Below are 144,179 nucleotides of genomic sequence, written 5' to 3'. Positions count from 1 at the left end.
CACATGTAATACTGATGTTGTCTGAGCTGTTGAGCAACAAAGGGCCATGCCTCAAATTATTAAATCAACCAACGCAGCAATGCAATGTAATGCAGTGTACTGCACAAACGTGACAGGTCAGGATTGCCAAATATCTACATTTAAATTGTCAGTTCCTGTCCTCAAACACTTAAGCAGTGGAGCACAGCTCAAAGTCTTGCTGTATTCGTCAGCTGCAAAGTGTGTTTAATATGGCACTCACTGATTGATGGAATACAAATAAGCCAAATTGCTCTTTTTGAGGCTAAACAGTCATTGCAGGGTGTCTCACCCTTGTACGAGCATGCAGATTGTCATCATCTTGCAGGGTCAACTATTGTTGCATATACCATTGCAGACTATGTGTGACTTTGTCATGGTCAAAGGCCTAGTCACAGGAGTTGATGTTAAAATCTTATACGTAAAAAAGGCATACATTTATGTTTGGAGATCCACTAAACACTGCACGTGACACCTTTCTGGCGTAAGTGATGTCAATACCATATCTTGCCACAATTGACAAATTACACATGTGCTTTCATTTGCACAGCAATGCAAGCAGGCCCCAAGGACTCTAACGCACCATAATAACCTGATTAAGTAGCATTGTGTGTTATTAACCAGAGAAACAGGGCAAGGGAGATGTTTGCCTAGCATCACATCAGCTCATGAATACAGAGATGGTAAATGTGTGAAGCGTCCATGTCAAACGTCAAGCACATGTATGGTATGAAATTAACTCTATCCATTCGTCCTTTGGCTCATCCATCCCTTCATCTACTCTTTCACTCACCCATCCATGCCTTCACTCACTCACACACTCACTCACCCACCCTTTCATGTTATTTCTGAGCATTTGCTTGATGTTTTCCAGAAAGAAGAGGTCCATCAGGCACACCACCCCTGCTGTAGCTGCTAAAGTGGGGGGTTGACAATGGCCCTGGATGCTCCGAGGTTAGAACTGCAAAGTTGTGTGTCTCACCAACTCTGGTATATACCCAGAGGGGAATGGGAAATATGGATGTGTGCCGTTACCTAGTCCTGTTTCAAGGATTTTAGTCTGCTTGGCCCAGGATGATCACAAAGACACCTGCCCTCATATTAGATATACTGTACTGACATTGCCAGGATTAAGACTAAGGTAAAGTGGGGATGGCAGCATGTTGTGTAGTGAACAGAGTAGTAGTGCAAATTAGCATTCAACCCTGGGTCACTGCACTGAGGGCTACAGGAACCCACACATCCTCAAAAGGTCTGGTGCTGTGTGTTTCACTCCTGCACAGCAGCAGGTTGTACATGAAATGTGAGCATGACTAAAACATGTGCACAATTTATTCTTCTGCCATACTCATCCTCGACCTTCACCAACAAACCCACATCACATCCCATCTCAAGCAAATCCACTGGCTCCCCATACTAAAGAGATGCCAAATTAAGGTACTGATCCACGCATCCAAGATGATACACAACCAAGAACCCACCTACACTAACCATCACCTAAACTTCCACCAACTGTCTGAAACTTTGTTCCCCCACCATATCACTTGGCTAAACTCTCCTCATCTACTGTAGCAGAAGTGGATGACGCTCCTTCTCCCACACCGCAAATAAGACCTGAAACATTCTTCCCATGCAACTCTGGACCATCACCTCACTTCCGGATTTCCAAAGGGCCCCAATCAGTGGCAGCTGGTATTTACCCCAGGTGGGGGGCGGGTCACAGAGAGGGAGGGGAAGATGGGGGAAAGAATTCAAATAAAAAAACACTTACCTGTCTGCTGCCGCTACCACCACCTCCTCCTTCTCTCGGTCCTCTTCGCCTGAAGGGCAGGAAGGAGGAAGCACCTGGCTCCCAGCTTCCTAATAGCCAATCATAATGCTGCCATGCAGCTTTGTGATTGGTCTGAGTGCCATGGATTGGCATTCATCCAGAGAATGGGAGCGGTGTCATGTTCCTCATGCAGGCTGTAATGCAGCCTGCAGGGAGATCATACAAAGTGCGCATGACAGTTTGACAGAGCCAAGAGGGCCGGCCAAAGCATCATGTGCACTAAGAGTGATAAAACTAAACCTCCCCTGCCCTGCTCTGTGAGAAGAGCAGCCCACCCGCCCAGCTGAGCAAGGAGGTAAAAATAAAATGATAACCACAATGAGTTATTATTTTTCTTTTTAACCTTTTGACCTTCTCAGTGCGGGCGTGCCACCACTGGCTCCAATACCGGCCTGTTCAACAGAGACTCCGGGACCTGCAAGTGCCTGGATATCCTGTCAGGTGATGAGCTGCACTTTACAACTCCTGATTGATTGTTTGATTGTTAAGTTGAATAGAAATATGCCCCTAATGGAAAGAAAACAAGCTTGCTTCAGCACCTAGACACTGTCACCTGTCATGCTGACCTGCCAAGTGTGGCCACCTCAGTCCAGGAACCATGGAAGTAGGACTGAGGTGTATCAACAGCGACTGTAGATCTCATGCATTCTCTCTGTTGCACAGAGCAGAACTCGAGCATTTCCCCTGTTGGTCAACTCACAACTCGCATGTTTGGGTCTGATTATGCACGTCACCACCCTTGCGTATAAGTAACTATAATGCAATGCATCAGAAAAACCGACGCATTTGTCGGAAATGATTGGGATAGACCCAGGATATGGCGCAATAGGTGTGGCAGACAGCGTACCAGGAAGTGTGAAAGTTAGATTCATTTTCTCTTACTCTCTGTTAGTTTGTCTTGGGTGTTGGCGATTTTTTGGAGCGTCTGTGCTGTTGGTGGATTTTTGGTCTTGTCATTGTCTGATCTGTCCCTGTCTTTTGTGTTTTATATACCTGTTGTGTCTTTTAATATTGTTTTGTATAAGTGTTTGTCATGGTATTGTTGAGTGTTTGTCTTTTTAGGGGGTTTCTATATTAGGGGTAGAATTAGTTTTAAAAGGCTTACTTTTTTTGTGGCAGGGAGCAATAGGGGCATGTCGTGAAGGAGAAAACATTTATCTGAGCGAGAGTTGGGTGGTCTCCTATGGCTACTAGTGCATTCATTGCCCTGAATGCTCACCCCCGGGGGTAGGGTCAGCCGGGGGTACCCAGCCAAAGACAAGAAGGACAGGTGGGAGCATGTGCGCTGACAGCTGAACCAATACTTTGGGCAGTATTGGACCATAGCCCAAATAACAAATTGCTGGGCAGATGTGGGGGCTTGGGAGGCTGATCTTGTGAACCACCTTGGACTGCACATTGGCGGGCCAGCAAGTATGTATGAGTGAACCATCTGCATGAAGTAATGTAACTATTGCAGCAATGCAAACTGTAAACATGTCAAATACATTATTTGATTTGTTGAATTTTCACATTGCAATATGCAATTTCCAACATGTACATTGCCATTTATTTATGTAAAGGAATTAGGCGACCTAAGGAAAGTTTGTGTGTCTCAGAGTGTGTAAATTAAGCGAGCGTAAAGCAATGCAGTGGCAATAGCTGCACTTCCATACCCTGGTACAAGGGACTGATCAATGGGTCGTGGGTGGTGGTATTCAATGAAAATACATGGTATTTTGAGAGTTCCCTTACTTAACATACGCAAATGTGGCATTCAATACTGTAGATCACACCATTTTGAGAGATAGGCTCAGGGAAGAGGGAATTCAGGATAAAGCCTTGGATTGTCTCACCTCCTTCTTAGAAAACATATCCTATCAAACCATGGAAAATGCCTGCTCTCGGATAGTTTGCCATCCATTTACGGAGTGCCACAGGGATCGTCGCTCAACCCTGTTTAACGTTTACATTTGACAGCTAGCTTCAATGGTACAGAAGTTTGTTATCTCTGCTGTCTCCTATGCAGACGATGCCCAGTTGGTAATTTCTTTGACAAATGGGCCGAATCTTGAGAAACGACAACTGGTACCTTGCTTTGAAAGAGTAGCCAATTGGATGACGAACTGCTGTTTGAAACTGAATGGTGAAAAAACTAAATTAATGATATTAAGGAGCATGCTCATACCTAGACCACTGGATAGCTGGCCACATTGCATGGGCAACCCCCAGATCCAAAATCCTCTATAAAATCATTTGGGAATGTAGCTGAATAGTGCCCTTATAATGGATCATCAAGCAAAAAAAACTGGATGGCATCTACTTCGGTCTACTTAGAATGGTCAGGAAGATATTAGCACTGTGATTCAATCCCTCATAGTTTCACGTTTGGGCTACTGTAATTCTCTTTACGTAGCCTCGCCAAAGTATGTAACAAAAAGAATTCAGGTGGTGCAAAATGTGGCATCAAGGCTTCTGCTAAAGGTCCCAAGTTATTTTCCAGCAAGAGAATATTTGAAACAGCTCCACTGGCTGCCGATTGAGGCAAGGATTAAGTTCAAATCCCTATGCATCGCACCTCAGGCCATAAAGAATAAAGGTCCAGCTAAACTCAGAGGTCTGGTGTCTTCTAAGGTCAAACGGGCGAGATGGGGAGGAAGATCATTAGCACACCTGGTACCAAAGTTATGGAATGGTCTCCCACTCAGTATAAGGTCACTGGAAGTTGAACTCACTTTTAGGAAAAAACTCAAAACCTGGTTGTTATCCCACTAACCCGTTACCATGCACAGTTACCCAGTTCAGCACTCACGAGCACGGGGAAGCCATTGGGCAGCCATGCACTTTACAAAACACAAACATAAACATAATGGCCAGGGAATGTTCTCAAAATACCACAACACCACCATTGATGGCTAAGTAGGAAATACATATTCAGTATCAAGTCATATGAAATGTTCCATGTGTGCTGCATTTTGATGTACATATACACAGATTAAGATGCCTTAGACAAAGTAAATGTGCAAAAATTAGGCCCTTACAGGGCAGCACTAATCAAACCTCTTTACAAGGCATGCATCCTTGCACATAGTTGGAAGGGACGAAGATTTTCCACTAGTTAGCACTCTGTGCACCAGTGTCATTGAAACACTTATTTGGCTTTTACAAAGTCACATACAGTGTACACCTGTCATTTCCCCTCACAGCACTACTTAGTTCTGTCTAGGGCCAATTGTGTCCCCCATTTGTCATGGTACACTGGGGCCTGATATGATACTGACTAGCATTAGGAGTTGCACGACATTCCTAAAGCACGCAAGCATGCTGCTCCTGACTCAGATCTGCCCTGGAATGGCCCCCTGTCCCCAAGAACTCAACCTGGTCAGGTTCCAGTTCATCTAGGACAGTTCCTTTACAGGGACTGGGGTCATCTCCCTCAAGAGACTGACCCTCTTCCTGAGCCTGAGGAGGAAGACTCAGCCTTACCCCTCCTGCTCCTTCTCTTGGAAGGCACCTGGTCCATCTTTTCAGAATTCAGGGCCTCATCAAGCCAGCTCAGCTCAGCCAGCTGATTAGCTGCCTCCCATATTAGTACAATATATACATACATGTGTCAAGAGTGTTGGCTATGTCTGAAATACTGGGATGACATAGGTTATCACTTTGAATGTCGACCATGTGTAACTCCACTATTTATAATGCAACATCCAATTTTGTGTTCCATAGGTGGACATCTCCCATACGCCCAGGGTGAGATGGATAGCTTCAGGGACCCCAATGCTACCCAGCTAGTGTAATAAGTACACATATGTAGCTTTTTGATGTGTGCGTGTGTGTAATCTATGTGAACTGTAACATTGTGATGTTTTTTGGGAAGTTTGTATTACCTACCATCCAATTTACAGTCAGTGTGCCAACACAACAGAACTAGCACACATATTCATTTGAAAGGAACACGGGGGAATGCCATTGTGAATGGAGTGTTTAAGTAAGCAGGCCCACAGGATATAAGCATCTTTACATCTGTGATGATGTTGTCATATCCATAGTTTTGATGCTTTTGACACAGTAACCATTATCTGGTTCATAATCTGTAGGTGGCTAGCACAAATACATTAGGTGGTACCACAAAATGCACAACCAAATAAATCATGTATCTACATATGTAGATGCAAAGTCAATTGAATGTAGCTGAGCTAGACTGAGCAGGTTTCTGTTGCATATGTCCATTAATGTGTATGACATAGGTGCCAAGTAACCAAGTTAGAACAGGGAGGTATCATGAAAATAGAGTGATACAAAATGTGTTTCACTATACAACATATATTCCATCCACATGCCAGTAGACCTCAATGCATGGATTAAGTCTTATTCACATGGTGTGGTCAGCTGGCCAAATGCAAATGCCTGCACATTGATTTGCATTGAAATACCAGCCTCAATCCCCATATATCCCTTAGGTTCTATTTCTGAGGGGCATTCATACAACGCAAGGGATATAGTAGTGTTGCTACACTGTATAAAAGTTAACATGCAGGAAAGCACATACTGGTGGGCTAGCTTAGACTGCCTAGCACCAATGTAGTCAGCCTGCATCGTTGTGTTAGAATAACACAAATCACGCTTTCACATTGTTTTACGTAAGTTAGCATTCACAGCGCCATTTTGTGTGAAGGTGCCATTTTGTATCATGATTGAAACTAATACCTTGCCATTTCCGAGAAGCTGCCTTCTCTAGGTTATGTTTCTGTGGAGCTGAGTTTTGTTACATTAACAAATGCACTGTTCTTATTAGTCTATACCTTTCCTTTCAACGTAAGCCTTCTCCCACTTGTCTAGTGGTGGGTACAGGCAGAGTGACCTTGAATGGTAGATAAGATGTGCCTGGCCTAAGAATCGAAACTTACTCCTTTGTAATTTACTGTCCAGCTGCATCTCCCTGGAAAATTCCATGGTCGGCGTTCTTTCATTGATTTCGAAATGTAAATAATGTATCGTTATGCTTACTGATGCCAGTCCCGTCTGCAGCACTCCTAGTGACTGGCCAGTTAGGGCTCCGCTCTTAGTGTACCTTTGAATAAACTGTTAATGGTTTTTATTCTCTACTGTCTGACAGACTCTTCATTTGGTATGGAAGTCTAAGAGGTGGTAGTGAGTGACCCGGGTTACCGTAATCGGGCCACTTCCTTCAGTTGTGCAAGAGTTCCTGCATTACATGCCATGACGTTTTTGTACAGATGAGTACTCCAGCATGCATACACACAGTACTGAGATGCATTGTCTCATTTGAAATGTGCACAGATGAATGCAACCCTGGTAGAATGATTGTTCTGAAATATGTTTCAGTGAAGTTCAACATGGTTTTGCTGCAAGTGTATAGCAGAGCTATATGTCCGCATTTGGCTGAGGATAAATTGTTGGAGTGTACTCTAATAATGTAGGAGATAAATACCAAACCCATATTCATGTATTGGCTACCTGACACTGATTAAGTAAAGTCAATAATGTGTGCTGTCTTGTGTGACTCCATAAGAGTAAAGAAATACAGACACACATTACCTGGACAGTCTTACTTAATGAACTTTCACTTATGTTGATTAGCAAGTTTCAGCCAGGTTACATGATGCAATACAAACGCTCAAAGTTTCAACTACTGGACCATAAAGTCCACATTTGTAAAGCGCACAATCACCCGTAAGGGTCTCTAGGCGCTGGGGGGCCGTCGGGAAGATTAAGCGAGCTATTGCCCAGAGTCACATGGTGCTGGGCTGACCTGCCGCCGGAGCCGGGGATCGAACCGTGGTCCCCAGATTCGAGCGTCAGTCGCCCTGGCCGCGGCGCCACACCTCTTCCACTGCTTCCACCATGTATCCGATTTTAGATAATCACATCATCATGAGTGTGACCCATTGTTCTGAATGCTAAATTTGTCATCATATTGTGAACACACATATATGCAACTTTACCTCTCTAGATAACATAACAGTTGACGATGTCAAACTGTTTGAGATTCAAAAGAATCGCTACAACTGCATCAGATGTGTCTGTAAGGTGTATAGAATGATGGCCACGCCATATGATAGGACCAAGGCATTGAGATCCTGAAAGCACCAAATTCATTTGGATATAGCAGTATCTGATGTTGTCCCCAAAACCACAGGTGTCTAACACCAGCAGCAACCAAAACTTGTGTTGACCTTGCAGGAGGCCATGGTGCAAGCGTCAGCATTTGTCTAGACTCTCCCTCAGAACATTACCCTTCTCTTTTTCCAATCTGTTGTTTGTTTTTTATAGTTATTAGGCATAGTGCTAATTTGGCTTTAGTATGGGTATAATGTAGCTAGGTGTTCGTTTTTAGATATGTAATTAGGTACTTGTTTTTAAATCTGTTTTTACATTTTTTGGTTTTTAAGTGGGTGAAGGGTTGATGTTTAGTGTTAATAAAAGATAAAAAAAAATAAACAATTTTTTTTTTGAAAATATACCAAATAAATATATATTTGTTTGGTTTTACATGTATAGTTAGTATATGTTTAGGTGTAGTTGCTGTTTGTTTTGTACCAATCTATGTGTATTAAGAGGGTTGGGGGTTGATGTTTAACTTGTAATTTGTGTATAGTTGTTGCAATAGTTGTAGATAAGTTAGGATGGTGTAAGTTAGTATTAAGGTTAGTTACTGTAGGATAGGTATGTGTAGGTAGTTTAAGGTAAGGTAAAATAGTGCAAGGTAGTTAGTTAGTGTAGGTTAGGTAGTTGTAGGTTTTTCATAGCGATTTTAGATTATTAAAATGTTTTCTACTTTTACAACTTTGTAATCATTCCACATTTAAGAGTTGTTATCATTGAGTAGGTTGAGTTGAGTACATGATGTAGCTTTTGACCTGCAGTCTTTGAAGGTATGTGTTGCTCTGTCAGAGGCCTAAGGGTAGGTGTTAGTCTACCTCACATTGGAGTTAAGTAAGGACCTTTAACCATTCTTTAGGCACCTAGAGTGTCCTCTTTGGTTGATTTTACTCACATCACAATACCAATAGTCTCTTAAGGTGGCTCTGTGTGTGATAGAGATAGGCTGGTATAGTTGGCATAGGTTGGTCACTAGAGATTACAGATTCCTGGCTGCGCTGGGACACACACTGGTGGTGGCCACTACCGTACATACCCATGCACCATTGTGAACGTGGGTCGCAGTAGTTGGATGATTACAAATAATGAATGGGTTAATACCTGCCTGAAGAACCTCCATCATCACTGGCATTCACTACTTGATAAGCGTGGACTTCATGTATGTATCTTTGTTTTACTACTTTTCAAAGTTTCATGCACATAATTCCCCCATGCCCTCTTCACCTGGGGAGGTGTTGCTTTGTTCCTGGTTCTGTGCTGAGGCTCCTATGAAAATATAGTTGTGTTGTACAATGTACAAATTATATAATTTGTGGATACACTCACCCTCAAAACATAAGAGGCCTCTCAGAGGCACAGGAACACATTTCCCCAGCTTATCCCAGTGTAGCATTATTTACCATTTCTTGCATACTGACATGACATCCAAGGTATAGGATTGGCCTTGAGCATACATGTGTGGCACAGGTATAATGCTAATTTAAAAGGAGTATGGCCATTAATAATATTCTTATTACAACTATGCTAATTTATGTACTGTGGGATTTCTTCAATGTGTGTATTGAGGCTATCATATTAGGATGATCACTTTGTCATGTCCACTGAAGGAGATATATGGGGATAAGTGGAACAGTGTTATTGCCTCACATACATGCACCATTCATAGCAAGTAAACATTTGTGTAGATAGAAAGAACATTTTTTACTGTGTGTCAGTCAAGACTCTGCAGCTTATTGTCACACCCTTACAGTCCATTGGGAGACAACACATTCCTCATTATGCCATTGCAGTGGATGTACTTGTTGTTGGTGCATTTCTAATGTGCTAGTGAATTTATCTCTCTTTCTTCTTAGCTGCTAAGATATGGGGTATGATAATAGTACTCATCCACCAGGGTATATGTAGTCCTTTCCGCTACAAGCTCACAGCACTCTGGTTTGTAAGAGTGAATTCATTTACAAATGTGGGTCATCAGCATGAGCAATTTTTCAGTGTTTGGGGCAACAACATCAACATTGACTGTGACCAAAGGATGACCCCACAGAGTCCATTTGGTAAACATGTCATGCAACATTTAGAGGTGCGGAGAATTTCAGTGAGGGGTACAAATTGCCATTAGAGAAGGTAGGCTTCCTCAAAAATCCACAAGTGGCTAGGATAAACTGGTGCACAAATAAAAAGGTACAGTAATGGGTGACAAAGGAGGTGGCATGATGATAGACACAGGACCACTAGGGAACTGGCCAGGAGGCACAGACAAATGTTACCTGACAGTTCGCTGATGGAAACTGGGGAATTCCACAACTTCCTCCCCTTATGGGTGTTGTGCCTCCCCAACAGTTTGTTGTGTTTGTGTGAGAGGCATCTGAGGTACACACACCAGGGGCAGAAGATGCAGCTCCCCTGTCCCCTCCACTCCAGCATTTATCTGTGCCAATAAGGAAGGAAATACATTGCTGAGAAGGGTCTGATGGCTTCTCAACAAGGCAATAATATTGCAATTGAGGGCATCCCTTGCTGGTATGTAGGAGTCCAATGTGTGCTCCATTGATTCCAAGATGGTACTGATGCCCCCAGCTGGTTGGCAACCTCACTGGTGTCAGATGTGTAGGGCAGTTGTTCTTGCCTCTCCCTCATGACACCAGTGATGTCAGGTAGGGGCTCCTTCATACTATGGAGCCAAGAGTAGGTGTCTCTAATTGCCTGAGTCATATCCTTCTTGGGACTGAGACACCTAAGGACTCCTTCTAAGGTTCCCACTAGGGTCTCCATCCCCACCAGCACATAATCAAGCTGGACTCCTACCACTTGTGGGTGGAAGTCACCTTGGGGGTCCTCGGAGTCTGCAGCTGGCCTTTAACTGGCAGCTCGGACATGTTCTGTGGGTGGTGGTTTCTCTGGAGACCCTACAACGCTGTCATCTCTTGCCATGACTGGAGGAGAAGATTCAAAGGAGTCCAGGAGTTGGTAGAAGGTGTCATCATTGATGGGGTGGTAGGATGGCATCACCAACAGCTTGGTCATCAAGGACAGGCTGCTGTATAGGAAGTGTTGTTTGTACCTCTGCAATAAAAAAAAATATGTCATTGATCATCTATGATTGATGTTGACATAAGCAATTTAGGGGTCAATCAGACTTTTGTTTGAATCACTTAACATTACACATAGATGTCTAGAACATATCTTCCGACAAGTAAATGAGGCCATGTTACACTGTTTTTGCCTTGCACATGTCAATATTTTTATATGGTTCACACAACACTGTGCTACAAGGGGGCCTATTTATGTGATATCACACAATGCATCACAGCTAGGCATCTTGCTGGCCTGTCTTGCCTAAAAGAATGAGTGTAAGTAAAAGCCCTACTGAACATACTGAGTAGCTTTTACATGGGAAACATCCTTTACGAGGCAACTTTTACCACGCAGTGCCTTTACAACGCAGGTTTTTCAACGCAAGTCATTACAACGAATTGCGCTGGGGGGCGCTCTAGGATAGGTAATAGTTTAATTTACTATCCAACACCTTCCCTACTATCCACGGGGACTGGAGTTGGAATAGTAAATTAAACTAATCACTATCCAGCAACCCCCAACGCAAGTCGTTGTAACGACTTGCGTTGAAAAACCTGCGTTGTAAAAGCATGCATGGTAAAAGCATGCGTTGTAACAACGTACTTCCCTTTTACATTTTATGGCTACATTAATGTAAACCTAACTTATTGACACCAGGGCCGGACTGGCCATAGCGGGCACCAGGCAATTCCCCGGTGCGCCGCACGGGTGGGTGCCGGTTTTGGGCCCCTGGGGGCCGTATTTGTTACAGGGACATTTTTACAGCATAGCTGGAAAATCGGCCCTGTACCAAAACCGGCCGAAAACTGGCCCCGGCAAAGAGCTCGGCGGCACCTCCAACCCCCCGAGTGGGAGTGTGGAGGGCGACCGAGCACTTTCTGTTTTCAGTTTTATTAAATTAGCGCAGTTACTTAAAATCATTGCTATAAAATATCAGCATTAGCACAATTGTCATATTAGAAAGCGAAACTGGAAGAACAAATTATCCAGGTTTAGGATCCTATACAGATAAAAGCAATCTTGTAGTTACCAGTGTGATCGCATTACTGTGCTAGGCCTGAAATAAAATGTATTAAGACAGAAGGTACTAAACCACAGGGCAAAAAAAGTCTGTGATGAGTTTTTGTGGGGGAGGAGCTGGGAGCACAGGGTCCAAAGAGGGTAAAAAAAGATTGTCCAAGAGTCTCACAAATTTTCCAGACCTTGTGAGCACTTGAGTATCTGTGGACGTAAAACACAGGGCCGATGCCTCCCAGCATGACCTGATACCCCATTTTAAATATAATGGTTTTAAGAGGAATCTTCTAGGGGCATCCAGGGCAGGGCAGTAGCACAAAAGATGCAGCCATGATTCAGTATGGTAGTTGCACAGTCTGCAGGCCCCCCCCCTTGATTGTTTGAGCCCATCGGTTAAAGGCCGTGGAGCGCAGACCTAGAAGGCGCATAAACATTATGTTCTTCCGAGCCGCTGCATTTAGATTTTACAGGAGATAAGATTGCGGTTTCCCGGGAAGGTATGAGGTATTCAGGGGGAGCAAGACGGTAGATGTTTTTAAAGCCTGAAGGTCCATCCGATGGGAGATTAGTTTGACCTGCTTATTGATAACCTTTTTCCAGACTGGGTATGGGATAGTGTCTGAAAATAATAATGAGTTATTAATCTCTAGCATTTTTATGGCCTTTATAATCTCCAGGACTGGCAAAGTTTTTTTTTAGCCGGGATTTTAAGGTATTGTCTGCAGATTTTAATATCCTCATAAAGTATTTCAAGGTGTCTGCCTCGCAATAGATCGATTGTCTTTGTAAGCCCAGCTCCAGACGTAGTCTTGCCCGCTGAATGAAGTTCGGAGGATGAAGGATTTTTTTGTAGGTGGAAATTTGGGCGAGGTCAAGACTAACGGAGCATGCGCCAGGAAATGCCTGATGCCCATAGTTTAAGGCAGGGAGAAGAGTAGCTTTAATCACCTTCAAAATGGGTTCTGTGGAAGGACTGCTCAGGGACTGGTTCAGTCGGGTCAGAGAGTATGTTATTGCTCCTGCTCTTTTTTTCAAGGCGGCTAAATGAGCTGATGGTCTAGATGACTCGCTGAACCAGACTCCCAAATAATTATATTTTTCTTATTCTTACATCCGCCAAATACCAGAACCGTGGTCTTTTCCTGGTTGATTTTTAAGGCGTTGGTGGTGTTGTATGTATGGCGCATACTTAGCGCTCGTTGAAGGCCCGATTTTGCCTGGTCCATTATGACGATGTCATCGGCATATTGTAGTATGTGCAGATTCCTTTTAGCAGGGCCCAATTTTGGCGGGAGAAGATTACTGTTCTCCAGGATTGTTCAAAGATCGGCAGTGTAAAGATTGAACAAGAGGGGGGCAAGAACACAGCCTTGCTTTAAGCCGTCTTGGGTAGCAATTTTTGTAGAGACTGTCTTTGGCCCAGTTTTAATTTCCACCCAGGTGTTCTTGTGCAAGGAGATTAGTGCTCCTAGCAGGCTCTGTGGAATCCCCCACTTATCCAGCTTCCTCCATAAGATGTTACGAGACACTTTATCAAAAGCTGCACTATAGTCTATAAAGCAGCAGTAAAGGGGAAGATGGTTTTTTTGTGCTGCTTGTTGACTCAGAATGGCTAAGGTTGTGATATTATCTATTGTGGAGACTGAGGCTCGGAACCCTGTTTGGAAGTATTGTAGGATGTTGTTTTCTGCTACCCATTTTTCTAGCAGCCTAAGAAGACACAGGCCATATGCCTTGGCCTCAAGATCTAATAGGGCAATAAGTCGGTAGTTAGCAGGGAGCGTGGCATCTCCTTTCTTAAATATAGGGCATAAAATTGAGCCTAGCCATGAGTCTGGTAGCTGACAGGTCGTAAACACGTTGTTATATAAGGGGTCCAAAAGTTCCGCCCACTCTTCCAGAGCACATTTGAATACCCCGGCTGGAAGGCCGTTGGGCCCGGGAGCTCCGTTGTTTTTTATGGCTCTCAGATACTTGGAGACCTCTGCTGCAGGGGTCAGCTCATGGATTTCTGTCTGGAAGGAATCGACGCAGTCTCTTAGTTCGATCACCACAGGGTCCGGGGCGTCACTACGATATAGTTGAGTCACATGCAGGGCCCATTCTTCTTCACGAACCACGTTTCCTCTGTTGTTGTTCGAGGAACGGAGCTTATTCATGTGAATCCAGAACTGGGACAAATTATTCCCCCTTAGCAAGGCGGATATTTTTACCCACTCAGTCTGTTCTTTTAGTCTCTTGACCTCCCATGACGATTTTTTGAAGGCCTTTCGCAATAGGGCCATATTATTGGCAGAGTGCGCAGTGCCAATCAGTTTGTGCAGGCGCACAGCCCTCCTTAATGCTATTCTTTGGGTAGCTAAAGCTGGATCAAATATCGCTTCGGACGTGGCCCGTGGGATCTATATTGAGCCGCGGGATCTGTTAGGAGGTCTCGTAATTTGACAATAGCGTTATCCCACCGGTGATGTGAATCAGTGGGAGCATTGTGCCTGAGGATTGGAGTTTCTTCCATAAGCCAAGTGCCCACCTTGGCAGAACCCGATGAGTCCCATTTGATTCTTCTGACTAAGGTGTGGAGTTCGACCTGCTTTGAATGCCCCACTTCAGTAGTTTCGGCAGCGACTGGCGTTTGCAGGTGCATTGTAACCGTTAAGGGATTATGGTCGCTCTCCGAATGATAGGAAATTTCCATCCAGAATAGTTTATTTCCCAGAAGTGGCGATAGGAAGATATAGTCAATAGTCGAGATGTTCTTGAATGTTGGTAAAAATTGGGCGTCTGGGTTCTGTTCCAGTGTAATTTGCCCGAGCACTTTCCCAGGGCAGGTTGTGGTTCCCAGTCCGGCCCTGATTGACACCGCTGCTGAGAACATTACATTATGTCACCCGGGTGCCTCCCTTCAGTCCAGCCACAGCACTGACAAATCAATGTTATTTTCTCATCTTTTATTTTTAATCCTACACTCTGGGGCCTATTAGGATGGCGGACGGACCTAGGATGGCAGTCCAGCCACAGCACTGACAAATCAATGTTATTTTCTCATCTTTTATTTTTAATCCTACACTCTGGGGCCTATTAGGATGGCGGACGGACCTGCGTCCGTCCGCCACCCCCGAGGTGGAGGGAACGTCCGCAGGGGCTGCGGCGTTCCCTCCATGCAGATTAGGATGTGACCGCCACCCTGGCGGTCACATACCCTATGTTTAACATTGCGGCGGGTGCTGCTTGAAGCAGCGCCCGCCGCAAGGTTAAAAATGCATGCTTTGCATATGCATGCACAAAGCGGCAGGCACCGCGCGGTGCCTGCCGCTTTGTGCATGCATATGTAGGGGGGTACCATAGGTACCCTCCATGTGCACCCCCCACCCCACAACTGCCTGGGGGCTCACAACGAGCCCCCAAAAACGAAAGACCACATGCTTTTCCACGGCGGAAAAGCCACCTTTGCCCCATCCTAATATGGCTGGCGGTGTCTGATAGACACCGCCACCATATCAGAGCTTTTCCGCCGCGGTCGGAATGCGACCGCGGCGGAAAAGCAGCGGACGGTCTCCCTGACCCACCAGCCATCCTAATCTGGCGGTGGGTCTTTGGAGCCTCCGCAGCGGTGAATGCGCATCCTAATCGGCCCCCCTGTCTTTTACACAGTACACCAGACCAATCTACCTTGCTGTGCTGTCTAGCATGGAATTTCTGCAATCAAGTGACTGAGGGATCATATTTGACACACATCCACAAAGCACTACACAGCAAGCTATCTTGCTACACCGCAGAAATGGGTAATGGCATGTATTTACCATTCATTACTTATTTGTGTGGATTCTAGGAGTTTTCTTACACACACACACACACACATCTCCAGAGTGCAGACCAGTAGATACTGAGATCCATCTCTGATGAGGAAGGGCACCATCACACTTGCAAATATGCAACTGCTCATGCTCACTCCATCACTCACATGCTCTTTCTATTTCCTCATTACTGAAGCTGCTCATCTGCAGAGTAGCACACATGTCTTCACTCAGCCCCACTCACTTGTACTTTTACATGACTATTAAGGTAATCATCATTCAGACCAAGGGACTCTACTTCATCTCACACACTGATGACACCCAGATCATACATTTATTCTCAGGAGACACCAACACCACCCACATTTATGACATTATGTAATTGACCAACATACTTACCTGTATGTGAGAGCTATGATTAATGCTGACAACTACACCCGAACACCTCACCCTCCACCATCCCAAAAATGAGGCTTTCATCATGAGCTCCTTACTCACCCTGTCACTTCGCTATTCCCCGTTTCATCTCCACCTGCTTTCACATATGTTGCATAGTCAGACTTATCTTCCTATGGCTCCCTTCTGAGAACTGGGACACCATCACCCAGACCCACATCACATTTAGAATGTAGTACACCAATGCCCTCTTCTACAGCATCCCTGCACAGTTGCTGCACATGTGTGAAACTAATAAACACAACAGTGCCTGACTAACACTCAGTCTACCTTGCGGCACATACAACAATTTTTTCTTTGGCCACCACTGTTGCTCTTATCCCCTTTGGCCTACCAAATGGCATCCGTCTTCTCGAATGGCAATTTTGAGGTGACAAAGAGAAGGTGTTCATTCTTTGTCACCTTAGCTATTAATATCTGGTTCTCCTCCTCAATGAAATTGGTCTACCTCTTTCCCTGGCCTGCTTTCTGGTCATCTTGGCTGGGTTTTGTTTTGTAGGGCTCTATTTGGAAGTCTTTGTTGTCCTGAAGTGCAGAGGATTCCAATGCCTCATTTTTACCTGAAAATGCATTGCTTTTTAAAAACTTCCCGCCACGCAAAGCCCTCCTACGTGACGCACAGCTGATTTGTGACACGCAAATCACCCTAGCGTCACGTAGTTCACTGTTGCATTCTGACACCTTACTTTGTTTTACTCTCTGATGCATCGGAATTTCTGACACACCTTTGTGCACCATCTTATAAATATGGCACAGCTATGTCACACAAAAGTAATACATCGCAGCACAACTTTGAGAGACGCAATGCTGCTGAAACGCAGCGTTGCGTCACTTCTCATAATTATTCCCCTATATACTTGATATATTTAACGATGCCGTAATGTTTTATTTCTATGGTGTTTTTTCATTCGAAGCATGTCTACATATAGTTATATTATGCACTTTTACCATAGAATGTCCCTATAACCCCCTTTACTCTCCCATAATTAAATTGTTATATGTTCTTTTCTACCCGCAACATTCTAATGGTATTGAAATTTTCTCAATAATACTTTTGGAGTTACTTATATAATTATTATGCTTTATCCATTACATTTATTGTAGATCTTTTATTTTACTGTATCACTGTTGGTATTGTTAACAACTTCAATAAACTTAAACTTAAAAAAAATAATAAAAAAGCATGAGGGCCATGGTTAGAGAAAAAAACATGGATAATTTTAGGTGTATATTTTCAGGAATATTTGAAGGGACAGCAAACACCAGAATGTTTTAAATGGATTTGAGGAGGAGAAGGAAGTCTAACATTGTGCACTTACAGAAAAAATCCACTCCTGTGCAAACTAATAAACCTGGTGGATTGACGATCACAAAAGGTGGCTACCATGTCTGATTTGCTCATGGTTCTTGCCTAGTAAAAATCTAAAAGAAGATCATGCAACTGTCAAGCAGCAGGACGTTTGAAGACATGACAGATTTTCTCCTAAATGACCAAACAAATCATTAACCAGGGCAATGGCACTGTTGACAAGGAAACAATGTTGAAGCTGGATGTATATGTATGTAACAGAGCCATTGCATTGAACAAAACAAAAATACAAGCAGCAGCTACCACGAATCAGAAGTATCCAACACGGATATGGGTCCCAGGAAGTATCACAGTGAGATAAGAGCAGCAAGAGGGCCTGTGACCCTGGGCAATTGCACAATGGCTGAAAACGGAGAGTGTATGTTGAAATAGAAATGTTTAAATGCAACTTTCCTTCTCATAAATCCCCTGATATATCCCTTTCACATCTCAGTGAAAAGGTTTCTTTTTTGGATTTGTGTAAATACATTTTCATATTTGCCTTTGGTGCTAAAAAGGCAAATGTGTCTTATGACAGATCAAAGACATTTAAACTTCATTTAAAGTTCAGTTTTTAGGTCGGGACTACCAGCTAGCACAACTGTCTGGTTAAAAAAGACCTATTGTGGACTTATCAAGGACTTTCCTGGGCATAAACCGCCCGCCCATGGTTTACAATTGGTTGTCTTTATTGTCACTGTCATTTCTCGGAGTATAACTGGGATCAAGCAACGAAGTACAAAGAAGGACTCAGCCCCTGCATTCTGTATTTTGTGTTTTTGTGACATGTTTTAAGTCACATAGCATAGCCCTAATTTGCAAATACCACTGCGAGGGCACCCACACAGTTTTATTTACATTTATGTAAATGTCTGCACTGAGGTGTCATCACAAGTCATTGCAGCAGCACAGGCCCAGACTAGTCACTTCACCTGCATGAGGCGGGGACATCCCACCACGTCCAGGACTGAGACAAGATTCTAGTGTTGCCAAACCATTACCTTCCTTCGACACTTCCGCTGCAATTCACCACCAGTACCCAGAGACCGGATATTGTGTCATAAGGCTTCAGTTGATTCACAAACTCGACTATTTGCCCCCCCCTCCCCCAGACTCAGCCTTCTGACGTCTTTGTGATCCCGGCCACCTCTGTATATAATGCGGGCAAGACAGGGTCTTACAGTACCAACCTCGCTGTCTGGCGCCGCCTTCAGTGACGTAGGGGGCAGAGGAACACAGTTTCAGCAACTTACCGCCATGGGTCAAAGTTAATACACCCGGATAGGCTCAGCATCCCCCACCCTCTGTTATCATTTTGGGTACTGAACAGTATTACACTCATTGAGCAGAATCAAAAACAAGGCGGATATCCTTCAATCCAGTCATCTCCACCCTCTCAATCCCCAATTTCCTGCATGGTCTCTTTTAAGGACAGTGAAACTTGCACCACAACTGTTGCCCCTTCATTGTGCTAAATTGAGCTGCTTCCTCTGCAAATTACCTTTTACAATTCTGTTAGTTGATTGGTTGTTTGCATATGTTTGATGTTTCCTTGGAGCCTGCATAGGAGTAGATGTAGGTGGCTTTATGTTGGATGTCCACTTTATGGCGATGGAGACTGAAACAGAGCAGCAATGTAGCTCGCTGGCTCAGGTTTCTCTCAAACTGTAAGTTCACCGTAACTCCCTCACTACGAGTCAATTTAAGCAGAATTTCCTCATGAAATTTCGCTCTGTTTGATTTCAGGTGGATTGATTTTTCCACACCAGATTTTATCGGGTCTGTGATAACCAGTTCTGATTCACTATGTGGTAACTCTGTACTGTAAGATTGCATGAGGTTTTGGCTGAAGCAACAATCAAGCCTTCTGCCTCAATCTTTTTTCTGAAAGGGGAGCATACATTGTTGTCTCCTGAGATAAAGCACCTTCCTCTTTCTTACCCAAGGTCAGACTGGCCTACATAGTGCCTGCCGGGCTGGTCTGATGGGTCAGTGTGTGGGCCGGTTTTTTAGTTTGTGGGCCTGTTTTATGGACTGCTGGGCCGTTTTTTATTGTTAATTTCCCTGATATTAGCACAGGCAATGCTTGTAGCAAGCATAAATATTTCCCCACCCACTGACAAGAAGCGAGGTCCCCACATAGCTTTCCCACCTGCTGAGAGAGCAGGTGGTAAATGTATGCGTTAAACCCCACGCAATTACGGAACTGTGTGTGGAAAATTGGCCCCACAAGGAAATTCCCTATTCTCTAGGGTTTAACTTGTACTTGGAGAACAGTTAGGGTAAATTCATTTGCAATTTGACTGTGCCTCCTGTACCTTGTTACTGCTAATGAGGGGTTAAGCAAAAGTGACTCCCCTTCTCCTGTATACATTGAGCTGAATAGAATCTGCACCAGGCAACAGCTGTTCTGAACCGAAGTCTGTCCGTCCCAATTGTAGGAAGGTGGATACCTGACTATGGCTACCCCCAACTTTTTGCCTAGTGTTTAGCTGGTTTTCAACTTAGTTGGCCTGGGATCCTGCTATTCAGGACCCCAGGCTATCTGCTCTCTCTGTAAAATGGACTCCATGTACTGTAGGTACATACCAAATTGGATATTGGGTCACCCTTGTGAGTCCCTGTATAAGTGTACCATAGGTACCCAGGGCATAGGTGCACCCAAGGCCTACCAGGGGCTGCAGCATATATTATGCCACCCCTGGCTGGCCACCTAAATTGACACAACTGGCTGATCACTCAGCCGGGGCAAGGTCATGTAATCACCCCTTGCTTAGGTATAGTATCCCTATACCTACCTTATATAGAGATACATAGTAACCTATAAGTCACTACTATGGCAGGCCTTAACAATCCTGGAGGCAGAGTGCTTGGTTATGTGTGAGATGGTGCTCTAGCATGAGCTGAGCCTGTCTGCAGCTTTCGGAACCATGTCCTTATAGCTGTTCTATGATATTGCCATACCATATACTTTTAAGTGCATTATGATCCTCGCGGTTAATGCTAACTTTGGTTTGGCTTTATCCAAACATGTCGTGTAAGGTGTCATATGCTTTGGAATACTATCCCCTCACCAATTCTGGTGACGGGAGTAGCATTCCACTCTTCTAGAGGGAGAAGACCCGTTAAAACTACTGTACCCGGTTAAAGTTAACCAGAGCCCCAGTGTTAGACCTGTCTGGCTTTTTGGCAATGTCCCTCCTAATTTTTATTTATTTTGTCCCCTTTTTGCCCCTCATATCCTTGGTGATCTTTTTTTTGTCTACTAACTTTTTAGGTGCTGACCAGGGGGATAGGTGTTCTTTCCTCCCTTGTAATCTTTTACCTCAGGCCCAGAGGCCTGTGTTGTCAGGAAACCTCATGTTGTCACAAAATGGAGGGCCCTAACTGTCACCAACTGCCACCCCATAGTCAGCCCCATAGGCTAACATTAGGACTTCCGGAACCTTCTGGACCCTACTGGACTCTGTGAGGCTAGGCTATAAAAGGGCAGGGGGCAGGAGGCCATTTTGTGTAGTCCAGTGTGAAAGGAGAGAGGCTGCAGTGTGCGGAGGAGGACGCGCTAGGAGAGGCTAGTTGGTTTCATTAACTGACAGCATCTTTCAGAGGACGTTCCCCCTTGTGCTGCTGACCGAACCCTACCATTGGCCTGAAACCGATCTGGTCCAGTCAAGTAACCAGGGACTTTGGACCTTTCTCCAGACGGCTGTGTCCCACCTTCAACCCTTCGTTCCCTCTTGGGGTTATTGACTAGCTCCCCGCCTTCCTGCCGAAGTTCTAGCCTACCCGGATTAGAAGAGCAGTGCCCGGTGTGGTTTTACAGCTTGTGAGGCCGAGGCGTCTCTGTCTGGAGGGCGCGAGGGGGCGTGAAGGAGAGCAGTCCGCGGAAGAGTGGCGCAGCTTGCTGTTCAAGCCGCGCGGCGGAATTGATGAGGAGACACTGATCCCCTGCGCAGGAGCAGAAGCGTGTACCTCCCGGCGGAAGGGGGCGGTGTAGTCTGTGCCACTGGTTTCCCCGCATCTGCGCAGTAGAGCCCAGCATCCGAGAGACGCGAGGAATTCCCCTGGAGCAACGCGTCTCCGGTTGTCTTCAGCGGACCCGGTCTGGTCAGGGCTGGGGCGGAGGAGCGTCCTGCATTCCCAGAGGAGCGGAAATCTAGCGCCACAGCCGATCTGCTGTCAGCTTGACCAGCGTCCGCCTCAGACGGTGAGAGGAAGGGCGAAGGGCCGCTGTCAGTGCTCCTTCCCCACTCCGGCGCTGAGGTGAAGAGGTTGGCTGGTGTTTCTCTGCGGCGGAACTGGCTGTTAGCCCCGACCCCTGTGGACTGGGGCAGGACAAAGGACGTAAAGAAACAGTAAGGAGCCGTGGGGGTGAGGAGGAACAGAGCTGAGTCCTCTTTGATAATATATAAAATCCCAAATCCCAGCGTCTAGCGTGATGCCCCTATACTCTGACGTCTTTAGCTTAAGCTGTGTCAGAATAGGTGAAGGGGGAAGGTAGTTTCCTATTCCCAACCTCATTGGAACAGGTCTAAGAGTAGCCATTACGCTAGAAAACAGAGAGGAACATAAATTACTGTCAGAAGAGCACTGACATTACTTGCTAAAGGGGAAACTCCCTCCAGAACTTCATGGCAGTTGTTGTGTAAAGATAGTAAATTGGTAAAATTCCTGCATTCCACTCTGAAGGTGTATTCTAACGCTGTATTAAGGTGGAGATAAAGGGGAGAGAGTTCTTAATACTGTGATAGAGGTAAAGCCAGTGATTTGGCAGGTTAAAGCGATGTTATTGATTACTAATGCAAAGTGACACTGTTTAGTGTAACCCTAATGAGATAATTTCAATTCCAAACAGCGAGCACTTCTGAACTTATGACAGCTAAATGTTTTGAACTGTAATTTTTCCACAGCAAGAAGAGTGTATTTACTTCTCCACATCAAAGGTATAATTATTATTTCTGAGAAGAACTAAGATGTGTCACACTGTATAATTTGAAACCAAAGAGTATATTATTTTTATAAAACAGCACGTATTTTCACATAATTTTGGTGTAGAGTTTTCCTTTTGAGTGTTATTGCGTGGAGTTACTTTTGGGTGGTCTGCAACCTTTACACTGTGCCTCTGTTATGTTAGTCTTGCCCTAGGCCAGGCTACCTACTTCCAACATATTGGTGCCTAGCGGTGGGATTGCGGACTTGGTTGCAGCTACTTACTAGTAATTTGACGTAATACACCTAACCTACACCAGGAGTTTTCTCCTTGCGGCCCTCCCAATTAGTCCTTTTGTTTTTTCTAAATTTATTCCTGGTGGTGGGTGGAGTTGGTTTTAGGTTACCCTTACCCCTCTGAAATTTCTGGTGTGTATCCAGGTTTGCCAGACTCACAATGGAGTTTGCAGTGGAAAACCTGGAAGTCTATTCCGTGCCCCAATTGAGAATGTTCTGCCAACAAATGGGGGTCTTTTTCAAACAGGGTGCCAGGAAGGGGGAGCTCCAGACTAGCCTTAGGGCCTGGGTGGAGGCACACCAAGAGACAAAGGAGGAGGATGAAGAGGTTGACCAGGACATGCTGGGGGAGGTAGAAGAGTTATTCCGCGATGAGGGGGAAAACTTACTCACCAAACCAATGTCCTATTCCAGTAAGGGCAGTAGCATCTCTGGGAGAAGCCTAACAGAAGCCGAGCTCACCGATAGGAGAGAGAAAAGACAGCTAAAGTGGGAGTTGGCTAAGTTGGAGCAGGAGAAAGAGGAGAGGAGGATGGTCCACGAGTTTAGACTGAAGGAACTGGAGCTCCAAAGTCTGCGACGGGGGTCCTCTCCTGTTAGGAATGGTGGCAGCGAACCAAAAGAGTCAGCCAGGGAGACCAAACCCTATATTCCAAAGGACCTGATAGCGAGCTTCAGTCAGGGGGATGATGTAGCTAAGTGGCTGGCCGCTTATGAGGTTTCTTTGAAGGTTCATGGAGTGCAGGAGAAGCACTGGGGGGGTAGTTTGTACAAGTACATGCCTCCTGCTGGTCGGGACACCTTGCTGGCCCTGGATCCAGAGGAACAGACAAACTACCCCACCATGAAGTTGGCATTATTGAGGAAGTTCGGGCTCACCCCAGAGAGGTACCGACAGAAGTTTAGGGGGAGTCACAAGATGGGCACTCAGAACTGGGTGGACTTCCTTGATTATGCCAGAAAGGCCTTAGAGGGTTGGGTCAAGGGCAGTGAGGTAAAGGATTATGAGGGGCTGTACAATTTATTTTTGAAAGAACACCTCCTCGAGAAATGTTTTCCCGAGCTGCGCCAACACCTGGTAGACAGCAAGCTGACCAATCCCCGGAAGCTTGCAGAGGAGGCGGACATCTGGACAAGTACTCGGGTGTCCTCCAAGGGGACTGGAGGGGAATCTCAAAAAGCCGGACAGGGCGCCCCCCAGAAGAAGGAGGGGGGGGAGAAAAAGAAAGAGTTCTCTAAAGGTCCCCAAAATAACTTCCAAGGGAAGGGAGCAGGTTTCACCCCTAGGGCAAACCCGCCCCGGAACCCTTATCCTGGCCAAAGCCAGCAGCCCAGGGTTCCCCACTGTTTTGAATGCGGTGGCGTTGGACATTATAAGGGAGATGTCAGATGCCCAAAGAGACCACCCCCTCCCACCGGAGGAAAGTCACCGGGAGTAGCTAGTGTAGTGCTCGGGGAGGAGTTGCCCTTAGATAAGGGGGGTGAGTGGGCGGGTGTCACCTTAGTGTCCCTGGGAGAGCGGGAGATGGTGCCAAAGATCCAGGTGCCCCCAAATACTACAAAGTATGGGCAATGGGTTACCATCAATGGCCAGAGAGGGGAGGCTCTGAGGGATACAGGAGCCAGCATGACTATGGTGAGAAGTCAGCTGGTGTCCCCAGAGCAGGTTGTTCCTAATGTACTCCACCCCGCCGCGATGGCTGACGGCAGAATGGGCCACTATCCAGTGGCTGAGGTTCCCTTTGAGTGGGAGGGGGTTGCAGGTTCACTTCGAGTTGCCGTAAGCCCTGCCGTGCCAGTCGATTGTCTGTTGGGGAATGACATGGAACACAACACTTGGAGAGAGGTGGAATACCGGACGCATTCTGCGATGCTGGGTACACCTAACTGGGCCTGTGTCAGCACAAGGTCTGCGACTGCCCGGAGAGGGAGTTTGCCTGGGTTGGAGCCTGGAACAATGGCCCAACCCGCTGCTAAAAAGGGTCAGAAACGGAGACAGGGACAGCCTGCTCCGGCTTCCACGCCCCATGAGACAGATCGGCCACCTGCAGTGGTAGGCCAGGAGTCCGTGGAGGGGGAAGTAGACTCTCTGGAGGATTTGCCCATCCCTGCTGAATGGCATGTGGAGGGAGGTCCTACCAGAGAGGAATTCTGTAGGGGGCAGAGGGAGTGCCCTACCCTTGAGGGACTGAGGCGTCAGGCTGAAGCCCAGGCAGCAGGTGATGTTGCGGGACACTACCATCTTTACTGGGAGGATGGACTCCTCTACAGTGAACCCAAGGTACCTCTACCTGGCTCATCAAGGGCCTTGGTGGTCCCGCAGCAGTACCGAGCCTTTCTGCTGGAATTGGCTCATGCGATACCACTGGCAGGACACTTAGGCCAGGACAAGACCTTTGCACGGCTTGTCCTCCACTTTTACTGGCCTCGAATGAAAGTGGCGTCCGACACATACTGTAGGACATGTGTATCCTGCCAGGCAAGTGGGAAAACAGGGGTGAAGCTAAAGGCTCCCCTGGAACCACTTCCTGTCGTTAGCACCCCCTTTGAAAGGGTGGGCATCGACATTGTAGGGCCATTGGATCCACCAACAACAGCTGGTCACAGGTTCATCCTGGTTCTGGTGGATCATGCCACACGGTACCCAGAGGCCATCCCTCTGAGGACTGTTACTGCACCTGTGGTGGCTAGGGCCCTGATGGGAATCTTTACTAGGGTAGGATTCCCGAAGGAGGTTGTGTCTGACAGGGGGACTAACTTCCTGTCTGCTTACATGCGGACCATGTGGAAGGAGTGTGGGGTGACCTACCGGTTCACCACTCCCTATCACCCCCAGTCCAATGGACTGGTTGAGAGGTTCAATAAGACCCTGAAGGGCATGATAAGAAGTCTGCCAGAGAGTTTACGGAGGAAGTGGGACGTCCTCCTACCTTGCTTACTGTTCTCCTACAGAGAGGTGCCACAGAAAGGAGTGGGCTTCAGCCCGTTCGAATTGTTGTATGGGCACCCGGTGCGTGGGCCTCTCAGCCTGGTGAAGGAAGGATGGGAGAAGTCTCCCAGAAAACCTCCCCAGGATGTGGTGAGCTACATGTTGGCCTTCAGAAGCCAGATGGCCAAGTTGTGGAAGCAGGCTGCTGACAACTTGGAGGCCAGTCAGGCAGTCATGAAGGAATGGTATGATCAGAATGCTCACCCGGTGGAGTTGGAGCCTGGCCAGAAAGTCTGGGTGATGGAACCTGGAGAGCTAAGTGCCCTTCAGGATCGTTGGACAGGCCCATTTGAGGTGTTGGAGAAAAAGGGTAAGGCCACTTACTTGGTGGATCTTAAGACCCCGCGGCAGCCCCTACGGGTGCTGCATGCCAATCGCCTCAAGCCCCACCATGAGAGGCCAGAGGTCATCCTGATGTTGGTGACTGATGGTGCTGAGGAAGCAGAAAGCGAACCTCTCCCAGACCTCTTTTCATGTCAAGAGAAGGATGGGTCGGTGGAGGGAGTGATTCTCTCCCCGTCTCTCACTCCTGAGCAACGAGAGGACTGCCGACAGGTATTGGGGCAGTACTCTTCACTGTTTTCCCTTGTCCCAGGAAGAACCCACCTGTGTACCCATGATGTGGACACAGGAGACAGCCCCCCAGTGAAATCCAAGACCTATAGGCTGTCGGACAAGGTGAAGGCTAGCATCCATGGCGAAGTCGCCAAGATGTTAGAGCTAGGAGTGATAGAACCATCCAGCAGCCCTTGGTCCAGTCCGGTGGTGCTAGTCCCAAAAGCCGCCCCACCGGGCACCACACCAGAACTGAGGTTCTGTGTGGATTACCGAGGACTGAACTCAGTTACCAAAACTGATGCTCATCCAATCCCCAGGGCGGATGAGTTAATTGACCGGCTAGGAGCTGCCCAATACCTCAGTACCTTTGACCTCACCTCAGGGTACTGGCAGATCTCCTTGACAGATGGAGCAAGGGAAAGGTCAGCCTTCTCCACGCCTGAGGGACACTTCCAGTTCTGTGTGATGCCCTTTGGGCTCAAGAACGCCCCTGCCACATTTCAGCGACTGGTGAACCAGGTCCTCTCTGGAATGGAGGGTTTCTCGGCTGCTTACCTGGATGACATTGCTGTCTTCAGTAGCAGTTGGGAGGACCACTTGCAACATTTGCAAGCAGTTCTCCAGGCGCTGAAACAAGCTGGATTGACCATCAAAGCCAGCAAATGCCAGATTGGTCAGGGGTCGGTTGTGTACCTTGGACACTTGGTGGGTAGGGGGTCAGTGCAGCCCCTGCAGGCGAAGATTGAGGCAATCATGGCCTGGGAACCCCCCAAGACACAGACTGAGGTCCGGGCTTTCCTGGGCCTCACAGGTTACTACCGTCGCTTTGTGAAGGGGTATGGCACTATTGTAGCGCCCCTCACAGAGCTCACCTCTAGGAAACAACCTCGACGGGTAGTTTGGACAAAGGCTTGTCAGCGAGCCTTTGAAAAGTTGAAGCAGGCAATGTGCGAAGCACCGGTCCTGAAGGCTCCCAATTTCTCCAAGGAGTTTATTGTGCAGACAGATGCATCTGAACATGGCATTGGGGCAGTGTTATCGCAACTCAATGAAGAGGGCCTGGATCAACCTGTAGTCTTCTTATCCAGGAGACTGCTTCCCCGGGAACAGAAGTGGAGTGCCATTGAGAGGGAAGCTTTTGCGGTGGTGTGGGCTCTGAAGAAGCTGCGGCCATACCTCTTTGGCTCGCACTTCCTGGTTCAGACTGACCACCGACCCCTTCGTTGGCTGATGCAGATGAAGGGGGAAAATCCCAAGTTGTTGAGGTGGTCCATCTCCCTACAGGGAATGGACTTTCGGGTGGAACATCGGCCTGGAGTGGACCACGCCAATGCAGACGGTCTCTCCAGGTATTTCCGCCTTAGTGATGAGGACTCCCAAGGGGTTGGGTAGTTCTCCCCACTTTCAGCTGGGGGGGACGCGTGTTAGACCTGTCTGGCTTTTTGGCAATGTCCCTCCTAATTTTTATTTATTTTGTCCCCTTTTTGCCCCTCATATCCTTGGTGATCTTTTTTTTGTCTACTAACTTTTTAGGTGCTGACCAGGGGGATAGGTGTTCTTTCCTCCCTTGTAATCTTTTACCTCAGGCCCAGAGGCCTGTGTTGTCAGGAAACCTCATGTTGTCACAAAATGGAGGGCCCTAACTGTCACCAACTGCCACCCCATAGTCAGCCCCATAGGCTAACATTAGGACTTCCGGAACCTTCTGGACCCTACTGGACTCTGTGAGGCTAGGCTATAAAAGGGCAGGGGGCAGGAGGCCATTTTGTGTAGTCCAGTGTGAAAGGAGAGAGGCTGCAGTGTGCGGAGGAGGACGCGCTAGGAGAGGCTAGTTGGTTTCATTAACTGACAGCATCTTTCAGAGGACGTTCCCCCTTGTGCTGCTGACCGAACCCTACCATTGGCCTGAAACCGATCTGGTCCAGTCAAGTAACCAGGGACTTTGGACCTTTCTCCAGACGGCTGTGTCCCACCTTCAACCCTTCGTTCCCTCTTGGGGTTATTGACTAGCTCCCCGCCTTCCTGCCGAAGTTCTAGCCTACCCGGATTAGAAGAGCAGTGCCCGGTGTGGTTTTACAGCTTGTGAGGCCGAGGCGTCTCTGTCTGGAGGGCGCGAGGGGGCGTGAAGGAGAGCAGTCCGCGGAAGAGTGGCGCAGCTTGCTGTTCAAGCCGCGCGGCGGAATTGATGAGGAGACACTGATCCCCTGCGCAGGAGCAGAAGCGTGTACCTCCCGGCGGAAGGGGGCGGTGTAGTCTGTGCCACTGGTTTCCCCGCATCTGCGCAGTAGAGCCCAGCATCCGAGAGACGCGAGGAATTCCCCTGGAGCAACGCGTCTCCGGTTGTCTTCAGCGGACCCGGTCTGGTCAGGGCTGGGGCGGAGGAGCGTCCTGCATTCCCAGAGGAGCGGAAATCTAGCGCCACAGCCGATCTGCTGTCAGCTTGACCAGCGTCCGCCTCAGACGGTGAGAGGAAGGGCGAAGGGCCGCTGTCAGTGCTCCTTCCCCACTCCGGCGCTGAGGTGAAGAGGTTGGCTGGTGTTTCTCTGCGGCGGAACTGGCTGTTAGCCCCGACCCCTGTGGACTGGGGCAGGACAAAGGACGTAAAGAAACAGTAAGGAGCCGTGGGGGTGAGGAGGAACAGAGCTGAGTCCTCTTTGATAATATATAAAATCCCAAATCCCAGCGTCTAGCGTGATGCCCCTATACTCTGACGTCTTTAGCTTAAGCTGTGTCAGAATAGGTGAAGGGGGAAGGTAGTTTCCTATTCCCAACCTCATTGGAACAGGTCTAAGAGTAGCCATTACGCTAGAAAACAGAGAGGAACATAAATTACTGTCAGAAGAGCACTGACATTACTTGCTAAAGGGGAAACTCCCTCCAGAACTTCATGGCAGTTGTTGTGTAAAGATAGTAAATTGGTAAAATTCCTGCATTCCACTCTGAAGGTGTATTCTAACGCTGTATTAAGGTGGAGATAAAGGGGAGAGAGTTCTTAATACTGTGATAGAGGTAAAGCCAGTGATTTGGCAGGTTAAAGCGATGTTATTGATTACTAATGCAAAGTGACACTGTTTAGTGTAACCCTAATGAGATAATTTCAATTCCAAACAGCGAGCACTTCTGAACTTATGACAGCTAAATGTTTTGAACTGTAATTTTTCCACAGCAAGAAGAGTGTATTTACTTCTCCACATCAAAGGTATAATTATTATTTCTGAGAAGAACTAAGATGTGTCACACTGTATAATTTGAAACCAAAGAGTATATTATTTTTATAAAACAGCACGTATTTTCACATAATTTTGGTGTAGAGTTTTCCTTTTGAGTGTTATTGCGTGGAGTTACTTTTGGGTGGTCTGCAACCTTTACACTGTGCCTCTGTTATGTTAGTCTTGCCCTAGGCCAGGCTACCTACTTCCAACATCCCAGCATCACAAAATGGATGCTGCTGCCACAGACACAAGTCTGACCTCCTGCTGCTGTGATTCCTTACAGTCACGGAGGTTTGGACAATAGGTTTCCTGCCTGGAGAGGTGCGAGCACCACCCCAGACAGGACTTTGTGTATTGGGACAGGGAGGGCATGAATAGGTTGAGACACTGACTGGGGCACACTAGGTGCTCCATGCATACTCCGGTTCAAACCGTTGCTGGGACACTCCAGCCCCAGCTCTGGCGCGAAACTGGACAAAGGAAAGGGGTTGTAACCACCCCCCTTCCTGGTCCCACCCATAGGAGGGACCTAGAAAGTAATCCAGCCCCTTTTAGTTGTATAAAGGCAGGAGCTGAGTCCTGAGACTTTAGATTAATCCTGGAATCGAAACTTGACACGAAACTCTGGACCTTTGACGTTCTGCAGAAGCTGAAGACTGAAGAATCTCCCTTGTGGTCAAGGAGTGACTACCCTGGTCAACCAGGCACCATCCAGCAAATCAACTGCTTGCTTTGTCGACGCTCCCGCCGGGACCTGAGCACAGAGCCTGACAAGACCCAGACTTCCAGACCTCTCTGACCCTCTCTTCACGTCTGCAGCATAGCTGAGATCCGTGGAGGCGACGAGACACGTGGGACCGGACATCTTGAAAAGTCTACAACTTGCTTACTATGCAGCTCCTGAGTTATCCTCGAAGCTGTGCACTGGGGATTGAGAAGCCCCAAATCCAAGCTCTGCCTGCACCGAAGATCAGCCCTCCACACTCCACGAGTTCTGCGTGTGGCCCTTCTACTTGAGTTCTGCTCGACAGATTGTCCGGTTGCTGGCCCGCTGGCTAGTAGCCTCTGTGACGACAATCCTTTTGAACCAACTCACTGGTCTGGTTGCTCCAGACTGGCCCTTGCGTCCCTGCAAAGGTGAGGCACCTCAGACCTTGCTGGTCTGCACCAGAAGCCTTCTTTGAATCCTGCGTGAGTTGCCTTTGCCAAGGCTTGTTGACTCCAATCCGCCTGTCGACCCCTCCATCTGCGAGAACCTTCGTGGGATAGCTCGCCTCCAGCACCTGTTCATCCTCGACGCCTCCTGGTCCGCGTGGCTGAAGAGACAAGCTTCAAGACAGCACCTGATTGCTCCTCGACGTCGTCTGGTTCCTTCCTGGTTCCACCCGGTCACTGGCTAGTGACCCAGACTCTGTCCCCTCTGCTTTCAGGTCCTCTTCATCCTCGATCCGCCCTTGGATCCACCCGGACATCTTCCTCCTGGTCGCCTGCAGCAACTTTCTTCAAAGGCTCCATAGGCTTCAAAGGCGAAACCCGACACATCTTCACACCTATGCACCCGCTTCCTGTGGGTGAGGTAACGCGAGTACTTCGGTGCTCCCAAGGGTATTGACTATCCAAGTGTCTAGGTTTTTAGTTGTTTCCTCCTAGCTAGACCGGAAGTGTCCTAAATCCTTCTTTATCTAACTTCTAAGTTCCCATTGACTTTACATTGACTCTCGCGTGTGTGTAAAGACACTGCACGCGCCGCCTGTGGGCCTCCTACTCCTAACCTAAGGTTCAGATAGTGTAGCCCCAGTGATTCCCTAGGCCCTAGGCCTTTCCTTTTCTCGTGACGTGGTACTTATACCACTTTCTTAATATAGGGTTTGCTTCGCCCCTAGGGCCTAACTGTAAATTGTGCAACGTAACGTATCCTGATTAAGTAACTTGTTATGTGCTTTTGCCTCTGATCTCATAAAGAGATCAGAGGAGTGTGTTAGTGAATAAACACATATATATTTTATATATATCCTGTGTGGTGTCCTTTCATTTGATATTCAAGGGGTTACATATGGTAAAACAGCTGGCTTTACACGCCCTCAAGAGTCTTTTAGCCTAAGACTGTTCTGTCCACACTACCACTAGGATAGCTGGTCTATAAGGTTGGCTTACAACCATCACCATAAGGGTTGTTTGGACTGGTGCAAGGTGTTCACTAGAATAGTGAACATCATATACCAGGCCAACTTCTCACATTGGTGTGCAGCGGTTGGGATTAGAGCTTGCTGTTGTTTTACCACTTGTAATCTTGAGATATCATTTGAAAGATCACATAGGTACCTATAGGTACATATAAAAACAAGTCTTAGTATACTTAAGTTCTACTGAACTTAGCTGTTGTAGAGCCTGGGCCTAGCACACCCTGACTACAACTCCTAGAAAGGTTCTGTAGGAAAACAAATAGTGTAGGTAGGTGCAACACCACACCTCACTAGAAACCATGTCTCGGACAGTGAACCCCAGTGGTTCCCTGCCTGCAGAGGTAGATCCCTTGAGGACTGCTTCAAGATATGAAGCCTTAGCCTTCCAAGAATTGGGACAATTGTGTACTTCTAGAAGGCTAAAACAGGGTTCAAACCCTACTCTCAGATTCCTGGTTGAGCTCTTAGAAGAGTATGATGCTCAACAGCCACCTAAGACAGGTAGTTCAGGTAGTACAGATGAAGTCCTTCCCTCCTCAGATGATAATGCTGATACTATTGAACCAGAAGAAGAGGAGGGGGTAGAAGAGGAAGATTCTGATCTAGAAACAAATAGCCAGGTCCCAGTCAGAAGACTTAGCCAGGCTAAACTAAGCATAGATGGGAGTCAGTATGGGCAGCCCCCATACAGGCCCCCAAGTGGGCTTAACCAGAGGCAGAGGAGAGGAAGATCCCACTCCAGGGAATCTCTCCAATCTCATGCTTCAAATGGCTCTCATGGCCCTGCTCAGAGAGGGATGACCTCCCCTCAGAGAAGGGAACATGAGGCAAAAATGAGAGAGGCTGCTCTGAGGATTGAAAGGCAAGAGCTTGAAGTTGCCTTGGCCAAAGAGAAGCTTGCTCGTGCTAGAGAGCACAGAGAGAGTGGGTTAGAACCCACTGGTGGCAGCAATATCCCTAAGGACAAAGACAGGTCCTATGGCAATAGACACCTGAGTAAGATTGTGCCCCCCTACAAAGATGGGGATGACATCCACAAATGGATAACTGCTTTGGAGAGGGCCTGCAAAGTACAGCAGGTACCCCAAAATCAGCAAAGCTCTCCTTTTCAGAAAAAGGCAGAGATAAGCTCCTTACAGTTAGTGATGAGGATGCTAAAAACTACTCGGCCCTGAAGAGTGCTCTGATTGGTGGGTTTGGATTAACCACTGAACAGTACAGGTTGATGTTCAGGGATACCCAGAAGACGCAGACTCAGGACTGGACTGATTTTGTAGATTGTGCTACTAAGGCTCTGGAGGGCTGGTTATTGGGCAGCAAAGTACAGGACTTCACGGAATTTGTATAATTTGATTATGAGGGAGCAGATCCTTAGTAATTGTCAAAACCAGCTTCTACACCAGTACCGGGTGGACTCAGATCTGACCTCTCCACAAGAATTGGGTAAGAGGGCAGACAAATGGGTCAGAACCAGGATTAGGCCTAAAAATCAGGGTGGTGACCAGAAGAAAGATTCTAACAAGCCTCAAGAGAAAGGTGGGGATAAATCAAAATACAAGTCCTCCGCAGGGCCCCAAAACTCCAATGGTGGGGGTGGGTTCCAAAACACTTCCTCTAACCAAAAGAAACCTTATTGCCATGTCTGTAAATAGCCTGGCCACTGGAAGACTGACAGCAGTTGCCCAAGGGCCAACAATAAGGAACACATTCCCCCAAGTAATATTCTCAGATCTCCTGTTACTACCAGTAGTAATGCCCCAGGTGGTGGGAGTGCCCCCCAAAAATTGGCTGGGTTTACTTTGGGAACTCAGGTGGACTCTGGCCTAACCAGGTCCCCTACCACGGCTACTCTTGTCTGTGAGAATGGTATGGGGGTTGCCAACTTCACTGCTTGTCCCAACACTTTGGGAAAGTACAGACAAGAGCCCCTCATCAATGGCCAGAAAGTTAAAGCCTATAGAGACACAGGGGCTAGCATCACTATGGTGACTAACAGTCTAGTCCCCTCAGGACAACTTTTACCTGGGTTCACCTATCAGGTGACCAACATTGATGGAGTGCAGAAAGATCATCCCATGGCAGTAGTAAAGCTCAGCTGGGGAGGTGTCACTGGCCCTAAGAGAGTGGCAGTGTCTACAAACTTGCCTGTAGATTGTCTAATGGGGAATGATCTAGAGATCTCAGCCTGGGCTGAGGTAGAACAAGAAACCCATTCCAAAATGGTAGGCCTTCCAGAAAAGGTTAGTGGGGCTGTGATGGCTACAGCCCCAGCTCAAGCAGATTTCCTTCCTAAAGAGATTGGAAGGGCTGTGATGGTCACAGCCCACACCCAAACAGAGTTCCTTCCTGAAAAGGTTGGTAGGGCTGTGATGGTCACAGCCCAAACTCAAACAGATTTTAGTGTTGTGAAGCCTGAAACTATGGATCACTCCCCTCAGACAGAGAGCATTGGGGAGGGAGAAAAGTCTCCCTCCCACCAGACATTAGGTGAGAGTCAGCCTCCTCAGGGAACTGACCCTACCCCTTGTGAAGAAACTTCCCCAGAGGTAGCCAGGCCTGGCCTGACAGAGCCTCTGATGTCAGTGGATCCTTCCAAGGTGGGACCCAGTCTGGAGCAGGTAACCTGCCCCTCTCGACCCTGCCTCAGTCAGCCCAGGGCTGTAGAAGTCAAGGAGGCCAGTGAACCCCAAAGGGCCCCCTGTCCACAAGAACAACCCCATCAGTAGATTAGGGGCACCAAACTAGCAGCCCTAGCAAGGTGAAATTTTCAAAAACTCCTGAGGGATCTCCCTTACTCTTAGTTAGGAACCTCCCCCAGATGGACTCTGTTGGGCACAGCCAAACCTGGGACCTAAGGGCCCCACACCTGACCTGTCCCTCCAGTAAGCCAACAGAAGGGACCCAGTCTCCAGCTGTAGGTAGCCAGAGGTTGACCCTGAGAGCACAGTGCAACTCAGTCATGGAAAGAAAGGCATACATGGTGGATAGTGATTGGAGGAAGCTGAGCCCAACATTAGTGGAGACTCACTTCAGTACTCCATTCCCACACCAGCCTTTTACTTTGCCAAAACACACCACAGGTAGAGATTCCTTATGGTGGAGACCCTCAGATACCCTTAGGGTGAGGGATTGCTTAGTGGACCATGAGACAGGGGGTAACCATGCCAGTGCAGGTACTTCCTTATATGGCCACTTAGGCAATTTAGGCTTACCTGGTCAAGGATATCCGTATCTCCTTTCGTTTGGGGGGGGGGGTTGTGTAGGAAGGTGGAGACCTGACTATGGTTACCCCCAGCTTTTTGCCTAGTGTTTAGCTGGTTTTCGACTTAGTTGACCTCGGATCCTGCTATTCAGGACCCCAGGTTATCTGCTCTCTCTGTAAAATGGACTCCATGTACTGTAGGTACATACCAAATTGGATATTGGGTCACCCTTGTGAGACCCTGTATAAGTGTACCATATGTACCCAGGGCATAGGTGCACCCAATGCCTACCAGCGGCTGCAGCATATATTATGCCACCCCTGGCTGGCCACCTAAATTGACACAACTGGCTGATCACTCAGCTGGGGCAAGGTCGTGTAATCACCCCTTGCTTAGGTATAGTATCCCTATACCTACCTTATATATAGACACATAGTAACCTATAAGTCACTCCTATGGCAGGCCTTAACAATCCTGGAGGCAGAGTGCTTGGTTATGTGTGAGATGGTGCACTAGCATGAGCTGAGTCTGTCTGCAGCTTTCGGAACCATGTCCTTATAGCTGTTCTATGATATTGCCATACCATATACTTTTCAGGGCATTATAATCCTCGCGGTTAATGCTAACTTTGGTTTAGTTTTTCCAAACATGTCGTGTAAGGTGTCATACGCTTTGGAATACTAAGCCCTCGCCAATTCTGGTGACGGGGGTAGCATTCAACCCTTCTAGAGGGAGAAGACATGTTAAAACTATTGTACCCGGTTAAAGTTAACCAGAGCCCCAGCATCACAAAATGGATGCTGCTGCCACAGACACAAGTCTGACCTCCTGCTGCTGGGAGTCCTTCCAGTCATGGAGGTTTGGACAATAGGTTTCCTGCCTGGAGAGGTTCGAGCACCACCCCAGACAGGACTTGGTGTATTTGGACAGGGAGGGCTGAATAAAAGTGTAAAGATGCTGCACGCGCCGCCTGTGGGCCTCCTACTCCTAACCTAAGGTTCAGATAGTGTAGCCCCTGCGATTCCCTAGGCCCTAGGCCTTTCCTTTTCTCGTGACGTGGTACTTATACCACTTTCTTAATATATGATTTGCTTCGCCCCTAGGGCCTAACTGTAAATTGTGCAACTTAACGTATCCTGATTATGTAACTTGTTATGTGCTTTTGCCTCTTATCTCATAAAGAGTTCAGAGGAGTGTGTTAGTGAATAAATACATATATATTTTAAATATATCCTGTGTGGTGTCGTTTCATTTGATATTCAAGGGGTTACATATGGTAAAACAGCTGGCTTTACACGCCCTCAAGAGTCTTTTAGCCTAAGACTGTTCTGTCCACGCTACCACTGGGATAGCTGTTCTATAAGGTTGGCTTACAACCATCACCATAAGGGTTGTTTGGACTGGTGCAAGGTGTCCACTAGAATAGTGAACATCATATACCAGGCCAACTTCTCACACCAATATTCAACAGTGACCCCTTCTTTACTTCCTGTGGGTAAAGCCTGGGAAAGGAGGAGGTGTAATGCTTGGAGGCAGTCATTCAAGGTTAGCCCAGCGGGAGACTATGCAAATGAATTCTATCCAACAGCTCAAGACTTGGAATAAACGAAGATACCGTTACCTCCATTCTTCACCTCATCTTACCCTCTGTGCTCTCGCACATCATTGAAAATCCAGGAAAGGGACCCTGATGTGTACTGAGAGGCCAGGACCGGGCCTTGCAACTTTAAAACCACACTGTAGTTGCTGCCATGAGAAGAAGATGGATGAGTGGACTGACCCTGCTGTGAAAGGGCGTTCCGTGACTCGACAGAGCAGAGATAGGTCCCAACTATGGCGAACCACCGCGAAGGCAAGCTTGATATGGAGTAGAGGTGTTGCTGCCAAGACATGGAGAGATCCTGTGAGCAATCCAGCCCAACCCAATATGTCAAAGGTAATTGTGATAACTGATGGCCTGCTTTCTCCATCCCCTGGGCATGGTGACATCAGTAACTGTAGGACAAACTTTAAAATCTTTCCAAGATAACTGTTTTCAGGATATAGGACTTCATTGGATCAAAAAAAACGTCTACTTTAAACCTGTGCAAATTGACTTGTTTTGGGATCCGTTGCCTCTCAACAGACACTTACGTCCCTGTAGCCTTGCACTGAGACCTGGGCCACACGCCATGATTTGGGGCTGAACTTGAAAGGGGAGGGGGGAGCTGGGCTTTCTTCTGCAAGAGACCACCTTTTGTTTCAGGCTGCCACATTAATTCATTCATAATAACAATGTGTGTTTTCTATGTACTGCTACTGTGTGCTGTTCATAACAGATGATACTTTACTCAGTTTATGGTACTCAATATATTGAACTCAGGACAATGGAAGGATGACAAGTTCAAGTTCATGACCTCCAGAACACTCCATTTTGCCAGCAGCTCCTGTTCAGTTCATAGAACCACCATCCTGGCAATCCATAATGCTATTCATGTGAAAAGAGGGTTGGTCATTCCAGTGGGCACATTCTGGTCGTTGCCTTTATTGGAAAAGGGAAGGGAAGGTTTCACTGACTAGAGTTAGAGGTTATATCATTAGTACTCAAAGACATTGAGCCAAGATCCCCAAGCCTCAGCCCATAGGCTACCATTGAGCATAGGGCTCCGTTGTGTAGCGTGATCACGTAGACAGGGTTAGCATGACAAATTGCTTGGGCATTGTGGGCCAAGAAGATATGGAGCATGTTACTTGTAGTCCCGATTGGACCAATAACCCCTTGCTACCAGTCTTGATACTCATAATGAGGGCTAAACGGAGTTGTGCAGTAGCGCACAAACCCATGGGGCCAGAGACAACGGTAAATATTTCTTACAATGATTGCCAGGTGTCTCTTGGAAGCACAGGATATGGAGAAAGAAGGTCTGGAAAAAGGACTTCTCTGTCCCATCTACCCCTACTCATTCTGCAATGCGTTTAATCCATCTTTAACCTTTGAAAGCTGATACTAATTTGGGCATTCATCTATGAAAGATGGCATGCCGATAGCACTGCTTCGTGGTACATTTAGAAAAACATGTATAATTTCATAAAATCCGCTCAAGTTCAACCCCTTGATTGGAAAATTTCCATACTTTATTCATGCCTTGACCTAGTCCCAGGGCTGTCTTTGAACGTGAGTGCATAAAATCCTTGTTGGCAAATCTTAGATTTTTTTAATGTGTGTCCTCAGGTACTTACCGTATTCAACCAATCACCTCGAACGTTTAAGAACTGTGTGAAGCTGAAAGTCGGGTCTATACTTTTCCTATACCTCACTGCAGGGTTATAATAGAAAAAAGCAATGGCAAAACCAGTAGGTCTCACATAAGCAAGAGCTATTGGCTTTGCCAAAGGGTTTTAGCTATGTTATACACCAGCACGGCTGCAGTTCAGTAGGAAAACATCATTTACCACGCAACTTTTAGCACGCAGTGCCTTTACAACGCAGGTTTTACAACGAAAACCATTACAACGCATTGCACTGGGGGGCGCTCTAGGATAGGGAATAGTTTAAATTTACTATCCAACACCTTCCCTACTATCCACGGGGACTGGAGTTGGAATAGTAAATTAAACTATTCACTATCCAGCACCCCCCAAAGCAATTCGTTGTAAAGGCTTGCATTGTAAAACTTGCGTTGTAACAGCATGCGTGGTAAAAGAATGCGTTGTAACAACGTACATCTGTTCAGTATGACTAAAAGTTTGTGTCAAGGAAGAGATTAGCGTGGAGTGAAGAGGCCTAGAGTAGAGTAGAGAGGCGTAGAGTGAAGTGGCGTGAAGTGGCATGGAGTGGTGTTGAGTAGCATAGTGTGCCTTAAAGTGTAGTGACAAAGTGGAGTATCGCAGAGTAGAGTAGAGTGTTGTAAATTAGAGTGTTATCATAGAGTATGTAGAGGGGCATAGAGTAGCAGGTGTAGATGGAGTGGTGCAGAGTAGAGGGGCCTGGAGTAGAGGAGCTTAGAGTGAAAGGGGCGTAGAGTGGAGGGGCTTAGTGTGGAGGGCACTGAGTAGGAGGGCACTGAGTAGAGGGGCATAAAGTGGGGCAGAGGGCCAAAGAGTGTAGTGGCACAGAGTGGAGTAGAATGTTACAGAGTGGAGTAGAGTTTTGTAGGCTGTAGTAGAGTGAAGGGGAGTGGAATAAAGTTTTATAGAGTGGGAAAAGTGTCTTAGAGTGGAGTAGAGTGTTGTCAAGTTCAGTAGAGTGTCGCAGAGTGCCGTGGATTAGAGTGGTGTAGAGTGGAGTGTCGTAGAATGGAGTATAGTGGAGTGGTGTAGAGTGGAGTGGTGTAGAGTAGAGTGGCATAAAGTGTCATGGAGGGTCATAGAGTGGCGGTTATAGAGCTGAGGTTTGTAGAGTGGAGGGTCATAGAGTGGGGGGTCATAAAGTGGAGGGCCGTACAATGGTGTGGTGTGGTGTAGAGTGGAGTGGCAAAGACTGGATTGGGGTAGAGTGGCGGGTCGTAGAGTATTGTGAAGTGGAGTAGAGTGTTCTAGAGTGGAGTTGGTGGAATGGTGTAGAGTGGAATAGAGTGGAGAGATGTATTATGGAACAATGCATTCCATTGCAACACATGCCTTTACCATGCATGCGTTACAACGTGAAGGCCTTTACAACGTCTAACCTTCACCACACATTTTTTTTAACTATGATTTTAGCATGCATGCCTTTACAACGAATTTCGCTGTAAAGGCATGTATGTTAAAGGCATATTTGTGGTGAAGGCTTTCCCTGACCCATGCCCTTTGTCCTCAAACAGGTCTCCATTATCCCCCAGCCCTTTTTACAAATACCCAACCCCTTGCCCTCAGACCGGTCCCCCGCAGCCCCCTCGGCTCCAGCCCTTTTTAGAAATACCTGATCCCTCCACTGAGCCCAAAAACGAAACTCCAGCGTGATCCCCCCAGCCCTTGTTAAAAAAATAGACCCCTGCCCTGAGCCTTAAAACTAGACCCCAGCGTGACCCCCTCAGCTTCCAACCCGTGTTAAAAATACCTGCCCTTCCCTGAACCCTAAAGCCGTACCCCAACATTATCTCCCGTGGCCCCCAGTCCCTAAACCCCCCCATCTAAAGCTCTGAAAACGTAACCCCCCAGTCCCAATTCTCCTTACTACACCACAAAAACGAGGCAAGTCTTTTCAGGCATGGCGCAGGTCATAAGGAAGAAGTGGAAGGGTCTCTGTGTTTCCTATAATGATGCTGATAGCCTATACCACGCCTATGCCTTTTCCACCACGCATATGCCCTTACCACCAGTACCATGCATATGCTGTTACCATTCATACTTTTACAATGTTAATTCACTATAAAGGCATGTGTGGTAAAGGCATATACGTTGTAAAAATAATGCATGGTTAAGGCTATGCATGGTAACAGCCGCGTTGTAATGGCTCAATCAATCAATCAATCAAAGCATTTATAGAGCGCGCTACTCACCCATGAGGGTCTCAAGGCGCTGGGGGGGGTGCTGCTACTGCTCGAAGAGCCAGGTCTTGAGGTGCTTCCTGAAGCTGAGATGGTCCTGGGTAAGTCATAGGTGAGTGGGGAGGGAGTTCCAGGTCTTCACTGCCAGGTAGGAGAATGATCTTCCTCCGGAGGTGGTTCTGCGAATTCGTGGGACGAGGGCGAGGCTGGTGGAGCGAAGCTGGCGAGTGGGGGTGTAGAACGAGAGTCGGCTGTTGAGGTAGTCGGGGCCCATGTTGTGGAGCGCTTTGTGCGCGTGGGTGAGCAGTCTGAACGTGATCATTTTGTTGACAGGGAGCCAATGGAGGTTTCTCAGGTGGGTGGTTATGTGGCTGTGGCGAGGGATGTCGAGGATGAGTCGTGCGGCGGTGTTTTGTATGCGATGGAGCCTAGTCTAGAGTTTGGCGGTGGTTCCTGCGTATTGGGCGTTTCCGTAGTCCTGTTTCCCAGAGTGGATTAGTGTGGCGTAGAGTAGAGTGGAGGGTCACAGAGTGGATGCACATAAAGTGGAGGGGGATAGAGTGGAGAGTCATAGAGTGGGGTAGACTGTAGCCTGGAGTGTCAAAGAGTGTAGTGTTGTAGAGGGGAGTGGAATAGCATTCAGTAGTATACAGTGGAGTAAAGTATCATAGAGTGGAGTAGAGTGGAGGGGCATAGCATAGAGTGGAGTTAAGTGTCATTGAGTGCAGTGGCATTGAAGCGCAGTGTGGAGTAAAGTGATGCAGTGTGGAGTGGCATAGAGTGATACAGAGTGTTGTAGAATGTCATAGAGTATAGTGGTGTAGAGTGTCACTGACTGCCATAGAGTGGAGTGTCACAGAGTAGACTGTAGTAGAGTGTCATGGAGTAGACGGACATAGAGTGGAGGATTGTTAAGTGTCATAGAGTGTAGTGGAGTAGAGTGGCCTAGAGTGAAGTGGCATAGAGTGTCATAAAGTGGAGTGGGGTAGAGTGGAGTAGACTGTTGTTGGGTATTCTGGAATGGAGTATCATAGAGTGATGTAGAGTATTGTCGAGTGGATTATCATAGAGTAGAGTTTAGTATCATAGAGTGAAGTGTCGTAGAGTGGTCTAGAGTGAAGTGGCATAGAATGGCACAGAGCGGAGCGGCTTAGAGTGGAGTGGAGTGTTGTGGAGTGGGGTAGGGTGGAGTAGCATAGGGTGAGTGGCATTAAGTGAAGGGGTATAGAGTGTAGTGGCCTAGAGTAAAGTGGCATAGGGTGACATAGAGTGTCATAGAGTGGAGTGTCACAGAGTGTCATAGAGTGTTGTAGATTGGCGTAGTGTGTTGTGTCATAGAGCGGAGGAGTGTAGAGTGTTGTGGAGTAGAGTGGAGTGGGGTGTCGCAGAGTGTTGTACATTGTAGTGCCATAAAGTGCAATGGCAAGCAGTGGAGTAGAGTGGCGTTGAGTAGAGTAGAGTCTCAGACTGACATAACGTAGAGAGGAGGGGCTTGGCGTGGCATAGCAGAGAGTGGAGTAAGGTGTCATAGAGTGGAGGAGTAGAGTGGAGTGCCATGGAGTGGAGTGGAGTGGAGCATAGAGTAGAGAAAAGTGTTGTAAAGGAACATAACTTGGAATGGTGTAGAGTGGAGTAAAGTGTCATAGAGTGGAGTGTCATAAAGTGGCACAGAGTGTTGTAGAGTGGAGTGCTGTCGCGTAGAGTGACATAGAGTGGAGTGCCAAAGAGCGGTGTATTGTAGAATAGAGTGGCATAAAGTGGAGTAGATTGTCATAGAGTGGAGTATCATAGAGTGGAGTGGCATAGAATGGAGTGACCTAGGATGGAGTGGAGTAGAGTGGCATAGAGTGGAGTAGAGTGACGTAGAGTGGCATATAATGGAGTAGAGTAGAATGGAGAAGAGTGAAGTGGAGTCTAGTAGAGTGGAGTTGAGTTGTGTAGAGTAGAATGATGTAGAGTGTCGTAAGGTGGCATAGCGTACAGGAGAGTTGAGTGTCAGAGTGTGTCATGGGATAGAGTGTTGTAGAGTGGACTGGAGTAGAGTGGAGCAGAGTGTCTTACAGTGGAGTTGCGTAGAGTGGAGGATTCATAGTGTGGTAGCGCACTGCCACTACAAACAACACATTTTCAATGGAAATGACCATTACATTTGAACAAACTGATAAAACTATACTGCGCGCAAAAGATAATGTGAAGAAATTGCATTACCAAGTGTATTGATTTGTTTTGGTCATATTAAAATATTTGTTTCCTCCACACTTCAGAATTTCAAAAAAGTACTTAATTTGTGCTTTCCTAATTCTGATATATTCTGAAATATTTGCACAGTTGATTTACAAAAACTTAACATTTGTGTGTGATAGAAAAAATAACATCCTACAGTCTCACCTCCCACATGGGTACTCAGCAGGATTGTCACATAAATACTTCCACTTTGAAGTCAGAGAAGGAAAAGTAAACACCAAGATCCCTGGAAGACAGAGGCTAACATGTGACCTCTGCCTGTGAATGCACAGCAAATGTGACAAGATAAGAACATAGGGGCTTATTTACAAGCCCCTTGAGCCACATGTGTATCACTTTTAATATGGAAAATGTGACGTACCAGCAGCACAAGAGACTTGTAAATATGCCCCCAATTTCAAAGGACTGTTTACAGAAAGCGAGAGCTAGTGGAAGAATTCAAGGAGCAATGGTAAACACACGATGCTCCCCAGAATGGACAAAGACATGCTGGACAGCCTAAAACAAATAAGGTCAGCAAACAAAAAGCAAGGAAATGTGTGTTACAAACTGCAACGCCAATGGTAAACAATGGCTGGAATGCATTCCCAAGGAAGCTTTCCGAATGTCCCCAAGATGTTCTTAGCAAACCAGACAACGTAGGCTTCATCCTAAAAAAGTACAGGGTGATGGGAAACAAATGCCTCTAGTTATTTATTGACAGTAGAACACTAAAATTGTATTCTTGCTTTAGGTTCAGCACTACCCGCCACTGTGCATCAAACTGAAGTTCAAAAGACCCTTTTTGTGATGAAGTCCGATTAAGATTGGGGCGAGGAGTTGGCCTAACGTCTAGGGCGGTCGACCTTGCATCTGGGGAACTGGGTTTGAGTCTCGGCTATGAAGCTGAGCATCCTGTGATTCTGGGCAAATCACTTAATCTCCCCGTGCCTAACAAAAATGAATGTGTCCTCATGTAATGCAACTGGTGCTATGTAAAGCACTCTGATACCCGATTCGGGTCAAGTTCGCGCTATATAAAACTCTGTAAAGGAAAAAAAAAGTTTACATTTCTCGAGTGGCAATTAAGAATGAGGTATTTGTGTTCTTGTGATAACATAGTGCCTGATACTGTTCTGAAGCTCTTTCTAAGCACATATTTGGTAGTTGATGGAAATATGTGATGGGAGATTACGTAATTTACTAGGAGCACACAGGCACAGTTAGAGCTCTGGTCTGTTCTTTTATCTTAGTCTCTAGACCATAGTTCATTTTGGTAATATATTCCAGTTTTGTAGGCATAAGACACTTTTCGCTGTGAGTAGGAGTAATAACACCACCTTGTCCCCAACAAAACATTGCATGAAAAGGGTTTTACCCGCAGCTGTTCTCAGCTAGACATAAACCGTAGATAGAGACTTTATACACATCACCCATCAAACTGTCAGTCTGAATTGCATCTAGAACTTTATAAATGTGCATCATCTCAAAGGAATTCAAAGGAAAACCACCATCAAAGATTTATTTATTTATTTAGAAAGGTTTATATAGCGCGAACCAGACTCTTGCGAGTATCAGAGCGCTTTACAATATAAGAATAAATTCCAAGGGTACCAAACTACAGAGTGGAAAGTCATTACGTTACTTCTGAAATTAAGAGATGAAGAATAAAGTACTAATTACTTTTTTGAAGATATAAACATCACTTAAAATTAAATACATCCATCTTTGTAGAGGTATTCAGGTAAAGCAGTGACTAAAAAGACACACAAATAGAATTCAGCTCATGAACTACTAACATTTACTACTACACGATTCCCCAAATGGTAAAGGCAAGCATTACAATAATTAGAATACACAAATAGCAGTCTAACACTGGAAAATCCAGAGATACGCTGATTATTCACTCGTATTTTAACCATTACTGGGCCTGAAAAAAATTCATTACACTTATATTACAGGTAGGTTTAAAGCAAAGTAATAACTGAAGGCAAAGCTTGAAGTATCCATTTTATTTTATAATGCTGATACAGGATGTTGGAAGAGACCATACCAAACGGCAGCATTCGAGAGCGTGAGCATCTCGTACCCTGTCCGCATTGAGCGGGCCTGTGAGAATCGAAGTCAGCGCGACACTACAGCCGCGGTGCGTCCATTGGGGCGTAGGGGCGTAGCCCCACCAGCCCACATGGACCCGCATCGCGGCCGCCGGCCGCAATCCTATTAAAATAAAATTACTGACTGTAAATAAACATTCAACAATAATCAGCCGCCAGGAATCCGGGACACACCCGGCGATTTCGGAGAGCGCAGGGGGGGTGGCCTGCTGCAGCTTGAGTGACAGACAGAGCACACACTCAGGCTGCAGCAGACTTTAGTGCGCAAGTGCGATATGGTATCCAACTCGCCGAAGCATGCGCACTGAAGCTCCCCAGCGGGACCCAGGGGTACTTTCACCTGCCACAGCCCGGGTTTACAGACGGGCGACAGGGCGAGTAGCAAATGTGCCCCCCTAGCCGCCAGGATTGGCTGGTGGCACACACACACTGCCTCTGCCACCGTGCCACAACTTAATGGCCAATCACTGCATGGCTTCACAGTGAGGCTATGCAGTGATTGGCCATTTCGCCGGGATGCGTGGGTTCCGTTTACTGCGCTGCTGTGAAGGGAAGTAAGTAAAGTCAGTCTGACGATGATCGGGATGACGGGATCGGATCCTCCATCGAGTTCGTGACCTGTAAGAAGAACACCCAACAGTAAGACCTTAAACCTGCTACCTATTACCCTGTTATAAACTGACTTACACAATGTCAAATTCTATTCTGGGTGTGCAGGCTCCTTCCCTTAACAACTTGGGCTGCCGCTGTTGTCTGTCTGGCCATCTTCGTGAAAAAAGCACTCTGGTATTGTGAACGGAGTGTTTTGCACGACAAATGTATTTTGGCTGTGTAATCTTTTTGAAGATCAGTTATTCGAACCTCTAGCCGTCCTCCATAAGCCTAGCTGATTATATCTCCACGGATGCATGCTTCTCCAAAGCCTGTGAATTGTTTACATCTCCCGCCGGGAACAGAGCAGCGGCGGGAAATAATGACCGGCCTGTCTTCTGCAAATGTGCGACACAGGGCCTGCAATGAAGTTCCCGCTGTTTGGGACAAGTTGCAAATGGAATATTTTAGTATGGTTTGAAACTATTTTGATGACCACCTCGCCTGGGTGCTTTCCCATAACCACTCTGCTGATTACTATAATCCCCATAGCCATAGTAGTTGTTGTAGCCAGTATAGTCATAACCACCATAGCCTCCATATCCTTGGCCACCATATCCGTAACTGCCATAGCCTGGATTCCAGTAATTGCCGTATCCTTGGCTCCAGCCTGGACCGGGACCTCCTATTCCACCTGGCATACCCCTTCCACGAGCTCGAGCTGCAAATCCACCTCTACCAGCAGATACAGGTCCCCACTGCTGCTGCTGGTATTGTTCTTTTGTCATTGCTATTTTGATTTCACATTTACTGAGGCCAACATTGTGGTACTTCTTTTCCATAACTTTCTTAACAGTTTCCTCCTCCGTAAATGTGATGAAACAGAAACCCCGTCTTTTGTTAGTCTTGTTGTCCATGGGGAGCTCTACAGCTTCCACCTCTCCAAAGGTAACAAAGTATTCCCTTATTTTCTCTTCAGGTGCATCAGGGGAAAGGCCTCCGACAAATACTTTTTTCACTGGTTCTTTTGTTTTCATCGCTTTGGCTCTTTTAGGGTCTATCACTTTGCTGTTCAATTTATGTTCTTTTTGCTCCATCACCCCTCGTCCTCCTGGTTTTTGCTGGCATCGATCTTGGTGCCTTCGCTTCGGCCACTGGCATCGCCGCCCGCCCCGACCTCGTCTGTCGCTGCTTCTGCGGCTCCCTCCTCGACCTCCTCCGGCCCCAGAGCCATCCCACTCTCCATCTGATCGTCCTCCTCCGACATGGTGATCGGTGAATAAACAGCGACCGCGTGAAATGTAGAAGATGTTAAAGTGTGGGGTGTTGGTCTCGGCGGCTCCCCGGATTTTCCCTCTAATGGCGGCCGCTGCAGGTAGGAGCTCCTGAAATGGCCGCCGCACGGGGTGGAGAGGGAAGAGAGAGCAACTGATTCCGATTCTGACTGTGAATCTCTCCGCATCGCCCCCCACTTTCACATTTATTTCTCTCTTTCCCTTTTTCTTTAACCTCCAATACAATTTGCTTTTGTCTTACGCTTTTCCCTGCCCTTCCAAACTGTCCTCCCAGTCTTGGCTCGTACGCCTACCTCGGTTCATCCTTACTTCCTCTCCTCCATGCTTCCATCCACTAACCCTCCTTTACTCAGCATCTTGACCCAGCATGGGCCATTTTGAAACCAACCTAAGTAACTTGGCGCTGTTATTGGTCTGCAACTGTTCAACTGTCAAATTGTTTTTCCTTTTGTCCAGTTTGATGTAATTTGAAGCAGCACATCTTCTATTCTTACATGTGCAGCAGCGCGCCGAGGTTACACGGTTGTGTACGCTATATAAAAATGCATAAATAACAAAATAAGAGACAGGAACCATGGACCTCGAATGAAGTGATCTATTGCTCTAAGAATTCATGAGCATTCCGAGGCGGAGATGAGGTCACTGCAGAGGCTGTGAAAGGATACTCGGCTCAGTCCTGCTTAGAGCCTGCATCCAGAGAATTACTATTTTGGATTTTCTTCTGAACTGCTGCCCTTCAAATCTCTTGGGGTTAAAGTTATTACAAACAGTCGCTCGGGAAAAAAAGTAATACAAGTTTTATGAAAACATCTTCCTACAAAAAGAATATAAATGTAAAGATGTTGGGAGTTTATTGCAATATTATCTGTACCTAATCTGATGTTTTAATATTTTGGCATATTGTTGGATTCCCAAAAGACATACACTGGCTTTAATCCAAATTCTGAGAGTTTATGAAATAAAAGCAGATACATCTGGCACGTGGGTTCTATGGCAAGGTAATAATAAGCAGCCACTCATACACTAAAACAGATGGGCGCCTGATTACTCCCAAGGTTTCAACACCAATTGACAAAGTCAATCATTTCGGCTATTGCGCAGTGAAGAGATTTTAACCTGTTTCACTCGCATACACATAGTATAGGCACAGCCTGAGCCTCTTGTATTATCTTACCCACATAAATACAAAGTTTCGCACTTAGGCACACAACATACTTAGTCGAGGCTGCAGTGAATGCTTGGTACACGGCTGCAAGAGGGCTGCCATGATAACCCTCCCCCCTCACACACACACGTTTATAGGCTAGGCAGCCGCGGTACATTGTATTTTTGGGGGTTATTGAGCAACTTTCAGTTCCCCCATTTGGTGACCTCAAACTGGCTGAACAGTATGACGCACAGCCAAGGGGCGGGATAGACAGGAACCAGCATCAGCCTTGGCTGAAATTTTCAAACCAACCCTGCGCTGCAGTAGGGCATGACAAGAATGGGATCCTGGGTACATTATTGGGTCATAGGAGCCCATCCTCTCTGAAAGCAGCCCTCTGCCTCCAGATGAAACACCAGACTGGAACAAGATCGGTCCAGCCTTGGCCACAGGGGAGAGAGAAGGATGTAAAGTAATATTCCGGGGCTGAAGGACAGACAATTGAACCAGAATGAAAGGGAAGTGGACACTTCACTGGCAAGGTGATGGGATAGCAAATGTCATCTCGAAATCTAAACTTATGAAAGAGTATTTTTTGTTGAAAGCTTTAATTTTATCTTTCCACCTGTGAACATTTCCAAAGTTATCTTTGTGCTCCACAGTTGTCTTGAGATTTGAAAGAAGGATAGGAAATCATCAAACCTACAGCATGATATATTTAAAGAATTGTTTAATTGGTATTTTTGCGCTTATAATCCCGGCCACATTGTGGCTGGATCTACGAATTTGGGATATCCTCCGGTATTCCAGTATTAAACTCCACAAACTTTACTCAATCACATCTGTGAGCAATAGCAGAAAATATTAATTATTCGACAGTTCTAAATGCATCAAGTTGTCTATGGCTGTATTCTAGTCCTTTTGCTACTTCATATTTTTACTAGTGACTTGTCAATCATGTCTTGGTGGAGCCCAGTGGAATACTCATCCCTCACCTAATGCTATCTGGGTGTACATTTTAATCCAAACGCGAGTATTTGCATAGAACGGCATGAGAGAATACTTTAAAGTAAAGCACCGGCAAAACCAGTGGGGCTGGCCATGCCAAAGTTTCTTTTCTTTTCTTTTCCCTTTTTCATTGCAGGGGCCCAAAAAAAAAAAGAAAGAAAGCATGCCGCCTCCTAACCATGGCTGGTATAAGTTTGCGATAACACATTTACATTGTTACAATGTCACTTACCGATTTCATTACAAGAACTTTAAAAGTGACCAACTAACTAGGCACCTAAAGAGCAGGGAAGATAAATAGCCGATTTAAAAGTTAATATTAAAATAGAATAAAAAATAACACTTTGAACAATCTCAATCATTGAAAATAAAGGAATTGTTTTTAGGCAGATGTGATCAAGAGATCTATGTACACAGGTGTTGTGCAGTCAATCAAAATGAAGGGAGCCAATAGGAATGCCTATTGCTGTATGCTGTGGTGTATGGAAGCAAATTGTAAATACAAATTTAACAGACCAATTGATCAAGCCTCAGAATAAAAGCCCCTATTTGCATGTATATTATGTGTGAATTGTTTTCAAAAACAATAGTCTGGTAAGACAGATAAATATGTCTCAAAGGCCAGACCCAAATAGCTCTCTCTGCCATTCCTGCTGGCTCAATCGCTTTTGTCTCACTTTAAGGTACTAGTGCTGCAGATGTCAGCACATTGAACCTTGACCGACCAGCTTTGCCAATGATTGTTCTTATTTGAAACTGTGGATTTGCGAATTTGGTTGTGTCCTGAAACCTGCCATAAAGGCCCCAGCACTCGTGGCACTGTCAAAGTTGTGTGTATTTGTCCCCATAATCCAAATTATAAAAATGTAGACCTGTCATTACTTTGTTAGTCTACTACCTTGACACTGACAACAGGAGAACCCAGGGTCGGATTGGGATCACAATTCGGCCAGGGCACTGACGAAAAAAGTGGCCCACATTCAAGAGGCTTGGCCCATATTTAAGGGGCGTGGCCCACATTCAAGGGGCGTGCCCTTTCATGAAACACCATTTGCACAGACAAGGAATGAAAGTGGGAGGATACTGTTCTTGCACAGGACACAGGGCCAAGGTGACAATAGCCTACATGCTGAGCAACTAAAAACAAGCATTTACAATGCAATGGTCTCGGCATTATTAAAGGTAGAGCTATTGGCATTGCTCGTGACATTTTTTTTTAAAATCATAAATAAATGGCATTGTCATTTACATTGCCAATAGCTTAATCGTTAAATAAATGGCATTGTCATTTACAATGCCAATAGCGTAATCGCTCGCAAATGCATGACCTATTGCATTTACACCCACACAGAGCCACACACACAGACACATACAGAGCCACCCACACAGTCATTCACATAGAGCCACCCACACACACAGAGCCACCTACACAGAGCCACCCTCACACAGACAGAGCCACACACACACACACATACAGACAGAGCCACACATAGAGCCACACACAGACCCCTAGTGACAGTAAATAATTCTGAGCCCCCCGACACAAAATAGGTATTATCTGCTCATTTCAACCTCCCAAATTCCATGTTCTGGAGCCACTGGACCAAACATCGCCGTTGGAGAAAGCTAAAAGCACTTGGTTTTGCTCATGACCTGCCTGACAAGCAAACCAGTTTGTCTCTTTTCTTCTGTACTAATGTTTTAGCTCCGCTTCAACACACAGAGTTGTTCTATAAAGTTATCTCCGATGCACTAAAGAAATTAAATCTATCTTAAATAGGTCTAGTTGTTTTCCTAAAAACAAAGTTATCTTACAAATCCCTGTAATTAGAGGGTATCAGGAACTTTATTGCTTTTAAAATGTGTGTCTGCGAACTACGTAAAATATGGACAAGTATGCAGTATAATCTCACTTTTATTCGGGAAGAAGAGGACGTTTGTGAATGTAACTCCGGGCACCCGTAGCAGCAACACTCCATGACAGCCCCCCACCCACACACCCCCGCCCCCCCCCCTTCGCAAAATGTAATGCCCGTGAAAAGGGCAGGTGAACGCAGAGTGTCATATGGAATATAGTCCTGAGAGCACGATTAAAAATGGAATCTAAATATAGTGTATGGTATAAACTATGCACCAAAAAGTGTGATGATAGAAGATGAACGGGGGCGTGACATATAATATGCAATGCACTGTGCGCAATGACAGATTCATTAGAGAGCGCGATGTAACGCAGGAACTAGCGTGTGCTATGCAATATGCAGAAGGTAGTGTTGTGTAACCTAACTAGTCGTAATATAAAATATGTGCTGGGGCGTGTAACGTTGCATATGCACTATTTACAGTAATACACCACACGCGCTGGGAATGTGACAAAGATATGGATCATAGATTTGAATATCTATGGCAAAGCGCCGTGCGTTATAACATAGGCATCAAGGCACTCAACACCTGTGTGTACTGCATTGTGTGGAAGGCACGCTAGATGGGGCAATACGACCCATGCGATGGCAAGTGTGTCATGACATATTCACGGGTGGTGTTACAGTGCACATGGGCATTCGCACTAGCTGGTTGCATACAACACAGCGGTGTGTGGCACAGGGCGGGTACTGGTGGGTGTACCACAGCATTGGGCTCAGCCAGAGCGCGCTGTGGCTCTCAAGCGAGGCTCGTCTCCTTTCCAGAGTAAAATAAACAGTATTACACATCCGGCGGTGCTTTATTTGTTTTATTAACCGTGAGGTGTGTGTGGGTGGGGGGTGAGGGGGTTCTTGCATAGTTTTGGTAGAATCCCGCGTGAATGGCTTGTTGTGCGTGTGTATTGAATGTGCCCGTTAACAGTTTGTATAAATAAACAACAAGGGTGTGTATTTGTGGGTACAGGAAGGGGGGGAGGAGTAAGCGCTGTAGGGTCGTCATACACGTCAGAGCTTCACTAGCGGTGTAATACATTCCACGTGGATTTATTGTATGCACGTCACTTTTTCCCGTATTACAAGTGACGCACCAGGGGCACAAGGGGCTTATTGGGCTTGTAAATAAGCCCCCAAGTGTATCCGATGTTATGTACGTTTACACATATATATCAATTAAAGGTACCCAGGAGTAGCTGTTTCTACCGCCTACTGGCCCTTCTCTGTCCTTGAGACTGGCCTGAGGAATCATGAAGACAAAGTCAGGCACAAAACGTTTTGCCAAAGCCTTGTTTACTTGCTGTGGTTCAACTCCTTGTCCTACCCTCAGTAGCACGCAGGAGGCTGCTGAGGGGCTGGGGGTTGACAGAGATCATGACCCTGTGATGTAATCGCCGTGTGCGTGATGTCACTTACGTTACTCCTCACTGAATCAAGACATCCTCGAGTTTACGATGTTTTAGTCCATTCTTAAGATATTTGAAAATGGTGTCTTGGTGCTTTGCAAGACACCTCAAATAACCATTCATTGCACAATCCCCGACAATATGTTGTACTATATACATACGAAATACGTTTGAAATGCATAACCTGGCGCTTCCTGCCCACCTGCCAAGCTGCAGGTGACATGCCCGCGTGTCAGAGGTGATCTGTCACCTGGTCCCATCGGATGTTATGACCTTAAAAAAGTGACATGGGCAGCAGATTCCTTTTCCAGAAAGACAATATCTTCGTGCGGATCAATAGCGGTTTATTTGGACCCTTGACATGTGCGCTCTCGGCTTTTCCCGCCGCCTCGCTTAATCCAAAGCGTGAAGAATTATCCACCAGAGCGTCCCCTGCACCCCACAGGCAAACACCGGGGCCTGGAACATTCGGGGGGCGGCCTAGCATCACTCGGGGGACCTGAGCGCTGTCGAGGTCAATATATATATCCGTATGCCTTTTTATAAACGTAGAAAAAGACACGACCCCCATAAAGTAGTTTGCCGTTTATCACAGGATTATCGACGTTTATGAGTCAAATTTCCGCCGCTTCTTTGATTGAGTGTGGAGGTTTGCTCCGACCCTAACACGTCATCCATCATATCCAAGCGCCTAACCTTGCAGTAAATGAACGGCGAGGCGGCTGTTTGTGCTGCTGAGTTTTAAGGTGGCGCACACCGCCACGTCTTCGCCGCTCAGATTGCGCAGGCTGTAAAATGTAAACGGGATGAAGCACCATTTTTGCGACCTGATATGATATCTACATTCCACACTCCAGCCGTGCCACCAGCAGCCATTCTTCCTAGAAGGATCCCGCTCTCACCTTGGCTTGCAGCAGCAGGATTTCCAGCGCAGAGTCTGTGGGACTCCGATCTGCCAGAGGTACGATTATGAATGCGGGAGGAAGGGGTGGGGGCCGGGGAGCGGCAGAGCACGACGGAGGAGAGCTGCAGCAGAGGGAGGGGGGGGGAGGTGAGAGCGCGACGGAGGAGGGCAGAGGGAAGGGGGAAGGCGAGCGGAGCCGAAAACACCACCACGTTTCTCCGAGGCAAGGAGAAAATGCCTCGGAGAAACGACTAAGACTAACACCGTTTCTGGGCTGCATGGGCCCCAGGGGGGCCGAGGTGAAAATGGCTCAAAGGCCTGAGAAACACCTGGCCCCCAGGGAGGCCGATTCTTGCAAACAATCACCCCTCCCTAGCCCATCCTCAGCGTGATTGCTTGGCAGGGCAGGGGTGAAGGAGAGGCCGCAGCTGACAATCGCTGTCCGGCTGCACAGCGAGGCTGCTTTCATTTTCTCTGTCTGTCTCCGTGGGCCGTTTTTTTTCTTCCCTTTCCTAGTCCACTCTCTGTGGACTGGGACAGGGGAGAAAGAAACGGCCCACTGAGGGCACTGAGGCACCGGCCCTTCGGCCCATGCCCGAATGCCCACCTTGCCATGCCGCCCCTGGGAGAACCCCACTCTTATACCTGTTCATGTTGGGAAAATTAGTGAAGGAGGGAGTTCTAAGAAGTTGTGGATTGTGAAGTTGCAATGATTGCTGACCACAGAATACATACACAAAGGGAACCGAGCAAATCTAGCTGCTGCTACAGCAACCTCTACCCGTTTTAATATTTAAATAAGCCCAATAGCCACTCTGAGCGGAGGACAGATTTGAAAATCTGGTATTTGATCCATCATCTCACTTAGGCATCATAAATACTCCATCTGCAGTCTGAAGCTGTCCATTGAAGCTGCATTGGACCGTTTTTGCCTTTGGCATCACATTGATGGACAGACCACCATGATTCGCCCCACAGGATCCACAACCTATGTAAGAAACCCTATTTGAGGACGTTGATATTCTTGCCCTTGGTAGTTGCAGCACTTTAGACGTTAAGATACAATGGACCATGTCAAAGATACCGTTATTCAGAAAACACAGCCATTTAACTTTGATCTGATATGAACTTTAAGCCAATATGGTTCTTGTGTGAGATGATCTCTTCTACACAAACTGAATATCAAAATAAATTCCACATTATGGCAGGTTACATGTATGGTGAATGTATATTGGAAGGTCCCAGGTAAAGGGAATAGTGATTCTCCTAATTAAATGCCAAGAGAATCTGTATTTCATTTAGGACATGGAGGCTAACATTATGCATGAATCCTTTAATGCCACTCCACGCAGCACTTAGAATTATAGATCACAAGGAAAAGCTATTCCAGAACAGAACCTTCTTGGCATTTAATAAGCATGCACACAGAACAGTCTGCCTCTTTGAAATACAAACAAAATTCCTCCTTCATGCATAAAAGAAGAATCTCGTAACATCAGTATAACAAAAAACTTCATAGCTGAACCATGGAAAGGAATCCTCTCTCCGCGCCAAACTTCCAGAAGAAGGAACACCACAGAAGGACCAATCTACTGAGCAGAATTTGAAATTAAAGGGGAATGTTAATGCTCCATCTTTAGGCAATTTGTTGTAGTCTTGTTTCCCATTTTGGTGCATTCCGTCCACCCCTCTCCTGCCCTCAGCCTTGGATTCCCCTGTTAAGCTCACCTTAGAATGTTGGGGGTTTGAGGCTGTTGCTTGGAGAGTGGATGGTCAATAAAGAAGTATGCTCTGACGATCTGTTCCGGTCATCATTTCAACTTTCAACACTGGCGACATTAACTTCGTGAGGGGCAGTTTTACCCATCTCCCCTCTGTGTACTCTCTCCATTCCATCCACTGAGTCTTCCTTTTGATGAACGTTTTGCTTATGTCCTTATCCTGCGAACCTACCGGCAAATTCTCACCATTGTAAGCCTATCCAGTCTACGAGTGAGTGGACTTGTGTATTACTTGCCTACCATCCTATGTTTGCCGGTGAGCTTTTGTGTGTCTACAGAAAAGACTCAGCCTAAAGTGCAGTAATCCTGGGACTTACCTCAGCCCGCGGTTTGGGAACAGCTGTTCAGGTGTGTTTCGTGAACTGACCAGCATCTTTTCGCACCTGCGTTTCGACTCGCTGATCGTCGCCTTATGCAAGCGAGTCCCGGTGTATGTCACGGAGGAGGTGGAACGAACGCTATCATCAGCTTGTACATCGAGTTTCCCCAGAACTGCGTGAGGTTTTGGCTCTCTTCTCTGTTGTGCCGTTTGTAATTGTGGTCCAGTACCGTTTCTGAGGGGAGAAAACCCGCCGCCCAGTTTCCTCTGTGTGTGGAACTGTAATCAGCTACCCTCAGAGCACAGCTACAGTTCGTGACTCCCGTCACCCCTGGGTTGCCTGCAGTGTTGCGAAGGTTTCCATGATGTTGGAGGTGGGAGATAGATTCTGTGACGCCGTTTGGGATTGTCCACATGAAGTTCCCTGATTTCTGACTGCCTGACTAAGTGGTCCCGCAGTTCTTCATCGTATGTGGAAGAGAAGAGGTAACCCGGATCCTGTCAGCGTAGTGTGGTACGTCAGAGAGAAATTCTCACATTCAGTTTGACTGACGGGGTGCAGTTCCGAAGTTTCACCTGAGCGTGTGGGAGAGCTCCAACTCCGTGCTGTTCAATCTTGCAGTGAGTTGCTCCTCTGATTTTTCTACACGATTGACCTCAGTGCTTCCTCTCATTTCAAGTGCATTTTCCTTGCCTCTGCAGCGCAGTCACTTTTTAGCAAGCCTTCTGAGGACTATGTATGTTTTGGTGGCGGACAGAGAATAATCTCCATGTGAATCATTGCTGTTTGTGTGTGTCTAGTGGCATAAGGTACTATTGTTCTTATTCAATCCCATATTTCATTCCTTCCCCTTTTGGCCCAGTGTTATTGGGTCCTGCTAGAAGGGGTTTTCCAGGTTTTCCGCCAGCATTTCCTTCCAGTCATTCTTCCTTTCAGGGGTTATCTTTTCTTTACATTGTGTTCTCTTGCCATTATCCATCCCTGTCGGACCTGTGGGGTGCTCAGCCTGCCTGGTGGTGTTCTGGGGTTCTCTCTAGCCCTTTCCTGGTCAGGCATGCCTCCCCTCAGGGGCCCATCCTTCCATTGTTCTCTCCTCCTGTCTTCATGATCGCAGCGGCGAGCATGAGCCAACCACCGCCTTTCCTAAATGAAATAGGTGAGCAGAAATATTTTGGAAGGAATCGTTCAAATTATTTGAATAATACATTATAGCTATTGGGGGGGAGCGCTTTACATCCTTCTGAAAACAACATATCCTTCTTCACAATTTAGGAGTACCTGGAAGGAAAATAAACAAGACTTTGCCTCATCCTGCAGGGGGAGTAGAAGGGGAAGATGTAGATTTGTTTATGTGCACTGTGGAAAAATTAGAAACGCATTTTGAAGATAAGATAAATGTTGTTCTGGAACACCATAAGTTTTTTAATAGAGTGCAAGGGAAACAGGAGTCCATACAGATTTACACTGCTGCTTTGTGGTGTCTCACGCAGTTGTGTGAATTTGGCAATCTCACCGATTTTCTTGTAAGGGACCAGTTGGTGCGTTGCACTAACAACACTCGTATCCAAGAGAAACTCTTAGCTCAGAATCCCGGCTTGAGGGAAGCAGTCGAGATTGCAAAATCCATTGAGCACACTGCCAAGTGCATAAAATAAATGAAGCCTAGCAGTGAAGTGGTGGCCAATGTCAAAGAGAAGGAAGAAGCGGGCGAAGTTTACAAGGTAAAAAGTAAAGAAAGTGTGAGTAGCAAGGCAACTGACAAGGAAAGTAATTTCAAGTTTTACAGGTATGGAAGCAGTAATCATTTTGAAAATTACCCTCAGTGCCCCGCAAGAAGAATAACCTATAAGAAATGTAACAAGAGGGGGCATTTTTCCAGGGTATGCCGGGAAAGGGAACCCCACATAAGAGACAGTGAGAGAGAATGTGGGAGAACACAGAACAAGGAAGTAAAATGTGTTTATATCTAGCGAGAAAAAGTTTGTACTACAGCTTAAGAATAATGTTGGTTCAATTAATGCCACTTATCCTAAATGCAAAGTGCTATTGAACAACAAAAATGTCTCTATGTATGCCGATTCGTGTTCTCCATTCACCCTACTAAACAAGGACGATTTTGAAAACCATGGGGAACAATTAATAACCTCTTTACAGAAACCTGACATCTCTCCCACGGGGTACAGCAAGGAACCTATACCTCTCATGGGGATGAAGGAAATGAATATACAATTCAAAAACAGAAAAGCCTTCAGTAAGTTACACAGCGTAGAGTCTGGTTCTAACCTGCTGGGATGGCAGCACCAAAAGGATCTAGGATCTAGTCATCATCCTGGACCCAAATAGTGAAGAACAAGTCCTACTTACTGAATAGATCCACGGAGGTGACACCTTTTGTGAAGAGTTCCCTGAACTATTCCAAGAAAGGTTAGGCTGTCTGCACGAACTCCAACACAAAATCAAATTCAAATCAAGTGCAAAACCGGTGGTCCACAAACTGCGCCCAGTGCCACAACTAATGAGAGAACCTTTGGAAAAGGAATTGAGCAAACTTTGTGACATAGGGATCATACAACCCGTGGATTGCTCTGAATGGTTGGCCCCGGTGGTTATCGCAGCCAAAGCCAATGGGGAAGGAATTCGAATATGTGTGGACCTACACAGCCTCAACAGAAACATTTGGGTGGAGAGGCACCCTCTACCGAACATTAACGAGATGCTCAGCACCATGGAACAGGCAAAATACTTCAGTGTAATCAATCTGTCGATGGCATATCACCAGGTGGATCTTCACCTGGAATACAGGCCACTCACCGCCTTTATAACCCCACAGGGTGCGTTCATGTTTAGAAGGATGCCTTTCGGATTAGCATCCGCTGCAGCAGTCTTCCAGAAGATAATGCAACAAATTCTGAGAGGAGTAGACTGATAGATGTGCTTCCAGGACAACATTCTGGTGTACGGGCGCAGTGTGGAAGAACATGAGTACACCTCAAATTAGTGTTTCAGAAGCTCACGGATCCTGGGCTGATGGTACAAAGGAACAAATATAAAATAAGAGTGACATCCGTTGACTATTTGGGACACTCAATTTCAGAGGAAGGGTTCAGGCCAAAAAACAGCTTGCTGGGTGCAGTAAAGGATGCCCCTTACTCGAAAAACAAAGAGGAACTCAAATCATTCCTGGGGCTCATGGAATATATGGCCAAGTACATCAAAAACTTGAAGAAGAACACGGATTTCATATGGAAAGAGGAACATAAGGGTGTCATGGATGAGTTAAAGGAGGAAATCCTGAACTCAATGGCATTAGGGACTTTCGACACCAGGAAGAAGAGTATCCGCACCACAGATGCTTCAAACAAGGGCCTAGGAGCCACTCTCATACAAAAGGAAGGGAAGGAAGAGAAGATTGTTGCGTTTGCTTCCAGGTGCCTCACGAGCGCAGAACAGAATTACACCGTAATTGAGAAAGAAGCTCTGGCGTGTTTCTGGGTGGTGAGGCATTTCAAGTTCTTTCTGTGGGGTTTGACCTTCACCATCAGGACGGACCACAAGCCTCTGACTTCCATTTTCACAGTGAAAGGAATGGAAAACTGTACTCCACGGATAAGTAATGTATATTGGAGCTCGAGAACTTCAACTTCAAAGAGGAGTACGTACCTGGAGAAGAAAATAAAATTGCTGATTACATATCAAGGTCCCCACTATGAACACAAGTGCAAGAAGAAATACTGGATAACCCCATCGCGATAGTGGACGACCCTGCCATCACAGAAAGAGAGTGGGACAAGTTCAAGGAGGAAGATAAGGAGTTACACAGGCTCAGAGACAGTATGGTAAAGGGGTGGCCCGACAAGAGAAATGAGCTCGAGGAGAAACTGAGAGAGTTCTGTGAAGTCAGAAACGAATTGAGTATCATCTGGAACAGAGTGTGGCGCCAATGCAGAGTGATACTGATGAAGCAAAGCTTCGCATATTTTGCGGCTTGCCGAAATCAAGAACCTCATTTATGTGTAATAAGGTAACCCGTGTATGTTTTACTAACGTTTATATTAAGTTTGAGTAAAGTTTGAGACGCTTGCCTATGTGTATTTCTAATGAAATTAATCCATGTCCTCTAAAAATGGCCGCCGCTTGTATTTTAGTTACTGCGCATGCGTCAGCCACACTCACGTGTCCTGACGCGTCTGCAGAAGTGGAGGGAAAGTTATGCGCATGCGTAATTCATAGCTGTGCTTATCATGTGGTACTGCTCGTGCCACTGCTCTTGTATTTCGTCTAAATGTAGCTAACATTTAAATTGCATAAGTTTATTTCTTGATGATGAGTTAAAAGTACAAACCCTGCGATGTGTTTTCATAATGACATTATTATGTATTAATTTGTTTTCGCTTACTTTTCATGTACCGCGGGCAATGGGGGTCTGAGTGAGAGGAGAGCCATATTGGAGGTCCCTTCTGCGCCTGTGCGACATTCGGCAGCACGAGGGACCTTGGCTGATGGAACATAGCCAGCTGGCAGTGATGGGCGAGATGCTCCTGAGAAAGTCACCTCTGCCCTGCGAGAACAGCGAATGTGGCTTCTTATATGTTACATTGTATAGATGTGCTACTGTTAGCTCATGGGAACCCAAACATGCTAGGCGGTCCCAAAATATGTAAATGAAGGCTTCAAATCGCATATTGTGATTGGTGTGTTACCCAAATCCTACCTTAGGACCAATCGAAATTGAGGGATTCTGACACTTTGCAACATTGGGGGGTGGTACACTGTCCCAAAACTGTATATCTACCCTGGGTTCACCTAGTGAACCGTCCGACTTGTCTGGTTTAGCTGACCTGTCACTGACCCAACGCACTCAATAGGTGACTGAAAATACAGAGAGCTGCGGAGCACTCTGTCCGAATTTGACCATAGACTAAGGTTTTACTGAACCTTAAAGTGCTGGCAAGGCACTTAGCTGGGAGTTCGCTGACCCAATCGGGGTCTTGATCGATATCTGCAGAGCGGGTGGAGCGCAGGCGTTGCTTCCTAACTGTGGGTTCCGGTCCTGTCCTGAAGAGGGTCCTGTCCTGAGGGTTTGCTGTCCTGTCCTGAGGTCCTGTCCTGACTCTTATTCCGAGGGTATCCTGTCCTGTCCTGGGTGTCCATTCTGCACCTGCTGTCCTTTGAGGGGTATCCTTCCTTGAGGGTTTCCTGACTTTAACTGACCCGTGGCCAGGGTTTGGTTTCCACACCTTTCTAGGTAAATACTGCTCTGAAATCTCTTGAAATTCTTGCACCTTCTGAATTTCTAACTTTTGCTTCAATAAAGTTCAACATTGCAAATGTGATATTTTCCATGCCTTTCCGCAACTATTGAAAGTCATTTAAAATTTTGCAAAGTTATTTCTATGTCTTCTCATTTGTTAGAAATTATATTTTGCATAGCAGTGTGTCATTTCCTGATATGGTCTAGAACTTCGTTGCCTAGGTTGTTCAAAGGCCCTTTCACCTTAAGTGAAGCGTGTTATTCATTATAAGTTCTTCTATAATCACCCACACTTAGTCTATCACTGTTTTAGATAATACTGACTTGCATAAGTATCTTTTCTCGTTACATTTTATTAGTACTTTGATGATTACTCTGCCATTATTTCTTTATGCATATGTGATTTACATTATCTTGGTTATTGATTGCCTTATTTTACTGTATCTCATGCAAGAAAATACTGAACTTTAGATAAACATTTTAAAACTTCCAGTTGTCCGTGGTCATTTACACAGTATTTGAATATTATTGGTTGGGTTTGTATTTTGTTGCCTTTCCTTTACAGCTAGCTCCCTGATTCATTGTGGTCATTAGGCACCTGCATCGGTGGATGGTAAGTCGGGTGCACTGAGAATTGGTAGCAGGGAACACACACACACCAAATTGGTAGAGCTCGTGAAGTCACCTGATCGATGTATATGGTGATTTGAAAAGTATATGGGCCCTGAAGCCGGAAACGGCGAAAACTATTGGTCGGGTGGCCTCGCGCGCTCTATCAGTTTTTCTGGTAGATCAGAGGATGGTTAGGGACTAGTTGAGAGTAAGGCAGGGACTAGTTAGGCTAGTTAAGTCGGAAGCTGCTATTATATTAATGCTGCTACAAGAGCGGCTGTTCTGAGGGAACTGATCACTCTCTTGTGAATACGCTGCTGAAATTTATGAATTACTGTATTGTCATTATTCTTGTTCTTATATTGTTATATGTACTAATCAATGCATTTGTAAATCGACTTGTTAAGTGTTGTCCGAACTCCCCGGGGAATTGAAAGGGCAAGTGGTGAATAGAATCCATTGTCCTGAGGTCACAGGTTCGAGGAAAGTTAGGTGCAGGTTAGGATAACCGGGAAGCACTAACTAGGGTTTTCTGAATACATGTGTGAATAAATGACAGTAACGGGGTTCATTGGCAAAATTCCCATAGTGGCGTAACCTAGTAAGGGTCACATCGGAAGAGTAGCAGGTTCCTCGGAGCTAGCGTGAAAGCAGAGGGGTCCGCTGAGAAACCTTAAACTCGGAACATATCCCGGAAAGAAGTGGATGAGTTTAGGGGAATAACAGGTTCACCGATGCTAGAGTGAAGGGTAAGGCGGAAGAGATCTGCCCGCAGCAAGTGAAAAGTAAATGGAAGTAGTTTACTTGCAGTAATAGAATTCTATCTCTGTCTAGACACTTGAGCACTGTGGCGAATGTGTATTTGTTGTAAAATAACCAAGCACTGAGCACTTTAAAAGTAAGAAAGTTTCCGTTACCTTGTGAAGGGAGGGAGTCAGTCGAGAAGCGCCTCTGACGTCACTCTGTGCCGCGCTGGGATTGGAAGAAACAGCGGGCGGGTAGCGGAGCTGAAATTGTAAAGGAGGGGTGAGCGCCGGAGCGTGGGAACTGTCTCACGAAGGGGCCGCGCACCCATTGGCAGAGCTTATTTTGTGTCGCGCACCCATTGGTTGCACGATTTTTCTGAAGCGCATTCTGATTGGAGGTAGTTTGTAAACAAAGTTAGCGCAGAAGTCGTATGTGGCACTCGCGGACTACAGAGACGCGACCTGATCCAAGGCATCTAGGGTTTGAAAGGGATCAGTGGAAGGCTAACAGATACGATATTATGTACGGAACCAAGAGAAAAATGTCCCTTGTAAATAAGGTGAAAAATTATTTTAAAACGGACAAACCCATTAAATCTAGGGAAGGTGTTCTTGTCCCAGCACCCAATACTCCTGCCTCATTCATGATGTTTGACCGAGGGTACAATACCTGTGTGTGGCTGGAGAATTGGGTGAAGTACACAAAAGATGACGGAGTATTGGCTTTTCCGTTAAATGGTACTTTCAATGGTAGGATCTTATTTAATTTAAGAACCCGAATGAATGAACTGCATCCCAGACCGAGACTAACGCAGTATGAAGCATTAGAGGAATGGGAGATTGAGGCTTTTGAAAGAGAAAGACCCCGAATGGACAAGGGTTTGACCAAGTGGTACCCCAGGCTGAAACAGGAGTCCAGGGATAAAAGGATGAAACAGTGGAGGCAGAGCATGATTGTTGAGGGTCTGTTTCCCATGATGCCGGCATGTCATAACCCTGCAGCGGGGGGGAAAAGTACTGAAAAATGTAAGCATTGGGGGGCCCTAGGGGATTCAGATGATGAACTAATAGATGACATCTGTACCAGAAGTCCGCCACCTTACAATGAGGGAACCCGACCTTCCAGTGTAGGAGATGTTCCCAGACGCCCCTTCCAAAAGGAAGAAGACAGGTCCCTGGGACTGGGAGGGGGTGGTCAAGTATTACCCTATCCTGAGAAACCCGAACTGGCGGAAACAAGGGATATATATCCCAAAGTGCCCGCAAGTCAGGAAGAAAAATATTCACGTACAAAAACTTTTTTCCCCAGACCCTTGTATGAAAGCGAAGAGAAACCATCGAATTCAGGACTGCCTTTTGTTCAACCTCCATATGGGGAAGAGCGCAGGTCCTTTAATACTGGAACTTTATTCCCGAAGCCAAATTATGGTGGAGGACCAAGTGAAACGCATCCTACTGCCCCGAGTTTTACTCCTCCGCCTACTGCCCCGAGTTTTACTCCTCCATTGACCCCACAGATATTACATGACACAACTCTAAGAAGGGTACTAGTGGAAAAGGAGCAAGAGGCTCTAGCTAGACAAAGAACAGAAATAATTCAGAAAATTTCTCAGATAAATACCAGTCCTGAGGCATTGACTATTCCAGTAACTATTGGACCGGTGGTCCCGTTATACGGAAATGGTCAGGGAAATCCGATTACTCCAGTCATGACCCCAGTCATAGCAACCCCGAGACAGGAACCAATCATCATAGATGATCAGTCCAGTGAGTGCGAGTCTGAAGTTGCATTCTTGGAATTGCCAAACAAACAGACCGCAAAGGGAACACAGCTGAGGTATAACCCTTTTAATGCAAAGGAAATTAAATTAGAGACAGCAACAGGTACTAGGAATGTCTCTCTGGTAACTCCGGATGAAATTGAGAGTTGGAGTCGTGAATTAGAAAAGCAGACTCCGCAAACAAAGCCTTTAGACCTCTACAAGCTGAGGGTTGAAATAGAAGAATTAATGGCAGGAAATGTGGGGTTGAATCGATTGAATACCTACTCTGAGGAAGAATTGTCGTTCATATGTAAAAGCTTTACAAGGAACACCAGAGTGTTCCATGAAAAACTGACCGAAACAGCAATTAGTATGGGGGTAGATATCTCAAAATCCAAGCCCTTACAGAAACCATACAGAGCAGACTTCTCAGACAAGGATATAGAACATCTGAATGTGGCCGGAAAGAAGCTACAGATTAAAGAATTAATGGGGGTACTGCAGAAATGGGGAGATGTGGAAAAATGGAGAAGCAGGTGGGCGAAAAAGAGGGAAGAGGTTCGCTCCCGCCAAGTGACTCCCGAGTTTGCTTTAAGAGAGGTAGAAAAACCTGAGCAGTTATGCCCCATGCGCGAAGTTCCAGGAGGGAAATATGTGCATGTCCCCTGGTCTAGGCAGGATATTGTGTCCTTCACGAACGATTTTCCAAAATTAAGAGAGAAACCAGTTGACTGGTACCGGCAAGTGGAGAGGTTCGTGAAGGTACAGAAATGTCTGTGGAAAGACCTGGATGGGTTTTTCGACATTGTGGTTCCAGTAGATTTATGGACCCAGTGTAAAATAAACATAAATTGGCCCAGTGAAGAGTATCCCAGAGACAAGGACACAGGGGAGCCATCAAAGGAAGTCATGCGAAAATATGAGCAGGTAATTCAGCACTTGAAAGAAAAGGTGCCCGCCAAGGAAACTGATTGGACAAAAATAGATAGAACAACACAGGAAAGGGACGAAACAGTGCACTCCTTCTATGAGAGGTTATTGCAGGTATTTAAAACATACAGTGGTATTGACAACATCGACCTGAAGGATATGACACACTTTATTTACAGGTTTGTAAATGGTTTAAGACCTGAAATTTGTCAGTGGATAAAAGACAATAAAATCTGTTGGCATACTAAGAAAATGGATGAGGTCCTGCGGTACGCTAAGTACTGCGAGGACGAGATGGCAGAAAAGAAAAAGGCCCTTAAGGAGAAGGTTATGTGGGCTCAGGTGAAGCTCGCAGAACAGCAGGAAAAACAATTGAGTAACATGGTTAAAAATGCTGAGAACAAAAGTCCTGGGGGAGGGGGTGGAGGAAAGCCCCGGCCCAAATTTAGCAGGGAAGAGGCTATGAAAAAATTTCCCTGCCATCAGTGCGGCGAAATTGGACACTGGCGAAACGAGTGTCCCCAATTAGTCGATGTTAATGAGACAACTCCTGATTTAATTCCACAGACGCAGAAAGAAAGACCAAGAAAGACTCAACCCCAGGTAAAAACAGTTCAGGTGCCTCGAGCACCCAAACAGGTATACAGGGGAAGACAGGCAGAAAATGAAGAGATAGAGGTTTGGGAAAGCGGGGAGAACAGAAATACAGCAACTTCGCAGTATCTGCTGAATGATACCTTCCTTTGTAATGATCAGGACTGACGGGGCCTGAGAGGGGAGGACGAGGAGTGCGTACTTGGCGCTTCCTTGCCGGTAGACCAGTCTGGACCATATATTGAAGGAAAGGTTGACGGAAATGATGTCACCTTTCTGTTGGACACTGGCGCTACCCGTTCTACTGTAAGAACAGTAGACGTTCCAAACCTGCCCCTCTCGGGAGAAAACATCCAAGTAGTAGGTGTATCTAATCAATTGATTAGTACTCCTGTTACCGAACCAATGGAGATTTCAATTGGAAATTTTAAACAGATGCATAGATTTGTAGTCTGTGACACCAGTCCAGTAAATTTACTGGGACGTGATTTGCTGTGTAAAATGAACTGTACCATCTTTTGCACACCAAAGGGTGTCGAAATACAGACCCCAGATGAAGACGGCATTTATAAATTATTGTTGCTTAGACCTGACTCAGAACTTAAAAGATTGACCCTGCAGGACTTGCCCCAAGAACTACAGGAAGCCGTAAAACCAGAAGTGTGGGATTTCACTGGAAAAGATGTGGGTTTGATGAAAGATGTGGACCCCATACAAATAGCCATCAAAGACAATGCAGTATATCCTAACACTAGGCCCTACCGAATGAATGCTGAAGTGAAAGCAGGTGTCACTCTGGAGATAAAAAAATTATTGGAAGGAAACATCATACAAGAAGTGATGAGCAGCCCATGCAACTCACCGATTATGGGCATCAAAAAGCCTAGTGGCAAGTATAGGGTAGTGCAGGACCTGAGAAAGGTTAACAAGATTGTAGTTCCTTGCTGCCCTATTGTCCCGAACCCTGCAGTAATTCTGTACCAGATTCCTTGGGATGCTGAGTGGTTCACTGTGATTGATTTGTGTCATGCATTCTTTTCGATACCCCTGCACCCCGACAGCAAATTTCTTTTCTCATTTGCCTTCGAGGGTCACGTGTATTGTTGGAACCGGGTCCCTCAAGGGTATACAGAGAGCCCCTCTATCTTTAATCAGATCTTGAAGAAATGTCTAGAGACTTTGACATTACCTGGGAACTCTGTATTAGTGCAGTACATAGACGACCTTCTATTGGCGTCTAAAAGTCACAGGGACTGTGTAGTTGACACCATTGCTCTCCTAAATCACCTGTGTGAGAAAGGGCATAAAGTGTCCCCTGACAAACTACAGTTCTGTGCGAAATCAGTGAAATATCTGGGACACCAGATAGAAAAGGGTGTCAGAAAAGTCACTTCAGAAAGAGTGAGAATAATTCAAAAGATGCAGTTGCCCCGTACTCAAAAGGAAGTCAGAATGTTCCTGGGTGTTTTAGGGTACTGCAGGCAGTGGATTCTGGGATTTGCAGCCTTAGCCAGGCCCTTGATAAAAATGACCACGAGAGGAATGCCAGATGTTGTACAGTGGGATGATGAAAGTCTAATGGCTTTCACAAGACTGAAAAACTGTCTGTGTACAGCCCCTGCATTGGGAATGCCAGATTATTCAAAAGAGTTTGCCCTTTTCTGTGACACTCGCGATAATTGCGCATTGTCAGTCCTGACTCAAGAACATGGCACAACCAGGAGGCCTGTGGCCTATTTCTCTGCCACACTGGACCCAGTAGCTGCTGGGTTACCAGGTTGTCTAAAAGCAGTAGCTGCTACCTGTGCAAGTTTAGAACAGAGTGAGTCCATTGTCATGGGACATCCTGTGACTGTTTATGTTTCACATGGAGTGGTAATTCTATTGACCAGAACTAAAACACAGTATCTCACCCCTAGTCGGCTGACTAAATACGAGAGGATTCTTGTGGGCGCAGCAAATGTAAACATTGTTAGGTGCGGTATTCTGAACCCTGCCACCTTACTTCCTGACCCCTCAGAAATGGAAGGTAGGGATGATGATGAACATGATTGTATTGATCTGACAGAGTTCAGTACCAAGCCACGCCCAGACATAAAAGAAGTACCATTGCCGGAGCATGATAAAGAACTATTTGTGGATGGTTCCTGTCTAAGACATGAATTAGGAGGCTTGAGTGCTGCTTATGCAGTAGTGTCTTTCGAAAAGATTGAACAAGCAGGTTATCTATATAACATCAAGTCTGCACAAGTAGCCGAATTGATAGCCATGATAATGGCTTGCAAAATTGGGAAGGACTTACGCATAACAGTGTATACTGACAGTCAGTACTGTTATGGCGTTGTGCATGACTTTGGCCAATTATGGATGCAGAGGGAATTCATGACTTCCTCAGGTACTCCCATTCGGAATGCAAAGGTTGTTCATGACCTTTTAGAGGCCATCCAGTTGCCCAAAGAACTGGCAGTGGTAAAATGTGCTGCTCATCAAAGGAGCATGGACAGAGTATCACTGGGAAACGATTATGCTGATCGAGTGGCTCAATGGTGTGCCAAAGATCGATATATTATAAATCCAAAACGAGGGGGGCCAGGAACCAGCTGCCAGCTTCAGGTGTTTGAGGAAGTGCCTACATGGGATGAGGTGAGAGAGTGGCAGGAGTCGGCTCCTTGGCAAGAAAGAGAGAAATGGAAAGAGGATGGATGTAGACCGAGACGTGTGGATGGTGTCATCATAGGTCCAACTGGTATGCCTGTGTTACCCCGACACTTGCTTGGCACAATGGCAAGATTAATACATGAAGGATCACACATTGGTAGGGATGCCATGATTCTGGTATTTCAACAGACTTGGTACAGCAAGAAATTCAGGAAGGTAGCAGAGTCCCTCTGCCAGAGGTGCCTGTCATGTCAACAGATGAACCCAGGCAAGAGGACCATGGTTGAACTGAGCAAGATTGGGAGGTCAGGGGGCCCCTTTATAAAAATACAGGTTGATTTCATCACCATGCCCCGTTGTGAAGGGAAACGATATGTCCTTGTCATTGTTTGTGTATTTTCAAAATGGGTAGAAGCTTACCCTACTCCCAAGAGTGACGCACTGACAGTAGCAAAGTGTTTACTAAAAGAGCTGATACCTAGGTTCGGAATACCATACATTATTGAATCAGACCAAGGTGGACATTTCCACAATGAAATAATGGCTGAACTGTGTAAGGCCTTTGGGATAAGGCAGAAACTTCATTGTGCATACCATCCAGAGGCTTCTGGAATAGTGGAACAAGTAAATGGAACTATCAAAAACAGACTAGCAAAGCTGACAGATGCTACTGGCATGAACTGGGTGAAGGCCCTGCCCCTGGTCCTGATGGGACTAAGAAGTGTTCCAGACCGCAAGACAGGCCTAAGTCCCCATGAAATCATTATGGGAAGAGTGATGAGACAAGCATGGGTGCCAGGAAGCAAACTGTTGAGTATTACTGATGATTTGGTGCTTGAATACTGCAGAAGATTGGGTGACCAAGTGCGTTCTATCTCTCGCCAGATTGGAGACGACGGCATCCTTAATCCAACGACTCCTCTCCACAACTTGGTTCCAGGAGACTGGGTCAAAATAAAGAAGCACACTCGATCAAGCTGTCTGGCACCCAGGTGGGGAAAGAAGCGCCAAGTAATCCTGGTGACAACCACTGCAGTGAAAGTCGCAGGTGTTCCCCAGTGGATCCACGCCGGACACACCCAGAAGGTATTGCCAGACAAAGGATTTGAAGAACCAGGGCAACCAGCAGAGGACCCTGAAGAAGCCAGACCAGTAGCAACTGACAACGAGCAGCCCAGCACCAGTCAGGTTGCAGGAACAGCAGACGTTGGCCCAGGAGTAGTTGACTGCGAACTGCCAAGAAACCAGCCTGCTGAAGAGGTCCAGGAAACTGAGCCAGGAGTAGCTGAAGACGAGCTGCCAAGCATATGGCCAGAAGAATGGATACCGATGATTGATTTGACCGAAGACCCTATCAGAACAAGAGAACGACTTAGTGAAGGTAGAGAGTGGACTAGTCAGGAAAAGCAAGGCACAGGCGAAGAACCTCAGCCACTTGAGATCCAAATCAAAACTGAGGAAGGAGAAGGTCAGACAGGGACAGAGCACGTGATTGATACAGATCCAGTGAATAAGACTGAACAAGTACCCGATACTGAACAAGTACCCGATACTGAACAAGTACCTGAGACTGAACAAGTACCTGATATTGAACAAGTGCAGGATACAGAGCAAGTGTTCGATACTCCTCCATTAACTCCTGATGTGGATAAGGGACAGACTAGACATAGAGTAATAGTTCGAGCAGAAGAAAATCAAGAGATCGAAGTGCTTGAACAGGATCAGATAGAGTTAGAAAAACGGGTTCAGGAAACAGAAACAGAAACAGAGACAATTGAAAGCCAAAAACAAAATATTCCTGAACAAGGCCAGATTAGCAACCAGGCAGAAGAATTTGATGCTAGCCCTGGAACTAGTCAGATAAGGGAAGTAGGAGAAGAAAGTGGAGAAGAATTACCACAAGATAAAGAGAACAAGAGAAGAAGAAAAGAAAGTGAAGTCCAAGTACCAACTAAGAGAATAAAGAAAAGAAACAACCTTGAGCCTAGGTTTGTAAAAAGACTAAGACTAAGAATAAAGACAGTGGAAGAAAAACGTGCAGAAGCAAGAAGAAGTGCTCGAATAGCAGAGCAGGAAGAAGACTCTTCCAAAAGAAGGAGTGAGCGAATAAAAAGACAAAACAAAAAGTACAAGTCTCCTGAATGGACACTGGTTTTGGAGGAGCTTGAAGATCTTGATATAACTGACGTGAGTGACGGAGAACCTGTCCCAGAGTACTCAGCTGAAGAGGAAGACGAGCCACCGTGAAATTGCACAAAGTAAGCTAATTGTGTAAAGCAACAAAGAGGGGTTCAAGAGACTCCTTCTGAGCTAAAATGTCTGATTCAACAGTGAATGGTAGACCTAGTTGCAGCCGTTTTAAGACATGTTGCAAGGTGTGTATATGTAGTATAGTAGTACTGATAGTTATCTGGATAGGATTAACAATTTTCATTCCCTTTGCTGTAAGTAAAGATACTAACATTGTCCCTACTGAAGTTGTAAATACTGACAGTGAAGAGCTGACAACACAGAGTGTAGAAAGACATGAGAGAGCATTGAGACAAACTAAACGAGACTTAGAAGCATCAGATGAGAAAGGACTACATTATCATGGCATGAAGAACAGGACACATTTGAATGTTTTCGCAAACTTGCTAATACACTATGTAGAGACTATGGAAATTGAAGATTGCTATGTCTGCATGAAGCTACCTACCTCTGTGGCTGAAGGCGTGACATACCATCATCTGCCATTAACTTATGGAATTTCCTGTAGCATTTTAGCTAGTTTATTTTACAAAAGGGGACCGTTACAGTATTATTACTCTAACAATGACGTGATCTTTTCTGAACTACCTATACGTGGGAACTTGAATCCTGTACATACCAAAACTGACACCATAAGATATATGGGAGACTACTTTCTGACTATAGGGAACATTGACATAGCAGACGCACACAGAGATAACTTGACTTGTTCTTTGCGTGAGCAGGAAAAGATGTTCCTGAACATGGCAGAGAAAAGGAGAATTAAAATTCAGAAGAAGGCTAATGACGAAAGTCAGAAAAAGCCAAAATGGGCAGAAAACATGGAAGGCACCTCATCTGGTGGAGCGGGTCCTGCTCTGTTGCTGGATTTTGAAAGGAAAGGCAAGCTATGTCTTCACCGCGAGAAGACTAGCTATTATAATAATGTTTTCATTGGTTCCAGTGAATGCGAACATAATTACAAGGTAATTGGAGGTTGGGGTTTCAAAAATGGGTCAGAGCCTGTGTTTCCTGGAATTTATTATATTTGTGGGGACAAGGCTTATTTCAAATTGCCGGATCACTGGTATGGAAGCTGCTACTTTGGCATTGTCTTCCCGAAAATATACCATGTGAATGGAAAAGCTGGAAGCAATGAAGATACTAATGGCTTAGTGCGTAGTAAAAGAGAAAGTATAGGTGAAATTATGGGTAGTATTTTCAGTGCACTGATACCTGGAGTGGGAGTGGTTCTGAACACTCACAGAATTTGCAAATTGTCTACTATAGTAGATGTGCTGTCTACTGAAACAGCTCATGGATTCCTGCTGGTCAATACTGAAATGGTTGCGATCAGATCAATGGTTTTACAAAATCGACTTGCTCTTGACACCTTATTAGCGAAAGAGGGCGGAGTCTGCCGGATGTTGAAGGCGCAACATTGTTGCACTTATATTCCGGACAAAAGTGTACAGATCAAAAGATATGTGCGAAACATTACTAATTTGGCAAAGGAACTCAAACCACTCGAGGTTGATAGTGCCTGGAAGAGACTGGTAGATGGTCTCTCAAATGTAGGTCATTGGCTTGCTGGCATAGGTAAAAGCTTATTATTCAAAATTCTGATGCCTATTGGTATTATAGGTCTTATTATACTTTCCATTTTCTTATGCTGTAAATACCGCAAGCGCACCAGAAAGCACGAGGTTAATGCAAGAGGGGTGAAACGAAGTGTGGATGAGATTGAATTAGAGGAAGTGAATGATCAGATATACAAAAAGGTGAAGACTTCTCACCCTGCTAAAACTGAAAGAGAAAAGCTAGAACGGTTGCTGGAAGAAATAGAACTTTATAAAGTGTGAAAGAAAGTTGGCATCTGGTTCCATTATAATTTGTGATGATAGTAGATATCATCAAAGAGGGGATTGATGAAGCAAAGCTTCGCATATTTTGCGGCTTGCCGAAATCAAGAACCTCATTTATGTGTAATAAGGTAACCCGTGTATGTTTTACTAACGTTTATATTAAGTTTGAGTAAAGTTTGAGACGCTTGCCTATGTGTATTTCTAATGAAATTAATCCATGTCCTCTAAAAATGGCCGCCGCTTGTATTTTAGTTACTGCGCATGCGTCAGCCACACTCACGTGTCCTGACGCGTCTGCAGAAGTGGAGGGAAAGTTATGCGCATGCGTAATTCATAGCTGTGCTTATCATGTGGTACTGCTCGTGCCACTGCTCTTGTATTTCGTCTAAATGTAGCTAACATTTAAATTGCATAAGTTTATTTCTTGATGATGAGTTAAAAGTACAAACCCTGCGATGTGTTTTCATAATGACATTATTATGTATTAATTTGTTTTCGCTTACTTTTCATGTACCGCGGGCAATGGGGGTCTGAGTGAGAGGAGAGCCATATTGGAGGTCCCTTCTGCGCCTGTGCGACATTCGGCAGCACGAGGGACCTTGGCTGATGGAACATAGCCAGCTGGCAGTGATGGGCGAGATGCTCCTGAGAAAGTCACCTCTGCCCTGCGAGAACAGCGAATGTGGCTTCTTATATGTTACATTGTATAGATGTGCTACTGTTAGCTCATGGGAACCCAAACATGCTAGGCGGTCCCAAAATATGTAAATGAAGGCTTCAAATCGCATATTGTGATTGGTGTGTTACCCAAATCCTACCTTAGGACCAATCGAAATTGAGGGATTCTGACACTTTGCAACATTGGGGGGTGGTACACTGTCCCAAAACTGTATATCTACCCTGGGTTCACCTAGTGAACCGTCCGACTTGTCTGGTTTAGCTGACCTGTCACTGACCCAACGCACTCAATAGGTGACTGAAAATACAGAGAGCTGCGGAGCACTCTGTCCGAATTTGACCATAGACTAAGGTTTTACTGAACCTTAAAGTGCTGGCAAGGCACTTAGCTGGGAGTTCGCTGACCCAATCGGGGTCTTGATCGATATCTGCAGAGCGGGTGGAGCGCAGGCGTTGCTTCCTAACTGTGGGTTCCGGTCCTGTCCTGAAGAGGGTCCTGTCCTGAGGGTTTGCTGTCCTGTCCTGAGGTCCTGTCCTGACTCTTATTCCGAGGGTATCCTGTCCTGTCCTGGGTGTCCATTCTGCACCTGCTGTCCTTTGAGGGGTATCCTTCCTTGAGGGTTTCCTGACTTTAACTGACCCGTGGCCAGGGTTTGGTTTCCACACCTTTCTAGGTAAATACTGCTCTGAAATCTCTTGAAATTCTTGCACCTTCTGAATTTCTAACTTTTGCTTCAATAAAGTTCAACATTGCAAATGTGATATTTTCCATGCCTTTCCGCAACTATTGAAAGTCATTTAAAATTTTGCAAAGTTATTTCTATGTCTTCTCATTTGTTAGAAATTATATTTTGCATAGCAGTGTGTCATTTCCTGATATGGTCTAGAACTTCGTTGCCTAGGTTGTTCAAAGGCCCTTTCACCTTAAGTGAAGCGTGTTATTCATTATAAGTTCTTCTATAATCACCCACACTTAGTCTATCACTGTTTTAGATAATACTGACTTGCATAAGTATCTTTTCTCGTTACATTTTATTAGTACTTTGATGATTACTCTGCCATTATTTCTTTATGCATATGTGATTTACATTATCTTGGTTATTGATTGCCTTATTTTACTGTATCTCATGCAAGAAAATACTGAACTTTAGATAAACATTTTAAAACTTCCAGTTGTCCGTGGTCATTTACACAGTATTTGAATATTATTGGTTGGGTTTGTATTTTGTTGCCTTTCCTTTACAGCTAGCTCCCTGATTCATTGTGGTCATTAGGCACCTGCATCGGTGGATGGTAAGTCGGGTGCACTGAGAATTGGTAGCAGGGAACACACACACACCAAATTGGTAGAGCTCGTGAAGTCACCTGATCGATGTATATGGTGATTTGAAAAGTATATGGGCCCTGAAGCCGGAAACGGCGAAAACTATTGGTCGGGTGGCCTCGCGCGCTCTATCAATACCGCCTACAGGACTCCGGAAGAGAATAGTAGAATTGGAGCACAAAGGGCTTTTGGGGGCGCAGCATCATGAAACAGAGAATCGGGGTGACATTCTGGTTCCCTAAGATGGACACCATGGCAGAGCAACAAGTCAAAGACTGTGCAAGCTATGCCAAGAGCGACAAGTCCAAAACCTTGAACAAAGCACCCCTGTCAAGATACCGACCAAGCCATGGAACAAATTAGACATTGACATCATAGGACCCATGGACAACCTGGGTATCCAAAGGCAATTTATGCTCATCCTAGGAGAGCATACCCTCAACCCTTATCACGGACAATGGGGTACAGTTCACCTCACAGGCCATGAAGGATTTTCTAGACAACATGAACATAAAACATGAATTGACGGCACTGTATTGCCCAAAAGTCAATGGCCTAGTTGAGCTAGCTAACAGGATAATCAAAGAACACATTCAATTGGCTGTGGCTCATGGTCACAATGTAGAACACCACCTACGAATTTGTTTATGGGCATATCACACCTACCCGAACCTAGTGTCTGGTATCTCCCCTTTCGTCTCACTCTGTAGGAGAGAACCGTGCACCAAATTCAACCCTAGATGGCTGGCGGGAGTCAGGGAGGCCATTCGCAACCAGGAAGAAATTACTAGGAAGGTGGATTTGCATCAAACCAATTACAAAGAGTGGTACAATCAGAAGCACGGTGTAAAAATGCCAGTTTGGAAAGCTGGTGATGTGGTACAAGTCAGGAGAGAAACTAAAGACTGGAACACCCAGAGTAACTTCTACCCTCCTTGTCGCATTGCTAAAGCTCTCAACAATGTTGTCCAACTTGACAATGGGCAATGGTGGAGCTGTGACAAAATCGTAAGATCTGAAATGTGACCTATGTGTTCTTATTTTTCTATTCGTAATGTATTCTGCTTAGGACTTGACCTGTAGAATTGTATGTGATCATTATGTTCCTGGTCTTCTTTTGCGATCCACCAGTTCTATAGTTATGGATATTGTCACCTCCTTTCATTGTATAGGAAAGGAGGTGTGTTGTAGTCTTGTTTCCCATTTCGGTACATTCCGTCCACTAATCCCCTGCCCTCACCCTTAGATTCCCCCATTAGAGCTCACCTTAGAATGTTGGTGTTTTGAGGCTGTTGCTTGGAGAGTGGATGATCAATAAAGAAGTATGCTCTGATGATCTGTTCCTGTCATCATTTCAACTTTCAACACAATTCTGCAAAAACCCTTTATCATAGGACAGTAAAGGGATGCTTTATATAGAACATTAACTGTTGCATTTTTGCAAACCCAAACCTTTCTCATGAAATTTAATTTCATTTTATTTTTCCCATCCATGATCCCAATCCTTTCCTTAGGCTGGGAGAGCGGGTTAATGCTCATCTCCATGTCTTTAATGAAATCCAGATTCTCTTAGCATTTAATTAGAAAAATCATTATTTCATCACAAGACTGGAGCCTACCATTATGAATGTTGGTAGCCGTGCAAAACCACTTCTGACATGTGCTCAATCGGCTTACAGTAGTGTTTTGTTAAGGTAGTAAAATGTGACCAATCAGCAGTCCTAAGGATGTCCTCTAATCTGCCACCTTTCCAAAATGACAGACTCCCCTCATTGAGCATGCTTGACATTTTTTAAGAAGAGTGCTCACTATTTGCATAGTCCACTTAACCCATCTTGCGATTGTTGTAGATGTTACAGCTCTGAAGGGTTTCTCAATGGAAATGACACATTGATTAATACCTTCAGGTTGATGCTTGCTCATTCTGGAACCCTATTCCTTCACACAATTTACCAAACACAATTTCTTGCAAGAAGACAATTTGGATAAAATATGCTGTCGGACATTGTTTTTGTTATAATGATTTTAAAATTCACCCAAAAAGCATTATAGACTCTGCTACTTACCTCAAAAGCTTTAATGTCTGACACACCACAACAGGACATTAGACAGAGCAAGGAGGCTAACTTCATAAATAGTCTTTTTCAATCCGAAAAATGTATTACTCGGCCATGAAGTGAAAAGGTCCAAGACTAGATTCACGTCCCAAAGGGTCTCATATTTAGGTCCTGGGGTCCTCCTGAACCTGATACTCTTAAAAATTCTACTGACCATGAAATTCGTCCCAACGCTCCTGCGATTCACTAAAGTATATCCAGCTGAGACTGCAGATCTGTAACAATTAAGAGTTCTGTAACTAATGTCCCTATCAAGTTGTTCCACTATCAAATTAACCACTTCAACTATAGGAGCCTTCACAGGATCCAAATCCCTCTCCAATCACCAATAGACCCATGATTTCCATATTTCATTGTATCTATTACAGATACATGGAGCCCAGGATGCTTCAAGGAGCCCCTGAGCTCTTCCTGAAAGGCCTGACATCTCTCTAGATCTCCTGATACCTTCCAGGCAAGAAGGGTCAAAATCCCTGTCTGAACCAGAGGGTGGTCTCTTCCATCTACGTCCCTTAAGAGACCTTCCTCTGCTGGGAGAAACAAGAGAATGTCGCAAACCAGTTCCGAGGTAATTAGAAACCAAGCCTGGGATGGCCAAAAGAGAGTTACTAATACAAGAATGCATACCTCCTGTCTCACCTTCTGAAAAACTCTGATTCATCGAGAAAGGGGGAAAGGCTTATGTGTGGGTTCCCGTCCAAGACTGCAGGAAGGCATTCACTGCTAGGGCACCTAGGTCTGGCATCCAGCTGAAGTATTTCTTCAGTTGAAATGTCAGCCTGCTTGCAAAAAGATCCAAATCCAATGGACCCCATAAGCTACACAGACTCTCAAAGAAGGTGTGACGAGGGGGACCTGGATGCGGGGCCCCCTGGCCTGCCTGTTCATGTGTCTCCTCTCTTTGTGCAGCACACGGAGTCCTGGAAAACCCCCGACGTCATCAGTTGCCGGCCCGGGTTGAAAACACTGCATCCCTGCACCTTCAAGTGGGCGGAGCCGGACTTGGGACACACCCCCGGCACAGAGGTAAAACCCATCCCTGAATCCACACAGGTGTGCGAGACACCCGGAGGAGGCGGAGGAGACTGGTGGCGAGAGTGGAGCGAGAGCGAAGCAGAGTGGGATTTGAGCGAGCAGGAAGATCGGAGGACGGAGGAGGAGTACAAGCAGGAAGATCGGAGGACGGAGGAGGAGTACAAGCAGGAAGATCGGAGGACGGAGGAAGAGTACCCGCAGGGGGAGCGGAGGTCGGAGGAACCGAGGGCAGAGACGCCGAGGTCGGAGAAGGTGGGAGACCGTGACGGCAGCTACTACATCAAGCCAGGAGGCCAACGGGATAACGCATCGCCCAGCCACACTTCCCGCGAAGTGTGGCTTGACCAGGTACGGTCCAGATTCAGCGGGTGGGCGGGCATTAGAAGGAGCAAGCCACCCTGAGGTCACGCACAACCCACCCTCAGCACTAAAACCCCCCCCCCTCACTGACCCCCGACACTCGTTCAGGGTATTGGAGTGCACGTGTGAAGTCCTCACCCCTTTTTCCCTGCACCGAGTCCTAGGTTAAGGACAGACTGACTCAGACTTGTTATTTTTCCTTTGCCGGTATCGAGAGGCTATCGAGACGGCGGAGAGACGGCCTACAACTCCCAGGAGGCAGTGGGAACGGCGGACGGGAGCAGGAAAAACCACGACGGAGGACACGGAAACACCACTCCCTTTCTACAGAGTGCCTGTTCAAAAACGAAGACTGTATAAAACAATAAAAGCATCCTTACCCAGAGTTCCTGTGTCGGTCAACCTTTTTGACAAACCTCCCGAAACCCCACAGAAGGCTTCATTCAGCGTCCAGTCACTGTAATCCCATAAGAATCTTGAGTTCCAATCGACTGACACATTTGCCTTCCCAGGTAAGCACTTTGCTTAGAGGCTCATCTTTTGCTCTGGACAGAACATCCAAAGTTTCTTACCCAGATCTGATAGGTCTGAGGATTTTGTAGCCCATAATCGATTTATATATGCCACTGCAGACACATTGTCCACCTTCAACAGGACTCTCCTGCAGAAAATGTTTAAAGCTCATTAGAGCATAGGGTCATGCAGTCAACTCCAGATAATTTATATGATGAGACCTCTCTATATAAGACCACATACCTCCTGTGTTCTCGGCACCCAGACGAGCACCCGAGCCAATAAGGCTCTCATTTGACTCCAGGATAAATTCTGGAGAGCACCCAAAGATTGCCCTGCCATCCCAGGCATCCAGGTTTCCAGCCACCAACCCAACTACGATCTGACCTCCTGATCCAGGATTACCCTGTCTCCATACCAAAAATCTCCTTGAAGGGCTTTCGCGTATGCTCTATGTAAAGCGCTATAGTGTAATAACCCCCAAAATACAGCTTGAATGGAAAAGAAGAGAAGACCTAGATAGCTGGCAAGTTCTCTCAAGGTAATGGACACTTGTCATAATACAAACCTTATCTCCTTTTGAATCGTGGTAATCTTCAATGGTAAAAGTAGAAGTGTCTTTTCTGTGTTGATAGTAAAGCCAAGAACTCTAGGAACCTGGAGGGAATGAGAATAGACTACTCCCTGTTTATAATAAAACCCAAATGTTTTAGAAGAGTTACAACCATATCCAGATCTTTTAGAATCTGCCTTTCACATTGGGATATTATGAGGATATCGTCCAAACAGACAATCAAATGTGCTCCCCTCTCCCTTAGAAAAGAGGCAACCACTCTCATTACCTTGGTGAAACACGAAGGAGCTGAAGAGAGAACATAGGGAAGTGCCTGCAACTGATAAAGACAGTGTCTTCATATGAACTGGAGGTAAAACTGGTACTCTTTGGCCATGGGAAGGTTGAAGTAGGCATCCTTCAGATCCAACTTTACCAGCCAGCCCTTTTCTAATATTATGTCTCTCATAAGATGGATCCCGTCTATCTTGAAATGTCTGAATACAAGGAACCTGTTGAGATTCCTGCAATATTTTAATGGGTCTTCATCCTTTGTCTTTTTTCTCCACAAATAAGAGTGTACTCACGAAAATCCTGTATTCCACAGGTGCTTCTACCAAAGCGCCCTTCAGTATCATGGAATCCACCTCTTCTTTGACCACATTCTGAATGTCTAAAGTGAGGTTTAAGTCTGTTGGGAGAGAAAACTGATGTGATAACTCTAAGGAACTCTATTTTGAACCCCTGAATGGTTTCCAGAATCCAAGGATCTTGTGTAATGGATCCCCAAGCCTAGGAAAAGAACATGAGATGCACCCCCACTTTGTTCAGGTGAAAATTAATAGGGGAAATCCATGTAATAACTCTGTAAGTTGTTAGATCATTGCCCACATGATCTGAGGCCTCTGACACGATATGCTCGTCCTCGTTGGGGGTAGAAGGATGCTTACGCATCCAGCTGGTAAACCCTACTGATGCCTCTTTGTCTGAAGTGGGGCCTCTGCTAGGTTCTACCGCAGAAAGGCCCCTTTTCCCAGCCCGACCAAAAACACCTTGGCTGACTACTCTCCTCATACTTGTTTGGGCTTTGTCTAGGGCCATAAACGAAGATGTGTATTTGCCTAGCATTTTAATCAATCTTCCCCAAAGAGAAGGTCATTGGGTTCTCTGAAGGTGCTTTTTCTGCATGATCTCCTAATTTGGGGTTGATTTTAGTTAACACAACCCTGCACCATTCGGCGTTGAGCCCAGCATTGGCATTCTCCAGGAGGATTAAGGCTCTCTGGCTCCAACCCCTAAGAATTTTGACGTCTACCGGATTCTTGTTGACATGGACTCCTCCACCATGTCAATTATTCTGGCTAGGGGTCCTAAGACATCATGAGGACGGTCCTGGCAGACTTTAAGGGATCTCGCCATCCCTTTCCTAGTCCCTAAAAGGTAATAAGCTTAGGATCCAGGTTAAGGGTCAAACAGACTTTTTCCTGGATCACTGGTCTTGAGCACTCTGCTCTCAAAATATGACATGCCTCTTTTTCAAGGGGATTTCTAATCCATCATCTGATGAATTTCCATACTTGATCTTGCGACCACCATTCAACACTACCTGAGTGCCTGAAATTATGAGCAGAGAACATTTCCTGATCCAAGGGATCCATGACCATTCCCCTGGAGGAGGGTGAGGCCTCCTATTCTGCCAGGAGGCCATCCATGTCCAGATTGCTCTGGTCAAGATAAAATATTTATTAATCTAGCAGTTTTTCATTCTGATGCCAAGTTTATTCTATAGAATAGTCCTGTGTCATTTTGTGCATCTAGGACCGATGTGCCACTTGGGACACTTTTACAATTTCTGCTGTGTAAGGTACCCAATACATTTGAGGTGCTTTGACCTCCTGATTTCTTTGAGGTACTTAGACCTTCAATATGTTTTGAGATGCTTAGACCTCCGATATGATTTGAGGAGCTTGGACCTCCCATAATGCTCCTGGAAGAAGCCCCCTCAGTGTATTTAATCTTTCCTAATCTCTTGCCTCCTTTTTTACCATAATTAGAGCCTCACCCTGTATCGTAATCATGGTCAATATCTTCATCAGACACCAAAGGTCTCCTATTGGACATGACCTGGTGCAAGGTTTCTCATTTGCACACATGCATCTCTTGCTGGAATATTTTTTTTATTACGTCCTTATTTATACTTGAAACGGGAGTGTCAGGACAATCAATGCCCTGATCCGAGATCATAATAAGAGTATTTTAAATATGATAGCCTGAAATAAAAATGATATCCTGAAACCACTTTTTTTTTTTTGGTACTACCCAACCTTAAGATCCAAACAAGCGAAGTAAAAGCCTAGGGTAGCATAAAATAGTGTAGAATATCTAACCACTACAGAAGTAAAAGATAAACCGAGCATATCCTTGAGGAACAGCTGATTGTTGGGGACACTCCAACTCTCAGGAATCTCCATGACGTCACAGTGTCTTGAGCGATCACCTGGATAGCAAAAAAAAGCCATTTAAGATTGCGGCACATAAGCCAAGAGGCCGGGAGAGGCCATTCCCTAGTGCCTTTCTCTAATAGTTGCTCCTGACGAGCCTTGTCCTGAAAACACGTCGAGAGACATGCGGTGTGAAGAAGAAGACAGCTTCTTATGCCGGCCAGGGGGAGCAGATGCCCGGCATTAGCTGTTAAAATATTCCCTTGTTGCATCCAGGAACTGCAAGATGCGTCGGGGAAAGGGAATGTGCAAGAGGGGCAGGATTGCCCTTCGCAGTAATTGCCGGGGTGTTATGGGAGATGGCACGCTCCCCGTTGGAAATGCCTGCGGGGCTGAAAAAAACACCTAACAAGAGCAAACCCATAGTAAGCAGCTTTAAACATTGATAAGCACATGTAAATTCTATAAACCTTAAAAAAAAGTTAGAATAAACAATAAGGCAATCTGTAAGAAAGGTTTCCATAAAATGGAAATAGCACATTCAACATAAAAGCTAAAATATACATAAAGAATACCAAGCAAACAGATAAAAGCAATACTTATCTGCCTGGAGCCACATTTAAAAGAGGCAGACTGTTCTGTGTGCATGCTTATTATATGCCAGGAAGGTTCTGGAATAGTTTTCCTTTGTGATGTAAAACTCCTAAGTGCTGCGTGATGTTAGGTTTTGAGACCCACCACTCACCTTAAATCCAGGAACGTCTGCAGGGGCAATGACTAGTTCTCTGACCCGCCCAGAACACCTCTCAGTGCTACTGAGGAGAACAGGAGCCCTGGCAGGTGTCCCAAGGGGGTAGGGGATTTGGATGAGAGAAAAGAGAAGAGAAGACACCGCTATATTCTGCCACCTGGGCCAGCCAGGATCCAAGTTCTGGGATTGCAGGACTACCTCTCGTCTAATATGGAATGTATAGGTACATATATATATCCTAAAAAATGACCCACATGTTACAAGGCCTAGAGAATTACCTCTGATATTGGTTGACGCTTATCATAACAGGAATTAGAAAAGTTTCACTTTTCTCCCAAGCATTATCTCATCATTGAGATATTCAAAAGCATGTGTTGACAACTGTGTCTATACAAAAAACAAGAAGCAGAACAAATTATAATGACATGCACCTTTCCACAGCACATACTAGTACGCACTCACGCAGAACTCTCTCACCTGCAAATGACCTGTAGGGCTATTCATATATTATAGCGTTGTTCTGATACTTCTCATACGCACAATACAGAATCAAAATCCCACCAGTAATATCAAGAGTCTAATGCACAATTAAAGCAGTATCTGCACATGAGGTTCATCCAAAAATCAGGCCTTTAACATAATGTCTCTAGTAAGAATAAATAAATGCACTCTGGCCATACAATCATGAAAACAGTAATATTCAAAAGCGGAACACACTCAGCGCACAATTTTGGTAAAGTGGAAATGTTCATTTAGCTGACAGGCGGCGTAATTTACAGTCCTGCTGTTTTGTGAAGTGAAGCGTGAAGAGTTGGAGCCGGCTCGACGAGACAACTCTGATATGGGAGGAAATCCGGAAGAATCCTTGATGCGGCCGATGAGTCCGATGTTGGGGGAAGGCCCGGCTGAGTCCGTGAAAGGGCAGAGAAACAAAGCCAAGCGCAGCATGCCGAGGGTGTAGCTATTTATAGGCAGTGAACAGGGCATTGCCAGGCGTGTTGTTACCAACATGCTTGGTGACGTTGTACTACCACGTGACCGGTTTGTTGTTATGCTCCGGTCTCATGGAAGAAATGCTGCAATGGAAACCGGTAAACAAAGCTGGTGCGCATCTTATAGGCCTGCTTCAGCTTTCCCTAATACAAAAATAGGGACAGCCATGAGTGTCCATATAACAATAACAACAAGGATTGGCAATAGCAAGTATACTTGTGACAACAAACATTGGCAGCAACAATACCTCATGTACTATTACAACAAGGGTCATACTTATGAAAAAAACCGCAATGTGACGTATGTGGAGACCACAGGGTGCTGGCAAATTACACAAGTCATTGCACCAGCTGTGTCATGTGAATTCGTGGCACGTGGAGTGGCATTAAAGAAATAATGGATATATGGTAGCCTCCGGTCTTGTAATGAAATTAGCATGCTCCAATCTAGAATTCACTGAAGCACCTACAACGTTAAGCAGTAAAAGGAAATTGCAAGGATGAAGCACTGGTATTCAAAAGAAAGATGAATAGGGGTGTTTTTGGTGCTGATGGAGATTGTTCCATAATTAAATGTTTTGCATCAATATCACCATTAATATACAACACACAAATGTACTGAGAGTGTGTCTTTCTCATTAAGCTTGATCATAGCTAATGTAGGCTGCCTTTTACAATGGCTAATGTTCGGTTGCCATCTTGCTCCTTGCCTCGTATCTTTCTTTGTTCCAGGAGAAGCTGAACTGTAATGAGGCACAAACGCAGTGGTATATTTAATTAAAGGTTTATTGACTCGGAGCGCCGGGGCTGGCTACCTCTGGCGGTGAGCGCCAGAGAAAACAAATGTCCCGCCTACCACATCCTGTGACGTGGTTCCTGTTCCGCTCATGGAACACTAGAGCGCTGCCACATCTCCCCCCTTTATGCACAATAAACAAAATTTTAAAAGTCTTACTTCCAGTCCATTTCATAATCCTTGAATCTCTCCGGTACCTTGATTCTCCGCCCTGCTCGAGTTTCCACTCTCTCAATCTTTCTCTCTCCTCCTGTAGTCTCTTGTTCCCTTCTCTCTCTCGCACCTTCTGCTTCCCCATCCTTGGCCTTCTTCTCACACTCTTCTATGCCTCTGTTCTTTCCTTCCGTTGTCTCTCTACTCACTCTTTCTTTCTCTGCTGTTGTTTGTCCTTCCGTTCCGTTCACATACTCTTCTTGCCTTTCTCCACTTACACTTTCTCCATCCTCTGCGACATTCTCCGTTCCTTCTTCCGCCTCGTCTTCCCATTTCAGTATCTTGCTGCATTTGGCCATTCTGTCCATGGACCAAATCTTTCCGTCGCTCAGGAGAGCTGATCTGGCATAAGGCTCCACCACTTTGAGGGGAGGTGAAAACTTGCTCTCTCCTTTCTTCTTCATGATGGCTAGCTTCACCCTCACCCAATCACCTTTGTCCAGTTCTGTACTTTGAGTGTTCCTTCTTCTGTTGTAGTGTGCCGTGTAGACATCCTGGGCTCTCTCCAGATTTTTCCTTACCACCGCCGGTGACCACTTACTCTGGACAATCAACTTCCTCCATGCTGCATTGTCTTTGGTGAAGGCCTCTCTGCCTCTTAAGATCTTGAAGGGGCTGTAGCCTGTGCTACCCGGTGTGATTCGGTATGCCCAAATCATCTTCTCCAGCTCCATTTCCCAATTCTTGCCATCCTCAATGGCTGCCTGTATGGTGCCCATAATCACACGATTAAAGCGTTCCACCTGGCCGTTTCCGCCGGGTGGTAGATCGGGGTGTGCTTCACTTCAATTCCGTTTCTGTTGGTGAAGGCCGTCCACTTTTCTGAAGTGAACTGGGGTCCATTGTCGCAGGTGATGATCCTCGGAATGCCTTCGCTGACAAAGGTGGTACGCAAGAACTTTATCACTGCCTCAGTATCCACTCTCTCCAAGACTTGTAGCTCGGGCCACTTGGAATACCTATCAACGGCGACCACCACGTACTTTTGAGTGCCCTCCTTGTTCAGGACTGGTCCCATTATGTCCACTGACAACATCTCCCACGGGCCATCTGGAATCGGAAATCTTCCCAGCGGGGGTCTCAGCATGCTCTGGGCCTTGTCCGATTTTGCGCAAGACTCGCAAGAGCGCACATGTCTTTCTACCTGCGCGTCGATGGCTGGCCACCAGTAGGCTTGTCTGGCCAAGGCTTTCGTTTTTGTGATGCCCTGGTGCCCTTCATGCAGTAAGGACATCAACCGTTCCAGAATGTTCCTGGGCGGAACCACCTTGTCCCCTCTGAGTAAGAACATTGGGTTTTCAGCCAAAGACAGTTCCTCTCGGACCTCCCAGTATCTCTTCAGTTCCTCCTTCAAGTGTCTCTTCTCAGGCCAGCCATGAACGACATATCCTTTTACGGCCTCCAAGTCTGTGTCTTCCCGGTATGCTTCTTCCCAGTCCTGGGCGCTTATTACCTCTTCAGTGTCCTGGATGGTGGCAACCACGTATCCTTCCCACTCTTGCCTTTCTTCATTCTTTGCCTCTTCCATGGCAGCTGCCCTACTTAGGAAGTCGGCCACTTTGTTCTGTGGCCCTGGAATGTGCTCGACTTCATAGACAAAGTCCAATAGCCGTAGGGCCATCTTGGCAATCCTGGGCGTGGCATGGTCATGTCCACTTGATGTCAGGACACGAACTAAAGGCTTGTGATCGGTTTTTACGAGAAACTTGGCACCCCACAAGTATTGCCTGAATTTTTCCACCGCCCAGACCACCGCCAGCATCTCTTTCTCCACCACACTGAACTTCTCCTCATTGGGCGACAACGAGCGGGAGGCGAAGCTGACGGTCGACATCTCTCCCGACTCCTCTCTCTGCATCAGTACCGCTCCTAGGCCTCGGTCACTGGCGTCTGTGGTGAGAATAGACTCAGCTTCGGGGTCAAATCCCTTGAGGGGAATGGCCGTACCCATTTCTCGCTTGAGTGCGTCGAACTCTTCTTGCTCCTCTTTACCCCACTGAAACCTGTTCTTTTCCTTGAGCAGTTGTCGTATGTAGTGTGTCTTTGTTGCGAAATGAGGGATGAATTTGCTGTAATACTCGGCCATCCCTAGGAATGACCGAACATCTTCCTTCCTTTCCGGTGTGGGCGCTTCCATGATGGCTCTCATGTTTGTTTTCTTCGGAGTTATGCCTTGTCCACTCACCTCATGGCCGAGGTATGTGACCGACTGCACTCCCAAATTGCATTTCGTCCACTCGGCAGCCAATCCACTGTCTTGCAGTTTCTGCAGCACCTTGTGAAGTTTCACGTTATGATCCTGCCTCGACTTCCCCATTACCAGTATGTCATCCTGGAAGAAGAGGACATCCTTAAGGTCTTTTAGGAGTTTATGCATGATTTTCTGGAACACGGCCGCGGCAGAAGCTAAGCCGAAGGGCATCCTCACGAACTCATAGCACCCGAAGGGTGTGATAAACGACGTGAGGTGGGTGCACGACGGATGAAGCTTAACCTGATGATAGGCCGACGAGAGGTCCACTGTGGAAAACCATGTGACGTCCTTTGTTTTCGCCAGCATTTCACTGATGCGCGGCAAGGGGAATTTGTCTATGACAATGTTTTTGTTTAACTCCCTTAGGTCCACGCAGAGACGTACCTTGCCGTTGGGCTTTTGGGCTACAACCAGGGGAGACAGCCACTCCGCGCTCTCTATCGCCCTGATGACTCCCTCCTTTTCCAACCTGTCCAGCTCTATTTGTACTGCCTCTCTGCTGCGGAACGGAATGTTCCTCACTCTGTGCACTACTGGTACCGCCCCTTCCTTCAGTTTGATGAGGTGCGTGTACTTGCCCAGCTCGCCAATCTGCCCGTTGAATACTTTGGGATATGTTTTCCTCCACAACTGCACGTCTTCCCTGACCGCCATGTCCATGAGTAGGATTTTCTCTATGCCACCAGGGTTGAGCTGGATCCCCAATGCTCCTTGGTCCTTCCAACTCAGAACGGACGGGCCTCTCTCCGCTACGTACAGCTTGCACTGCGCATGACGACCTCTAAATTCAAAAAAGAGCGGGCAGTAGCCCAACATGGGGATCTTCTGTCCAGTGTACGTTACTGGTCTCACGTCCATGGGTAGGAGTGTTTCTTTGATCATCGCTGCAAAGTTGTCTTCCCATACCTGCCTCTGGACGATTGAGATGGGCGCTCCGCTGTCCGCGATCATCTCCAAGGGTATGCCCCCTATGTGCATGTCGAGACGAGGCCTGTCTGTGTTGGAACCGTCCATCTCTAGAACTTGGACATCAATGTACAGGAATTCTTCCTCTTCACCTTTGTCGTCCTGATCACCGGAATCTTCTCTCTGATCATGGTCTACCAAGCGCACTACGGCATTCTTCGGTTTTCTGCGACACACTTTCTCGTAGTGTCCAAAGATGTTGCAGTAGGAACACCTGGCCTTGAAGGCGGGGCACACCTTGTCGTTTCCCATGTGGCTACTGCTACCACACCTGTAACACTGGTTTCTTTCTTTTCTGTGTGTCTTGCTGTCCGTCTGTGATTTAGTGGAGAAGTCAGCTCTGTTTCCTCCCTGGGTCTTCCGCGTCTCATTTTGCTTCCAACGGTCATTTCTGTTTGGCGCCATTACTCTACACACTGCTTGCGATTCCTGGGCGTCCCTCTTCGCCGCCTGGGCACACCTTCTCGATAGCTCGGCTTTTTTGACCATCGCCCAGATCTCCTTGAGTGGAGCGTCGCCATTCACCCACAATTTCTCCTGTATGTGGGTACTAGAGGTATGCATAATAATTTGATCCCTGATGAATTCATCATGCAGTCCACCAAATTTGCACGTGACGGCTAACTTCCTCAGTGCTACGACGTATTCGTCCACAGACTCTCCGCTCTTCTGTTTCCTCTGAAAGAAGTTAAATCTGTCGATGGCGACACACACTACAGGCCTGTAATGTGCGTCCAAGTCTTCGATGGCGTGATCAAACACCTCCGTGTCCGCTGCGGCTCTTTCTCCTTTCACAATGGTGTCATAGATCCTGAGCCCTTCTGGACCTAAGTTATGGAGAAGGATCTTCTTTTTCCTCAGACTCGTGAATGCGGTCTCGCCTTCCTCTTCCAGCGCTTCCAGATAGTTAAGGAAGTACCTCTTCCAGTCTTCCCATTTTCTTTCCGGTTCTCCGCTTTTCGTGAGGAATGGGACGAGTTGGGTGAGAGACGTGCTCTGACTCGCCATGGTTGGAGCCTTCCTCCTGGTCTTAGGTGTGACAACAGTTTTCCTGGATGGACTCCCTGGGGCGCTTTGATCTCCTCCCTCGTCCTCTCTGTTCTCACCCTCACTGTCCTCTCCCGGTCCACCCTCTGTGGTGAGAGATTCCGCCTCTGAGCTGCTTCCTGCCTACGCATTCGATGTGCCTGCAGTCTCCGCCAGCGTGCACCCCTATTCTCTGTTGCTGGGGCGCCTGTGAAGGCTCACAGTGATGCAATTGGGCTGGTTGCCTTGTTATTTTCCCTCAGGTGTCTTCCTCTGTCTTGCTGTGCTCTCACTCCACCTGGGGCGTCATTTACCCGTGCTGTGGCCTTTACTGGGCTTAAGGACAGCTGTGGGGCCCCCTCCTGGCTCGTGGCTGTGCTGGCGCCGTTTTTCGCGCTTCTTCCCGCCTTGCCGGCTCCTCTGCCGCGCTCCGTTCTGCCTCTCACGCGTAATGCGTGCAAATACTGGGGTCGCGTGCTTGTCCCGACTCGTCGCCACTGTAATGTGGCACAAACGCAGTGGTATATTTAATTAAAGGTTTATTGACTCGGAGCGCCGGGGCTGGCTACCTCTGGCGGTGAGCGCCAGAGAAAACAAATGTCCCGCCTACCACATCCTGTGACGTGGTTTCTGTTCCGCTCATGGAACACTAGAGCGCTGCCACATGAACCAGCAATCTCAAATGATATTTCTTTTGTGTTCTGTTCCCATGTGAAATCTTTTCTTAATGTAATCTTTGTAAAACACACTAACAAGCACCTGCAGAGTACTGCTAGTGCGGAATGTATCTCATTATGTTGCAAATAACTGTAAGTTTGAAGGAAATTTAGAGAAGCCACATTGTGAGAAAAATAATTAACTTAGCTGTCAGTGTATGCCTTAACCTGATTGGTCATTTGTCTGATAATCATGTGTAGGTGTAGCGAAATGTTAAAATGTGTGATTTAAACAAATGCAGTATAAATACAGATTCAGATGCATTTTTCACTTGATGAAGATTTTACTTTGCCTGACCTTGAGACAGATCATTTTAGAGCAGGTGCCCTTTTACTTGATTTTACATGCGAACGCTTTTTCCTGACTTCCTAGCAGAACCTTTCCATGGCTTAGTAGTGGTTGGTACTCTCTGTATGGGAGAACTGATCTTGTTTAACTTTACTTTGAGACACCATTATAATAGTTTTCCTTTGTTTTTATGACTTTGAACCACATTTAAACTATATATTGTTTACTGCATTCATTATTGATTACAACTAACACTGAAGATTTGAGCTTGTGACTTTGCTAATCCTTTAATAAAGATTTATGTTTTGAAATTTAACGACTCTCTGTCTTCCTTGTAGAGCCAAATGTGCTTCTCATTATTTAAATGTATTACATTTTGATGTCAGCTTGAATCAGAACTAAAGATTTATCCGACAGCACTTTCTGAACCAGAGTTTTCATCGGAGTTTGCTCGGACAAAGTGCTCTATCAATCCATAATACAAAGAGGTTTTAATTTTGAGTGCAAGCCTAAAATGACATTTACATTTGTAACTTTGAGTGGCATTGTCATAGGTTAATCAGAAATGGGCGGGAGCAAGGCTAGTTACAAACAATAGAACCTCTGCGGCACCCTCATTCATGGTGTCAACTTTTACTCATACAAGCCTAGATGTTCTTGAGGCAGACTACCAGAGTTTCATATTGACAAGAGGCGCCATAAGGTGGAGTCATTATCCGAGGTGCATCTCCATAAGACCGATGAGATACCAATTGTCTTTTATAAATTGGAACATTAGCCGCACATAGACACTGAAGAGCCCGACAACAAGGCAGAACTCTGCTGGACTCCATCTGTCAAAGTGGCTGGTGTATAATTTTGCTGATAGCGTTCCACTGGAAAGAAAAAACGAAACCACTGCAGACTCCCCTACACCCCTATCAGGCTGCAATTTTTGTAGTGCCCCTGAGTGGGCTACTGTGTCAAATGCAGCATTGCACCTGTTAGTACTAATGGACCTGAGTGCTCAAAGTCAGTAGAGCTGTGCATGTTGTCTGTGGCGTCTAGCAGTGCTATCTCCGTGCTTTGAATGTCTGGAGGAGAATTGCTTTGGATCAAGCAGGGAATGTTTTTGCAGCTCTTTAATGATGAGCTTTCTTCATACCAACTGCTTTCTTCATACCAAGATACTTGCAATGCGCAATATCTTCTGGTTTTGTCTGGGTTAGGGTTATATATATTGTGTTTGGTGGTGATATATTTACTATCAGTTAGGCTGGTGTGTTGCCTTCTTACAGAGAAAAATAATGATATTCTGATTGCAGTTGGAGAATAAGTGTTAAAAGAGGCAAGTAATGAGCTTGGTAGAATATCACAAACACTGACTTCTATTGGAAAAGGTACATTTTTACACAGCGGGGGTGGAGGTTTCAGAGAGGAAGAAACAAGAGAAATATTTGGTTTAACAGTTACCACATTGTTTGATTTACTAGGCATGATTTAAACCTATGCAGTTGGGTCACAAACCCGTATTTGTTGGTAGAGCCCTTGTCTCTGTGTGACCCGCAGCAGCTCTCCTGCTACATTTTGACATCCATGTCTCTGGCAAGACATTTTTTAATGGCCGAACAGGAGCCCTATGCTGAAAAGAGCATTACCAACTGGGCCACAATGTCATGCAGCCAACTCACCATTGTTTTTCTTTCGAGAAACAATACTGTAAAGTGGAGTGTGTGTATCTAAGAAGAAAAATAGGAATATCCTTGATGTGCAGGGAATTTTCATCTGCATTTAGGGCGATTTCTGCTGTTTCCTGACCAGGACTGCCTTACACCTCACCAAAGTCCTGGGTAGGATGATGAATACATGGGTGTATACCCTAAGTGCCACATGCCTTCTGACATGTATTAGACAGTGGCCCCATGACGGTTTGGCGGACTTCTAATATTATCTGATCGCGGAGTTGGAAACCAAGTAGTTCCCGATCCTCTAAAGGAGGAAGGGGAACTGTCGGTTTTGCAGACCAACATGCAACCTACAAAGGTTCTTCCACTTTGCCAAACCCTAAATACTGTCCTTTATTTTTATACTCTTGTCAGAGACACACATTGGTATTGAAATCCTGTAGCATTTGAAGTGTGAAAATGGCTGGCAGCAGACTAGATCTTTACTTTACAATAGACAGTCTTGACAGTTAAAATAGTTTTGTGGTAAAATGTCAGGTATGCGTTTTAGGCCGCTTCAGTAGTTTCGTGTGTTTGCCATTTTACTGAGTACATTAGACCTTTTTTTAGTTTTTGTTTTTACCTAAGTCTTGGATCTATGTCACTATTTAATCACTGAAATCTAATTTTGCAAATAATGAATTGGTTTTGGATCTAAATGTTATTTTGTACGTCACCTGGAGATTCGTTAATGGAAAATGAGAACTTTAACTGACTTTCCTTCCTTGTTAAGAGTTGGGTTATAAATTGGATAAAAGCAATCCATCTCGTAAATCAAGAAAATATTTTGAGGAATTAGTAATGGGTAAATTATCTAGCAAGAAAAGCCATATTGGAACCAAAATCCACATGCCATGGTATTTACCAGACTTTTGTGCCCCAGTACATTGCGGCTGCTTTAACCTGATGAAGTTTACTGATGTGTGCAGACTTTATCACAAACAGTTATTACCTAGAGAAGAAAACTTTGCACTGCTTGTAATTGTGATCCCTCCTGTAAAATATCTTCCCCTACATCTTGAGTTATGGGGTCACTTTCACACTTAGGTCATACTGTGCTGATAACATTACTTTTTTTGCTGTGGTCATGATGAACCCAAAACTAAGAGATACATAAACACTACAGAAATTGATAAGCAATTTAATCATGTAATTCTTAGGCATGTTCCACTGTCATACAGGCAGTAATTAGTACACATTTCGATTTATTCTCAACAAATATAGGTCTATATGCAAGTATGTATGTACATACAAATGTATGTATATACGTGGTATTTCTAAAGCACAAACTTTGCAAAAAGGTAGCGGAGCACTGCAGAGGGTCAATGGCAAGCATCCAGACAATGAGTGATAGGAGAAGTATCTGAGATCTTATAAAATAAGTGCATTTTTACTGCATTATAAAGCAGTATTCTTTATAGTGTGTCCTCAACTCTTTCCGAAATTGAAGCAACGTAGGGCAATTCTCGTGAACATGGGGATGTGGTTCGATATCCTAGATGCATAGATAGAAAAGGCCTGCTACCTTTTCTCTTTCTTACACTACTTATTCTGCAGTCTAATTGCATCCTGGTTGTGGGTGTGAAGACAGTCAACAGAGATGGCAAGCTTGTCTGCAAGATAAGCAGGAGTATAGGTCTTAATGTCTGTGTAAATGATGGAACTGGTTTTGAAGATGGAGCAGACTGGCAAGTGGGGCCATTGAGTTCATTCAGGATGTGGGTGAAGTGATCATATTTCTTCAGCCCTTGATGAGAAGTGTGGTAGTGCCTGTGATGCCCTTTAGAGGGATCAATGTAGAGTCTGGTAGGGCATGCAAAAGGACATTATCAACATCCAAGAGTAAAAGGGATTGATCAACAGGTCTGAAGTCACTTTTATTTAGATATGGTTTCACTTACTTTAAAAGTAAGCTGGTACCAGGCTGTCTCTGTTTTTGGAAATGTATTCCTTGTGGTTGAGGTTAGTGTCCATGGGGAATTCAAGGGACTTGGTATTTGGTGAAAGGTGGTTTGAAGCAGTCAAGGTTCATGTCATTGCGTAAGGTTTGTCCTAATTCTTGCTTGTTATTCTTGGCAAATAACAGGAAATGGCTCTTAGCGGGGTTGAGGTTTAGGCAGCTACTGGAAATCCAGATTTTCAAGAGGTGCAGGCATTGTTTGAGGCATTAGATGTCCAGATCAGAGAAGGCTGTCAAGTTGAGATGTGTATCGTCAGCATATTGGTGAATTGTGATGCTGTTATCCATGATTAGAGCCCCATGGGATTCCATGAAGAGGTTAAAGATGACAGAGGACAGTATGGATCCCTGGGGGACCTGGATGGTCTGGTTACCCACTTTAAAAATCTCGAATATGTAAAGATGAGTGTAATGGGATCATGATGGTATTTGGTGTTTTGAAAAGATAGGCTGTCTAGTGTGTAAGAAGGATAGTAAGGGAAATGTAAAGCTGTAATGGAATGTGACTAATAGCATTGGCAGCACTGGCAGCATCAAAATCTTTTCCCATTCAAAGCAAACTCATATGGGACAGCCTAGGTTGCACCAGCAATTCAGGTAAAGTAGTTGAGCAACCAGAGGCAGGATGTGTGCCTCATTGTGCACCAGGCGAACCAGATGAATAGAGCCAAATCAGCCATGTCCTACATTTTTCAGCTGTTGCCCTCTTTGGAGATCAGAGTACAGGTCAGGACTGCCCCTCATTTTGGTGCCAGCACTGTAGACGGAAACGCAAATGGTGTGAGAACAACTACAAAATGAAAGACAACTTGACTAGAATGGGAGCAAGTACACATCATGGATATGGGAGTGACTATTTTCCCGAACTCAGGTTTGTTGAAGGTGACCATCTGAAGAGCGATCAGAGGCATTTCTAGGCCATCTGGAATTCCTTACCCCAGCAACTTATTTCTCAATCAATTTTTTTTGTCTGGAAGGATGAAAGCACCAGCGCTGCCTCACTAGCTGCAATGGGGTGGCTAAACTTGTGTCAAACTTACGGCTAGAGAGACAAAGACATAAGTAATGTGCGAAACTGCCCTGGCTCAACTGTATCTGCACCAGGGAACTTCGTTTCTATCAACCATATCCTGAGGTTTTGAAATAAACCATTTGCCAATAATGATACCATTATCATGCAGGAAGGCATGTCATTTAAAATTACTCAGTTCATCGGCCAATGCTTTTGGGGACCGGTTCTAGTAGTAAACCCTTCCAAGCCTCACAAATCTTGTTTACCGAACTGACCACAAGCTAGGAAATCAAAACGAAGGCCCACCATACTAGTTGAAGAGTTAGTGCAAAAAGAGATCTTTTACCTGTAGACACCGGGGCAGAAATGTATGAAACCCACACACTGTAATAGAATGGATCTCATGCTCACTAATCTTCTTGGATCCACTTTCTACCATAATGGAAAAAACCCGGAATCCTGTGACCTGATCACATCTATCTTGCATGCACTTCTAGTGATGCATTATATTCGGTGCTTGAAACGTCTGAACATCTGTGGATAGATCTGGAGGTGGAAACCAGTTTCTCCCCCTTTCTGCAAGTGTAAACATATAGCATAAAGAAATATTAGGGCAGGTGATTGAGTACTCTGAGGACAAGGTACCATACTGAATTATACTTCTCTTCATATGTGTTAATGGGGTACCTATCTTCATGTGTCTTTTGTAGAGGAACATATCTCTAGTTTTCTACCAATGACAAGGGTAAAATTCCTTTTCTGCTAAGAGACGTTTAAGTAGGCAGTGGCTTGTAAATATTTCAGAATTCCCTTAGTTCTGCTGCTTGGCTGTAGAAAAATTCACCTTCACAGCTCCAATTTCAGTCACCTAAGCATAGTGGTAAACTATCAGGGTGCAGGTCCTTCAACTAGTCCCTTAAATTCTTTGGTTCTCTTAGGAACACGTGGCGACAAGAAACTACCACGAGGGAGTAAACATTTACCAGGACTAAGGGCATTAAAATGAAGTTCAGTACCCTCCCAGCAAAAGTTAAGTCCTACTACTAACGTGCTGTATGAAGAACTAGTTACTTCAACCAGAACATCCATGAGGTTGAATTGCAGATAACTTAGCCCGTCTCTGGCTACCCACTGCCCCATGATATCAAAAACTTAACAGACATATCAACCCTCTGCATTGAACTGGCCCTCCTGAAACAGGTCCCATGAAGCATTACGCACATGAATTTGAAAAACTACACAGTAATCGGTGGAATGTAGTAGCTATTCAAGCCTCACCACCCGCCACACCTCAGCTGTGACCTGAAGGATGTTATTGTGAAGGGGCTACGAGCCGTGATGGTCAGAGGAAGTGAGCATATATGGAATCCCAGCTCAAGTTCCGCCAAGTATAGGGAGGCAAAACACAAAGAAGGGTGGATTTGCTATAGAATGATCTGCACATCAATTAGTGTCCTCTTATTGTATCCACTTCAACCACATATTATGTTCAACACATTCAATATTGAGTGCAGCCTTGGCGTTTGATGCACATCCACCTAAAGCATCAAGAAAGACCTCCCGCCCACAAAGATTGCAGCAGAATGTCACAATACCAAAAACAAAACACCAGCGCACATCACATGTAATCACTTTTATCCTCTTTGCAGTTTAGCACTCTTTCTCCATCAATGTTCTTTGTCGGAATAATCTTTATCATTCCCAGAAAGCCATGTTGTATCGACAGTTCAAATTTTATTTCTTAAAAAACAGTGCTCCACAGCCGACGCGCGTTTCGCCCTATTCGGGCTTCCTCAAGGCTGCAAATCATACATAAAACAAAAAGAAAAACACAAGCTATAACCTAAATGTCTTAATCACTTTACAATATACCTAATTAATGTAATCTAAATTGATGTATTATTGGTGCATCCTTCCATGTGATAAATACATAAATATTGACCACCATCACCGCCCATACGTGTGTCATGCGTCGCTTAAGGTTCATCATTGATAACCATATTTCAATCCTATTTGTGTTACACACAAAGGAAAACAAGACCGCCGCCACGCGATTTAGTCAATATGTTATAAAGACATGGTCGAAAGTAGTAAAGCAGGTGAAAAAAGGGGGAAAGATATAGTGGACTCCAAGTAAAAACCCATGTGTACACATTAAAAACAATCCCTTGTGCACAGGCCACACTTCCATATGTGTCAATATTGTCCTAAACCACACCATCTCCAAGAGGGCACTGCATTAGTGAAGCCTGCTCACCTTCTTTCTAGCGTGTTGCGCACTATTCTCTTGCAGGCAGCGCTTTCGCAAAATGTGCCGTTCTATGAAAAAGGTGTAAATTTATATTTTAATTGTGCAGTATTTATTTCCCAAGGGCATCTCATACCCCATAAATATACATATCTGAATATTACCTTAATATAAGATTCATCAACAATAAGATCCAAAGTTTTCAAATATGTAAGACGTATATAGCCTGATTCTCCATTTTGTCAATATTCAAGGAGCCATGATAAGTTCCATCTGTCATGGAAAAATAGCCGTAAGTACTCCTCATTATTTAGTACTTACCATTTGGCATATATATAAAATCATATTGTTGAACAAGTGAACACCCTCAATGAGCTAACTACTAATACTACTAAGACCACCCCTGGCCAAGTCTCCTGGGCTCCCTCAATGTCCTAGTATACCCTGTGCCCGGGTCCTTGCCCCCCTAACTGTTACCTATCTTAATACACGTTCAATGGTGAAACACCAATTGGAGATTTTCCAACCACTCGACACAGGGACTATTGATATTCTCTTCTTGACAGAAACCTGGCTGACGGACGATTCCGCACCGGATATTCTTGCTGCAATTCCCAACGGCTTCTATCTACTCCACTCTAATCGACTCCAAGGCAAATCAGGCGGCGGAGTCCCAGCAATTATACATCATAAGCATAAATTCACCGCTTTAGAAAGGATCAGCCTTCCTGGCGTCGATAGTCTCGTATTACAATTCACCGCCCCTAAGTTTGCCTTTATTTGTGCTCTCTTCTATCGACCCCCTGACCATATGCCCTCTTTCCCTCAGCTTTTTGGAGAACAGATATCTCATCTTGCCCTTAATCATGCCAAAATCATTGTTATCGGTGATTTCAACTACTGGCCTCTAGACCCTGGCGAAAGCAACCTATCGGTTGAATTCTCCAATCTACTGACTGGCCTAAATTTCACCCAAAATATTGACAAGGCTACTCACATCAAGGGGCACACTCTCGATCAAGCTTGGACCTCCAATATCACAATCACTCCCCCGACCATTTCTCCCTGCCCTTGGTCTGATCACTTCTTTATTTCCTTTGTCATTACCCAGACCCCCTATGTTCCCCCCACTCCTGTTAACAATTTTTTCGCCCGCAATTGGACACGAGTGGATGAGACTGAATTTCACAGTCTCCTGATTTCCTCAGCCCACTGTCGTCCATCTCCGCCCAAGCCGCTAATATTGTTAACTGGCTGGAATCAGCATGTGATAAAGTTGCCCCAATGAAAAAAATAAAAACTAAGCGCCCTCACGACGCTCAGCGCTGGTTTTCTGAGGATTTAAAAAAAAAGAGAAATTAGCCTTGCGGCAGGCTGAGCGCCGATGGCGGTGCCATTACACTCCTGAGGAGAAAAACACTTACATCTCCTTATTAAAACAATATAAAAACTCTATCCTACAAACCAAATCTACATACTTCTCCCAAAAAATCATTAATTCTTCGTCTAACTCAAAAGTTGTTTTCTCCATTGTTAATGAGCTTACCCTACCTGATCGGGTTCTAGCCAAGCCAGCTCCAGGAATTGTGTAACTCACTAAACACCTTTTTCATTGAAAAAATTGCCCTCATTAAAAACAATATTTCGCCCCCAACCCCAGGTTCGATCCCTGCTTCCATCTCTGCAAATCCGCTGGTGTTAGACCATATTCCCCCTATTTCTAAACCAGAGTTTCTGGCCCTCTTAAACAGAGTAAACTCTGGATCCCCAAATGACAGTTGCCCCCCTGAGGTCTTAAAAAAAGCCTTTCAAGCCTGCCCTGATCCCCCACTTTCTTTACTCAACAGTTCTTTGACCACTGGTATTGTTCCTGACTTTTTAAAATGTGCCGCAGTAACGTCGATACTCAAAAAACCTACTGCGGATCCTCTAGCATTGAGCAACTTCCGCCCCATCTCCCTACTCCCTTTCCTTAGCAAGGTCCTAGAGGCCCATGTGACTAATTGTCTCAGTGCCTTCATCGAGTCTTCCCAATTTCTGGATCCCCAGCAGGCGGGCTTCCGGCCGGGACACTCGACCGAGGCGGTTATTGTGGCTGTGATGGACGAACTCAGGAAGGGAGCCAATAACAACATTCCCCAGGCACTTGTGCTCCTGGACCTGTCGGCTGCCTTCGACACGGTCGATCATACTCTTTTGATCGACCGTGTCGGTAGAGCCGGCATCCGGGGCACAGCGCTAGAGTGAATCAGATCTTTCTTGCTCCTTCGCTCCCAGGCTGTTCGCCTATCGTCCTTTTCGGCCACCCCTGTGAAACTAACTTGTGGGGTCCCTCAGGGGTCGGCCCTATCACCGCTTTTATTTAACCTTTATATGCAACCCCTGATCCAATCATTACATAATTATCCTGTCACCATTTTCAACTATGCTGATGATATTCAAATGGTCTTTAATCTTAAATCTACACCTACATCCATCGCCAATGTTCAGTCTACCATGTCCTTCATTGGAGAATGGATGTCCCAAAGCCAATTGAAATTGAATCCCAACAAAACGGAGCTGGTTTTAACAGGAGGCCCCCTTAATCCCTGGAACCCCAACTTCTGGCCACCATCTTGGGGTCCCGCTCCCTCCCCCTCTGAATCTGTAAAGAGCTTAGGGGTTATCATCAGCAAAGATCTCTCATTGGCATCCCAGATCAAGGCAGTTATTCATCATGTTTCTTTCAACTACGACGAATTCGAAAAATCTCCAGGTTTCTGACCACGGAGGCACTCATACTGGTTATTATGGCCTTGGTTATCTCCCGTCTTGATTATGCCAACGTTCTTTACGTTGGCATTCCAGCCTACCAACTCCGCCAATTACAACTGGTGCAGAATCAAGCCGTGAGACTCGTATTCCGTCAACCTAGACATCAACATGTCACCCCCATACTGAAAAAGCTTAATTGGCTACCAGTGATGAAACGTGGTCTTTTCAAACTTGGTTGTACCGTCTTCAAATCCTTGACTGGCCTTGGCCCTGCTTTTGTAACCACCAGGATTCATCGTTATGTCCCCTCCCGTAACCTGCGTTCCTTGCACCATAACCTTCTTTCAGTTCCTTCTTTTAAGCGGAAGAAACACGGCAGCCTCGGGTTTTCTTTTTTGGCCCCCAAAACTTGGAACTCTCTCCCCCACGAACTTCGATCAACCACCTGTTACATGCCCTTCAGGAAACTATTAAAAACCCACCTGTTCCGGCAAGCATATGAGGACTGATCACCCGCTCCTTCTCCCTGTCCCCCTCCCCTGAGTTTATCTGTCCCACAGCGCCATGAAACCAGTGGTGTCCGAGCGCTCTATAAATAATTTTTACAATTACAATTACAATTACAATTACAATACCGTTATTTATTCCATAAGCTTACAACCGCGTTGGAGTCCTCTTTGTAATACACCATATAATAACATTATTTATTCGCCCTCTTTTTATATCTCAGTATTGTAGAGTCCAAAATTATTCCACACTTGGTGCACACTATTCCACGGAGCCTATGATGCCCAGAATCTATCATACCAATTCCAACTAATGATAATCATCGTTACTCGAACCATATTTACTTTTTCTCACCATTCCTATACTTCATTAAAAATGTAGCCATTTCATTCTTCATTAATATGTTATGGCAGAAGCCACCCATGCCTCTTGAGTCAATAATACATATGCACTTAGTTGTGCCAGTCGGTTAAAAAATACCCTAGTTATAAATACATATATAAATATTTAATCACACTAAACCTGAGCACAATCACTGCTCTATTATGTCTAGCACAAGCTATATATAACCTATTCCGCTGTGTAAAAAAGCACAATATACACGTGCAATACTTCCTCTAAAAACCCTTTTTCCACCATTACACTTCTCCATATGATGCCACCACGACGCTTAATTCATGGCAGCAAAACTAACTTTTCAACTTGACCGTAACCCATTTGGCTCCTCTTTATTAACTACAATGTCGTTTTACTCATATCGGCAAAGTAAAATTCACCAAACTCACCGTAATATCTCTAATGTCCGTCAACATGCCATGTCAGTTCTCCAGCGACGTTGTCTCTTGCATTATCTCTCGCGTGTTTAAACCTCCACGTTATCACCCGAAAGAGAGGAAGGACAACCTCCTCTATAAGCACTGCAAACAGTGCTACAAACTGCGGCCATCTTAAGCTTACTAGATGTAGTCATGTTCTGTCCCTGACAATCTATCCCTCCGTCGGTCATCTCTAATTGCCTCAGTATTTCGCTTGGCGATTGTCCTATTCTCATCCGTGTGTAACACATTCCTATTTGGCACTCCTAATCCAGGTCTAATTTGAATCAGTTTGTCAATACAGTTACAAATCTTATTCTCAATCGTGTGTAATACTGCTCGCTATAAAACTTATAAATTAGCATAGGCATTCAAGACCTGATTCACATTGGTTTGGTAAAGCATTTACAGATCTTTTCTCTACGATTCTTGTATTTAACATTGACATTCCAATCTTGATTCACATAAGTTTGTCAGTACAGATCTGTTCCCTATAGTCCTTGTTATTTCACATTCGCGTTCAAGACCTGATTCTCACACGTTTATCAATAAAGTTGCAAATCCTGTTTTCATTCCATCCATTATACTTTTCTCTAAGTTATGTTATTACATGTCCCATTTATATTTTTAACACGACCATTGTCTAATACAAATAGCAGCCCAACCTATGGATACATTCAGTGTTAAAGAAACCCCGTTTTCGTACAACCCATTCTACTTATTATCAATAATGAAATTGGATACAAAACATCCCACCAGTAAATAATATATCCTTTTCAAAGTATATCCATTCTTGCAGATATATCCTTAGATCTGTCCATATCGTACATGTATGCATTAGTGCTCCTCATCTTGGACATACCATGTTTATTCTCTGTTTACTCTTAACATATGGGGGCATATTATCAAGACTCGGCGATAAAATTATCGCCGCTTTATAGGCAGGAAACTGCCGATAAAGTGGCGATAATGGGCTTGATAATATGCTCCAGGGAATTCCAATCGAAGCTCATGTTAAATGTCCTTCACATCTAACATGAGCTTAGATTGGAATTCCATAGAGCATATTATCAAGCCCATTATCGCCACTTTATCGGCAGTTTCCTGCCGATAAAGCAGCGATAATTTTATCGCCGAGTTTTGATAATTTGCCCCATAGTTTTCATTATATCTTGTTCATCATTATTGTACTTTCAAGATGCAACTCTTATTGCCCCTTAACATATAGTTTTCATTATATCTTGTTCATCATTATTGTACATTCAAGATGCAGCTCTTATTGTCCCCTGATTCGATTTCCAAGACAGTTTTTAGAAAGCTCTTTTTCATAAATTTCAGTGTTCATTAAAATTGTACTCTAGAGTTTATGGTCTTATTAACCCTGTACAACTGACATGATATACTGTCTTGATACTGTCATAGATCACAGAAATTCAAATGGCTCCTTGTCTATATTGATCCCCTGTTCCACCGCTCATAGTGATATAATCCATTTACTCTCCATTTGGCGTAACTTGGAAGTTCTGTTGCCACCTCGGTTTCCAACCACTGCCACATCTATCCCATGAAACCCTATTTTGTAGATCTCAGTATTAGCATGTATGGTGTTAAAGTGTACTGCAAAAGGGTATTGCATGTTATTGTTCCGTATTGCCCGTATATGTTCTTGTATTCTTTTCTTTAGGGGTCTTATCGTGCTGCCGATGTAAATTTGATTACAGATACATCTAAGGCAATACACTGTGTGTTGAGTTGCAATTTATGAAATTATTTATATTATGTGTCTTCGCACTATTGTTTTGAAATTTTACAGTTTTGTTCATGGCGAAACAACACACACTGCACATTCCACACTTATAAAATCCCTTAGGTGTAGTTGGTAATCAAGTACTAGTTCTTCTAGGGGGAAGGTAACTCGGGCAAAGTTCTTGGCGTAATGTTCTTCCCTTCTTAAATGTGATAGATGGCTTACTACCTATCTTCTCATGTAGGCTAACATCCTCCATTAGTAGATGCCAATGTTTATTCAGGATCCTATAGAGATCTGTGCTCACCGTGCTATAAGGTGTTATGAACCGTATTTGCCCGGTGTTCCCAGATTGTGATCGTCTTTTGCGTTTGAGGAGTGTATTCCTATCTCTCTTGTCAATTATATCCCTACCATAACCTCTGGCCAAAAATCTCATCTCGACCATTAGTAGTTCGTCATCAAGTTTGTTCTCATTGCTGCAGTTTCTCTTCTTACCATTTCCCCGTAGGGAATTGCTTTGATCTGTGAGGTTGGATGTAAACTCTCAGCATGTAAAACTGCATTACAGGCAGTAGATTTTCTATACGGTATGGATAATAATTTACAGTTGTCAACCATAATGGTGATGTCAAGAAAGTTAATGCTGTATATTCTTTGCTCTTTTGTAAAGCTTAAAATTAAAGGATTGTCATTCATGTACTCAAAGAACTGATTTAATTTGTCATTGGTACCTGCCAAAAAAGTAACATATCGTCAATGTATCTTCCTAAATCCAAGATGTTGTTCAATAGATCTACTGGGCCTTTGCGCCATATATGTATTAGTTCAAAATACCCCATATAGAGGTTGGCCAGTGAAGGGGAAAATTTGGCTCCCATGTCCACCCCTTTTATTTGGCGGAACCAACTTCCATTATGTTGTTATTAAGTACAAATTCTATCATTGCCATTAGCATTATAGAATGTTCGTATGTTTCAATAGGTCGTGTGTCTAAGAAATGGCGTACTGCTTCCAGCCCTTATTTATATGGAATACTCGTGTACAATGAACACACGTCCATTGTAACCAAATAGTGTCCAGGTACCCAATCTACATCAGCAATTTTATTTAGTACATCTCCCGTGTCCTGGATAAATGAGGGCAGATTGATGACCAAAGGCTGCAGGAACAAGTTGATATATTCCGAGATTTTCTCCGTAGGAGAACCAATACCTGCTATAATTGGTCTCCCCAGAGGAAAACCCCTCCCTTGTGCACCTTGGGTAAGCAGTATATACATGGATAGGTGGGGACATCATTGAAAAGATACTTCATTTCAATATCGGAAATCAAACATTTGTCATTCCATGATTTTAAATAGCTGTGTATTATATCTTTGGTTTCTTTTATGGGGTTGCTTCAGTGTATGTCATAGTGTCACTAAGCTGTCTGTCTATCTCAGTAATATAGTCCTGATGATTCATCAGGACTATGTTTCCTCCCTTGTCCGCCTCTCGGATGTCCTTTTTCTTGAGATTATTTAAAGCCTTACGTTCTTCCATAGTGATATTTTGTTTTTTGAATCTCTGATTGCTGTGAAATTTATCCTCTAGTTTATATAGGTCTAACATGACATTTTGTTGGAATTTATCAATGTTGTTACCTCCCTGAAGCTGAGGAGTAAATCTGGATTTTACTTTAAACCCACTATCGATGTTTGCCTAGGTGTCTAAATCTAGATCTGCAGCTACTGATTTCAAGCTTGGCACATCATCCTGATCATCCAGACTCAATATTAAATGTACATCCTTAATTTCCTTAATAGATGGATTGACATTGTTAGTGTCCATTAGAAGACGTCTATTAGTAATATTAAGTCTGTCTTGAAAATATTTAAACAGTTTGATATTTCTAATGAACTTGAAACAACTAATGTGAAACAAAGAAAAATCAGGTGTTGCACTAGGACAGAAACCAAGTCCCTTGCTGAGTATTTTTATTTCAGAATTAGACAACATATGTTGAGAGAGATTTACAATATTGATACCATCACATACATCCAAATTATGGGTATCCATCACATCTTTTGATTGCGGGCCACTGATCTTGTTGTGACTCCTATCTTTTCTTTTGGGTCCTGTTCTTGTATTGCCCCTCCTCATTCTTTTGTATTCATATCCCTTTTGAATGCCTGCTTGTTGCCCTTTCTGAACCGTTGTAGTTCTAAAAAAAATGGATCAGAGACCCCTCCAACCGCACCATCCTGGGCCCTTGCTGTCTCATTACTAGACACACTGCTGACACTCGATACATCAGACATAATAGATACCTCTGCTGATTGTGATGTACATTCAGACCCTTCCTTGCTGATATAGGGTTTTATGTTATCTAATTTCCTCGCAAAGGTATACACCCTGCCATTACAATAATCCCGTTCATCTCGTTTAATTTTTTGGTATTTCTTTTCACGTAAGTACATTTGATGTTTTTGTAGCTCATCTTTTAAGATGGCCCAATTCCGTTCTGCTACTTCTGGTAGATGCATATCCTGTATTTCCTTCTCTAAACTAGCAATTTCTAAGAGAAGCTTTTCACGCTTAAGTTCAGCGTCCCTTATGAGGATATCCATCATACCCATCGAAGAATGAAGTAATAATTTCTCCCACTCTTTGAGATGTCCCCTATCTAAATCCTCAAAAGAAGGGAAAATAGGTACACGCAAGCCTCTATAGACCTGTTCTTTATCAATTTACTTGCCTAATACAGTGGCATCCCACCGTCGGGAAAGTTCTTGCTTTTTTACTCTTTCTAATCTCACAAATTTCTGTCGTAACCCTTCTTTTGCTGAGATCTTTGGGTTGATCAAACTTTTTCCAGGGTTGGCACTGAATAAATCCTCCAACAGAGCATCTCTATTATCATCAAAAGTGGCCATATTTATATTCAACTAGTTATATTAGATCACAATTCTAATCAGCAATGGCAGAAATTGAAATTGTTCAAATTTCTATATTCTTCAATTCTTATTTGATCTAACTTTGAGTTCTTTATGAAATTCTATAATAGATATCTGGGCCTCAATTAGTGTCAATAGTTTTGAGGTTATTGAGTGCGAAATCAGCAAATAAATCATACAAAACACAAAGAAGGGTGGATTTGCTATAGAATTATCTGCACATCAATTAGCATCCTCTTATTGTATCCACTTCAACCACTTAATATGTTCAACACATTCAATATTGAGTGCAGCCTTGGCGTTTGATGCACATCCACCTAAAGCATCAAGAAAGACCTCCCGCCTGCAAAGATTGCAGCAGAATGTCACAATACCAAAACCAAAAAAAAAATGTATTTCTTAAAAGACAATGCTCCACAGCCCGAATAGGGCGAAACGCGCGTCGGCTGTGGAGCATTGTCTTTTAAGAAATAAAATTTGAACTGTCGATACAACATGGCTTTCTGGGAATGATAAAGATTATTCCGACAAAGAACATTGATGGAGAAAGAGTGCCAAACTGCACAGAGGATAAGAGTGATTACATGTGATATGCGCTGGTGTTTTGTTTTAAGTATAGGGAGGCATCTGGGACTAATAGGCGTATCGCCATCTTCATCAGCCATGGGAAGCTCACCATGGTGTTGGCGGGACACTAGCATGCACTAGCACTCTCACCTCATGCAAGGCTGCGTTGTTTACAGGATGGTTCAATAATCTTCTCTCCTGTCCACCTTATGGTAGTTGTTCAACGCTTCAAGTGGAATTTTCTCCCCTGCGTCTAGTATTGTATCAAGTAGGGAATCAAGAATAATGGAATGGAATGCATCCTGAAACAAAAAGTATTTTTCCGCTATGACTGGTGCAGACAACCAGTCTGTCTAAGCTACAAATCAAATAATAGAGCTGGTGGACCAAAGGTAATGGGTAGAGTTAAACGGATTTAGGGAATGGGATTGGGGGGTCAACTCTACCTGGATTAATGATGGAAGAAAGGCACACATTAATATGGTCAATGCAGACAGCCTCTCCAATGCATGAGTCTTCTAGAGCACAGCATTTATTTCAAAGGACACGTACATACCCCACAACAGGACTTGGCCAGGAGTAATTTTACCTAGATGTAAGCCATTTTTTAATGTAAAGATCTCTGTCTGTCCCCTTACCATAGGATCCGAAGCTTTAATGCCAAAGCAGTGCACGCTTTACACAATGAGCACGAGCCACGCACCCTTTCTGTTGGTAGATTTGAATGAGCCAGGCTCGCGCACTGCTCTCAACCGTGAGTCGTCTCACGTGTACAATGACATTCAAAGGCCGAGTTCGGCATGCGCTGGTCCTACTAATGTCTGCACGCCAACCCTCTGAGCAGAACAGCAGAGCATCACACACTCGATCTCTGGCGTCAGAGACGAGAGGACCTGATCCCGCAACTGCCAACCCAGCGAAATGAAATGATGCGGGACGTTTTATGCGACATCTCAGTTCAAGGTTGAACCAATTCCTCTAGCATGTTCGGGTGATTTCAGTGTACTTATGTTGGACAGTCTACAAATGCATTCGGGACTTTACTTTCAGTGCCAGGGTCAGCACAGGGTTATAGAGGGTTATCAGTTGAAGGGTTCTATCCATTGTAAAGCCCAGGCAGTCACAGCGCTACTCGCAGGCTCTGCAGTGATCTGGTCTCTATTTGGAGCAGAACCAAGCCGTTCAGTTAGAAATGTTGTCATTCTCCAGACCTTCCTGGTTAAGGCAGCCAGACATTACTGGCTCAAGAAGGCTTCAAAAATATAATCCAAAGGTATTCCAGGTGCTGCTAAGGCTCCTCTGCGGCCTGTATATTAGTCTCATTGGAGCGGCAGCCATATTTGGCTGCACACTGCATCATCATGACTCAAGGCTTGCATGGTCCGAATGAAGCAGTAACCCTTCTGCGTGTGGAACAAATGTAATCCTTCCCTTTGGCTCCTCCAAGTTCCCAAATGCACCAGTAACGCTCATCCTCTCCTCAGTTTTTCCTTTGTGTCCGTGACTTGGTCCTCAGCTACCCCAGGAGATGGTTGTGAAGGAACTTTCCCATACTTTTACCCCTAACTGCCTATAATCTCAAAAGCAGGTAGGAATGGGGCAGGCCAGGAAGAAACAGCGCATGATAAATATGGCTTCTACCTGCATTTTTAGGCAAACACTTCTATGTCATGATGTTGGAGTAGAGACACTTGTGTAGAACCACCCTTCCCCCCACATATATCGGATCCTCAGCTGTATGCAGGCATCCTCGGCTAAGGCCTAAGGTCACTGGCCAGCTGCGGCTGGGAACAAGGGCACAGCTTCTGACCCCGGAATCATGGCCTGAAAGTGATGCTCTTGGCATAAGCTGCACGAGGGAATACTACGCTGCTGACACGATAGGTCAATGTGACTCAGTTTTTAGTGCAGTGGCATGGAATATTCCAAACTGCGACATAGAGTTGAGGGAAGAAATCTAGCCAATGCTCCACAATGTCCGCAAATCATCCCTGCGGCAGCACCTCTGTATATCATTCACAGTCCTGCTACTCTAATAAGAAGTGCATAGTCACTGGACAAACAGCAGACTCCAGCCACCGCAGTGTGGTTCTATTTTTGCAGCACTGGCGCCAGGGAAAACTGAAAAAAGATCCTTGTCGCAGAATGAAATTGAAGGGATCAGAAGAGGATCCGTGGCGCGAGGTATATATCTGGACCCACAGCACTGTACAATGGCAGAAATCACCCACTCCGGAAGATGCGCACAGTCAGTAGCATACCCTCAAACACTTGTTTTGTCAACCTTGGTACAATGAAGTACTCTTGCAGCATATGGACCTGCAACCTGCACTTACAGAGAGCACACAGACCGTGTCAGCTGTCGCTTACCCACTGAACTCTCCAGAGGTTAAAATGACCGGTTGTCTAGGGTTTGATTAGGAATCAGCGGAAGCTCTGGAAACGAAAATTAGCATTTGCAATGCAATAGGTCTCTCATTTACCCGAGTTTGAGATATTGGCATTGGTAATGACAATGGCATGTATGTGTTCGTTTTTAAAACATAAATAAAAGACATTGTCATTTACAATGCTAATAGCTTAAAAGCGTGCAACCGCCTTTTTTAAAGATAAATTTGGGAAACATCGCAGATCTCGCTAAGGAGACCCTTGTAGGCATTAATGAATCAACAAATCATATGTAGTCAATAAAAGTGAAAGCGCGCATGTCACGCTGAATGTTGCAGGAAAGCACGTTTCAGGAAAGCACTCGTTCCTGCAGTGCCAGATACTTATTAAAGAAAATAGAGCTTACAAACTAAATAAGATGTACCGTGTCGCAACCGAAGTAAAGGGGCCGGTCCTCATGGGAGGTTAAAAATGAAGAGAGGGTGGTACTAAGGAGGGACTAACATGCCTATTAACGAATCAGAGGACAGCATTTACAAAGGACAATGACACAAGCCAAAGGAAACTATGGGCGGAGAGTGGGCATTGCTTCAAGTGCACACTCTAATACAGCATGGCTTGCAGAGCACCGCATGCGCTGCCCTGGCTCGACCTAAATACAGTTATAAAGAGGACATGCATTGCCTACAGAATCACATGACATAAAGAAAGCTATATAAACTAGCTGAGTGAGGATTAAGGGGCATATGCATCAACCAAATTTTTAGTCGCAAACGCTGCGATTCGCAAAAAACAGCATTTGCGAGTAAAGATTTGCTATTTCCGATGTATAAGGCACATTCGCATCTCAAAATAAGAAATCACAAACATAGCGTTTTCTTACATTGCGATAACATCAATTCTGCGAATTCCATAGCAATTTCACAGTTTGTAATTTTCACTGTTAGCGAAATTTGCAAAGGGGATATCGCAAAATAAGAAATCGCAATGAAATGTATGCAAAATTCGCAAATAGCAAATTCACGATAGTCGCTATTTTGAGAATCGCAATTAACACCAAGTATGAGCAGGTGGTAACCAGGTGCAAACTATTTAAGAAGTCCCACAATGGAATAGAGTTTTCCACAATGGTTGGGCTGTATGTGATAGCCAGGAGGCTGCGACTCAGAGCTGCTGCACAGAGGAGGAGACGCCAGGAGAGGATATTCCATGTGCGCATTACCCTGTTCAAGCGGACTGAGGAGGACATCCATACACACTACAGGCTGGATGAACAGAGAATCCTTGATTTAATTGAGGAACTCAAATCTATTCTTGAACACCCCACACGCAGGACACACACCATCCCCACCCACATCCAGGTCCTGTGCTCACTGCACCTCTTGGCATCAGGTAGCTTCCAGGGGGTGATAGCCTCAGTAGGAGGGGTGTCACAGAGTGCATTGTCACATTTTTTCCACGCGTTCCTTGATGCCATGGTTCAGAGGCTGCCTCACCACATCCACTTCCCCTGCACTCCACAGGCACTAGACCAGACCAAACAGGAGTTCTATCAGATTGCACAATTTCCCCACGTCATTGGATGCATAGATGGGACACATGTTGCCATATCCCCCCTCACCCCCCAGAATGTGTATGTGTTCAGGAATCGCAAGTCATACCATTCCCTGAATATACCAGTGGTGTGTGATGCCAAGCACATTATCACTCACATTGTAGCTAAATACCCAGGCAGCACCCACGACTCGTTCATCATTCGCCACAGTGGGATCCACCGTCGACTCACTAATGGGGAGTTTGGAGAGGGCTACCTTCTAGGTAATTGCATAGGAAACAGTGACACAATAGTAAAGTACTATACAAAACAAGGGAAACCCAAAGTAGCAATAGGTCTGGGACCTTGGGAATATACAATATTTGCCACATTGCCACATCTGACTATAATAACTATTAAATCTGTCCGGGTGGACAGTTAATATAGATTTCAATTTTGGTCTATATTTATTTTTGTCTTGATTCTTGAATTGAAGTTTGGGACCATTGTCTCTTGAAATACAATAGTAAAGTACAGCAGTGGCAGGACAGTGTGTAACCTATTTCGTATTGCCTCATAGGTGACAGTGCGTATGCAGTCCGGGACTTCATATTGACCCCATACCTAAATCCTGCAAACGCTAGGGAGCTGAGGTACAACAGTGCCCACACTGCCACCCGCAGTACCATTGAGCGGACCTTTGGTATACTCAAGAGCCATTTCAGATGCCTGCATAAGAGTGGAGGAGCACTGCAATACAGTCCTGACACCTGCTGCAAGATGGTGGTTGCGTGTGCCATGCTGCATAACATCGCCACCAGGAAAGGCACACCAGTGGAGCTCAGCGATTCAGACACATCAGATGAGGAGGGACCAGCTCCAGGATGCAGGCCAGCCGGTGTGATTGGAGCGGCAGCCGTATGACAGAGGCGAGATGACATAACTCAGAACTATTTCTAGGTGAGAAATGATGACACAATGCAATGTATTCATGATAAACTGTGTTTAATATCCTTTAAGTCAGGATTCATAATATCACACAGCCTGTGTAGCACACAATGTGGTTAGTATTGTCACGCACATGTTGGATGCACAGTGCAAAAACAATAAATTGTTCACTGTTGTTCTTGGGCAATGGGTTAATCCACCCATTAGATACTTGAGAAATGGGGTCAGTGCACAGCCTTATTTTTGCAAAAGTTAGTCAGTTTTGGGTGCTCCGTCGGTGGCGGCCAACGTCCCTGGGCGCCTAATTGACAGATCAGCTTGTGTGTCCTTAATGGGACATTAAGGACATCCCTCCGGGCACACCTAATTCTCCTCCCTTAGTACAAGAGGATTCCACACATTATTATTCCTTTGTTATTCAATGTTTATTGATCTTAGTTCAGTCAGTCAGTCAAATTAACTTTATTCGATTCAGTTAAAATCATACAAAGAACATAAAAACAAAATTATTTACAATTAAAAAACTATTAAACAGTTTCTTTGCAATCGAATTAATGTGACATGATGGTTATAAAAACAATTAAAAAGGTTATTGATCTTAGTTCTTATCATTCAACATGTTTTGTAAATATTCTGATTTCATTTTTTCATCATATTCGCATCAGCGACAATATTTTATATTTCTCTCCAATGCATTTCGGGCATGACCATGTCGCCCTTCATCAGGGAATCAACACTATAAACAATAATAAAAAGTAAAAATTATTACCATCAAGAGTCTAGTAAAGACTTGTCTTGTGCGTGTTTACAAAAATGGTGTCTGTCAACCTCATTGTGCCGCTGTGCGTTTAAAATCTAGCACCTGTTTACACTTATCTGCCCGTGTAACCTGATACAAACATAGTTTAATCATACAGTCACTTACGTGTAGCTGTGTGAAAAGTGATGTTTTATTTTGTTTATATTTTGCTAAATCAGCTTGTATCATGTTTTATTCAAGAGTCCATCGTGAATTAATTACCTCACCCGTATTCATTATTTTTGGAACACTTACACCATAGCACACCGATCAGAACGATGGTTTTAGCGTAGACATACAGGGGTTCACACCTCTTATAGGCATCATGGCATAAATTGTTTTCCTTGTGGCAATTAAAAAAGTTTTTGGGGGACAATTTTTGATGATAATTAATAGTGCTGATGTACTTTGGTGACAAAGTATAAAATGTTCTCTGGTCTTGGTAGGAGGACGGTAAAAAGAATAGAGGCCCGTTTCTAGTAGTCTAGCGAAGTATTTCTCCTAGCTCCATGATCACGTGATCGGAGCAGGAACATATAGGGTTGTAGCTTCTAGGTAACCAGGACAACAGCTCTTAACGGAGGGAAGCAGGAGTCGGGAAAGAACGAAGGAAAACGCCGAACGAGTTTAAATCAGGATAGTCTCAGGATTAGGAAGCCGGGGCACGCTTACTTAGATAAGAGAATTTACTTTTGGAGAGAACAGTAGACTTATGGTTTTTTGGACTTCTGTGTTACAGAGTTTTTCGTTAGAACAGATTACAGCGACACGTAAGTGACTGTATGATTAAACTATGTTTGTATCAGGTTACACGGGCAGATAAGGGTAAACAGGTGCTAGATTTTAAACGCACAGCGGCACAATGAGGTTGACAGACACCATTTTTGTAAACACGCACAAGACAAGTCTTTACTAGACTCTTGATGGTAATCATTTGTACTTTTTATTATTGTTTATAGTGTTGATTCCCTGATGAAGGGCGACATGGTCACGCCCGAAATGCATTGGAGAGAAATATAAAATATTGTCGCTGATGTGAATATGATGAAAAAATGAAATCAGAATATTTACAAAACATGTTGAATGATAAGAACTAAGATCAATAAACATTGAATAACAAAGGAATAATAATTTGTGGAGTCCTCTTGTACTAAGGGAGGAGAATTAGGTGTGCCCGGAGGGATGTCCTTAATGTCCCATTAAGGACACACAAGCTGATCTATTAATCCACCCATTGCCATTAGTAAGTCCGGGCACCTCCACGGCTGCGCTGATGTCCCATTGCTCTGCGTCCCGAGTGTACATTCCCCTCTTCAGTGGCATCTGTAGCCCTGCCATGACGCTCACTACGGCGCCTGTCCTGTTGGGGGGGTGGAGTGAGTCTACTACTGCTTGATTGTGCGTCCTCCTCCTAGTGAACTGAGGACTCTTGTCCCACCAGTAGCAACTGTACGCAGCTGTTCCACAGCACATGTAACCTGGAGTAATCCCCTGGCCATGTCCTGACTGCTGTGTGCAACCTCACGCTGCATGCTAATGCTGCGCCATGACTGGATAGAGGTGGCTGAGGCCAGACGGTTAACAGCCCTTGTGAAAAGTTCAAGGCGTGTGTGGAGGCGCTGACTCTCACGGCGCCTAGCAGCACGGTCCGCCCGTATCTCCGCACAGAGTGCCTCCAGGGCACCCGTCATGCCCCTGAAGCCCACCCTAAGCTGTCTTTGAATTGCCCGTATGCTTCTCCCCTGCAGGCGCTGAACCTCAAGCATGTTTCCCTCAAGGGGGCTGTCTCCTCTCCTGCCGCAGATGTACTTGGGGATGGACGGGCCATGCGCCTGGATGAAATGGCTGGTGTGGGACTTGGAAGTGCTCGTGGTCTGGGTTGTGGCACAGACTGTGCCTGGACTTAGTTGCCTTCTTCCTCTGTGTCACAGATTTCATCCTCCAGCGGTGGGAAATAGAGCCGCTGCAATGCACCGGGAGCGTTTGGGTGTGATGACTGGGCTGCCCTCCTCCTCCACCTCCCCCACTTGCCCTGGAACTGCTGCTCTGTGGGACTCATCCTCCCCTCCAGGCCTCTGGCCCTGTGTTTCTTGTGGTGCTGTGGACGTAAATGCACACATTAATTTGCTGTCCAGCCTTGCATTGGTAATGCAATAAATTACACTATTTTGTTGATTATGTGGTTCCTGACTGTCTGTATATTGCCTTCACTCATACACACATACTGCTTGAGCCTAGCTGGGTTTCACTGATCTACTGTTTGTTTAATGTGACTACATCTCCCATAATGCATTGCTGTGGTTGGGTGTGGGCCTGCACTGGATTGGCATTTGTGATGTGTGCCTGGGTCTCTCATGGGTGTGGGGGTGGAGTAGGTCGGTATCAGGGGTGTGTTGACATACTTCTTACCTTGTCTTGGTCCTGGTAGGTCGGAGCTGTCGAGGTCAGCCACACAGCTCACACACTCCATTAGCAAAGTACCCACTGCCAATTCCTCCATTGGCGTGGAAGCGGTGGCAGTTGATGTCCCTCCACCAGTCTGTTTTGCCTCCTGCAGCCTGGCAGCAACCCTTTCCTTCGAACGCTGGTGCATATCGTACCTGCGTTTTCGCAATTCCTCGACGCTGCGGTGGGTAACGCCTATGGAATTGACCTTCTCTTGCATCACTGCCCATATTCTCCTTTTCCGGGTCTCTGGCACTCTGAGGGATTTTTTTCCAAAATAACAGCTCATGGCTCACCACCATCTCCTGGATGAGCAATTGAGCACCTCCTGCTCCCTTTCAGAAAACTTCTGTTTTCTCTTTCTTGTGCTTTCACCCTGCTGCTGCTCCTGTGTGGCCATTTCTCCAGTCTCTGTTGCAGTGCACTGGTGCCTCAGCCCTCCTTCCATCCTCTCACTCTGATTCTGAAACTCAGGTGCAGCATGGGTAGTCACACTTCCTGGTTGTGATGTCATCAAGCTGCATCTAAGTTTCAGATTACCTGTTTTGCGATTCCTTAATTGCGAGTTCGTAAATTCTGCGAATACGCAATTAAGGAATAGCAAAATGGGAAATCACCAAAAAATCTGCAAGGAATCGCTATTTATTGGCGATTTTTTATTTACATACCGATTTGCGATTCTCAAAATGCGATTCGCTATGAATCGCAAACTGAGAATCGCAAAATCGGTTTTTCATACATATGGCCCATAGTCACTAAAGTGAACCTTTTTTTACGAAGAAAAATAATTAAGGACGAAGCACTATGAAAAAACACTGTCATATTAACTTTTATGTGAAGCTAATATAACAACAAACATTGCCAAAGTCAATAGGTCTCACCTTATACACCTATTCACTACAGCAATGCTTTAACAAAAAAAAACAGGAAAAACTGCGGAGACTCGATTGACGCCATCGCGCATGCACATGAATGAGTCCTTGTGCATGTACGTGCCTACAGAATGACTCGCTTAATAGACAATGGGGTGACCCTGTGTCCCTCAGAACCTGGGTATAGTTATGCAAAACGTACAGTGGTTCTGTCGGATATAACCACAACTTTTCCTGCAAGAACGTTCAAAAGGAACACACAACAAGAATTCAGTTAAACGAACGATGAGGAAACCACAATTGAATCAGGTTTGCACGGTGATGGAATGTTTTATGTAGATTTCAACATTTTGTTTCACCTATATACAAGATAATTATGTAACATACGGCTGCCAACAACGTGAAAATCAGAGTGAGTTGTGATCAAGTGACATGTTGTAAACAGTGATACAGTGAGTGCGTAATATGTACAAGGTGGTTAAAATATATACATGTTTGTAAGAGGCCAGAGTAAACACCAATACAATGACCCTGTCGCTCTAATCACTTTCAATATTATGCGAGTGGGCCTTGAACTGGACCAGGATATCGTCGACGTTTCAACCCTATGTGCGCGATATTAAAGCGTCAGGCAGGTCTTCATCAGGACTGGAATGGGGGAGTGGCAGCCTAACAATAACCGGAGAGAAGCCTGGTTTGGCTCAAGTCAGGGTGAAATGGCCCATCTAGTCACAATCGAGCCAGATGTGATAGAAATTTTTCACGGATGCCTTCTACAAAATTTGGGACAAATCCCGGATTACGTATACGTGGGCAGTCACGTTACCGCATCCAGTCCGGTTCAAGGCCCCTGGTGGCAGGTCAGGGAAAAGCAGGGTCTTGAGCAGTACAAAGACTTTCCTTTGAAGTTTGCGTACTTCAAAGGCATAAAGGGGCATGGGTATTGGTTCTCTGATACTCAAATCAGAACACTTTTGGACTAAGGAAATTCTGCCAGGAAGAAGAGCTGGATACTGTAGGAGGAGCTGATACTCTGCCTGTTGCTTTGTTGTGCTGGCCTGCTGCGTGCTGTTCTGTCCTGGGAGTGAAAGGATTGGACTTTGCTTTCTGTATCCTGCTTTCAAGGGGCTCCAAGGGCTTGTGTGTGCTTGCCTCCTATTGAGAAGTTTCAAGGCCATCAAAGACATCACTTACCAATGCCTGGGCTCTTTGGTTGAGATTCCTGACTTGCCAAGTGGTGCCAAATCCAGTTCTTGGGCCCTTGGAAGTAGACTCTGGTAACCTAAAAGAGAGAATCTATGCATCAACTCTGAGCATCTGTTTTTATCGACACATCGCAACAACCTTCAACCTTCAACACTTTGCCCCTGCCAGCACCGAAGCATGGTTCCCGATCAGTGCATTGACCAGGGCTTTCACCACAGGCCCCAACTTTATATTGCAGTGCATCAGAAGAACCACCGTGGCATGCGGTTTGAGCAAAGCATCACCAAAGTTTGTGACGCACTGCCCCAACTCTAACGCAGCACCTGCTTCATCACTATGAATCTGGATTTTTGACACATCGGCCCTGGGCGCCGATATCTTCATCAATGTTGCTCAGCAGTAAGGAACCGAGGCCACGTGTCCAAAGATCAACGCATCACCTCCCCTTCCAGCAAGGAGCCAACGCATCACCTCCCCTGTATAGCAGTAAGGAATTGATGCATCACCTACCCTGGCAGTGAGGAACCTTCGCATCACTGCCCGCTTTTCCGGTGTCTCAACTCCTTTGCACATGTTTTGTCTTTGAATTTTGAAGCAACTAAGATACTTTGTGCTAAATGTAATGCATCTATTAATTTCAATGGACTAAACTTGCTTAATCTTTGAAAAGTGATATCTTTACTTGGGCATATTGGATTTTTGTAGTTTTGCTCTTGTTTTATTCAGATAAATACTGGCTATCTTTCTAAAGTGGACTCATTTTGTTGTGTTTTTACTGTGTTACTGTGTGTGTATGTACAAATGCTTTGCAAAATCACAGTGTTACTGTGTGTGTTTGTATAAGTACTTTGCACATTGCCTCTGAGACAAGCCTGACTGCTTGTGCCAAGCCACAAGGGGTGAGCAGGGGTTGTCTTAGCTGTGTGACTCCCATACCCTGACTAGAGTGAGGATCCCTATTTGGACAGGGTGCAAACCACTGCAACTAGAGACCCTATTTCTAACATCCTCGCTCAGATATTAAACCACTGAACATCTCTCTTTGTGAACCCTAGAGGAAGTGAGGGCCCCTGCAGGCTTCCATGTTGACATGAACATAAGAATGGAAGATGATTTGCAGAGAGAACAGGAAGAGGATGAGGAAGAGGAAGATGAGGAATTACCTGTTATTCCGCGATGGTCTGTGCCAGCTCCCACACCTAAAACACAAAAGGAAATAAAAATAGTTTTTAGCAAAGGAAGGTCAAGGCAGGAAGTGACAAAATATACAGAAACAAAGAAAGGACTCTATTCCCAAGAAGAAGAAGAAAGAGACGGTGGCAGAGAAGAAGCACTCCAAAAGGAGGAGGTAGGGGTTGATGACGGGGCGGAGACAGAAGGATAATGGAAGCAGCCAGAAGTGGGTGAGACACTGAGAGTGTCAGCAGCAGGGGAAGTTGCAGCCCACAGAAGAATATGGACAGGAGAACTGCAGCCCACTGAGATTGCCAAAAGAGTTCCTGAAAACGGAAACCTTTGAAGCGGTTCTTGGTCCCACCATGCTCCTGGAGGAGCATGGCTAACACAAGTGCATGAAAGATTATAGGGGTGGAGGGCGAGGGGAGAGATAGACAGCTGGAAAATGAAATCCTTGGGGAAGCCTAAAGAGTAAATGGGATCTTTGTGGCATATCCCATAGGGATGCTAGTGATAGAAGGAGAAAATGCCAAAACACTGTGATTAATGCAAAAAACAATGATGGACGGAATGATGAACAATGTCAAACACTCACCCCCAGTCATAGATAAGGGCCTAAAGCCATAGTTTTTGCTCACCACACCATTGCAGTATTCAGCATTCCATCCATCAATTGTTCTTTTAGCATTTGTCACCCCGATTGGGACTGGTAGACCAAGACATGGGTCCCATGTTTGTCATGCCACTGGATTCAGACTATCCTGGCTGATGAGGGGTGATACCCCGAAACTGGTCCAAGAATGCTTGTTTCTGGTCCAGAGAGGGCCTGGCCTAGCAGATCAGACTGGACTGTTCCCATGGAGAGCAGTGTCAAGATTGATTTGCATACGGCCGTGTCCAAATTAGAATTACGTGGGGACCAAAAAACCGATGGATTTAGGCCCAGATCTCGGAGTAGGGGTGAGTGTTTGCCCATCAATTGTTCTTTTTTAGATCTCGCCTGAGCCAACGCATGTGCTGCCCTGCGAGACATTTACTAGTGGGCATTGAAAAGTCCTACCACATGCTTTTTGCTGGCATGGAGCGTGTGGTTACGCGCACATGCACGAGCGGAGGCGACATCACACTTGCGCACCACTCGCATTCTTTTTTGTCTCCAAGCATTGGTCGCGTGCGCAAACAACTCCGCTTCTCCCCCTCCCCCACCACATATCGAGTCTCGCAGACGCTCGCGTGCCCGCGGCCAATGCTTGTTTACCTTTGGTCTGAGGCAGCTTCTTTCGCTCTCTTGCCAAAGGAACGCTTAGGCTTTTGGGGCAGCTCATTCCCTTGTCGTTATTGTTCACAGGGTCTGACCTGGCGCTGTGTGGGACACAGTCTCAGTACCTCTGTATCTGCTTCGAGCAGAAATACAAACGGAACAGGTCTGTAGCGCAGAAGTGTGCAGTTTGTACAATTATAGCACTGGCGCAGAGTGCTGTTGTGAAAGGACTCCTAAGGTGTGTGTATGTCCACATCTGTCCCTCAGAAAAACTTCTCCATCTGCTGAGCCTTTCAGTATTTCTAACGTGCACAAGTGCATAAAATGCCAGCTGAGTGGCTCAATTTTAGGAGGCACAGCAGAACGCTGAAGTGCGGTTGTGAAGGACCGCTCGTGTACGTCCGCGTCTGTCCCTCTCGCACTCTAGCGTTCTGCATTGCCTCCTAAAATGGAGCCACTCAAGCTGACATTCTATGCTCTTGTGTACGTTATAAATACTGGAAGCCTCAGCAGACCTAGCAATTTACCTGTTGCTGCCAAGAAGGCAAGTTGTGCTTTTCAGTCCCCCGCTGTCTATTGTTACTTGCCAGCTGGCTCAGCTGTTAGCACTGACTCGGAGTATGGCAGAGACTGCGGTAGAAATGAACATTATATATAGAATCATGTAAACACGGCATTAGGGTGCTTGGGTTGATGGGGATAGTTTAGCTATCAGTAGCTCTGAGACGATTGCAGTGGGGTCCTGAAATCCTGATCCTAAAAGAACTTTCTGCTGAGATTTATTTTTGGAGCACTGTGAAATACTAGTTGGATCCTCCCAACGGGGTCATTGGGAGACATAAAATGCTACTAAGAATGCACGTCTAGCCTGCCATTTAGATCTCTAGAAAATAAGAGAGCCTTAATGATAGCTTTTCACAACAAGCATTGGCATAGCCAATAGGTTTCGCTTTTGAGACCTTATTAGTATTTAGTTTTGCAGCACAATATACTTTGTGCAACAACATCAGCTGTTGCATGGCTAAACCTTGTACCTTATAAGTGTTTAGCCATGCAAACGTTGATGTTGTTGAGCCAACGATATTGTTCTGCATAACTAAATACTTATAAGGTCCCAAAAGCGAGACCTATTGGCAATGCCACTGCTTGTTGCATTTGTCACCCACACTGGGATGGGTAGGCCCAGATGTGGGTACCGTGCTCGCTGCACCACTGGATTCAGGCTATCCTGGCTGATTAAAGATGATACCCTAAAACCGGTCCTAGGATGCCTGTTTCCAGTGCAGGGAGGATCTGGCCTGGTGCCTTGGGCTGGACTGTTCCCATGGGTAGCAGGGTCATGACTGATTTGCATATGGCTGGGTCCATACTGGATTGGCATGGTGAGCAAAACAAATGATGGATTTTGGCCCAGATATCTGACTAGGGGTGAGTGTTTAACATTGTTCAACATTCCATCCATTAATTGTTCCTTTTGTATTTATCACCCTGAGTGGAACAGGTGGCCTAGACGTGGGTCTTGTGCTTGCCATGCCACTGGATTCAGGCTATCCTGGCTGATGAGATGTGATACCCCAAAACTGGTCCTAGGATGCTTGTTTCCAGTCCAGGGAGGACCTGGCATGGCAGTTCGGGCTGGACTGTTCCCAGCAAGATTTGCACATGGCTGGGTCCAAACTGGAATGGCGTGGTGAGCCAAAAAGCGATGTATTTAGGCCCAGATCTCTGACTGGGGCTGAGTGTTTGACATTGTTTAGCATTCCGCCCAAAGACAGATACCGGAACAAGAAAACCCTGTAAAGTCTTATAGTTGAGAGATTTAAAAAAAAAAAAAAAATTCTTTGTGTTGTTTTTTTTTTTTGCCCTTGCTCCTAAAGACTGAAGTTAGATCCGTTAGCATTTGAATCCCGAGTGAAAGCAAGTGCCATGAGAACAAAGAGACTAGAGAATACAGGACAGAAAAGGAAACCGAGGTGTCATTGGAAGAGAATAATGAGACAGATAAAACCTCACCAGGAGCGAGTACTTACCTGTGTTTTATTTTTCTCTTTCAGAGGGACTCTGGGCGGGCATACCCATTCTAAATGAAAGACGAGACTGAAGCGATGAGGACATCCTTTCAAAAAGAATTTCACTAGAAACCTGCTAAAAGGAAATCTTGAGACTGCTATGGCTATGAAATACTCTCTTTAAGGAAAATAAACACCCGACGTATTCTTCTACTAAAAAGAGTTTGAGTCCTTCATTAATGCCCAGCCCACGCTGCTTACAGGGCAGTATGATGAGAACTTGGAGGCTGTTTGGCTTGACAGGACAGCTGCCTGTCTGCAAGACGTACTAATTGTATTGTGGCCTTTGGCTTCATTCAAGGGAATATGACTCTCTTCCTTCTTGATATTAGCTATTTGATGTACTATACCCCATTCCTGGAAGAGGTTCCACTGAAAAGCATGAGGGGCTATTTTACAACTGAAAACTGCATCTCTTCATTACGCTGTTTAACACAATTCTTTATTTGCTTCATGTTTTCTAAACTGAAAGCAACCATTGTGCACTTTTTCCCCACCATTAGCTAACCCAATAAGGGATCCTTACTGTGATAAACAACATGTGGTCATGAAACGCGTGTAAATAGCATTAGTGAATGTGTTTACGTGGGATAGCATATTAAAGGCCTATTGACTTTGCCAGTGCTTGTTTTTTCCCCAACGCCAGATAAGAGGGTCTGTCCTTATTTGCTTCAATTGGACTGATTCATTGTGGCTAATTAGATTATGCATTCTGGTCGACGCAAACCGAAAACCCGGCGTGCTTTTGCGTGTAAGAAAACTACACTATGACCTAGTCGTGGAGCAATCGCTGGGCACAATGGCCTGCATCACGGAGAAGGCCTGTCGTTCAGGCGCAAGTAACCAGGGAGGTGACATAAACAGAAGTGCACTCCTGAGCGACATTCCATTCAGCAAGTCCAGTTGTAGCACAAGTGGCCACGCGGAGCAAAGCCGGTACAAAGCAGTGCCAGGAAAAGCAGTGACCTCCTGCCACCCCAGCGCCGGCACACACGGGCCACTCCACCCATCCTTCCGCCAGTACAGAAGGGATATTGCTGCAGCTGTATTTATAGCGTTATGTCATCGGAGGACAATGGCTAGTGTTCGGTTTCACAATAGAGGCCGCCACTTCCCTGCGGCGCAGCAGGGGACATTAGCTTGCAGCACACTGGGAGCCTCGCTGACAGGCGAGTGGGAACAAATGCAAGAGATGTATTCTTTCTTTCTTTCTTTCTTTCTTTCTTTCTTTCTTTCTTTCTTTCTTTCTTTCTTTCTTTCTTTCTTTCTTTCTTTCTTTCTTTCTTTCTTTCGTTCTTTCTTTCTGTAGTTGTTTCTCTCTTTCTCTTTCTTTCCTTCTTTACTACTTTCTGCATTTTTACATAGTTGGAACATTACCCAAAGGTGCCAGAGCGAGGCATATCCATTTCGGGTAGGCAAACCTTATCTAAAGGCTTCAGCCAGGTTCAAAGGTTAAAGATATCTCAGCAGGTTAATGTATCTGCTGCAGAGTACTATATCCAACCGACAAATCGTATTCTAGTCAGGGCCAACAAAGTATTTCAGCCTTCCCAGATTGTCCACTAAACGGGGTAATGCCAAAAATGACCTAACTCTTCATGAAGGATCATTTGTAAATCGCAGATCCTGATAGCGTAACCTTATACGGTAATGTTAATATTTTTTGGTTTAGTTATTTTTTTGTTCTCTGATGTGTACTATACACTAAGTTTCTGCAAAGAGATGTATGAGCAACCGTAACATAAAGAAAGGTATGGAGAACTTTTAAATCAATATGTTTAATACCCCCTAGCCTTCCCTTCAGTTCCTGTTCGGATGTTTTAGTCTTTCACCCCTGAAATAGGCTATGATGCCAAAACATCCTGTAAGTAAGTGCACCCAGTGCTCTTGCTCCGGGTTACTCCTTATATGGTCTGAATCTCGCCTTTTCCGTTGTGAACTATAATTCTGGAGCTCGTGTGACATGTGATGTGATGAGCCAGCCGCAGATCCACCAGCTTTCCAGAGGGGTCAGGCAGATCAAGAATAACACAACGCTGACTGCTCGGCAGGGTCCTTAGGAGGTACTGGAATTCATAAATAAGATTTGGGACTGACTCTGCACCAGGCCTAGGAGCCTCCAGGGTCTACTTACTTCGTCTCACCCATACCCGCCTTCCATATGATTTGGTACTCTTGACATAAGCCTGCCTCTGGCTTCCAGAGAGCAAGCTGGGCCTGTCGGCCCTCACATACCCTTGAAATGGTCACAGGCCTAACCTACAGACACTCCATGCGTTCTGGCGCAGAGGCCTCTCGGGGTGCTGTTTTCTCAAATAATATGCGGCTAGGCACATCACAGTTTCCATTTCCCTTGATTCTTTGAGGCTCGGTCTCCACGCTCCAGGCTTGTCATTTTTGGCACCACAGCCTTTCCTCTGCCTGGCTATCTCACACAGTATCCCTCCAGCACACACTCTTATCGCTTGGCAGCATTCTCACATCCTCTCCGAAGAAGCGCCTCTCTGTTGTGACATACTCTGTGGCTCCATCCTCTGTAAATGTTTCAAACCCCGGATGTGGCTTTTACTCACTGTGCTCTGTCGGTGACTGTTCGCTGCACTCTATATTTAGAGGCAGGGAGGCCGCCTGACATGGCTGACTCTGAATCAGCTCTGCCGGCCTTGCAGGGCGCATGCGTGTCAGGAAATCTATCTTCTAATTCTTTTACTTCTCACATGTAGCTGGCCTGCCTCTCTTTTCTCCGTATATCAATCGGTTACCAAATAGCTTCCAAAGCCACCACAAGGCATTTTAAATACGCAACACTGGGGTGCTGCGCGCATTTAAAGCAGACCAATAATGTATGACCTGAAAGTGTCCCACAAGCAGCAATAAGAATGAATCCCTTCCCTTCCTAGCAGTGGTGCTGGAACAATTTTCAGAGTGGAGGTGCGCACTAATATATCATTTTCATTTTATTTTTATTGCACAGTTACTTAAAACCATTTGCAATATATCACACTTTAAAATACAAAGGATACCTCCCTTCTTTCTATGGCTAAACATAAAACAGTGTAAAAATTAAAAAGATCTTTAAGTCTATAAAAGTCTTAACACCGCTGTGTAACTTATTATTACTGATCGAAAGGTTTTATGTACAAATTATCTGATTCATCCGCTTTCTCCAATTTAGAGCAGACTTCCTGCATGTATCTCCCAATTCTGGCAAGGTCCGTTGTTGCTGTGCAAGCGAATGTAACTGTAACTGCTTCCTTTGTTGTTCAAACACCTTTGCGTTACCATATAGGTTTTAATAACTTCCGCCGGGATTGTAAGAAGCCTGTGCAACAACACATCAGATGTTGCAGTGATTCCTTTTTAAAATCGCATATTCTACATTGAATTTTGTTTTCCTAGGTTTTCCAACCCGGATTTAGCTCTTTTATTGGGAGTGATACCAGTCCAGCCCACTAATATATCACTAAAGTGAAGTCATAAGGATTGTGGAAAATCCAAGCATCAAAGTGTGAGCACTAAATGTATGTTAGGAAAAATAATTCACTATTCAAACTACTGCTAGTACGGAACCATGTTTACATTGTTCTCCATCTTATTTTAACGTCATCCTGAGTGACATGATACTATATTGGATTCAGTTTCTGAAATAAACTTTAATAGTTTCACACAAGTTAGCAGAAACGACTCTTGGGGAAAGTCTCCTGAATGTACTAAGCCAAGCATACATCTTGCTCATCCTTGTTGTGTTAACAATGTATCCATTAAACAGTGTCAGCAAGACTGTGAGAATGATTGAAGCATAATGTGTTGGTGGTGAGAAAGTCTCTGAATGTGTTCTATGTATAAATGTTTCTTTTAGACTGTTTCCTATTTGCTTAAATGTAAGGAATCATCTGTACCACTGAATGTATGAACCCCATTGTTCAAAGCTCTATATAAGAGTGTGCATTTCTCTCGCAAGTGGTTGAGAGCCCCTACTCCCTTTCTTAGAAAGCAAATCTATGCCGGATTTCAAACTGAAATGTGCTGAGTTCTTTTATTTATGATTTATATGCTATGCTGCTAATTCACTGATGGCATGATCTGTAATTTGAATTTAATATTTACTTAAAGCATTTGAAAAGATATGGGCCAGATGTACAAAGCAAAAAGCATTTTTAAATCTGCAAAGTCAATTTGGGTTAGCGATTTGATATTAGGAAGGAGAATGTTTTGGGCATCCCTTCCTAATAACAAATCACAGTGGCAAGTATGAATGTTTTGCAACCAAAATGCGGTTGCTAAATAATTGCAATTTATCACCAACTTCAAGTTGGTGGTAACTCATTTGCAAATGGGAATTGACTCCCAATGGACCCCTTACCCTTTGTGAATGTTTGTAAAAGCGTTTTTTGAGAGGAGACATTGGTCCAAGGGATCACTGCTTGCTCTTGAAAAATGAGAAGAAAACTTTTCATTTTTCATTTTGAAATGCATTTTTGAAAAAAATGCTTTATTGAAAAGCAATCACAGACATGTTGGTCTGCTTACCCCTGCAGAGCTCTGTCCCTGTGTTTTTTGCAATTTCCAGTGGGTCACAAGCGAAAACCTACCTCATTAATATTCATGAGGTAGGTCTATTTGCGACCCACTGAGAATCACAAAAATTGTAATACACACATTTGTACATGGGTGTTAGTGATTACCAAATAGCAAATAACAAAAATGTGCTATCTGTTAATAGAGAACGATTACCTACGTACATCTGACCCCTAGTGTCTGTCATGCTTATGAGAAGGTTTCAAAAGTATTATGTGGGCCCATTTTTAGGTCTCACCTACGCAGCGCGCATGCACTTGTTTGGAGGGCCTTTAGCAGTCGCTCTGCTAATTTTCAAGCACGCACTCATGTTTGTGGCAGCATCCACCATGCGGGAGCGAGCAGCGGCGCCCCACAAGCACGAGTGCAGTGCTTGAAAAGTGAAGACTACGCGCGCACGCAAGCACCACTTCCGAAAACAGCTACTGCTTATTAATTAGGGCAGCGCGCACGGCGTGCACCACTAGCGTGTTTTTTTTTTTAGTGTGCCGGGTGTGGCATGTGACCAGCACTTGTTTACTTTGCTGTCAATCGTGGCACTCGTGCTTTGGCTGTAAATATCTCAAGCCAAAGCACAAGTGCCGCAATTGCATTCAAATGCTTGTTTCCTTTGCTTTGCTTATACTGTGATAAGACCTTACGTTACGGATGTGCAGCCCTCCATCACCTGTCCGGCTTCACCATGTCTTAATTTACGGCTTCAGGCTGTTATGCACGAGTCACTTTCTGGCCTCAGCCATAGAAAGCCTGCATGAGTCCTCAGCCAATAAGAAGAGTTCGAGAAGTAGGCGCTCTCCTGACGCCTGACTGCAGAGACATTTTTCTTGTTCACAGTGGCTTCCATAGAGCTGGGGAAAAGGGCAAGTACCTGCCAGACACGAAATATCAGCTGACTGTACTGTAACTTTACATTAATGTAAAGATGTCGCAGTATTTAAATTCTGCATTTGCAGGGTTCTGTAACATAGCCTTTCACCCGTGTGACTTGGGTGTGAAGTACGTTCATTCATGTAATGGCAGTGTGCAAGTCTGTATTCGTTTTATGATGTCTGTCTCGTTTAGGCCTTAATTTCTGAATGTGTGATTACAGTATTAAAGCCAGGGTGGGACTGGGAACCAAAACCGGCCCTGGGAAAGTGCTCGGCTGCCCCCCACCCCTGGAGGTTTGGGCGTGCTGCCGAGCTCTTTACCAGGGCCGGTTTTCAGACGATTTTGTTACAGGGCCGATTTTGCAGCTATGCTGTGTAACAAAAACGGCCCCCAGAGGCCTAAAACCGGCCCACACCTGTGCGTCCCATTGGTGGATTGCCCGGTCCACACTACGGCCAGTCTGGCCCTGATTAAAGCCTCAAGTTTGTTGGGTAATTGGGCTGGTCCTACCAGTGCTCAGCACCCGAAACAAGTTTCTTAGAGGCTCTGTATTCACGTGTTTACAATGTGTGCAACTATCCTTCAGGTAATTCAAGCTAGTGACGCAGTGTTTATTTTTTGCGTTCTACACCATGTTACATGGTATGAGTGCCCATTTTCCTAAGAGTATCTAGTTTTTTCAGATTTGTTTCTATAGTTTTGCATTTGATGAAGCAAATACATATTGTTTAGCGCTTGCGCCAAATGGAGTTGCCTCCAGATCTTTTGGCGAGTACAAGGTGTGGATGGGTGTTCACGATAGGGCTCCACTGAGAGCTCTATAATTGATGCTGGAGGCAGTGCGAGGTTCTGACAGTGTTGTCATTGTATTGGTGTTCTGACTACATGTTCATACAATCGTTGGTCTCTCTGTAGAGAGAACTGACCAATCAGACCTAAAAGAAAGCTGTGACTTTTTCCTAGAATAAGAAACCTGACCTGTGACTCTCACCGCTGATGTTGTATTGGTAGGGTGTTAAAAGTTAGATAAACCTCATTGAGAATCTTTAATCTGCGGAGTCCCACCCTGAATGCATTTGTATTTTGCTTTGCTGGCTTTGTTCAGTTTTTTTTCTTTGATTGTGTAAAAGTGTTTATTTTTTATATTTTGTTTGTTTTTATGTAATAAATGTTGCAAAGTGTCTGTTGGAGCGTGTGTGTGCCTGTTACTTTCACACCATATATTTGTTATTATGCAATCCAGAGTTTAGGCAAGTACACTTTTTTGAATCGCATTTGGTACACACAGTAATCCTTTAAACTTTTTTTGCTCAGAAAAGGATCACAGCGCATGTGCTAAATTAGACTAACGGTCCTTGTCCGAGGCCCCACAGCCCATGCTAGAGCATCACTTTTTGTTGTGATTTAAAAGATCCAAACTTCACATTTTTCTGGTAATTTTCCTGACGCTCATTACCATAGTGGAAACAAACATTCTGGGTGTCCACTTCAACAGCCCATTTATGTGTCAACAGAGACCAGGGTACTGACCGGCGCCACCCGCACCTAGGGGCATGGCGCCCTTAGTGGCATCTCAGGCGGGAGCCAGTCTGTTTTCTCTTTTCTGTAGGTGGACAGAAGTAAGGGAGCTGGGCCATGCTGACATCATACAAGGGCGCAAGTGGTCCTTCACACGCCACAGCAACTACAACAAGCATTGGCATAGCCAATAGGTCTCGCCTTTGGGACCGTATAAGTGTTTAGCCATGCATCAGTTGATGTTGTTGCACCAGGGATATTGTGCTGTATAACTAAATACTTATGTTATGTTATGTTATGTTACACACACTTGTATTGTGCACAGCTGCCCCAGCTAAGGGGCGTCCTGGCGCATGGCAGGCAAATGTGCAACAAATACCAAGAACACAACAATAAAAGCAAAGGGGCAGTTTAAAAATCTTCAAAGATCTTCAAATAAACAAAAATGCAATTTACATGCATTCTACCATCCACCAGGAGATAACACAAAGTTCTCAGAGCAACTAATAGAGATCATAACTGCCAACTCCAATCCGGATGCCAACAACATATTCCTGGGGGACTTTAATCTACACTGGGACGACGACAATGACAAACTGGTTAATTCGTTAAAAGAGTTCCTCGCCGAAATAAACCTCATACAAGCATGCACCCAACCTACCCACGTGCAAGGAGCGACCTTAGATTGGATCATCTCCAGAAACAAAGAGACATTGATCTGCGCCATAGATCCATGCGACTGGTCTGACCATCACGCCATAACATTTATGATTCCCACAGTGAAAAAAGGTAGAACCGTACAACCCCCCAAGTCCACAAAATTGATCAGAGAAATAAAAGAGGCGAACATTGAGCTATTGGTTGAGAGCTGCGAGAGAGACTTAAAGCCACCTAACAGCATGCAGGATGTAAATGAGCTGACTGAGCACTACATAACCTCAATAGGAAATATCGTCAATGACACCATGCCTCTAAGAATGAAAAAAGTTACCGACAAGCCAAAGAATCCGTGGTTTAGTGGATCACTGAATGAGGACAGGCGCAAACTGAGAACAGCCGAAAGAAAATGGAGACAACACCCTTCCTCACCTGAGCTGAAAGCCCTCAGAAAAATCAGAAACGATTATAACAAAAAGGTAATCAATTCCAAAAAAGAATTTATAAGAGCAGAACTAGACAATGCCAAAAATAGACCACGAAAACTCTTCGAGATACTAAAACAGCAATCAGATAAACTAGCCAAATCAACCCAAGAAAACTCAAAAACTCCCTTAAGCTGTGAGGAATTCTCTACATTCTTCTGCGAGAAAACAAAATCACTAGAGGTAGAGCTCTCTAACGCTGCGGTTATCCTCCCGACCCAAACTCTGCAGAGGAGCGAGGCCGATGTGACAACAGAGAGTATTAAAACAAAGAATTAAGCAATCTGGGACACATTTGAATTATACGACCAGGTCAAGATCGCCAAAACACTGTCAGAAATCAGACCAAACAACCACTATCAAGACCCTTTACCTGCAAAATGTGTAAGAGAAATCAGCCACATTGTGGTTCCAATATGGACCGAAATCATAAACGCTTCACTTACACAAGGGATCCTCCCTGACTGCCTAAAAACAGGACAAGTAGTGCCAATAATCAAAAAACCGACAGCGGACGCATTGGATCCGAATAACTATCGACCAGTAACCAACATCCCTTTACTGGCCAAACTAATTGAGAAATGCGTGCAGAGCCAACTGAAGCAACACATCACCAAGTTCTCCCTACTAGACGAATGCCAATCAGGGTTCAGAGCAGGGCACAGCACAGAAACAGCGATCCTGCATATCGTTGATGACGCGCTTCAAGCCCTAGACCAAAATCAAGCATGCCTATTGATTCTCCTAGACCTGTCATCTGCTTTTGACACGGTAAACCACAAAACACTACTCTCCAGGCTACAGGACAGGATGGGATTGGCCGGTAATGTGCTGAGATGGTTCAATTCGTTCTTAAGCAACAGAACCCAACGATTCCGGGTTAACCAAGCAATTTCAACCCCTTGTCCTAATGCAATTGGGGTCCCGCAAGGCTCAACTCTATCCCCAGATCTATTCAACTTGTATGTCGAACCTCTTACAGACATTCTTCGGAAATCAACGATATCCTACCACATGTATGCTGACGACACGCAAATATACTTAAAGATCGCCTCCCTTGATGACATAGATCTAATGAATAAGACACTAAAGATGGCTATGCAATGGTTAACGACGAACCATCTGAAATTAAATGCCCAGAAAACAGAATTCATGCTAATTGCACCTCCAAGGAGCCACCCGGAAGTAAAGGAATGGACCAAATTGGTGACTGCGCTTAACTGCACACCAACCCTCGTCAACTCAGCTAAATCATTGGGAATCATATTAGATGAGAACCTCGACATGAAAGCCCACATCAATTCAATGGCGGAAAGTGCCCGCTTCCATCTGAGCTACCTAAGAAAATTAAAACCATTCATCTCAAAAGCAGACTTAAAATTGGCTATACAGTCCCTAGTCATATCCAGGATCGAATATGGTTGCTCTACATTAACTGGTCTACCTAAAACATCTACAGCACCGCTAAAAGCCTGTCTCAATGCTGCGGCAACACTTATCACGGGATCGAGGAAATTTGATCATATATCTCCTCACCTGAAAGCACTAAACTGGCTACCTTATGAGGCCAGAATTCAAATGAAGACAGCATGTATCACTCACAAAGCGGTGCACTATAACACGCCAGGATACCTAAGCAAGAAAATAAAGCTATCGGGAGGAAACAGACCAACGAGAAGCGCCAAGGAGCTGCTGTTGAGGCCGGCCTTTTTTCGAAAGAAAAAGACATATGATCGAGCATTCACTGGAGCTGCCCCCAGAGTTTGGAACTCACTCCCTCCTAGTATTAGGAAGATCCAAAATATCGCAACATTCAAACGGGAATTGAAAAGCCATATGATGAGTAAATACTTGGCATAGGGAAGCCGACGGATCGCCAGTATGAACTACTACATCAGCTGAAGAGTGGTCCCTCTTCATGAATACTATCTTTATCAAGAAACTGACTCCACTCACTAGCCTCGGCTGTACCCTAATCAATACCACAGTCCTGTGTGAACCAATTGCTGGTCTCTGAGCCAAACTATATAACCTCTACCTCACCTTAGCTACTGATATGGATGGTGCTATAAACTAAGCCTCTCTCACCTTTATTACTAATTGCACATGTGTTTGGTATATACTTATTTATTTAGGCATCCGTTATAGCCACAACCTCTTCTACCTTATATCTGTTGGTTGTTAGAATGGATATATGACTGTCAATGAGTAACCTACCTCGATGTAATGTGATGTAGTGTGCGGAGATGGTTTAAGCCATTCCTATGCAATAGAACTCAACGAGTCCAAGTTACTAAGCAATCTCAACCCCTTGTCCTCATGCAATCGGGGTCTCGCAAGGCCCACCTTATCTACTGATATGGACCATGTTATGAACTAGGCCTTTCTCACCTTTTACTACTAATTGCACATATGTTTGTAATAGGTTTATTTAGGCACCCCTTATAGCCACTGCGCCTTTTACCTTATATCTGTGTGTTTTTAGAATCTGATATTGGACTGTTAATGTGTAACCTACCTCGATGTTAAGCGCTCTGATACCCACGGGTCTTGTTCGCGCTATACAAAACTCTATAATAAATAAATAAATAAATAAATAAAAAAAAAGAAAAGTTTTCAGAGCCTTACGAAACGCTAACAGATTGTCTATTAGCCGCATCCAAGGTATATATAAGGTTCCAAAGGCGAGACCTATTGGCTACGCCAATGCTTGTTGGTTTAAAGGTGACAGTTCCGATCGGGGAGCACCAAAGTCCAAGCTACGGGGACTACACCGCTCCGAAGATTGAAACTGTGACAATGAAATTGTATGGCTTTCGTTAGGAATCCTGTAAGGGTTCCACATGCCGACAATACAAGAAAGCAAGGGTAGTAAATGTGCTGGTGTTTATTTTACGCGATACAAACTCTGTTCTGTTTAACTCAGATGCTCTTTCCATCACCACCCCCTTTTCTGAATCGTTTTGGCCACTATAGGAGTGGCAGGGTATGCTCAGACATGAGTCCCTTGCTCACTGCACCATCAGGATTCAAGCAAGCCGGGCCGAAGACGGCTGCAATGCCAGAAACCGGTCCCCGGAAGCTTGTTTCCTTTCCAGTAAAGAATTGGCTTGGTAGTTTGGTCTGCCCTGTTCCCATGATGCATTGGGCCAGGGTCAGACTAATTTGCATATAGCCAGGTTCTGAGCTGGGATGGTGCAGTGAGCTAAAAAACGGTGATGGATCAAGCCCTGATCTTTTGACTGGGTATGAGTGTTCTGTTTAACTCAGATGCTCTGTCCATCACCACCCCCTTTTCTGAATCATGAGGTGTTTATTTTACAGCACTGGTTAGGTTGTGGCCTGTCATTTACAGACAGCACATTTGCGGTTGAAATTGCGACTAAATTTGCATAGACATGAAGTTTTCCTGGTAAAACTACATAGTGCAAAAACGATGATGTGTGGACATTGGTCTAGACTTGATTTGATATTATTAAAATGTTTGTTTCTATCACAATTCAGAAATACAAAAAACGTGTTTCATTTGTGCTCTCTTAATTGCTGATATAATCGAAATATGTGTATAGTTACCAATATTTAAATGTTATTGTGTGTTAGACAAAACCAGACATTCTACATACTTTCCTTTCTTTTACCTAAGTACGATTGTCACCTCGCTCACTTTTACAAAATCATCTACCTTTGTAGCAGGAGAAATAAAAGTATACTCCAGTTTCCAAATGTACAGCAATTTCTCAGAAGACATAGCCTGAAATATGACCTTTGTCTTTGAACGTGCAGCAAATGTGACAAGATAAACACACATTTTAAAGGCATCATGACTACTTATTCATCTTCTGAACTCCAGCATGATTATTTTTAGGGGTGCAGCAACACCCCAGCACTCCTAGTTCCAGTGCCTATGCATCCTAGATGAATAGCCTGTAGAGCAAGCGGTGTGGTATTGGTGTTGTTATGAAATAGCTGAGTCGGGAAGGAATGTTTGGGAGGTAAGAATACCTGTAGCACAACCCAGAAAGTGCTGCTTTGAACAGGGACACTCAAGTGAATTTGTCTGGTGGGCCGCACCGTTCCTCTGTTGCTTCATGTAACTCTCATCTTCATCATCATTACATCTGATTTCTACACACCTCTGACTCCAGTCGTTCGATTCCCAATAGTGACGACAAGGACAAGGAGTCTGGAACGGGGAGCACTGAGTATCCTGTTGATTTCCTACACTTTTTTGATGTTTGAGGGCAGCCAGAAGGTGCAGCAATGCCAGGTGGCATAGAGTGGCTACGAGGGACATCCTATGTGCTGGTGGCAGTTTCCATTTGGGAAGTTGCAACATTTGCAAGCGTTGTTCTACTGAAAGGTGTTCCATCTTGTTGTGAAGTGCTTGGCATGCTACATCATACTAACGTCACATGGAACCAGCATCTAAAACAGGGATCTTCAACTTTTTCTAAATTAAGAGCTACTTAAGTTCCATAGAAATCATCCTGAGCTACTGACAATAATTATAAATGCTACAACAGTGACCGATTTAGGCTAGATTCCATCAGTAGCTGCTGCATGCAGGAATGCTAGCAGTGAAAACCTGAAGGCATCAGGCAAGGTCACAAGCATTAGTGTCAAAAAAGCTTTATTTGTGACAATTATGAATACCTTTACATGCCATAACAGTTATGTATGCAATGATCCCAGCACCTAAGAAAGGGCATCAGTAAAAAGTCACCCCAACGCATTTATACATTAGCCTCAAATATATTTTAAACTTTAGCCAATCAGTTCTGAAAATACACACATTTTACTTTTAAGTACATACAATTTATAGCACTACACATTTTATTCTAGGAGATTAGAATCAGAGGAAAGCACTGAAGACTATGTAGCAGCCCTCAGGAGCCTAGCTGCAAACTGCAAGTTTGAAAATATAAACTATGATTAACCCGTTTACCGCAGCGGACATTCAGCCGCGGTGCAGGCATTCTATTGAGCGGGCGGGGCTGCGTCGGCCAAATGTCGTGCGCACGGAACGGGCTAAGATCTCAGGGACCACATTTTGATGAGAATGATTAGCAAAAAAGTCAAATGAGAGTTCAACCTCATTCCTATATTTGAGCTTGATAAGAGTATATAACATTGCAATGCAATGGGTCTTGCAGCTACGCAACTTTGAGCTATTGACATTATAAATGACAATGTCTTTTATTTTTGTTTTCGTTTTGAAAACATAAATAAAAGGCATTCTCATTTACAATGCCAATAGCTTAAACTTGCGTAAATGTGAGACCTATTTTATTGCAAATGCTTGTTTAATCTGCTTGTGTCTGCATGCTGAACTGTTTTTCAGTTTTTAACCTTCATAAAATTACATGTATAGGTGTTAAGTATTCTTACTATTTTACAAAAAGGCTACTGTTCAGTGTTTCCACCCACCAAACTCCACTGTGACCAGAGGCACAAGTAGAGCCAAATTTCGAGGGGGGGAAGGGGTCTACTAAAACATTTTTTTTGGGGGGGGGCTGATTCTTCCAGCAATATGCAGAGTGGAGATGCAGGGTCTCTAAGACGGGGTGAAAACACAAGAAAGCCTCTTTCACAAGTAAATGGTCTTTTAAAGACCTGTCAGCCGGGTCTGGTGGCTCAGTGGACTAATGCGTCCATTGCAGGGACGTGTCTTTGACCTCATGGTCACAGGTTCAAATCCTGGCAGGTTCACTCATCCTTTCATCCATCTAAGATCGATAAAACGAGTACTATTGGCACTATTGAGTTGGGTAACAATGAACATCTGTTATTCAGTGCCAAGAGACATCTCGGTGAATGTGCGCTTTACAAATACAAATGTTATGTTATGAAGTACTCAGGTGCATGCTGTGTGTGTGCCCAGGAAGCTGTGTCAGCCCTGGCTGACACACATGATGGGATGGGGGGTGCTGAAGACCTTTGATCACAATGTTACATGCATTATACATGGACATTTTGGTCGGACTGCTGTACCAGAATTTTGACTGTATACTATCAAGTCTTTGATTTATCAGTTCTCTCCCCACATCCTTCCAATTATGCTATTACTACACCACATGACTCTTCCTGTATACCTTTACAGGTGTTCCCAGTCTGGCAGACGTCCCTTCCTCTTCTTGTGCTGTTCCTGCCCTGGAGAATGGCTGCTTTACAATGATTCTAATTGGATGAGTTGTAGGTTGCCACTGCTTATATTCAGGGAACAACATTTTTCTTGTTTTTATCACTCCATAGGTGTGTGTGTATTTTCTTGTTTGGTCTTCTGTATGCTGCTTCTCCATCCCATTCCCACTCCCTGCACTCTCTATATCACTACACACTGCCTGAGTTGGTTCTCACACACCTCCCTGCCTCACTTGGCTTCGTTAAAAAATATTTTATACTCCTCCCCAACCGTGGCTCAGTAGGCAAAGTGTCCTGATACAGAAATTAAAGTGTGATTAGAAGAGCAGATTACACTTTTGAATGCCCTGCAGGGCTGGTTCATCTTTTCATCTGTCTGAGGTAGATAAGAAGTACCACGGAATCGGACAACAGGACCTGATCTTCAAGAGCCCAGTCAGGCAGAGCTACCTACAGTGTAAACAGTCAATATTTCATTGTCTGCCACTCGCGTTGTCTCTCGCTTTCACAACCTGTCTCTCTCCCGCTCAGCTGCCGCTTCCTGCCTCTCTTCATTTCCTTGTCCCTGGCTTGGACGGAGCCTCAAAGGCTCGTAACCTGGAGTCTTTTTTTCGTTGCTTTGCCCTCCCCACCCAGACAGGAGTTTGAGAGGCAGGCAGGCGGGCATGGCTCCTGCTGAAGCATGCAGAGCGCATAACTCGTTGGACAGCCCCCTCACAGGCAGGCAGCGCACATGCACGTCACGCAGTCACACCCGGGGAGCCGGCTGAGCAGAACTTACTCCAGGGCTTCACGCGCAGTAAGTCTTGTTCCGAGAGTTTATTCGGCATACAACTGGAAACCAAACTGCACAGTAAAGGGCAGAATTTGTAGCGTGGGTACAAAATGCAGGGAGTTTGCATGAGAGCAAAGAAAATGGTTTAAGTTTGCTGTTCACAACAGCCTCTATAGCTGTGAAGCATGTGTGTACTTGTAACCAGAGAGGATTGGCTAGGCATAGCGCGAGACATGACTTGTAGATTAATATAAAAGAGGAGACTGCGGCTGGGGTGGCGTCGAACGAACCTGGGAGGCATGGGGGCTGAAAGTTCAGGCATGGAGAAAAAGTGGGCAGTTGAGAGTTCCGAGACGTGGGAAGAAGTCAAGGGGGTGGAAGGTGTAAGGAGTGGGTTGGAGGAAATGGTGTTGGAAGGAAGTTGGATGAGGTGGTGGGAATCGCAAGAGCACACAACGCGTGTGCTGAGCAGAGACACACAAACTGGCAGAACTCAGTGCGGGGCTGAGAAACTGAAACTAAAAGCTATATCACGCGGGCGATAGGCGAGACCTAAAAAACAAGTGTGCGGTGGGAGCGTGTGAGGCTGAGAGGAGACGTCATGTGAGTGCACATCGTCTATCCATGCGCGCACATGGTTTGTCTCCCTTTACGCACCAAACCGACTACAATAGTCTCTCTAAGGTGAAGCAGCGCATGCGCTGCATTCGCTAGGCGAGACCTAAAAAGAAAATTTACCATCAAGCTCAGGAAAAGAAGTTAAGTTAGCAGCAGTGCAGGGGAAATTGCAGTTCCTATTCTCCTATAGATCTGTTAGTGGTAATCATTAAGGGAACTTGAGGAATTACATTCTGTTGAGTAGGGGAGGGCAGGACTGGATGATTTTCAATCCGCAGAAATTTGCAGAGTTACATAAAAAGTTTGTGAGATTCTGCGAGTTCCACCAACAACAGAAATATGCTCACACTGCAATTTAGCGTCTGTAGCGTGAGCAGCACTGAAAATTCAGCGCAGACGTCACAATGCAGTGTGCAAGAGTGCCCGGCCATTGGAGTTGTTTTTGCTGCCGTTTGAGTAGATAATCTACTCGAGCTGCAGCAAAACTACTCAAGAAACAGCCATTTTACCATGACCGCTCGCGACCGCCTGCTTTAAAAAATGGTGCTAGGGGATGCCAAAACATGCTTGCGCTTGCATTTATGGAGCCTCACAGGGAAAAGTTCTGCCACGCGATGATTGGCGGAATTTGGCAGTGGTAACTCAGAGTCGCCAAATTCCACCAATTCCACAGCACCCCAACTGTTGACAAGGTCTGCATTAAATGCCAAAAAGGAGAAATTTTAGCTAGTATTCAAAGGTGGGAAAGTCAATATTATTTGGATGGCGATGATTCTTTAGGATTGAATTCCTTCATAGTCCTGAATGTAGGGGCTGAGAGCAAATGCAAAGACAACTTAAGTGCATGGTCCTCACAGACAGATTTGAGATTCAAATCATGGTAGACATGTGTGCATGATTTACCATATTGCGCACAAGTTCAGTACAGGACCTTTCAGCAGGAAGGAATTGTTACCCTCTGATTTACATTCAGACAGTTACACTGGGCATAGGAACAATATGTTTGGGTATTTCTGGGCTGACATGAAATTTTAAAGGTGCAGGACCAGGAGGGAAAATACATGATGCAGAGAAAGGTGATTCTATTCATGGATGGCCACACCATGAATAAAAGGGGACCATGCTTGACCCCAAAGCTGATCCTCCGATATATGTGACAGATGTATAGAGTAGGTTGCAGTCCTGAATATAGGCTACCAAAATATTGAGCTACCAACATATCGAGGCCAAAATATTAACAGCAATGATATTATGAGCCATATATTTATAATTAAAATAGCAAAAATACTGACTCCAAGATTATCCTACAAACACATAATACAATTACAATAATATTGAGTTATAAAATTAACATTAGCACTCACAAAAAAATCAAAAACCAAAATATAGTATACAAACAGTTGATAATATACTCTAAAAATATAAAATGTATTTAAATTAACATAATTTAATTTAAAAAATGCAATAATTTTCAAAAATATATTTTACAGAATAAAAATGTGTGTCATTTATATTTAGTCTTTTAAACTATTTATTTAAAGTTAAAACAATTGTATAATTGATTTACATTTCAAAATGTTTAATTTATATGCATGGATCAATTATGAAAATATCAAAAATATTTTAAAAACCTCTATCTATTTAAAAATAAAAATACAATTATTAACATTTTTCATACGCGTAAATATTTAGTAATACATTTTCAAAATATATTTACATTTTCAATAATTTAATATACACACATAAACACGTGCCCAAAACTATTTATGAAAATACTCTGAAAAATATTTTGGGGCCGATTAGGATGGTTGACGGCCTGTCGTGGCAAGGGACCGTCTGCAATAATGCCGGCGAATTAGGATGCAACCGCCACAGTGGCGGGTGCATCCCGCCTTTTTAGCATTGCGCCGGGCGGTGCTGAAGGCACCGCACGCTGCAATGCTAAAAATGCATGTTGTGCCTTTCAAAGCACAACTTGACAGACACCGCATGGTGCCTGCCATGTTGTACTTTGAAACGCAGGGGGGTACCCCATGTGCACCCCATCCTCCTTCACACTGTGGGGGCCGCAACGGGCCCCCAAAGCAAAGACCGTATGCCTTTCCGTGGCAGGCATTCCCCAAAGCCCATCCTAATATGGCTGGCGGTGTCTGATAGACACCGCCACCATATTAGACATTTTCCGCCACGGTCGCACGGCAACTGCGGCGGAAAAGCGACGGACGGTCTTCCCGTCCGCCGCGGACCCCCCCAGCCATCCTAATGTGGCGGGGTGTCATTTGAGTGAGGATGGCGGACGGATTGCCTCCGCCGGGCCGGCGGTGACTATCGCCATCCCGGCGGGGGCAATCCGTCTGCCATCCTAACCGCCCCTTAGTTTTTTAGTTACATACAAAACCAAAAGTACTAATTGGAAAAGTCAAAGACAAATAAAAAATCCAAAGAAAACATTATGCAATATGTAATGCAAAATAATTTACTTACAATATACAAAATGTATTCTTCTTGGAATTACATGTACTATTCAGTCTACCTAACTGTGCATATTCTGGGGAAGGATGGTGGCACATTTAATATTCTAACTCCACTCCAACTTATGTTGGGGAAAGTGGTTATATTTGGGAAAGGGGTCAGATTTACATTTACTATTCTTGCTACATGTCCAAATACCATTGGCTAAAGTGCATATCTGAGGGGGGGCATATTTGCCCACGCTAGACTTCTTGCATCATGTCCAGATACTGTGACTGGCTTCATCACATGTTCCTGAAATCAGCACATAAGACATCAGATTATTTCATTTCATAAGCTGTGAGCCATTCAATCGTTTTGTGTGTTTTCCCTTTCTTGCTCTAAGAAAATGTCTGAAAAGAAAAAATAAGTGCCAGTGTCCAAACATGAGTGCCAGTGGGCCCTACCGGCAACCACTGGCTCAAATTAAGCACAGGATGCAAATAGGACTTTTTACAATGAATGCGCTTTTCACACATTCCATTACAACACGGTCGTTACAACAACCGCGTCGAATCAACGCAAACCGTTACATCGCAAATCGTTTCAACAACTTGCTGTAGGGGGCGCGCTGGACTTAGGAATAGTATTATTTACTATTCCTACTCCTGTTTGTGCAACAGCAGAGAAGGTGTTGAATTGTAAATCCAACAGCAGCGTGCACCCTACAGCAAGTCATTGAAACGACTTGTGATATAATGGTATGCATGGTAACAACGTGGTTGTTGTACTGACCACGATGTAAAGGAACCGCGTTGTACCGACAGTGTTGTAAATGCTGTTTCCTACTGGATGCCCCTTACAACAGGGTGGTCTCCAGCCTAGAGAACACACAAAGCGGTGTGAGGTATCTGTGTCCAGGAAAGACTAAAGGCTGAGTCGCACCTAAATACCCCACTTCATCTTAAAAAAACTGCACCTGCACTCCCACCCTTCCGTCCCCCCACCACCTACCAAAGAGCAATACTTCAAAAAGTTTAATTAGCAGTTCCATGCTAACAAAGTCTGTATTTAATTTCTAAAGGGAGAGCAGTGACTATGTTACTCACCTAAGTATCTCAATCTCCACTCTCCAGCCACAGGAATACACTTTGTCCTTGTCCTCCATCTTATGCCGGCCAGAGCCAAGGGCATTTAAAACTGATCTTTCTTTGGTTTTATAATTAATACTGTGGGAAAAACTGGAGGATGAGAATCACAAGGCAGCCATTCCAGAATTTGCAGAATATCCTTTTCAATGCTTGCATTATTTACCCATATATTTTCTCACATTGCTATGATCTTGTGATTATTCTTATATTCAATCACAGCCTAAAACTCTTGATGTTTCCCAGTACAAAAATCCAACCATTTCTTTACGCTTTCAACCCCTGAATTGATGTTATTACCATTCTGGGGCAGTGGTCCAGTGCTAGTCTAGCAGTGCGCAGTTCACCTGAGTCTAGTGTCTATCAAAAACACTCAATATACCACTATGTTTGCATACAAATTGTGCTGTTTCTTTCATCAGTCTTTCATCCTCAAATTATACGCTGAAATAATCTCAAAAAGCATCCTTTATATTTCAAACTCCAGCATGTAGATTTGAACTTTACTTAAAACGTCATACTGTTGCCTCTCGGTTTTGTTTTCAAATGACCCTCTTCCTTGACCACAACTCATATCAAAGATCAAAAGTTTTACCCTGTGCCACCAAACAATACCTATCTCCTCAAATTGGTCTTCTCACCCCTACCACTCACATACCCCTCCACTAATGACCACACCTAACTCCTATTAGTTTAATCTACCATAAGGAAACTAGAGGGAGTTCATATAATGATTGCTTAAGTACACATAACTAATCCTAGTAAGCAACAAAAACCAATAACAGTGGACAAACTATTAACTTTGGGTTCCGGATCAGCTGCTGTCCAGCATAAAGAGCTTCATTGCCTTGTCAGGGATAGTATGTGCTGTATAAATTTCAATTACAATTACAACTTTAACTCCAGTCTAACTAACATTGTGGTATGTGCATATAATTGAGTTGGGGACATATTTACTAATCTAACTCCAGTCCAACAAACAGTGGTAGGTGTATATATACTTGAGGGAGACTCACAATTAATGTTAAAATCCCATCTCCAAAAACACTACTCATTTAAAACAGAGTTTTAAATATTTACTTTACTTTTTATTGTTATAATGTTTATATTTATTGTTGTTATCATCACTATTATTATTAATAATAATGATAGTAATAATAATCATCATCATCACCATTATCAGAAGAAGAAGAACATGAGAAGTATGTAGTTGTCATTACTTTCATTTATTTTCACAAATATTTTTATAATATTGCTAAAATGAAATAGAAGGAAATCATAAAAGTACTAGTGTTAAACTTCTTAAATAGATTTAGTATTTTAGGAAAATACTTATTGATCTTTAAGTTAGAATTAATGTATTATTTTTGATATATAAATAAAAACAGATAATCCTTAAATTTATTTCAACATCCATTTTTTATCAAACGTATTCAGAAACATTTTGATTATAAAAATATAATGGTTTACTATTGCTTAATCTTTTATTTAAAACACTAACCACCCTACCCTCCAATAAAACCCACAGCCGCATTTAAAAAGTAATAGTTAGAATTCAGACAATAATTACATATATTATTAAAGATAAATAATTAAAATACCAAAACATACAAACTAAAACATGTGTTATTAAAACAATACCCACCAATACTCCAGTAAAACAAAAAAATGCGGTATATAATATTCAACTTTTATATTAGTAATAACAATGTAACTTTAGAAAAATAATCTATCTGAACTGTATAAAAAATAAGATATTCAATTATTACACACCACAATGTTTTAGCAATCAATCTTTTAGACATTAATATTACATAAAAAATATATGATATATTTACCCTAGAGATTACCTATTTCTATATGTTTCTCTACATAGGTCCTACCACGGGGTGCAGGGATCAACAGGTATGGTTTCCATGGCAGCCTGTTCGCCATGGAAACCATGTCAGAAAACGTGTTTTGGGGGCCCCCAGCAGGCCCCCCTTGTGTGTGCGGCCTCCGGTTGGGAGCCGAGGGTGCCCCCAAAACAATCTTTCTGAAATGGTTTCCATTTCGGACAGGCTGCCATGGAAATCATGCCTGGAAACCGTGCATCGTAATCTCAAGAGCCGATTACGAGTTGTTCTGACTGGCTGATGGGCTCCTTGAGCCCATCGGAAGCCAACCAGAATGACCGGCCAGTTTAGTTTCTGACCGCCAACATTATAATGTGGCAGTCGGAAAGTAAACCAATTGGCCGATTATGATGCAGCCCAGAAGGCTCCGACCACCTGTCGGACTCTTTCCCGACCGAACTTGTAGGATTTTCTTTTTTTTTTGCAGAGTTTTATATAGCGCAAACTAGACCCGAACCGGATCAGGTATCAGAGCGCTTTACATAGCACCAGTTACGTGACATGAGGACACACTTTCATTTCAGGCACGGGGAGATTAAGTGATTTGCCCAGAATCACAGGAGGTTTTTGGCGTCATTACCGAGGCTCCCCAGGTCCGAGGTCGAGCGCCTTAGCCGTTAGGCCAACTCCTCTCCCTAATTCCCTAAGGATTCTAATGTAACCTTCTTTCCTTGGACACTGTGCATCCCTTGCTTTTTCTGTATCATTACTCTTGGAATGCAGATACTGAATGTCAGCTCCCATTTATCCTTGTTCTTAATATCGAGGGAAAAACATTGCGAGGCCGATTAGGATATGACCCGGAAAGAGTCCGACAGGTGGTCGGAGCCTAGTTTGTTTAAAGTTTAATCACAATCAGGGCTACCAATGGGGAAATCAATAAAGTCCTTTGTGCCTGGCGGAGAAAGAACCACCTTTTAATACAATATTGTATTAAAAGGTGGTTCTTTCTCTGCCAGGCACAGTGGGAGGCAAACTCGCCTGTATTACAGAAGAAAGTTGGAGGAGATGCTAAGTGATTTATACACAAAGGACTTTATTGATTTCCCCATTGGTAGCCCTGATTGTGATTAAACTTTAAACAAACTAGGGGTTTTGAACTTATATTTTGAAATCTGCAGTATAAATGATGCAATTTGGATGGATCCTCCACCCTTTCAAACTTGCACAAAATGATCTTCAGGTTTGCATGTCAATAGTTTATAAAACACTGGATCTTTCACATACTTATAACCAGGTCGTCTGGAAGTAGGAACTAGGCACCTCACTGCTTTCATGAATCCTGAAGGCATGTAGCAATTCAAAATGTTGCCTTAAGTATCACTTGTGGAGCATCCGTTGTTTTCAAGGGGATCTTGAAGGATAATCAGTATGGCGTGGAGGTTACAGGAGCCTTCCAGGATGATATTCTTGAATTTGGAAATGACCAAGAGGCACATTATGCAAGTACGGAGCAAGTACTTTAAGCTTGTTAGACAAGGATTTAACTAGGATACCCAGCAAACGTGAATTTAGTTGTGACAGTGTGGAATATCTAGGTTACTCCATTTCTAATGATGGGATCAAGCCTAAGAATTGTCATGTAAAAGTGAAACCTGAAGCACCCCATCCTGCTACTATGGATGTCTTTCTGGGATTCATGGAGTTCTATGCGACATTTGTAAAGAATTACTTTACCAAAGTGGAATCGTTTATATCTAGTACTAAAAAGAACATCCTGTTTTTATGGGAAGAAAAGCATGGAAGATATTTTAAATGCCCTGTGCCTAAAACTCTTCTCCTGTGGTGATAGAATGCATTATTGAAATGGATCCCACCTACTGAGTGCTCGGTGCAGAATGCAACAATGTGATAATCATGATGCATGGATTGTGGTGTATCATTCTAGGATGTTGAGTGATGTGTGGGATTTCTCATCTTTGAGAAGGACTCTCTAGCTTGCCCCGGGCCCATTTGCACTTTAAAATGTGTCTCTAGAAAACCAAATTTAGGATCAGGACAGGTAATAAACTGTCATATGTCCCATGCTGGCCCAGAGGTTCGGGAATGTTGGTGTTCTGGGGTGTCTAATCAGTTGTTCCAATGTGTGTGAGTGGGAAGGCAAGTGAGACATTATAGCTAGTCGGTCCAGGGCTCATGGGTACTAAGGTGGTAGAGTAACTCAGTCACTGCCTACTAAGGCTCTATGGTCCGAGGCATAGTTCTGTAATTTTGCAGAATTCCTGCAACATGGCGTGCAACATGGCGCCCAACGTGGGGGCCAACAGCCCATCAACCAGTTCAGCAGCAGAACATTCTGGCCATGACGGATGTATGACATTACAACGCATGTTTTTACCACGCATGCCTTTACAACGCGGTTTTTACAACGCAAACATTTACAACGCATAGCGCTTTGGGGTGCTGGATAGTGAATAGTTTAATTTACTATTCCAACTCCAGTCCGTGTGGACACTAGGGAAGGTGTTGGATAGTAAATTAAACTTATTCCCTATCCTAGAGCGCCCCCCAGCGCAATGCGCTGTAATTGTTTGCGTTGTAAAAGTTGCGTCGTAAAGGCACTGCGTGGTAAAAGTTACGTTGTAAAGGATGTTTCCCGGCCATGACCGTTGATCAAAAGGAAAACAACTGTCACAGATTCAATCCACATGAACACAAACACCATGAAAACACAATCTAGATATGTATCCACGGTGGAACCAGATAAGTGCGTTTTAACCAGGAGATAAAGACACAAATCCTTGCTGGTGGTGGGGACAAACCAGAAGACAATGAAGAACTGTGTGAAGAAAAGCTACATGATCGATATAGTAACCAGAAGAACTCAGCTGAATAAAGAAGGCTGTCATTCTGGATGGATACTCGGTTCTTGTACCGCAGAAGGGACATCAACGGGAGGATAAGAATAAACACTTTTTATTACTGAATGTGAAGAAGATGTAACAGGTACCAGGTCAACTGAAATCTCGATATCTCCCTCCTGCAGCCAGGGAGAATCAGCAAGGGATGGTGCTCAAGGTCTGTAAAGCAACATTCTGTGTATGGACATCTTGAGGCATACAATTTATAATTTGCCATATTGTGTAGCGTGACATGTTCAATGGAAACAAAGCGATTTTCTTTGTATCCCTGGAAGTGGAAGCAAAATTATAGTTCAGGTACTCCGAAGACCAGCTATGGTTAGAATGTTCCACGTTGTCTGCTGTAAAACAACATCTTTCCCTCCTATACGAAGATATGAATCTGTCTGATTTGATT

At 44.8% G+C, this 144,179-nt stretch overlaps 1 protein-coding gene and 1 long non-coding RNA gene across 2 annotated transcripts; one reads left to right on the top strand and one right to left on the bottom strand.

Annotated features, from left to right (window-relative positions):
• Positions 1-45,804: 45,804 nt before the first annotated feature.
• On the bottom strand, positions 45,805-46,812 carry LOC144755480 (heterogeneous nuclear ribonucleoprotein D0-like). Its single transcript, XM_078644454.1, has one exon. The coding sequence runs from the start codon at positions 46,485-46,487 to the stop codon at positions 45,858-45,860; it is 630 nt and encodes a 209-aa protein (XP_078500580.1). The 5' UTR covers positions 46,488-46,812; the 3' UTR covers positions 45,805-45,857.
• A 1,459-nt stretch (positions 46,813-48,271) lies between these two features.
• LOC144755481 (uncharacterized) lies at positions 48,272-119,890 on the top strand. Its single transcript, XR_013594901.1, has 3 exons — positions 48,272-48,374; positions 109,590-109,969; positions 119,771-119,890. It is a non-coding gene; the product is annotated as an uncharacterized LOC144755481 (long non-coding RNA).
• Positions 119,891-144,179: the final 24,289 nt, after the last annotated feature.

Source organism: Lissotriton helveticus, chromosome 5_1, assembly GCF_964261635.1.
Source record: "Lissotriton helveticus chromosome 5_1, aLisHel1.1, whole genome shotgun sequence".
In the NCBI taxonomy this organism is placed as follows: Eukaryota; Metazoa; Chordata; class Amphibia; order Caudata; family Salamandridae; genus Lissotriton; species Lissotriton helveticus.
The sequence above is the reverse complement of the archived record's forward strand: the minus strand, read 5'-3'. Positions and strand labels throughout refer to the sequence as shown.

Coding starts and splice junctions, on each gene's coding strand:
- LOC144755480 (XM_078644454.1), bottom strand. CDS start 46,487: ATGGAGCAAAAAGAACATAAATTGAACAGCAAAGTGATAGACCCTAAA.